Here is a 121,896-nt window from a genome sequence, read left to right on the forward strand (position 1 = left end):
AATTTGGAAGACTACATGAGATTCCATGTCTTAATTGTCAAAATTTACTTACTTCTAACTTCTCTAAACTGAGGCTGAAAATCTTTAACTACGAGTGGTATGGGTTACTTCTTAATAAGGGGGTCCATATCATTCTAGCTAATGATTGTCAAGTACGGAGGCAAACATTTTGCTCGATGTTTCCATGACCTGATGGGTATTAACGATGGAAATATGGCAGCTTAACGACTCGCAACTTAGCGACTCAAAGTAGAAATGGAGATTAAACCGCCTCTACATGGGCGCCTGATTTCAATTCTCGGAGTTTCGAAAAAAGAAATCTTATGCTGAATACTTTCTGGAGTTGCTAGTGATGCTAGTAAACATTCCCACGTGTATTGATTATCTTGGTTATGTTATAAAGATAAATTATGAATAATTAGTTCGTTTGTCCTCCAATTAACCTCGCCGTGGTCGGTCCCAAGCCCGTGCTGGGAAAGAGGGAGAGATTTAAACGCAGAAAAACTAATTTACACTCTGGAGTTAGCTTGATTGGTAAACAACAAGCTGATTCATGTTTTTATGAAACCGAGCGGCGAATCCCCCAAAAGATTGTGCTTACAGTAGACAGGCGACGTTCCAATACTAAATGGGGGCACAGTGTCTCAGTGAGAGCACTTGCCTTCTTTTTAAGGGGTCTCTGGTTAGATCGCCGGACCCAGTTGACTTTCACTTCGCGTGTTATTTCAACACCAGAAGTACCGTGTTAACGGCAGCATTTCACACGGAAATATGTTATTCAATTGACACAGCCATTTTTTTACTGTCACAGCGACATTTAGGAAGCCACAGAAAATGTCGTCATTGTACCACCTTTACAAGAGCGGTAGATTTCAATTCTCAGAGTCTCGAAAAAAGAAAGCTTATGAATAACTGGGATATTCTATTGTTGCGAACTTAGTCAAATTCCCAAAACATTTTAAACATATTTTCCATTCATGTGCTTTAATTTTTTTTAAACAGTTTATTAACTATTACTTCAATGTCTCAAAGAGAATGTTTTTAGTTTATTTCGTTATTTTCCGTTTCTAAACGCGAGAGAAAATTTACCTTTCATGCTCATATACATTCAGTGAGTTTACTTTGCTTTAATGTATTGTCATTATGTTTTATTCCTCTCTTTAAGAGTGAATGTAATCCTCTTGTTTTCTAACATAATACATCTTTTTCTGTTTTTCTTTCACTTATACTCGCATTAGATGATGAAAAGTTGGCTACATGAGACACACGCACATTCATCCGATTTTGTAGGTTCGATCCCTGTAGTGTTATGTGAGAATTTACAGAGCTGACTCGGTCTTGAAATTTTACTCGTAATTTCGTCAATAAATTATTAACTTTAAGGCTTCAGATACGGTACATAAAGCATTAAAGGGGCAAGGCGAAACAAACTTCATTAATGCTACCAGCTAAGAAATATTATTTATACTCCATTTCTTGTTGTCATAAAATATTATCTTTGTAAACCCATAAACGTAGTAATGTTCATGTCCAAACGTGAAAAGCGTCTAACATATGTCTTTTCTATTCCTATTAATAGCTTCGTCTATATAACTTTTTACTTTCCTTTTTGTCGTTCTGAAGAAACAGGCTGTTTCGTTTTCATTATGTTCACTCTTTGTGTTTTTTTTAAGAATGTACCAAAAAACATACGTGTTTCGCTACGGCGCTCAGGGGTATTGTTATAACTGATCAGAAAACAGGAATTTACTGGCAAAATTACATGGGGTAATGTGTCGTATATAATTTCATATCAACGATAGGAGCAAGGGATAGACGATAATATCCTTCGAAAAACATGCATTTAGTGATTGGCATATAGTACACGATTCCGGTTCTTCATAGTGCGCTTTCCAGCAGCAAGAGATCTGCAATGAAAAGACAGGGGAATCTTCTGAAACGCGGTAGATAATAGGTCAATGGGATGCTGGAATGATGCACGAAGCAGTAGCGATGAACACTGGTGTGAACGTGAAACTAAGTAAATGGATAAGAAGGAGAGGAAAGTTTAGTAAACAGGCCAAGAAGTGAGACAACAAGGGTACTTAAACGAGGGTAACCAAAAGATAGTAAAATAACAATTACTTCCAATGGGAAAAATTAGTTAATTTATAACATAAGCATATCAAGCTTAAGTCACTTTCTTACTAGCCACGAATATTGGTCGCCAATTAGGGTTATATGTGGATCCAACAAACATTCGTAGCAGAATGAAAGAACATGGGTTCAAAGATCGAAAAGCAGCAAAGAAAGTAAGAGTTTGAATATTTCTGTGTATTATATGGGATAAGATATGCTTGCTTCAATCCGAGATAGGGATCGGAAAATGGCATTGGGGGAGTGAAGCACGGCCATCAGTAAGGTACTCTCTATTTAAAAAGAATTATCGCTTTTATAGCTGTTTTGAGGTAAAAAGAGAAAACCAAAGATGCCAGGAACAAGCCCTCAGGGTTACCGTCAAAATCGGGAATAAATGTACAGATGCGTTATTCTTTTTTAAATGTAGAGTAAAGTAACTCATTGAAATATATAATGATGTAGTATTTTGAAACTATGTATATATGTGAGCACATGCTGGCTCTGTCATCTACATTTCCATACGTACATTTCCAAGAACATTTCCAATGAAAGGAAAGACAGCGAAGTAGTTCTCACATCCATAGTAAAATGAAAAGACAAAGGAAGAAAAAAAATATCATTTGCAACAGATATGAATGCCATTATCTTGCAAATTCAGTTATATTTCTTTAGAAAGTGCTCGGCAGCGGTGTTCATGTTAGCGCAGTGTAAAGTGCGAAACTTAAAATTGTAAGATCGTCAATTCGATTCCTATTTTGGTCAAAGTTTCTGGTATGTAATGATATATTACTCAATACGTGAATAATTAAAATACATTAAAATTAGTCAGTAGTAATTATGTACTGAATTAGTAATTATTATGTTTTAAATATAACATCTGAGATTTGGTGGGTGTTGGCAGAAGGTCGAGACGGAGGAAAGGGAGTAAAATGCTGAATCTGTTGGCTTAATAGATTCTAGACAACCTAGTGCCTAGAATGTCTGTCAAACATACTGTATATTAGTATCTGGAATCAAGGTTTTGTAGGCAAATATAGAAACAAGAGACCTTTTGAGGCTCGCAGAAACAAACTATGGCTAGAAAATCTTAATGTATGATAACAAAAAAAAAAAAAAAAAAAAAAAAAAATGAAGCTCGTCCAACGGAGTCCAAGTAGATGAATGACCAAAGTGAAGACTACAAACTCATTTTGACATCGGATCGACCCTATTCTTTTCATTTTCCTTTGCTTTTTTTATTTCTTAGAATAGTAGGACACTTGTAATATTTTTATATTAATAAGAACTGAAAAAATAAAATAAAAAAGTAATTTGTGTTAAGTTAATCTTTTATTATACGTATCAACTTAGATAAAGAAAATACAGCATTTGTGTGCTTGCTCTTCTCGCCACCTCATTGCAACTTTTAACTCAAAGAATAAGAGAAGAAGTCAGAAGCATACACACGAGACACCATACAGGATCATTTGCCGTCTTATCATCAATGAAATATAAAAACAAAAGTTTGTCGAATGGTGTGCGTAGATCTCGGAAGTGCAGACACTTCCAAGTGGAGAGTTTTGGATCATTTCTAAGTTCAGAAACATGGCTAATAAATATCAGGCTCTTGAAGTAAGGATACATGATCTTTTCTTATTCTGCTTTATTTTTATTGTTTATGTTTTCTTGTACCAGAGTTTCGTCTTTCCTACATCAAAATATATAGCTTTAGGCGACATTTTAAACCTTTTTTGTAATACTCTTCTAATTCATTGTTTTCCTCTTCTAATTTTACGTTTATCTATAACCAAGGATGTGTCCAATTCAGCAATTAAACCAAAGTCTTGTAAGACACTGGAAGCAACTGCTGCAATCGCTCTGTCCGATAAACTGAACCGATCACTTGCTAAAATTGTAGCAGTCACTGTCAATCTTATTTGAAGTTGTGCTGGTGAATATTCTGCTTGTATGTTTCCTTCAGTACTGTGTTTAACAGTCTTTGTATCCTTTCCGTTCAAACAAATCAGAATATGTAATGTCATCTTGGTATTGACCAGTAACAATTGCAGTTTCGTGTTTCTAATCCTAATCCTTGTTCCTAATTCTTGTACGTTCCTTCCTGTTTACGTTGCTGATGCAACAAACTTTTAATGTTTTTTGATCATGAAGAAATTCCCATTCAATAATAAGTAAACTGTATTCTATCTATATATATAAAAGAGAACGTACAAAATCCTTTGTCCGCTCATCACGCTAATACGGCTGAACCAATTTCTTTCATTTTTGGGGGGTTATTAGGATTTGGACTCTAGATGGTTTTTATCATATCACTTTAATTTTTAATTACCAGTGTCTTGAGATAATTGACCATTCAAGTGTCCATAACGTACAAATCCTTTGTTATTAGTTCATCATAGGTAAAAATAAACGTATTTATATGCAACCCGCATGACCGTGTCACTGGGCGGGTTAACATAAATGACAGGCGATATACAGCGGAAAATAGCTTGAATCTTCTGTTTAAAATTTTTTAATTGATTTGCTTATTTTTACAGACACTTTTACAATATGCCAGCACCGGGATGACCGCAGCGAAGCGGGGCGGGTTAACATAAATGACAGGCGATATAATGTTAAGATTTACTGCAATCTTCTATGGTTTTTATCATATCACTTGAAAGCGAAAAAGTAAAAATTATCTAAGTAACAAAGTTTATTGCGTTCCGGGGTGACCGCAGCGAAGCGGGGTGAACGCTGCTAGTTTTATATAAACTGTTCCAACCTCAATGCACGAGTTGAAGATACTATCCGATTTCGACTTTCCTCTCTTCTGTCTATTGTTGTAAACCTATTAAAAACTTACCGCTCTATTAGAACTATAAGAAGTAAACTATATTTTACACAGGATGTTCCACAAAGAGTAAGATTTTTGACGATTTGACGAAACTTCGACTGCCTGATTTCAAACATGTTTTACAGTTACACACTTGGATAAACGATCCAACTTTTCCCCACTATTAGAATTCGATTGGAAAAGGGGCCGCGGTGGCTCAGTGGTAGAGCGTTCACCTCTGGTGCTTGGGGTCCCGGGTTCGATCCCAGCCCCCGCCAAGTGAACTTTGTGGTGGACAAACACCGTGTGCGTGGGTTTTCTCGGGGTTCTCCCGTTTCCTCCCACTTCTTTCATTCCACCATTTCATTCATTTCTCATTATCACCGTCTCCTTTAGCCTAACCGGCATAACCGTGGGACGTAAAACTCAAAGATTTCATTTCATTTTTTCGATTGGAAAAAAGTAACTTTTTGGACCCACCCTACAGTAGATGTCACATGGTACAAAAAAAGTGCTAAATGAACTTTACAAAACTAATCAAACTAAAAACCCAATGTTAACAAGATATCGAAGATACGTTATTAATATGGGGTTGGTGCGGCTGACATGTGTTACTTACAATGATGAAAAAAATGAAAATTACAAGTTAATCAATAATCTCATGGTAAAGTAATACACTTTAGACATCGTTCAACCAACTATCAGTCTCCTTGACGACAGAAGTCTGTAGTCTAGGATGCAAAGAAGTCGTTAACCGGTAGGAATGCACGTTTCACCGGTCGGTATCACGGAAATTCTTCCCTGCCAAGAAGTGATCGAGATACCAAAACAGGTGATTGGTTGGATTAGAGTTTATCATCCCTTTCAGCAGCAAGGCTATACAAAATGAAGACCTACAGCTTAATATAAATTTACAACCAATGTACTTATATTTTGGTTACCAAAGGACTCCCAATTATTGTGATGCACAATATTTATATCCAGAAGTAAAATCTCAGAAATTATATTAGAAATAAAACAAAGAAAATGTATTCCATTTGTGGTAATTTTATCCTTATAATAATAGCACTGCAATACTCCTATCTTATGATAGAATATTTCTTTTATTATCGTGGGGGCACGGTGGCTCAGTAGTAGAGCGTTCGCCTCCTGTGCTTGGGGTCCCTGCTTCGATCCCAGCTCGTGCTGTATGGACTTTGTGGTGGACAAACACCGTGCTCGTGGGTTTTCTTGAGGTTCTCCCGTTTCCTCCCACTTTCTTCATTTTACCATTTCATTCATTTCTCATCATCACCGTCTCCTTTAACGTAGTCGGCATAAACGTGGGACGTAAAACTTAAAGATTTAATTTCTTTTATTATCCTATAGCCCTATAGTGACAGTAATTCCGTGTCTTTGTGTTACATGTCAATTGACGGTACATGCCTCAAATTTCAGAAACGAAACGGACCAATTCTCCTTTTCCATTAAGAAGCACAGTAGTTCAATGTTAGAACACTCACTTCTGGGGAGTATATTTAGTGGCTCGATCTCAGGCAATAGAAGTTTGCGGTGCATAACATCATGTCGAAGGGTTTTCTTGAGGTTTTCCTATTTACGTCACATTCTTATTTCACAAATCATCTTATAACTAACTATTTTCATTAATGATTCACACCATTTACCCTAAAGAGCATAACTGTGGGTAGTTAAATCCAGAAGTCCATTCTTCTTCTTCTTCTTTTTTTTTTAAAAAAGAAACTTTTCTATTAGATAATCCCTACAAATGTGTATGTTATTTAATAATGCATGAATACACATATTAAACTATCTTCTCTTACTGTAAAATTTTGTGAAACTCATACCAATAAATAAATAAAGTTTTACTTATTTACAGTGTTGCCACAGTTCTATTTCTGGAGCGGGCTGAAAAATAGTACCGAATTGAAACAAAAAGGGCTGAATTCATTATACCAGTGTAATACATGACCCTATAACACGAAACAAAGAGATGATGTTCTAGAACACGCCCTCCCCCTCTTTCAAGGAAGCAAATCAAGAAAATGTCATTTTTAAAAATTACTTTTTAAAAACATCCAAATAAGAACCCGAACAACCTTGGAAGTAGATGAAACTTTTCTCGCACGTAGGAAGTATAACAGAGGCTGCAAATTAAAAGGGGAAACAGTTATCCTCTTCGGTACGTATTGTAACGAAACCAAACGCTCCTCTATTTCAAAGTTACCAATAAACCAAAAAAGTATTATGGCCATGTATGAAAAAATATAAAACTAGGAAGAAATCAATCATCTCCGACTTTATGTGTAAACAGTACATTATAATAAAATATTAAAATATAAATTATTGCACCTTATTCTCGCTTATTTCAAGACCAAAGAAAGATAATAGACTGTAAGAAGAATATAAGGTAAGCTAACTGACATCTGTAAAAAATGTAAAACCGGTCCAGGGTACTAGAACCTTATATGAAAGACGTAAAAAGAAAGAGATGTAGGAAAAGTCTTACTGACACTTTAGAAAATGTGTCATGTATTTTGTTAAATGGTGCTGAATTGGGTAGAATTGTACCAACATTTTCATAAAAAAGGCTGAAAATGCCAGCGTGTTACCAACAGGCCGACGAATGACAAAAAGGGCTGAATTTGGTACAATTGTACCAAATGTTTCAACAGTGCTTCTTTATTATAAGATTGACGTCATAGATTATAGCGTTATTCTTTAGATGTTGTGACAGTACTACAGAAAACCATAACCCAGCTCTCTTTCTTCACGATAAAGTTAAGGAATGGACGATCTGCTTTGAAAACTGAAGATTCTGGTTTTGGCATTTTTGTAACAACTAACATACCTGAAGATAAAACGAACTTGATTAGTATAATCAATTGTTCATGTCTGATCTTGCTCACAAAGCCGTAACCCATTTATTTAACCCTCGGAACCAATAACCAAAGAACAGGGAAAGGACTGTTACTTACAATCACTTGTGTATGTAAAGAATATGCGGAAAAGTTAAAATTATGAAGGTATAGTTCTTTTTATATTACCATATATACTAAAGTGACATCATGAAACAAATATTGACCTGTACATGTCAATTAACATTCATACAATAGAAGGTACTGTAACATCTTAAGCTATCAAGAAACTAGCACCTTCACTTAAGTAAAACATCATAAGATCAGGGAAAGCGAAATTTATATCTTCGGACATGGATTCGGCAGGAGAAGAGAAAACTTTGGAATACTTTCTTCGAAACTTCAAAGATAATGTTATTTTGAATTGATATTAAACCTTAGGAAGTTCTTATATTTATTGAGTAAGTACACGCACTTCACTAGAGAAAAAAAGAAATTCTATTTTTGAACTAGAAATATTAATTGATTCCTCCCACGCACAAAATGAGGTATTCAGAAAAGTCTTTATTTATTTAATCACTGGAATCCATTACGAAAACATTAAAATACTATGAAAAATACAGTTAATATAACGTGATAAAATTATGAACACATTAATTTAAATGCAAATAACAACATGATTAAAATGTCTAGATTAATATACTGTCATACAAATATCAGTAACTTCCAACAGCGTTGTTATAATACAAGTTATTTTAGAGTTTATAGTTGTTAACTATGGTGATCTATTTGGAGCTAAAGTCATTTTTTTCTGTTGTAATGCATGAACGAATGAATATATATGATTCAAGAACAAAAACATTGGAGCATTTTCTGACAATTTTAATAATAATAAACAAGTTTGCAGCTTGTCTTGCTTATGCTTCTGTTGTAAACATTTTTCGCATTTAAGCGGGAGAGAAATTGCTTGAATTTATATTGTAGCATTTATGTTTAACAATATCAGTTTATATATATACAATAAATTAGAATGTGTAGATTTATTTGCCATGTATTTCGTATCTTTATCTTTCCTTACTACTTAATATACATATTTCAATAATGCACTAAACTGACAAAAATCTCAATTTGTCCAAGGTGATCAGACGTCCCGTTTTAGCCGGGACAGTCCCTTTTTTCCAACCGTTGTCCCGTTTTTCTGATTCTCGAACGGGACGCCTAAATCTCCCGTTTTTAAGTAAAATGACCTAGGTATCTCGTAATTATTATTCAAAATATAAATCGTCAATGCAAATTCTACTCTCTTCCGTACGAACACTCATTGCCAAGGTTCAACCGTGTCTAGAACTTCTGAATTTTCAAGTGGGAATTAAGTATACGTGACTCAAGTGGGAATTCTGAGTGTTCAACTAGTTAAAATAATTGTTGGGTAGAATTTGCAATCGGGAACCATTATTTGTTGTGTGGTACACGTAAAGTTAGAAACGGTGTGTTATCACCCTTACTTGTGTATTTTGGAGTCCCAAAATGCAATCTGGAAGTCAGATATGCCCCCCGTAGCCGATTCGTATGCGTCCCGTTTTCACAAGTGAAAATTCTGGTCACCTTGAATTTGTCTTGTGTATAAGGTCAGAATGGGAAGTGTGAAGAAGAAGGAATGTTACCTGTTAATATTTTGCTCAAAATGCAGGGTGAATATTTTCACGTAATTACGTAGAAAATAAATCTTTGCAAAGATAAGCAGTTCATTCATATACGTACACCACAGGATGCTTATTATTGTCACTAATAGTAATGATAATAATACTGGAAATTTTAATTTGGAATATTTCCTTTGTTATTCTTTGTATTGAAAGTGGTTGCGTATTTTTATGCTACATGCCAGCTATAATATACCCGTGTCTTGTACTCTCAAGTTGCAGGAACAAGAGACATAGTAGATCAGTGGTACATTGCTCACTTCCCGTACAAAGGATCCCTGGTTCAATCTCAAGCGATGCGAGTACGTGATGGGTAACAGTATGTTTGTGGGTTTCGTGTTCCCTCCCGCATTCTTATTCCACCAATTATTTTTATTCATTCATTTTCATTAATTATCTATCCGCCTTTAGCCTAAACGGCATAAATGTAGGGCGTTAAATTACAAATTTCCCTTCATTCCTCTAATTATTTTCTTTTAGACGATTCTTTGCAATATGCACATGTAATTTAATATTCTAATGCTCCTTGTGGGTATGTGGATAGAATACTCGTCTTCATCATGGGAGACTCGAGTTCGAATCCCAGTCGAAGACCATGTGATTCAGGTTCCACGTTAAAATGTACTAGTTCCTTGTCTCATGTGGCCTCACCGCTAAAAGGGACGCTAAAATCAAACCCATTGCAATTCAATTTAATAATGCGCGAATACACCATACTAACATACTAAGAGTTGTTTCTTTATTGTCAAATCTTGTGAAATTTAAATGAATAAATAAACTCCTAAATAATACATTTTTATTATAAGATTGACATCATTCTACAAAATATAATATAGGTTCATTCTTTAGGAGCAGTGACAATACTAGCGAAAAGAATGACTCCGCTTTCTTTCTCCACAATGAAGTTAAGGAAAGGACGATCTGCCTTTAAAATGGAAGAGCTTGGATACACCATTGCTAAAGGGACCACCACCATCGCTGGAAAAAATTAAAAACAGAACTTCATTAGTAGAATCACTAGTCTATGTCTGATCTTGTTGGGTAGATAGTATCTCGTTTATTTGAATTTCGGAACAAATACCGAAAGAACAAGGAAAGGACTCTTGATCATCTGTTTGTCTAGAGAACATGTGGAAAAATTAAAATTATATGGCTAGAATTGTTGTAGTCAGATTACTATACATACTAAAATTAACATCAATGTTTACTTGCACACGTCAATCAATATTCAGTGGACATAAGGTACTATAACTACTTTATTGAATAAGAAGAAATAGTTTTTTCATTCAGGTATAACACCGTGATTAGGAAAAGTGAAATTTTCTTTTTGGGATACAGGTGTCGGCAGGTATTATTCTGGAAACAGTTTCTTTCATCTTCAAAGTGGAAATAAAGGTTTAAAAATAGTTAGTTAAAGTTAAAATAAAATCTGATGAAGTTCTATTTATTGAGTAAATATACTAGTTGATCAGGTAAAGAGATTTAAAAAAACAAATATATTAGTTCGTTCTCTAGATTTTTCTCCACACACATACACACACAAAGTGAGAAGGGAAATAGAATTGAGGGTGATATTAACTAGACTTCTAGGGTATCGAATAGCCCCGTCGATTTTTCTGCCGACGCTCATGCTCCTCGTTTCTTCCAACAATATTATGCATAGGGACATTAGTGATATATTCTTTATATATCCAGAATATAAACAATCACCGGACAAATAACAAGTAAAACATAAATACATTTCGAAAATACATACTGAGTCTATATGAGGAGCAAGTAACAATAGAACTGGTATCATTATTGCAACAATCTCATAATTGTTTTAGTTGTACAAACGAAAGAAACTCTCTATTGTTCCTTTATACTATTGTGCTGCCAAAATGTCTTGAGCCGTGCCAAAATGCGAACTAAAGCTCACACCCTCACACACCCACGTATTGAGCCAATAAGGGTTCAGCTGTTGCTAAGCGGGAGAAAGCGAGTGGAATTCCTTCAGCCGATAGCAGCGCTTGCAACGGAAGACTAGGGTTCAAGTCCATGTGGCGTATCTTTAGTACACTTAGTAGTTAGTCTGGTCTCAGTCGCTGAGTAAGCAAAAAAAATTTAGGGTTGCGTTGGCCCGTACTCGGAGTGTTTAATACTAATAATAAATTTTGGTTGGTGTACCTTGATTTAACCTTTTTTTTTTTTTAATAGAGGTACGTTCGCTCACCCACTTCAATGATTATTTAGCCTACACACTACCACCTTTTAATTTTTGGAAATTGAAAAAAATGAAAATTTTTAGGAATGTACAGAACCAGATATGTAGATTTGTATGGTTATCTCGCTCCCTTCAATAGGTACATATTATCAAAAATCAAATTTAGAAGGTCCCAATTCTAATTTTCGCTCTAAGACGAGAATTTGTTACACGGTAAAATCCTTGGATGAGTAGGTTGGTCCTTTGGGATTGTTTTTGAATTAATCTTTTGCATTCTGCGGGATTCAAAATGTCGATTCAAAATGTCAAGATCATATATTTAGATAAGGATATGTTGAACAAGAGCTCGAACCTCTTAAAATATAAAAGTTTATATGGGTATTAAAATAATAATTTAACCATTTTGTTAAATTAGTATATATATATATATATATATATATATATATATATATATATATATATAGGGTGAGTCAAAATAAGTGTTACAAGTCAATATCTCGCGAACTATACATCAAATAAGAAAAATGTTAAGAGTCAATGTATAATACAGAGAGTCCTAAAAGATGAGTCAATCAAATACGAGGCTCCCCATGCCCCCCATTTTGGTGGGCCGGGACCAACTTGAAAATTTTAAATGGGAATATAGGACGAGTGATACCTTGTTTGATAGATAGTGGAAAATCAAACAGCTTAGTACAAAATTTGTTTTGATTTCGGGCAAGCCTGGCTCAAAATGGCCGCCAAAACTTTTTTTACTAAGCTGTTTGGTATTTCACGATCTATTAAAGTAGGTATTGCTCGCCCTATGTTGTCATTTGACAATTCTACGTTGACCCCTCCCTCCAAAATGGGAGGCAGGGGGAACGTAGTTTTTCACCCATATTTTAGGCCGTCTCTATTGTACATTGACTCTTAACACTTCTCTTATTTGATGCATAGTTCGCGGAATATTGGCTTGTAACACTCAATTTGAACACTGCGCTATGTATCTGAACGTGGAACCATTTTCGGCGGCCATTTTGAAACAGGCTTGCCCGAAATCAAAACAAATTTCTTACTAAGCTGTTTGGTTTTCCACGATTTATCAAACAAGGTATCACCCGACTTATATTCCCATTTGGAATTTTCAAGTTGGTCCCGAGGCCACATGATGGGGGCCCTGGGGACACCGCGAGAACACCATTCCACGTTGCCTATGGCTTTTTACTTTTCATTTTTTGTTTCATCTTTTTCTACTCAACCGTTTCTGATTTATAAGTAGGCGTACTGGAAATTTTATCTGATACAGTACCATTTTGGGGGGCATCTTGAAAACGGTGCCCCATATCAAAAATTGTTTCCTACAAAAATTGTTCAATTTTCAAAGCTCTTTCGAACGAGGTATCACTCAACCTATGTTCCCATTTGAAAATTTTAAGTACACCCCCTCCCCCCAAAATGGGGGCGGGGGAGCCTCGTATTTGATTCATCTTTTAGGCCCCTCTGTATTATACATTAACTCTTAACATTTTTCCTATTTGATGTATAGTTTGCGAGATATTGGCTTGTAACACTTATTTTGAACTACCCTGTACATACCTTATATATATATATATATAACCATCTTATACCTAATAAGAATTTAGTAATTCTAACAGTAATGAATAGGCTCATTTTGTGCTCTTAGATTGGTGTTAAAATGATACTTTGACAGGTGTCTATAAGAGCGTCTTGTACTCATATGTGGGCGTATAATTTGGAAATTGGTATCTTATTACTATATCCTCTAATTGATATAGTTCCACATCTAGGTCAATTTGCACTTGGAACTATAAATTTTGATGATCAACTGAAATCATTTTAAACATCATAACTGGAAGATATTCGTGGAACATTGCTTCGGGAAGGTATTTTAAAACTTTGGACATTGAAATACTTACTTATGAAGTCACACAAATTGTTTGCTATCATGCACATTTTTATTGTTTTATCCTTGCTAATTTTGGCTTAGTTAATTTTATTTAATTTATCGTCTACACAGAATTTTGAGTGCTGAAAAGTTATTTTCGCTAAAATATGATTGGTGTTGAACAATAAGAACATTCGTTTCGAGTGGATGATTGTTACAATAAATAATCGATTACAAAAAGTATTTAATATTTGTTAGTACTATACACAGTGAAGGATAACATCATTAAAAATGGAGCGCATTAATAATGTAGGAGAGCATTGCGTTGGTTAAAATATTAAACTTGAAGGTATACATTAAAATATACGTCAATGTATCAGATAGCCTCGCTGCTGAAAAGGGGCACTAAACTTAAAAAAACTAACCCACTGAAAGAGATAACAATGGTTTACCAACAGGGATCCTAAAATATTGAAATGGTTTGTGTGATTTTCTCTCAAAATGGCGCATCATTTTATTCCACAATCCTTAGTTGACTCAAATGAGCGCTCGGTTGAATCAAATCATTTAAAATAATTAAACGTTTAGTATACATTGTTGCCACTGTTCTTTCTAAGCTGTTCTTACAAATTAAAAAATGTTTTTTTTAATTTTGTATAATTTTATTACTAATAATTTTCTCTGGTAAATTCAATACTTCAAAATTTTCTAGAAAACAAAATTTCAAAAAAATATCTTTAGAAACCTAAAATTGACAGCCAAAAGACGATCAATAATGCAACATTCCTAACAAATGTCATCATTCAAATTAAAATAAAAATGCTTTATGCCAAACAAAAGAGTTTTCAACTAAAAAAAAGTTTTGAAAAATTGCGATTGAAATTTTTTCTAATAGAAAGGAATTTAGCAAACTAAAACATGTTTATCGTAAAAATCAAATAATTTATTAAATAATAAGATCAATCAAAAATAACTAAAACAAACATTATAAGAAAACTAACTGAAAACAAATTTGATGAAAAATTACGAGCTAGTAAACAACTTTTTGATGTTTTACTTCATCACTCAAAGTTTTTAGGACAAGGTGACCATAGAATAGTAACAAAGGATTCATAGTTTTTCAAAGTATATTGTATACAATATAATCTTGGTGATACAGAATTTATTATCATGACTTTTCATCGTTGAATTTGTTAAATACCTGCAAAGCAAGACACACACTTAACTACTCAAGCCTAAAAATGGAAACGGATGAAAGTGTGATTAGCTACTAAAATCGAATGAAGAAAATCTATTAATTTATCTACAGAGAAATGTTTAATTAAAAATATAATTACCTATGAATAACGTTTATGATGATTGTGAAAACCTCAATCCACTGCAGTTTGAAATATTACATTTTTTTTTCATTCGGGAAGTACGTCGCTGTAAACTGGAATATTTCTTCGTTTGATTTGTTATTGTAGTAGGAAGGTATGTTCAGAGGATGAAAGGTAATGGCCCTATTTTAGGTTATTTATTATTTCTGATCATCGTTTATCAAAACTTATCTTGTTTGACAATCGAATAGAAATGCATTGCAAGGCTACAGTCAAATCCTAAATACTGTACAGCGTTCAAACATTTAAGACTGAATAAACCGTGAATTGTACCTGACAACCAGAGGTTAACGAGGAACTAGTGAAATAAAAGAAAGACAAGAACATATAATTAATATATTAATAATATTCTAGTTTTTAAAAGAAATGCTCTATAATAAAAAATATTTAAAATTCAACTCACCTCAAAATCGCAAAATAATTCTCAATGTTGGATTAATCACGCTGAAAACTAATTAGTATACAATACACATACGAATACGTAGCCACTCTTAATATAATTAAAGTTGAAATATAGCAATAATATGAGATGGTAATTGAAATGTTTGTGCGAAATAAGGAACTTAGAATACAAGTTGTTGAATCCTCTGATTAGTTGATGACGACATCATTGATATCTAATCAAGTATATTTTGTTTAATTCATATCGTCAATTATGAGTAACCACAGAGTTTGGACAATTTTACTCAATTTTATACAAAAGTGAAAAGTTCTCAATACTTTTTCCAAAATTTGTTATCAATAGAAGGTACAGGCCACTGTAGTAAACTTCCTCGTCTCAATTGCTTGAACTAAATCACTTTCTGTTGCAGTTAATAATGACGCATTTTTCTTGTGGAATACGAACAAAATTGTAAGTCATCTTTGGGAAATTTTGCCAAAAGAAATTCAACCCTAAAAGTAAACTACCCCTTGTAATTTTTTTAAATAAGAAAATGACCTATGCCATATGTTGAAGTCATTAGTGAAATATTTTAATACAAAATGAAAAAATTTCAATGTCGTATTTCACAAAGCAGTCCAAAAACTCATCCCAAGAGCGAAATACAACTTATGGATGTTCTCTGTGACGTTATTTAAGCAACACTATAGAAATATTAATGAAATATTTCTTAATAAAATAGGAACAGAATCGAGTGCGTTGTTTTTGGGAAAGCAGTCTGAAAATAAACTCACCCCAAGAGTAAACTATAACTTATGAATTTATTCGGAACAAGTAGTTTATACAACATTATAAAGCTATTAATGAATTTTTATTTATCAAATATGAACAAAATTGTCTCAATAATATTTTGTGAAAATCATTGAAAGGAACTCATCTCCAAAAGTAAACTGTCCCTCATGTATTTTTCAGGATAAATTAGTTATGGCGTATTGTCAGATTACAAATAAATATTTATTTCGGAACTGTAAACAAATTCGCCTGAGTCGTTTTCGAGAAGATCGTACGAATAAAATCCACCCCCAAATATACACTACCCTTCGTAATTTTCACAACAAAGAAGTTATGCCAAATTAACAAGCTGTTAATGAAATATTTAAAAAAATCATATGAGTCATTTTATAGAAAGTTGTGCGAAAAAACTCACACATTGAGTAAACTACTCATCCTCGATTTTTGTCAGAGAAACTACTTATATCACAGTATGGTGTTATTGAAAAAATGAAATATGAAATATAAACGAAATCGTAAGTCGTTTTGAAGAAAACCACAAATTTTGATTTTTACCATACATCAAACTATCTTTATTTTCAGGGTTAGGAATAAAATTCGAAAAACTCTCCGGTGAATCACATAAAAATCTTAAGTTTACCATTTGATCTCGACACGTTGAACGGTGTGGCCTTTACGTTAGTGTACATCAGCACGAACAGACGAACAGATTTTCAAAACTACTTTTTTGTATTATGGACCACAAATTCGATTTTTGCACGATCACCATACTTTCTTTTTTCCTTTCGACGTACGAAATTAAAAATCTATACTCAAATACTTTAATACTTGACGTTATTAGCTGACAAGTAGATTTATTCTAACATGTACGGTATTTGCAATCCGACTTGATGAAAGGTAAAAGAGAAAGTAGAAGACGAAGAAACTTCTTTTACTTTGAACATCAATAGCGATTTTTTAAAATTATGATATCTGTTGGTGAACCAACTTTCAACTTAAAACTGTAAATGATAATAAGTTATTTTACTATTGTTACATTCAAATTCATTTTGAATTTCTGCTAAATTGTTGTTCTCTAAATGGGTACAGAGATCAAACAAAATGTTTACCATTGATTTTGCTTTTAAACGAACACATGCTAAACAAGTAATAAAGAGGGAAATGTCTTAGTTTACGATACTTTAGTCTTACTGCGAGTAGATGTACCACGTTTCTGTGAATGACTCATGAGCAAGCAAAAAAAAAAAAAAAAAAAAAAAAAAAAAAAAAAATAGAAAAAACAAACATAGTAATAAAACATAGAATCTAAAATTCTTACTCTATTGTTATAATACGTTCAAACTTGAGCCGTAAAAACGAAGCCATGACTTTTGTTCTACTCACACAATCCACCAGTATATATAATCATTTGTGAGATCAAAGTAAAGTTCATTTACTATGTTTTAACAAAAAAAAAAGCACTGATCAAAACTTTAAAATGTTGCTTGTAAACATTTGCTTTTGAATAAGCCTCATCCTGAAAGGGTAAATAATACAAAATCTTTCAAAGTTATTTTAAATTAAAAATTTCGTTTCTTTATACAAAAAATCTCTTCTATTACGTGATTCCTAGGAATGTGTACATGTCTGTTATTTAATAGTTCATGAATACATCTTACTAAATTATGTTCTATTATTGTCAAATTTTGAGAAATTTAAATAAATAAAAAATTAAAATTTTACTTATTTATTATGAGATTGATATACTACACAATAGAGTCATTTTTTAGGAGCTCTGACAGTACTACAAAAAAGAATAACTCCGCTCTCTTTATCCACGATGAAATTGAGGAATGGACGATCTGCTTTAAAAACTGGTATTGATGTTTTATATGCGACAGATACACCTGAAAGAAATAAACAAACTTAATTAGTATAATCAATTGTCTATGTCTGGTCTTGCTCACAAGGCCGCAGCCCACTTATTTGACAGGACGAATAAATCGCGAAAGAACAGGGGAAGGGCTTTTAGTTACGATCACCTTTGTGTCTCAAAAACATGTGGAAATGTTAAAATTATGAAGGTATAGTGGTTCTAGTTAAATGATCTCATGACACAAATATTGATTAACACATGTCAATTAACACTCACGCCATAGAAGGCACTGTAAGATATTACGGTATAAGAAAACCAAATCCTTCATTTTAGTATAACATTATGAGATCACTGAAAACTAAGTTTATATTTTCGCACATGGCAGGACAGGAGGAACGGAAAACACCTTAGTCTAGAGTATGTGACGATCTGAAAACCGATCGTTCCAAATCTGATTTTAGTTAATAATTTATTTTAATTTAAAACATAATTTTCTGTTGGATGCTTCCAAACAGGCTCTGAACATTCTCGGTGCGCATTGTGATTATTGATTGTGTTATTTTATTGTAACTACTTGTTTATTTAGTTTTAAGTTTGCTGTTACTAATTTTAATATGTTACTATCAATTTACGAAGCAAATTTTATTAAAACGAGTCGATGAATTAAAGCTTTCCGGGATACTAAATAAATACTGGGCGGAAAGTGCTTTAAATTCTGTATACATGTACATTTTTATCTTAATATTAATCGATTGATGACTACAACAATGTTTACGTAAAAAAGCAGACAAAGTTGATAAATATAGAAACGAATTAATTTGACGTTTAAAACAATTTTAAGTGTTCTTTAGTCGAACTGTCATAAAATATTGAAAATCATGTCCTTTTTGTGCAGTAAATAAAATATAAACGTTAAGATGTGTTTGTGTAATATCGTTGAGATATAGAATATTATGGATTGCTGAAAGTCTAGCCAGCCTACTTTCGTATCCTAGATGATGTCAAATAAATTTACTAAGTTAGAATTTTGCATGAAATAATTAATTAACAAACATGTTGCTTTTTCTGAATCTAGCAAAGCTAATATTACAGTTTATGTTCAAAACACTAGACGGATGTTTACTGATATGTATTCTTAGCCATTGTTCTATAAAGCTTCGCAGTCATGTACAAGTACACTCATGTCCAAAATTATTGTCGCATATCTATAAGTATGTTGTTGCAGGAATATAATTTGATAATGAATTCGCCCGGTATTTCTTATAATGTTAGTATGTGTATAACATTGGTATACAAAATTTTGCTTATTATTATTTCTTGGTGATTTTTTATGTATTTTGACCCCCGAACACGAATCTGGCACTTATGTTTATGTAGTGTCAATATTTTCAGTGATATAAGCATGTTTTATATTTCTACCTATACAGGTTTATGCAGAGCAATTTGCGTGCATTTATTTCGATACTCGCTAATGGTATCGCATTTGTTATTAAAGATTATTGTTCGGAGTAGCAAAGAGAGAATATAGATTCTAAAGATTCACAGCAGAATTGTAAATTTATTAAATACAGTTATTCAAGTGTGAAGCTGATGGAGAAAATTAAATATCAGGAACATCAATGGGACGTGTGGGTAATTTCAAAATTATTGGTTTCTTCTTGGGTTGCAAAGTGGTTATCCTAATTATTCCTGCTTTCTATGTCTGTGGGACAGTTGGGCAACTAACCAGCATTATGATCAATTCGTGTGGCCTGAAAGAACGAAACTTATTTCAGGAACACATAATGTGACAAATGAAGCATTAGTGCCCAGTGAGAAGATTCTCGTGCCAACATTACATATTAAGCTGGGATTGGCAAAACAATTTGTGAAAGCTCTGGATCGCAATTCACCTGCCCTACAATGTATCAAACAAATGTTTCCAGCTTTATCAGAGGCAAAAGTCCTGGCTGGCATTTTCACAGGGCCTCAGATTTGTATCATGCTTAATAGTGCTACACTTAAACAAAAAAATGACGAAGTTGGAAAGAAACGCTTGGGATTCCTTTCATAAATTGCTGACGGGATTTCTTGTACATAACCGAAGTGAAGCGTTTGATCACCAAGTTAAGACACTCATTGATCAATATCGAGCATTGGGATGTAGAATGTCTTTAAAATTACATATGCTTCATTCACACTTGGATTTCTTTAGGGAAAATTAAGATGTTAGCGAAGAGCACGGGGAACGTTTCCATAAGGACATTCAGGTAATGGAAGACAGATACCAGGGAAGGTGGGACTGTGCAATGATGGGTGATTATATTTGGGGGTTAGTCCGTGACGAAGTGAACGTTTCTCACAAAAGAAAAAGAACCACTAACCTTCACTTTTGATTACGAAATTCCAATACTTGGTGAACACTTTCCTCGAATCTCAAGTACTTTTGTATATATATTTTTTATAAGAAATGTAATATTCATATATTTTAGTATTTATATATTGTTATGTAAATTTTTGTTACCCAGAAAGTTGATGTCCAAAATGTGTGTGTTATGTTTGTAGTTCAATGTTCCTACAAGACACAATTGTATAATATATTACTATTTGAGTAAAATCTAATGTCCTTATATCATTACAAATTTTGACATTACGGAAAATAACTGCCATACTCGTGTTCAGCGGGTGCACATAATTAAGAAACCAATGAAAAATCAACAGCAGCACGACTACAATGATTGTGCTATGCTTGTAGTTCAATGTTCTTATAAGATACAATTGTATAATATGTTACTGTTAGAATAAAATCTGATATGCTTATATCATCACAAATTTTGACATTACGGGAAAATAACTGCCATACTCTTGTTCAGCGGGTGCAAGTTATTGAGAAACCAATGAAAAATCAACAGAAGCATGACTATAATGTTTGTGTTATGCTTGTAGTTCAGTGTTCTCGTAAGATACAATTGTATAATATTAACTTATTCAATAAAATCTGATATGCTTATATCATCACAAATTTTGACATTACGGGAAAATAACTGCCACACTCGTGTTCAGCGAGTGCAAATCATTAAGAAACCAACGAAAAACCAACATAAGCACGACCTTGATAAAAATTTGTATACCAGTGATAATCGGCAAAGACATGTATGTGGCAAATTTCATGTCAAAAGAGCAGTAAATAAGAACAATAAAACAAAAACAAAACTTTCTTATCCATTTAACAACATTTTGTTTTACTCATTCTAATTTTCGTATTTATAATTCTTTTCCTATGAAATTTACCACAAATGTACATTTCCTGATTATACAGATAGTATCAGTATTAAAAATACCCTGCAAAATCATTATCAAATTATATTCTTACAAGTAGACAGTTATAGATACTCGACAATCATTTTGAACATGAGTGTACGTCACCGTCTTAAAGTAATGAATGAATTAAAATATTAGAAACGAGTGAAGTATATACGTCGAAGTTTTGATATTAAATGAAATAATCTAGGTACTTGCTGTAGGAAGTAAAATGGTGCTAAGGAACTGTATAATCCGAATCGTTTGAAAACAGACAACTGTGGTTTAGTGCTTCTATCCAAATATTAAAAATAAACGTTATCTCTGAAACTGAGATTTGGAATCTGTATGCTATTGTAATGTTAGTTAAATGTTGTAAATCTGTTTCCCCGCTTGATATCCGGATCTGCTCGACTGGTGATAAAGGGAATAGAAGTCCAAAATACAAATTGTATAAAACAAGTCAAGTTTTTTTAGACAACGAATGAGTGTTACCATAGAAAAATGGGTATTAATATATAGAAGTTAGAGAGAAAACCCACATAAAATGTCGACCGTGACAGGACTTTGAAGATAGATGTTACTGCTCTCAGATTTAGAGTCAGAATATAACGACAATGATCTGGGAAGGTATCAGCGCTCAGGATAGTGGATAGCAAGAAAATAAATTTTTGGGAGAATATTTTGGGACTTCGGAAGTAGGCGAAGCATTATATATATATATATATATATATATATATATATATATATATATATATATAATATTGTAAAGAAAAATAAAGTTGATATACTGCTAAAAGCAGAGACAATTTAACATATCTGTGTTGTGAAGGTGTGGAAGCAATTAGACAGGATACTGATAATAGTATGGTGTGTAATACTTGCAGTAATTATTTTCACGTGTCGTGTGAAAAGGTGGAATCAACCAAGTTAGAAGAAATAGTAAATACTTGGTGTTGTACTAGATGTACCGGTAAAGGTAGTGAGTCAGCAGTAGAGGATGATGAAGCTTCTGAAGAAGTTGCTGAAAATAGTAATGTAGGATCTGAAAAAACATTTTTGACAAAGCTGTGGCAGGAGATGACGCGTATGAAAAAAACTTTTGAGGATCAGATGACTTGTATGAATAAAAACTTTAAAAAAAATCCGAGGATCAGAATAAGAATTTTGAACTTCATTGCCAAAAGTTGGAAGAGAGGATGAATAAAAGGATGAGTGAGACTGAACAGAAGTGGCATCAAGAACTTACTAACTGCAAATAGAGTTGAAGGAGGATTTGAGAACTGAGATACAACCTGTCGATATTCAATTGAATCAACCTAGTGACAAACTGAGTGGACAAAAGGATAAGTTCAAGAAGGCGACTGATGATATGGAGTAACTCAGGGAAGCTTAGTACTGTAGAAATACAATACGGTAAGAAGTTGCAAGAACAAGATTGTAAGTACCAGAGACTCAAAGGAAAATTGGAATCCATTTCAGAGAAACAGATGCTGTCATGTAATTGGGATGATATCAGTGTTGCCAATGTACATATCCCTACTCTCTTTTCAGGTAATATATCCAGAAACACAGAGATTCAGAGTGCGACGACTATGTCTACTGCTGTTACTACTACTGTTACTACGGTAAATATTCCTGTTTCTCCCATAATTAATCATAGCCAAAGTTCCGTTTCTCTATAATAAAACATTGTCATGCGGTTAATTCAGGAGTACCTTATCGAATACCTAGTGGAATAAATACGAGATCGAGTAGGTTTATTTCCTGAGAAACTGGATGTCATTATCCTATAATGTATCAAACACATAATTAGGTTCTACTAACAACTCCTTTCGTAGTGAATGAGAGCGTTGGTATGAGTTACCGCTAAAACCTAAAGTCCTTCGCGAATTTCCTCGTTTCAGAAGACAGCGAACAGATGGTGGTGCGAAATAATTCCTTGAAGATCTCGAAAGATGCGGTAATATGTTTCGCTTAACTAACGAAGAAAAGCTATTCCTGCTTACGCAGTTTTTAACACGTGCGGCGTAAGGCTGGTTTAGAAGGGTCGTATTTGACATTAAAATCAATGAAGATTTTATACGATCTTATCGAGAGCAATATCTATCACTGGATTTAGGATGGGCTGAGAAACAACAACTCTTAACCATGCGTTACGATAAGAGTAAATTTCCATACACGCCTGAGTTCGCCTGGCATTTGTTTGAGAAATATCACAGTATTGTCCAATATTATCGGGAAAGACAGCTCATTGACACTATTTTAACCTGCTTTCCGGAAGAAGACTATCGATTACTAAGAGTGGTTCCCGCAAAATCTGTGCAGGATGTATTAATTAGGCACGCGAACATCAAAGCTGGAGAAGGCGCTAAGCATAACAGAGTCAGTTATCGCTCCCATAATAAATCAGATAATGGGCGCTCGTCGAAAGCATTCAATGTTTGTCTTGCTCAGATGACTCAACATACTGCAGACAACAGTACTCATAGTAATAATTACAGTTTTTAGTCCAAAAGAAGAAACTGGGGAAATTATGCACGAAGACCATCGGACAATAACCAACGTAGAAGAGTTCAGTTTTCGGAAGACCAAAGTTGCCAAACTAATGAAAGTCTTCCACTATCTGAAGATTTAAGATTAGTAGCTAACCGATCTGAAGAACGCGGTGACAACTTACTAACTTCGTAAAAGTGTGGAACAACCGTTCATAGGAAGGGTAAACGGTTGCAGGTAATGGTTAAAACACATTCCCTCTCTTCTTCGGTTAAAAAAAGTTCATAAATACTTCGACGGTTATGTAGGCCCGTACGTGGTGCATAAAATACTGCGCAATTGTACTGCCATTAAAACTTTGCAGGGAGAGCAATGGGCAACTACGAATTTTAAGAATTTAAAGAACAGTAAATATGAATTTTTCAATTAAAATTTTAAATAAGAGCTTGTAAATAGTGAATCCTATGTTACTAATATTACTGTTATAAAATTGTTCTTCAGTTGTTAAATTCTATAAACGTATTCGTTCTTGAAAGGTCAATAGAGACGAATGTAGGACGCTGGTGAATTAAGAAGGTGAAAATTTTATGTTTGTTCTATCCGGATCATAAAATTTTTCCGTTGGAGCCGGGGAATTGTAACGATCTGAAAACCAATCTTTCCAAAACTGATTTTTATTTAATCATTTATTTTAATTTAAAACATAATTTTCTGTTGGATGCTTGCAATCAGATTCTGAACATTTTTTCGTACGCATTGTGATTATTGATTATTTTATTTTATTGTAAATACTTATTTATTTAATTTTAAGCTTGCGTACTAATTTTAATATGTTACTATCAATTTGCGAAGCAAATTTTATTAAAACGAGTCGATGAATTAAAGCTTTCCGGGACACTAAATAAATCACTGGGCGGAAAGTGCTTTAAATTCTGTATACATGCATATTTTTATATTTTTCTTAATATTAATCGATTGATGACTACAACAATTCCTACTTAAAAACAAAGTTAATAAATATAAAAACGAATTAATTTGACGTTTAAAGCAATTTTAAGTGTTCTTTAGTCGAACTGCCATAAAATATTGAAAACCATATTCTTTTTATGCAGTAAATAAATACAAACGTTAAGATGTGCTTGTGTAATATCGTTGAGATATAGAATATTATGGATTGCTAAGAGCTTAGCTCGCCTACTTTCGTATCCTAGATGATGTCAAATAAATTTACTAAGTTAGAATTTTGTATGAAATAATTAATTAACAAATATATTGCTTTTTCTGAATCTAGCAAAGCTAATATTACAGTTTATGTTCAAAGACGAGACGGATGTTTTCTGATATTTATTCTTAGCCATTGTTCTATAAAGCTCCGCAGTTATGTACAAGTACGTCACCGTTTTAAAGTAATGAATGAATTAATATAATAGAAACGAGTGAAGTATATACGTCGAAGTCTTGATATTAAATGAAATAATCTAGGTACTTGCTGTAAGAAGTAAAATGGTGCTAAGGAACTGATGTATCCTATAATCCGGATCGTTTGAAAACAGACAACTCTGGTATAGCGCTTGTATCCAGGTATTAAAAATAAACGTTATCTCTGGAACTGAGATTTGTAATCTGTATGGCTACTGTAATGTTAGTTAAATGCTGAAAATCTGTTTCCCCGCTTGATATCCGGACCTGCTCGACTGGTGATAAAGGGAATGAAAGTCCGAAATACAAATTGTATAAAACAAGTTAAGTATTTTTAGGCAACGAATGATTGTTACCATAGAATAGGGGTTATTGAGAATGTAGAGAGAGAACCCACAAGTATTTGAGTAATATTTTCTTCGAAACTTCACAGATAATGTTATTTTGAAGTAATATAAAATCTTATGAAGTGCTTATATTTATTGATTAAATATACGCACTTCTCTAGGTAAAGATAAATATTTTTTTATACAAGAAACATTTATACTAGACTTATTCCCACACACAAAATGAGGTATTGAGCAAAATACAATTGAAAAACTTTAACAGCGATACTGTTATTTATGTCATCAGGGGAATTCATCACGGAAACATTAAAATACTATGAAAAATACAACTAATATAACGAAATAATATTATGACCACATTAACTTATATGCAGACGATTAATATATCTAAATTAGTATGCTGTAACACAATTACCAGCAACTTTGAACAACGTTGGTATAACAATTTTTAAGAGTTTATAATTGTAACTGTGGCAATCCATTTAGAGTTTTGGTCATTTTATTTATTTTTTCCATTGTAATACATGATGGGATATAAATTATTTAAGAGCAAATGGCGAACATCGTAGTAATTTCACACAATTGCAAGGATAATAAGTTTTGCATCTTCATTATGATTTTGTAATAAATATTTTTCGCATTTAAGTGGAAGAGCATTTGTTTGAAATATTATTGTAGCCATTCAGCTAAACAATAGCACTTTGTATGCATTCTAAGGTAAAATGTGTCAAGATTTATTTGCCATGTATTTCGCATCTCTGTATTTCTTTACTACCTCATATACACCTTTTAAAATGGACTAAACTGAATTAAACCTGAAATTTGTGACATATGTAAGCTCAGATCCAACAGTATTAAGTATCACTAATTTTTATCCCTCTTTAATTACTGTCCGATCTTACTCTCCTGGTAGTAACTGTCGAGAATCTGATTTTAGACAGCGAGAAGAGAGAAAATTATTTTTTAATATTTTTCCGAAAATGACTTTTAAATATTTTTTCGGAATAACGCACGAAAATAAATCTTTGCAAAGATGGATAATACATTCATATAGTATACCACAGCATGCTTATTTTTGTCAGTAATAAGAATGATACTAATTATAATACTGGAATCTTAATTTGGAATACATCTTTTATTCTTCTTTGTATTGAAAGTGGTTCCGTATTTTTATGCTATGTGTCACCTGTTGGTATATCTTGTATATTTCAAGTTGCAGAAACAAGAAGTACAGTAGATCAGAATAAGAGCGCTAACTTCCGGCGCAAGGGATACCTGGTTCAATCTCAGGCGATGCGAGTTTATGATGGATAACAGTATATCTGTTGGTTTACTGTTTCCCCCCACATTCTTATTCCACCAATTAATTCTTAATTATTAAATTTTCTTAATTAGTCATTTACCTTTAGCCTAAACGACATAGATATGAGAAGTTAAATTAGAATTTCAGATGCATTATTTTTTTCCATTAAATGATTCTTTGCAATGTGTGCATGTTATTTAACAGTGTGATGTCCCTCGTGGCTATGTGAATAGGATACTTGTCTTTAGCGCAGGAGGCCCGAGTTCGATTTCCAGACGAAGATCATATGATTCAGGTTCCACTTCAAGATGTAGGACCATGCCATATGTAAGCGAGGAGGTAAAAGCAACGCTAAACTCGAATCCGTTCCAATCCAATGCTATTTAATTATCTGTGAATACACTACATTAACATACTAAAGGTTGTTTCCTTATTATCAAATCTTGTGAAATATAAATGGATAAATAAATGAATGAAGTATTACTTCTTTATTATTAGATTGATATCATATTACATAATTGAATATAGTATTATTCTGTAGGATCCGTGACAGTACTAGAGAAAAGAATAACATTGTTCTCTTTCTCCACGATGAAGTTGACGAATGGACGATCTGCTTTAAAAATTGCAGATCTTGGAGCCATAATGAAATAGAACGTCGCTGGAAAAATAAAAAAAGAAAACTTCATTAGTAGAATCACTAGCTTATGTCTGATCAAGCTGGAAAGATGCTATCTCGTTTATTTAAATTTCGGAACAAATAGCGAAAGAACAAAAAAAATATTGTTACTTCTAATCTCCTCCTTTTCTACAGAGTTCATGGAAAAATTAGAATTATATGGCTGTAATTGGCGTAGTTAGATGACTATGGATACTAAAATTAACATCAATGTTCACTTGCAGACGTCAATCAATATTCACCGGATATAAGGCACTATAACTGCTTTAGAGAATAAGAAGAAATAGTTCTTTGATGCACGCATACCATCGTGATTAGGAAAGGTGAAGTTCGCTTTTTGGGACATAGGTGTCGGCAGAAGATTATTCTGGAAACCGTTTCTTTCATGCTCAAAGTGGAAGTAAAGAATTAAAAAATAATTATTTCAAATTAAAAAAAAATCTGATGAAGAATCTCTATTTACTAAGTAAATATATTACTTCATTAGGTAAAGACATTATAAAAAGCACGACACATTATTTCGTCCTCAATAATTTCCCCATTTCACCAACAGACGGAAAGATGTTGAAAAATATTTTTTTTGGCATGTATGAGCAATGAAATAAGGAAATTCTTTGAAATCTCGAATTCGATTTTTTCACAATCATCATATTTTCAATCTCGAAAGTAAAAAATCATACTGAAAAACTTTACCATGACGTTATTAGCTTACACGTAGCTTTTTTCTAATATGAACTGTATTTGGAATCCGACTTTATAAAAGGTAAGAGAAGGAGGAAGACAAGTACATTCAAATTCATTTTGAGTTTCTGCTAACTTGTTTGTTTCTAAATAAACAAACAGATCAATCAAAATGTTTACTATTGAATTTGCTTTTTAAACTAATACACGCTCAATAAGTAATAAAGAGGAAAATGTCTTAGTTCACGATACTTTATTGTTATTGTGAATAGATTTACCAGGTTTCTGTAAATCTCTCATGAGCAAGCCGACAAATAAAGAAAGATAAACCAAACATATAGTAATAGACAGAGAATCAAAAATGTTTACTACATCGTCATAATGGGCCTTATGCAGAGTCGTTTTGACGTTTGATTAATGCCCTACTACGGGTTTGACTAACGTATGGTTATCAAAATTGTATTCAGAGTCTCTGATTAGGACGTAGTAGTTGACGAAGTTAATCACATGTGACTCATTAATCTAGAGTAGAGGATACCCTTTTAGCCACGGTTTATCTTGTGCGACACAACATTTCGGATTTCATGCATTTTCATGTTTACAGACTACGCATGCGCACATCTACTTTTCCGTAGTTGCCACATTTATTTTTCTCACCCAATGCATTAAGGTTATGTTAGTTAATCATACCAAAATCACCTGTTTAGTTGTATTCAAAGTAGACTCTGAATACAAAAAAGTACACTTTCCTTAGTATGCCGCTAACTAGTCTGTGACTAAACCTACATTAACAAATTCTCTCTGAATACCGCCCAATATGTTCACACTTGAGCCGTAAAAACAAAGGAATGGCCGCAGTTCTAGTCACACAACACGCCAGCACATACCATCATATGTGAGATTAAAGGAAACTTCATTCATTTCAACAAAAGATGCTGATGACAACTTTTGCCTGTAAACATTTCTTTCTGAATAAGCTTCATCCGAAGAGCACAAATAACACAAAACCTTACAAAGTTTTTGTTAAATTAAACATTTCATTTATTTTTCTTAAAACAATTCTATTAGATACCTACCAATATATATGTTATTTAATAATACATGAATACAACACATTAAGCTATCTTATCTTATTGTCAATTTTTGTGAAACTCAAATAAATAAATAAATAAATAGTGTTATATCTTTATTATCAAATTGATATTATACTGCACAATGTAATATAGCATCATTCTTCAGAAAATATGAAAGTACTAGAAAAAAGAATAACTCCGCTCTCTTCCCCCACGATGAAGTTGAGGAATGGACGATTTGCTTTAAAATTTAAAGCTACCAATTTTGAGAATGATACATTTGAGAAAAGAAAACGAACTTGATTAGCATAATGAAATGTCCATGTTTGATCTTGCCCTCAAGACCTTAACCTAACACTCGGAACCACTAACCAAAGAACAACGTAAAGAGTGTTAGTTCAATCACCTCTCTGTCTAAAGAACATATGGAAAAGTTAATATTATGATGTAGTGGTTCTGGGTATATTACCATGGATATTAAAATGATCTCATGAAACATTTATTGACCTGTATACGTCAATTAACATTCACACAATGGAAGGTACCTTAACATCTTAAGGGAACCGCGGTGGCTCAGCGGTAGAGCGTTCAACTCTGGTGCATGGGATCTCTGGTTTGATCCGAGCTCGCGTCAAGTGAACTTTGTGGTGGACAAATACCGTGTGCGTGGGATTTCTCGGGGTTCTTCCGTTTCCTTCCACTTTCTTTATTCCACTATTTCATTTATTTCTCATTATTACCGTCTCCTTTAGCCTAGCCGGCATAATCGTGGGACGTAAAACTCAAAGATTTCATTTCAATTTTATAACATCTTAAGATATCAAGAAACCAGCTCTTTGATTTCAGTATAACATCATAAGATCAGGCAAAGCGAAGTTTATATTTTCGGACATGGAATTGGCAGGAGAAAAGAAAAAAAGCTGGGTCTAGAGTATTCTGTTATATTTCTTCCGAAGTTCAAAGATAATGTTATTTTGAAATAGTATAAAATCTTATGAAGTGTTTATATCTATAGACTAAATATACACACATCACTACATAAAAAGAAATTAAAAAAAAACATTGAACTATAATTGATCCTCTAGACTTAATTTCACACACAAAATGAGGTATTTAGAAAAATACAAATGAATAATTTTAGTAGCGGTACTCTTATTATTGTCTCATCACTGGAATCCATCACGGAAACATTAAAACACTATGAAAACACAACTAATATAACGTAACAATATTACGGACACATTGATTTGATTCCAGATCATAACATGATTAAAACATGTAGTTTAACACGTTGTCATACAAATATCAGTAACTCTGAACAATATTTGATAGAACACAAACATTTTTCATAGTTGTAACTATGACAATCCATTTGGTGTTGAGGTCGTTTTATTTATTTCTTCATTGTAATACATGAGGGATTATAAATGATTAAAGAACAGAGAGCAAACATTGTAGCATTTTCACGCAATTACAACAATAATAAACACGTTTTGCATCTTTTCTTTATTATGTTTACAGACATTGTTGCCCTGAATGTTGGATTTGAATGTAGATCAAGAAATATTTGATTTACAGTTACGTCACAGTTCTCCTCAAGACTGGTAGGCAAAATCAAACCTATAAACGCATTTAGTTCAATAGCATCCATTTCTTTCCAGCTAATTATTTTTTTCTTGTGTAATACGTCTACCCTCTAAATTTGTACACAATATTATCTCGTCGAGCAGGTTAGGAGTAGTGAATACAGGGTTTGACCCAGGAGTTCCCGGAATGATGTTTTGTTGTTGACGCTGGCTGACGGTGTGGAGCTTTGGGCGGAGAAGTTGGTGGAGGATCTAAACTTGGAAACGAGACCAGTATCAGTCGCCTGCGGGAAGTTGTTGGGCCAAGGTCACGTTCCGCGCAGAGGTATCTACTGCACCCTCGTCGAGCAAAAAATGGACCAGTTTTTAGAGCAGCGTTATGCAATCAAATTTTGTGTGAAACTGGGTAAAAACGGGATGGTGACGGTCGAAATGCTTCGGAAAGACTACGGTGACAGGGCGATGAAAACAAGCCAAACTTTCATACGGCACAAGCAGTTTCCGGAAGGTCGGGAGTCCGTCAACGACGAAGACCGCTCGGGACGCTCGTCGACATTACAAACGGGCGGGTCGTGGCAAAAAATGCGTCAAGTTTTGGACAATGACCGACGATTAAGTGTTCGGATGATTGCAGAGGAGTTTGGAATACCTAAAAAAAGCACGTTCATCGCATTTTAACGGAGGATCTTCAAAGGAGGAAAGTTTGCGCGAAAATGGTGCCAAAAGTCCTGACGAGTAAGACGAAGAAGCAGTATTTGTTGCAGTGCCATTTATTGCATGAACGCTACGAAACAGACCCAGAATTTTTGGACAGAGTGAAAACAGGAGACGAGATGTGGATTTTTCTGCAGGGTACTCGACGAGGTTGCAGTAGATACCTCTGAGCTTGACCTTGCCTCAGCAATTGCCTGCAGGCGACTGATATCGGTCTCGTTTCCAAGCTTAGATCCCCCACCAACTTCTCCGCCCGAAGCTCTCCCCATCAGCCAGCGTTGCCAACTACAAAAACTTATTCCGGGAATTTCTGTGAGAAACCTTGTATATCCAATGCATATTTCAATGACGAAGCAGTAACATTTCTCGCTAGTCCTAGGACGCTCTTTATCATGTTACATTTACGCGTTTGTGAGCTCTTGGGCGGATCATCACTTCTGTGGCAAGAATGTAAATCAATATACTGCGCCATGTCCTCTGAATTACTACAATCATCTTCGCCATCACTTAGCAATAGTTCGTCCATTATTTCTTTCTCCGTAGGGCCACTCATATTCTAAAGATAAACACTGCAAAAGTTACGTGTGCTAAGGATTATGAGAAACATTTGCTATTACTCGACGATTAGTCACAACGCACTCTCGAAAGCAAAAGTAAAGTTCTCGTGGTCTTCTTCTTGGTTTTATTGTCCTTCTTCTTCTTCTTCGTGTTCCTTTTCTTCTTCAATATTCTTACTTTTGTAAGAGCATCATATACCTATTGTTACACAAATCTAGCAAGTATACAACTTCTGATATGCCATTACAAATTAGTGGTCAAATTGACCCCCAAAACGTAAGCTCGTAGTAAATGGAGAAAATAAACTCTACCCTTCTCCATCTTAAAATGAATTTGGTAATAAATGATAGAATACTCCTATACGATGTCACAAAAAAAAAACCATTATGAAAGAGTAAAACTTAAGTAGCTCAAGAAGAAAATAGGCAGGTGGACCAATTTGACCCCCCAGGCATATTATATCTAAGGGCTAGAGTCCAATTTTAGACACTGAGAAGAGGGAATGTTATCTGTTAATATTTTTCTCAAAATGCCAGACAAACATTTTCACGAAATCACGCACGAGAATAAACCTTTGCAAAGGTAGGTAATTCATTTATATTCATATACATACAAAACAAAATGATTACTTTTGTCATTACTAATATTTACAATATTTGAATGTTAAGTTGGAATAGTTCTCTTATTAACCTTTGTGTTGAAAGTGGTTCCGTACTTTTATACTAAATACCAACTGATGATATACAGTATCTTGTATATTTCAAGTTGCAGAAACAAGAGGTACAGTATCTCAGAGGAAGAGCGTTCACTTCCGGCGCAAGGGATCCCTGGTTCAATCTCAGGTGATGCGAGTTTATGATGGATAACAGTCTGTCCATGGGGCTTGTGTTTGCTCCCACATTCTTATTCTACTAATTAATTCTTCATCATTCATTTCAATTAATTAAACATCCGCCTTTAGCCTAAATGGTATAAATTGGGGCTTTAAATTACAAATTTTATTTCATTTTCCTTATTCGTTTCTATTAGATGGTTCCTTTTAATGTCCGCATGTTATTTAATAGTGTGATATTCCCCGTAGCTATGTGGATAGTGTATTTGTCTTTGGTACCGGAGATTCGAGTTCGATTTCAAGCCGAAGATGGTGTGATTCAGGTTCCACGTTAAAATGTGGATTCTTCTCTCATGTAGCTTCGCCGATAAACTCAAACCCATTGCAATCCAATCCAATTTAATAATGCGTGAACATACCATAATAACAGACTAAGCTTTGTTTCCTTATTGGAAAATCTTGTGAAATTTTAATGAATAAATAAATGAATAAAGTGTTATTTTTTAATTATCAGATTGACGTCATATTGCATATCAGAAAATAGCGTTATTCCGTAGGAGCTCTGACAGTACTAGAGAAAAGAATAACTCCGCTCTCTTCCTCCACGATGAAGTTGACAAATGGAGGATATGCTTTAAAAACTGAAGATCTTGGATGCATTGATGCTGCAAAACCGCCTACCACCGCTGCAAAATGTGAGAAAAGAACTTGATTAGTAGAAAAACTAGTTTACTGTATATGTGATCCTGTTCGGAAGGTTGTACCCTGTTTATTTAATACTTGTAATAAATACCAAAGAACATGGAAAAAAATTGTTAGTTCTGATTGCCTGTGTATCTATAGAGCATCTGGAAAAATGAAAATTATATAGCTATGGTTGTTGCATTTAAATCACTATGTATACTAAAATTAACGCTAATGTTCTCTTGTACACTGTTGAGTTCAGTCGAATAATAAAAATTCTGTTTAAAATATTTGTAAATAAAATCTCCATCTTAAAGAAGGTAAGATAAATAGCTTTAAAAGGTTTGCCAGTTGCCCTTGGTTTCTCTGTAGCGGGAAATTCTCATACTTCCCGCTGCATGGCGCTAGTTGTGCCTGTAGCATCAGTTAGGAGTGCACCTTGCGAGCGGCGTATTGCTGCAGGTAATCGCAATGAGTGTAGTTCATTAATAGTTTGGTGTGAACTTATAATATGGAATTGTGAAACAAAATTGTGTTAATACAGTGAAATGAAGTAGTGAGAATTTATTTACATTGTTGTTTAATGGAGATTTGGTAAAATCTAACCACTAAATTAATATTCTTTAAAAATAAGCTTTGAGACGAAAGTGAGAAAAGAAAGAACAGAAAATGAGTAATTTATTCTGGTTTGTATGGTAGATTTAAGTTTCTTTTGGGTATAGTTATACATATGTTTCATGTTTCGTGTTATCTGGCCTTGAAAGAAAGAAAAATAAAAGGAATGAGAAACTATTTTGGATTGGCTTATGCCTTTTGATTTAACTTCAATACATGGGCTGGTTTGGCTGTTTGATAACCTGTTTGACATAATACTTTTTCATCTATTAAATCATTCGCAGCAAACCGTAGAGAAAAAAAGAAAAGAAAATAATAGGTTTAATTAAATGGTATTTTGAGTGTTTAAGAACCTATTCCCTTATTGTTCTTTATTCTGGGGATTTTATACTCCTTTTGTTCTCTGTCAAACAAATCCTGAAAAAAAAGCTAAAAGCATATTATTACTTAATATTGAGATTAATTGAACAAACTTAAGAGAAGTCGAATGTTATTTCAACTTTCATTTATATTTCTTGTTATTGGATCTACTTATAATAAAGTTTGTTATCTGTTTTGGGAAATAGGTTTTGTTGAATTGCCACTATAACTGGTAACCTGCTATTCTGCTTCCAAACCAACGGACTCACTCGACGTATTACCGTTAATTTTTCGTATTGGTTGTTTTGTGTTTGGTAGTTTTCGATTTAATTCTTAAATTCTAAAATACGTAAGGTGGCAAAACAACTAGTTCTGAGAATTTCCGGGTGCATAATTATATATGTGTGTTTATGACGCAACACATATATAATTAATAAAATAACCTGTAACAACACCAATGCTATGGTGTGTATCTTACAATTTTGTAGGCCTACTATGTTACAGAGACAAAAATTTGGGTAGAAAAATTAAATGTTAATGTACCTATTGCAACGGTTATGGCAGGTTGCTAATAACTTAAAATGGACAGTCATAAGAATGGCATAAGTATATGGGAGGAGAATAAGCTGTAGTGAAGGACAGAAGGCAGTGAGTTATAAAATTCGCAATTATAGAAATTGTGTTTGTATGTACTTCTGTAAGTCTCTTGCCCCGTGACCCAGTTTTGAAGAAAATAAGTAAAATGGCTCAATTTAATGATAGGAGGGCTGGTTTTGTATATGAAAATGATCAGTATAGTTTGAGTAGCGATGAATGTTTCGGATATCATTATGAGAATCCTTTATTTGGAACTGAGGCTCGTAGTGGACCGAATAATGAGTGTGCTTCTCCAAATATGGGAAGCGGAGCTCCGAATATACGAGAGGGTGGTAGGACAATAAAAGTGTCTCCACTAACCCATAATTTCCGATTTAATTTTTCGAAGCATGTTTAGGACAGCATGTATAAGGTCTTAATGGAAGAAATTAATAATCTACCAGTAATTGATGGCTCAAATACGGAGTTAACCTTTAAATTTCTGATACGATTAGACACTTTTCTCAGGGGACAGGATTTTCCATTGGATTTAGTACTTATCGCCTGTATTTCTTGTACAAAAGGGGAAATTCAGGAGATGGTGCAATCTCTAGTGGAGGTTCTCTCTCATGGGGGAGAGTTTGTAGAAGAATTATGCTACGTTTCATCTCAACTATAGCTAGAACTCAGTACATGAAACTTTATTTCTACACTACTATGAATGAAGAAGAGACACTTTATGAATTTATTGGTTCTAAATTATCCATTAACAACGTCCTTCATATGAATTTTGATGAAAATACTATCTGTAGACTTATTGTGAATATGGTTACTCGTCAAACGCATGAATTTTTAGTGAAGCATGGACTTCCTACTACTTTTGAAAATTTATTAAACTTAGCAGCTAGATATGATCCCTTATATCGTATAAAACAGATTATTATAGGTTACGGAACCGAACTACCGGGGACAAACGAGACCAGGTACCATTCCGGAAACCTTACCATATGCTAAATTCGCGTAGTATGCATAGCAAGTAGTACAGTTACCAAAACGAAAATGTTATGTTAACCAACCTTGTTCTCAATATTTAGGTCATAAAGGAGACTCAACTAGTGGATTACAAATGAGTGTAAACTATCAGGGATCACAATGAATTTCTTTTTCGTTTGGAAATACGAGAAAATTTAGAAATTCTTATTATAATTATAATAGTTCCAATAGAGTACAGGGTGCTCAATCCCAACCACTGTTTAATGTAAATAAAAAGAAAATTGGAGATTCTATTGAAGCTAGTATTTCTCTATCACATGGAAAATTGTTAAAAAATTTAATTTCTGTATTAATATATATTAATGGTAAAGCTGTTTCTGGTTTAATTGATACCGGTAGTGGTAAGCTATTTTCAACATTTACGAACTACGTGTCATTTGAAAGTGGAGAATATGAACTTACAAACCACGGGTCTTGGAAACAGTCACATTTCTGTTGAACAAAGAGTGCATATATTTATTTTCGAATGGGACGTCAGCAGTTTTCTGAACTATTTTATATTATTGACTCTGAAGATTTTGATATCCTATTGGGAAACTGTTTTCACACCAAATACAATGCTATCATAGACATTTCTAATAATATATATAGAGTACAAAATAGAAGATTAAGCGTTCCTATGCAGGATACCTCTTAGTTATCTACGGAAACTTCTCGCTCTTATCTGTTTACTTCTAGGGGAGAGGATAGTGGGAGGCAATCACCACGCAACCAATCTTCGCTGAAAGCATCATCTTCCCCTAGTACTTCAACGACGAATTATCCACAACAGCCTGGTTTTCTGGAAACTGCTGCAGTAACGTCCAAGGGAGTCGTTCCTAATGAGCCAGACCTGGAGTTGGAGGTTTATTATGATCATTTAGTTCTTCAGCCTGAAGGAATATCCCGGGAGGAAATACAAGGTAATTATAAGGTTTCTCCTGAACTTCTAAAGTTGGGTCCCAGTTTACAGATGTATGTTAATGATGAACTTTTAGATAATTATAAGGATGCAATTACTGAAAGAATTGGTCGTGTTAAAAATTTTGAACATCGAATAGAATTAACTGATAAAACTCCAATTAGGCAACAATCTTACCAACTTCCTACATTTAAACAGAAAGAGTTAGAACAATATATTGAACAGTTTGAAAAAGATGATATAGTAGAAAGGGTAGAATTTTCCCTTTTTACTTCCCCTTGCTTTTTGGTTAAAAACTCAGATAATAGTAAACGTTTGGTCGTGGCTTATGAAGAAATTAACAAACGAGGGGTAGTGAATAACTTTCCGTTTCCTAACATGGAGAACGTTATTTCCAGCATTTCTAATCATACTTTTTTCAGTAAAATCGACCTCCGTTCTTTTTTTCAATTGACCTTGGCAAAAGACAGTCGTCCCTATACGGCCTTTGTTACAAAAATAAAATCTATCAATTCAAGGTCTGTCCTATGGGATTTTTGAATAGTCCTTTTGTATTGAGTACTTTAATGAGATGGTACTTGATGGGTTAATTGATAAAAATCTAGATATATTCTATGACGGTATTCTCCTGATTAGTTCTGATGTACAAAGAAATAAGAAATTATTATAGAAAGTTCTCATTTGAGAAAATGGAGAATAACCATTTCTCCTATGAAAACATTTCTATTTCAGCATTCTATTAAGTATTTAGGGTTTCGATTTAAAAGAAGGATCTAGGAGTATTGATTCTGAAAGAATTAAGGCAATTCAGGATATAACAAATCCTAAAAATCGCAAAGGTGTTAATAAAATCTGTTCATTTTTCCTTTTATTCTAAATTTGTTCGAAATTATTCTGAATTAATTGCTCCATTACAGGAATTACGTTCTCCTAAGAAAGTATTTAAGTGGACTAAAGAACATGATATAGCTCTTCAAAAATTAAAGATAAATTTTGTGAACACAGTTTTCAAGGTTCCTCATATGAATTTTATCTTTATTTTCCATTCGGATAGTAGTTTGCGTCATTTTTCAGGAGTTCTAAGTCAGTATGACGAACAAAGTAACTTAAGACCTATTGCTATGTTTTCGAAGGCTATTCCACAAGCTGATTGGAGTAAGAATATGTACGAATTGGAACTAAAAGCTTTAACCCTTTGCTTAGAACGGTTTGAGTACTATTTATTTAATTCATTTGTTGTGTACAGCGATAGTAAAAGTTTGTTTTGGCTTTTAACTAGTCATAAACGTCAACGGCGATATGGAACACTTTTATAAAAACTCGCTCGTTTTAGATTTAGAATAGCTCACATCAGGACGAAGGTAAATTGTATAGCTGATTTTCTCATCCGTGTAAGAAATCATCTAGAATTCTACACCAAAGATGAAGATACAGTAGAGGTTATTAAAGATCATGGTAAAAGTGTAAATGTATCTTTTGTAAATTTTTGGAAGCATCCTGATCTCAGTGTTTCCATAAAAGATCAACAAAGGAAAGACCCACAGCTGAAGGAAATTATTACCAAACTAGAAAATAAACAGAAGGTAAGAGGTTATAAATTGCAAAATAATATCTTATTAAAACAAACGAAAGGTAAATCTGGACAAGGTTTCAAAGCCGTAGTAACTTCTTCATTAAAAACTCCATTCTTGAGTACTCCCACAATTCCTTGGTACCGGCAGGTCACATGGGAATAAAGAAGACAATAAATAAAGTGTCTTTGCGCTTTACATGGCCATCAATGTATTCGGATATTAAGAATTATGTAAACGTTTGTGATGTATGTCAGAAATGCAAGGATAAAACCACTAAAACTATGGGTAATTATTATATAGAACAGTTAAACATCCTAATTATATTTGGCATATTGATGTGGCTGGCCGACTGCCTAATAGTTCAGGTTATGAGTATATTCTGATTGTAACTGTTTCGTTCAGTAGATTTGTTTTTAGAACCTTTGAGACAATTAAATTCTAAAACAATTTGTAATAAACTGTTAGATTTATGACTGAGATATGGTTTTCCAGGTTCTGTGTTACACGACGGAGCTTCTTACTTTGAATCAGATTATTCACTCAGTTTTTATATTCTTATGTTATACAGGATGTGAGATTACCCCCCTTATAATCCTCCGAATAGAGCTGAAGGGACCGTAAGGTCAGTGAAGAATTTAATTCGTGCGTATGTTGATAAATTACAGAGAAAATGGGCCCAATTGTTATCTAAACTGACGTTCACTATCAACATTAGCATGAACGAGAATACTGGTTTTTCGCCCAGTGAAATTTATATGGGTAGAAAATTTTATCTTCCGTTAGATATCAAGTGGTTGTTAGATCTAGAAATTCTTGATGAAGATCAGAATAAGGAAGAGAATTTGTTACCTAAGTAATAATATTCATAATGCCTGAAAAAGACGGGAGAAAATCTATTCTCAGAAACATATCGCAGTCAATATACATATTGGCGATCTTGTTTTGGTTAAAAGAATGATGAAATTTTCTGTAGAAAAACACTTTAACCCCAAAATATCACCCCTTGGGATGACCCTTTTGTTGTATTAAGTAAACATACTCAATAAACATTGTTTGCCTAGAGAATGTAGAAAATCCTACTATTAAGTTGAACCGTCACGTTTGTTTTTGTAAACCTTATAATGTTTCTCAAAATGCTCAAGTTGATAATGTTTGAATTCTCTTTAAAAATCACTTATCTTTGATGAGATATTCCAGTTATGATTATTGTTTTCTGTATAATGATGTTTTAATTCTTGTTGTGTTTGTTTTAATTTTGTTTTTTCTGCAGGAAAACTTTCACGATTCTTAGGAACTGAGAGGTATAGTAGAGCTTCTCATCATCATCTGTGTACGTCGAGTTGTTGTATGTAAAAGGAAAGTTTTTGTATGTAAGTTTAAGAAAGTTTGTAAGAGGAATAACCATATAATTTGGAAGATCATTGGTAATGTACAATATTTTTATTATTCTCCTGTTACTTGTTCATTGTTTCTGGAAAGAGAAAATTCTTAGCCCTCCGGGTGGGAGGAATTTTGTGTTGCGTTCAGTCGAATAATAAAAATTCTGTTCAAAATTGTTTGTAAATAAAATCTCCATCTTAAAGACGGTAAGAGGAATAGCTTTAAAAGGTTTGCCAGTTGCTCTTGGTTTCTCTGTCGCGGGAAGTTCTCATACTTCCCGCTGCATGGCGCTTGTTGTGCCTGTATGCACCTGTTAGGTGTGAAGCTTGCGAGCGGCGTATTGCTGCAGGTAGTCGCAATGGGTGTAGTTCATTAATAGTTTGATGCGACCTTATAGTATGGAATTGTGAAACGAAATTGTGTTAATACAGTGAAATGAAGTAGTGAGAATTTACTCACATTATTGGTTAATGTAGATTTGGTAAAACCTAACCACTAAATTAATATTCTTTAAAAATAAGCTTTGAGACGAAAGTGAGAAAAGAAAGAACAGAAAATGAGTGATTTATTCTGGTTTGTATGGTAGATTTAAGTTTGTTTTGGGTATAGTTATACATATGTTTCATGTTTCGTGTTATCTGGTCTTGAAAGAAAGAAAAATAAAAGGAGTGAGAAACTATTTTGGATTGGCTTATGCCTTTTGATTTAACTTCAATACATGGGCTGGTTTTGCTGTTTGATAACCTGTTTGACATAATACTTTTTCATCTATTAAATCATTCGCAGCAAACCGTAGAGAAAAAAAATAAATTAATAGGTTTAATTAAATGGTATTTTGAGTGTTTAAGAACCTATTCCTTTATTGTTCTTTATTCTGAGGATTTTATACTCCTTTTGTTTTCTGTCAATCAGATCTTGGGAGAAAAGGTAAAAGCAAATTGTTACTTACTATTGAGATTAATCGAACAGACTTAAGTAAGTGGAATGTTATTTCAATTTTCATATATATTTCTTGTTATTGAATCTACATATGTTACAATAAAGTTCGTTATCTGTTTTGGGAAAAGAGGTTTTGTTGAATTGATACTATAACTGGGAAACTGCTATACTGCTTCCAAACCAACGGACTCACTCGACGTATTACCGTTAATTTTCCGTATTGGTTGTTTTGTATTTGGTAGTTTTGGATTTAATTTATTAATTCTAAAATACTTAAGGTGGCAAAACAACTAGTACTGAGAATTTCTGGGTGCATAATTATATATGTGTGTTTATTACGCAACAACACGTCGATTAACATTCACCCGATATAAGGCTTTATAACTCCTTAGGGAAGCATATCGCTCCTTTTGATGGGTAAATATTGTCAAAAATCAAATTTGCAAGGTTTCTAATAAAATCTTACGCCTTTGGTGCACCATAAGTCCTACTCTGACGAGATTATGAAGGGCACATAATTTTTTGCATTCAGTGGAGCTCAAAATGCTAAGGTCATATATTTAGGTAGGGAAGTACTGGACCAAAGCATGAATGATAAACTAATAATTTGACCGTTTTAAAAAATGACATATACAAGTCCATATTATACTTACTAACATGAGTATATAGGACCATTTCGCAATCTTACCTTGATGTTAGAATCATAGTTTGACAGTTGTGTATAAGAGCATCTTGTTTTATTATGTGGGCATATCTTAATAAATCCTGTAATTGATATAGGTTCACATCTAGGTCAATTTATTCTTGAAGCTATGATTTTTGATGGCTAATTGAAATCATTTTAGAAGAGTCATAACTTTGGAAGATATTGGTGGTTTATATTGTCCCATGTTTCCTTCTAAAATTCTGTACATTGGAATACTTATTATGCCACATGGATTGCTTGATATGCCCCATATTTTTAAATTTATATCCTTGCTAATTTCTGATTCATTAACTTTATTTAATTTATTGACGATGAGGAATTTTGAGAGGTGAAAAAGTTATTTTCGCTAAAATGTGATTGGTGCTGAACAATAAGAACATTAGTATCGATTGCTTGATTGTTACTATAGTTAATCGATTTCAAAAATAGTATTCGTTAATATTTGTTGATACGATAAATAAAGCATTACGGTGGTTAAAACCTTCATTTAAAAATTTACATTAAACTGTAGATCCGTGTCTCAGATAGCCTCGGCACTAAAAGCAGACAATAGACTTAAACAAATAAACCAACCCACTGAAAGAGACAACAATGGTTTGTTATTAAAGAGATTATAAAAGACTGTGATTTAAGTGATTTTCTCTTAATAATGGTCAACAATTTTGTTGCTCAGTCCTTAGTTGCCTGAAATAAGAGCTTAGTTGAGTCAAATGATTTAAAATACCTAAATGTTTAATGTACAGTGTTACCACATCTTTATTCTAAACTGTTCTTACGTTTTTAAAAATAGTGTTTTTGTAGACTTATATTTTTACTACTAATAATTTTCTGTAGTAAATTGAATTTATCACAAGTTTTCTAGAATTGAATAAAATTTTGTATTGAGTAAAAATTATCAAATAATCTTTAGTAAATTAAAATTGACAGACAAAAAATTACCAGTGATGAAAAATTTCTAATAAACTTAACCTTTCAAACAAAAATGTTTTTTGCCAAACAAAAAAGTTTTCAAACCAAAAAGGTTTTAAAAGATTGAAATAAAACATTGAGTGAAGGAAAACGAAATTAGCAAATTAAACACCTTTATTGTGGAGAATTATACAAATTAATTAATAAAACTCTGAACCAAAAATAATTCTAACAAACAAACTTACAAAACAATCAAGTTATAAATTAATTTCAGAAAAATTATCAACTAATAAAAAATACTTTTGCCATTTTCTTCTTCACTGAAACTTTCTCAGCACAAGGTTATTACAGAAATGAAACAAAGGAATAATGGTTTTCCAAATAATATTGTGTAGAAAAATAATCCTGGTGAAAAAATTTGTCATGATATTTTTATCGTCAAATTTGTTAAATATTCGCGAAGCAAGACATAGACAAAGGATGAAAGTGTGATTAGATACCGAAATACAATGAGAAAAAGGTATTAATTTGTCTACAGAAAAATGTTTCATTAAAAATACAATTAGCTATGATTAACATTTATGATGGTTGGAAAATTATCAATTCAGACAGATTAAAATATTTCATTTTTATTGTTTTAGGAGTAATTCGGTGGCTTAGTGGTAGAGCGTTCATGTCTTGTACATGGGGTCCTTGGTTCGATCCCAGCTCGCGCCAAGTGAACTTTGTGTTGGACAAACACTGTGTGTGTGGGTTTTTTCGGGGTTCTCCCGTTTCCTCCCGTTTTCTTCATTCCACCATTTCATTCATTCCTCATCATTACTGTCTCCTTTAACCTAACCGGCATAACTGTGGGACGTAAAACTTAAAGATTTCATTTCAGTTTTAGGAGTAACTCGCTTTGAACAGGAATATTTCTTCGTTTGGTTTGTTATTGTAGTAGCGAGATAGGTTTAGAGAATGAAAGGTAATGTCCTTACTACATTATTTACTATTTTTTCATTATTTTTGGAATATTCCTTTTTTGACATTCAAATGAGAATGTACCGCAAGGCTAAAGCCAAATCCTAAACACTGTAAAGCATTCAATGTTTAAGAATGTCGCAAATCAAGAATCGTACCTGGCAACTAGTGGCCAGCCAGGAACTAGGAAAATGGAAGAAAAACAAGAAAATGTAATTAATATTTTTAATAATATTCTATCCTTTTAAATAGAAATGTAGTACAATAGACACATTTAAACTTCAACTTACTTCAGAGTCGGAAAACAATTCTCGAGGGTAGATAAATCATACTGGAAATTAATTAACGTACAATACATATACGGATATGCAAAGACTGTTAATATAATTGAAATTGAAATGTAGCGATGGGATGAAACGGAAATGAGGTGATAATTGAAATGTTCAAGGCAAATAGAAAACTTCGGATACAACTTGTTGAACCTTTTGATTAGTTAATAACGCCGTCATTGATATTGAATAAAGTAGGTGTCTTCCCACTTGCGACAGTCCAATAAGCGACAGGAACTGTTAACTGTCCTATGAGAGACCGATTCGATTTATTAAGTGCTCTATGAGTCACTGATTCGTTCATACTAAGATAATGGAAGAAGATAAGTTTCTCTCTTCTTTAACTTGTTTTATGCTAATGTGATTTAGAACCTAACAAAATGTACTATGAAAAATTTCGCTCTACCTGAATTTAATGCGTGAGAATGCTCTCATTATATTAACAATCTTTTATACGTTTTTCCTAATATTATATTTTTGAATTAATTTCTATGAATACATTGACTCTATCAAGGGGAAAACTAACTAAATATTTAGAGTAGCTCCGCCTTCGTCTAAGATGCTAATATAATTAAAAATTTCATGTTAAAATGATACGGAGCATAAGTTTAGATTCAATATGTTTACGGCATAAGAAAGAAATCAGAAAGAGGTGTGGGTGCCCGAAGAAAATTTTCTAGGGAGAGGCATCTCCATGGTTGCTGTATCACGTCTGGTATATCTGGTATTTAATATACGTGGTTTGCTATATTATGTATACATTTTTGTGAGCCATCGGGTGCCCATGGAAAAAAGGTGTTCACCATTTGAGGATATCAAAGAAATCTAAAAACACAGTGTATTCGAAGAAATTATTACACAAGTTACAAATCTCTCGCAGGACTTAACATAACAGTTCGTCTTGTTATAAGGGATTATTTCAGATTGTTTCACGAGAAGCTTTTATGTATAAGTCAAAACAAGGGAGGAAGACAAATTAAGCAATTAGTTTACGTTTTAGTAGCTTACAATAGGGGGGCGGTAGTTTAGAGTTTGTATACCTTTTGGATTGTTTTACCTTTAGGAATATACTTTCCTGTTGCCTTGTTAAGTTATTTGATATGTTTATGTCAAATCTAACTCAAAATTAAAATAAGTTTTATTTGCATTCGCAGTAGAGGAAAAATATATTTGACGAACAGGATCACTGGCACGTATATATTTCATACCAAGGTTGTTAGGGCGGTAATAACGCCAGAGGCAATCATATTTTACGAGATGGAATCATATCATCTTCCATCATCTCAATGTAAATGAATCGGTCGCTCATAGGACAGATAACAGTTCCTGTCGCTAATAGGACTGTCGCTTCTGGGACTAATTCAATAAAGTATATTTTGTCTAATCTATTGCGTCTATTATGAATAACCACAGAGCTTCTATTATTATACTAAATTTTATACAAAAGAGAATATGTTCCCAATACATTCTCTAAATTTGTTATAAATAATATGTACAGGCTACTGTACTAAAGTTTCTCGCTTTAACTCCTTGAACTGAATTAAATCATATTATACTGCAGTTATTAATAAAACATTTTCTTCTGAAATACGATCTTTAAGAACTTTCGATTCTGTGTCTATTACTACATGTTTTTTTTATTATCTCTCTCTGTTTGTTGATTTACTTATGAATCATTTACAGAAACGTGGTAAATCTATTCACAATAAGACTAAAACAATACTGATAAGAACATTCTAATATTGCCTGCACACTTGGTTCTGAGTAAGTCTCATCTTAAGAAGTTGAATAATACAAAACCTTCCAAAGTTTTATTGTTTAGCAATATTTTACCCATCCATGGGGACGGAAAAACTATCCACATTTAGAAGAAACATACCTCGGTTCTATACACTCCTACCATTTTTTGGCAATTATCAAAATTTAAGGGTGTTCCTATGCACCTCTGCTAACAATTGAGTGTGAACTATGGTACCTCTGCCAAAAGTAAAGAGATTTGTCAAGATGTTTCTCCCAAAATTATTTTGACACTTAGACTCCCCTGACTCGGGAGAAGGCAGCTGTAATTTTTTTGTTGACAAAGATGGGCCAACACCTCTATGTACTACTCTTATTTAATGCTATTTATGAAATATACCTATGTAATTCATGTTATAAATCTTTTACCTTTTAGCTAATCATATTGTGAACGTTCGTGTTCGGGGAGATTGTGATAGAGTCTTTCATTGTACGTTCGATGACAAAAATATTGTTTTAGATTTTCATAGGATTTTTTAGCTGAAGAATGGTATGTGGTCGATTAGCATACTTCGAAGGTACTTCCACAGGAAGTAATCAAACTTACAAGTTTGGTGATTAGGTTATCAATAAATATCACTATTTCTAAATACGGCGCTTTGACTGCCAAGAAGTTGGTACACTTCTTGTCTATAGAAACTTTGAAATCTACACTTACTGGGAAATATATTTTCCCTCCATTCTGCTACAGAATAGCATGACCATTTGAAGAAGAGATATTGACTATCCGGATATTGCCGTCAAATAAACATGTAATGGCCATATACAAAGAGGTCATAAAATATAACAAAAAAAAAAAAAAGAGAAAAATATAAGAAAACACAAATGAATTCAAAATCTTACTGGCGAACACAATTTATGCTTCTACGGGGTGTAGATCATCAATAATATACATAGATGGACAACCTCTAGAGTGAAGTCTTCTTGGTGTAATGGTTAGTATAACAGAGTTATGTGTAGAACTTCACATTAGCATTCCTATACTGTTAAAGAAAATTCATGTTTTTTAAAACAAAGAATCTGCGTTCTATTGCAAAGAGTATGGATGTAAAAAATTATAAATATGTCACAATTATATAATATAGTACATTACATCACATATATTAAACCAAACTATAAAGTCTTCTGCTTTGGTCTCTAATGTATGTTCTTGAGCCGAACATAATATAGAAAGTGTTCATTTAGTTCTTCAGTGTTTCGCGCAAAGGGGATTCATTATCTAAAATAATAAATGGTCACCAAATTACATCCGTAGTTTCAACCGCAACTAATGGGAATAATCCGGATGGTCTGTAAATAGTACATACCCTGATTCAAATGCGAAAACACATTTATCTTGTAAACAATATGCCAAATGGAATAGTTTCTAAAATAATAAAACAGATTTATGGTGTCGAAATATTGGAATTAGGGACACCAAAGATTATCATAGTGAATTAAAGAAAATAATCATCAAAAGAATCAGGCAAGGAACAGAAAGTAACGAGAAAATCACTAATATGAATTATATTTATTACTTGGCTGCATAATCAAGTGTTTAGCGTATCGAGTTGCCATCCAGCAGATGAGAATAGGTATCTTACCACCACTCTATTATTATTTTTACGTTTGTTTTTCCACTCGATTAAAACACTATTGGAGAACAGTGGAAACTTCATACAAAAGCGAGATATTGTCAACTATTAACAACAAGCAAATGGTGCCAAATTAAAGTAATACCTAGAGAGAGACAAAGTAGAAAGGAAAATAAGATAATATGAAAATCGAAAGTCAAAAACATGAAGTTTTAAGTATATACTTTCAAGAAGATAAACTAGTAGAAGCTGAATAATTATTTGAATAAAAGCTGAAATTAATAAATTTAACACTTTGGACGCCATATGTACCACCGGTGGTACACGAGGCTTCCACTTTGGACGCCAATCTATTCATAGTGATTTTCACCATTCTATTTCATTCAATCAGTGTCCACTGGTGTAACACGAGGCGTCAAACAGTAGCTACTGTGTGTACCACGGGTGGTACACGTGGCGTGACATACAGGAGCCACGTGTACCACAGGTGGTACATATTGCGTTCAAAGTGAAATCACTACGAATAGCTTGGCGCCCAAAGTGTTAAACGAAATTTCTAGTTTGATGTCCCATGATTATGTTCTTTAGGCTAAAGAGGACGAACGATTAATGAGAATGAACGATTATTAATAAATTTATGCATAAAGAATCTGGGAAGAAACGTGAAAACTCCGAGGAAAACTCACGGACGCGATGTTACCAACCACGAGCTTACGTGACCGGAGATCGAATCAGAAACCCCTTCGCCAGAGGAAGGTATTCTATACAGGGCTCATTGTGGCCTCTTTACGATTAACGATCATCGATGTATATACAGGGTGAGTCTATAAATCGGAAACGATTGGAACTAAAAGGATGAAGCAAAAGCTGAGATAGGAAAATGCCAAGGAGTTAAACGAGTAGAGCATTTTGGGTATCCTCTCAGGAGCCTTTTAAAGGGTATGTTGAGGGCTACACGAAACTTTTATTAACAGTGATGATGTAGTGGACACCAGGCACGTAGCCAGGATTTCGTAAGGCACGTAGCCACGGGGGGGGGGGGGGGAATCCGTGACGAAATACTGTGGTTATCACACCATATGCTCGATCATTCTGAAATATTTTATTGGCAACATATATTGGTTCGTTTAGCCAGGATTTCGTAATGTGTGTGTGTGACATGAAATGCTGTGGTTGTCACACCAGAAGCTCGATTAATCTAAACTATTTTACTGGCAACATATATTGGTTTCTTAAGACAATAAAATATGTTAGTAAGTATTTTAATAACAAACTAAGAAGAAATCTCGAGTAACAGAATATAAAAAAAATATTGAAAAAGACATAGTCTTTCGAGGTCATTCCAGCTCGGTCTTAATACCGTCAGGGGTAGAAACGAGATCTCTTTTGGCAGTAAAATCATCCTATAAAATAGATGAGTGTTGCCGCGAAATTGAAAATTTCTTTAACAGGTGTAACTGGAATCTATGTTGCCAGGTTCATATTATTGGTGATTGTGGGCATTCCTTAAGTTCTACCTGAGAATGTCTGATCGAACCAGTTTATCCATCGTCATTTGAAATCCATAGAATTAGCATGGAGCTAGATGGAATTCGGAATGCTCCGTTACAATAATATCTATTTTCAACTTGACTCCCTTCCCGTTTTCTTTGCACAAAGCTCCCCATAACAAAGAGTAACCAAACGCTTACTGTAGCTTCATATTTTTAACTCTGGTCTGAAATATTGGAATATTATGTGGTTCCTGTCTAGCTATTTGCAAATGAAATCGAAGTTGTTACTTGTCTTATTATGGAAACGATGCTAACAGTTTGCAATGACTTTCTGAACATAGTTAGCACTTGGCCCCAGGCGGGGTTTTATTATATCACTTTCATTAAGGAGAAAGAATTCTATGTTTATACCAAACTTAGAGTGTCTCACGAAACCATCATATTACGGAGATGAGGAACTTGGTATATGAGGGTGAGCCTTAAACCGATTGGACCGATTGTTCCCAATCAGGCCCCGCGCTAGTGCCGTCTACTCTACTGTCCAGTCTCCAGTCTAATCTAGCCTCCAGTGCCGTCTAATCTATTAGGCCCCAAAGGAAACAAGTGTGTTGTGGTTCCTATAACTAAATTTTGCTCCTAATGCATGTAATTAATACACGCCATTCTCTTCGCGAGGCCCCCAATCAAGTGGCTATGGTACTGTTAAGATGGCTCTGGTACTCTCATTTGTCAAGTACACACAACAACATATTACAATACAGGTATATCCATGTACTCCACAAGGAAGGGTATGGCCTACCCCTAACATGTAAATGAATAGTTTGTATGAAGCTTCCGGGAATAAGTATATATTTTCTGAATTTAATGCTGCAGTAGTTTTTTGTTTTTCATTTTTTTACATTTACAACTTTTGTTTTAAAAATATATATTATGTCCAGGGAATATTCTGCACATAAAAATGTATATCTTTATTCTGGGTGCACCCTCTCTTTTATTTTGAATGTTCCATTAAGTAAAATTCCTGGCGTTCTTCCTGATTATGTCATATGATACTACCGTAAATACCGAGATGGTGTATCAAATAAATCAGCCTCTGTGCGACCTCCTTGCATATTCTTTCTCTTATTATAGTTATAGTAAGTAAAACAGAGAACAAACTTTGCCTTCTCCTGCGAATATATATATGAGGAGCCCCAAAGCAAAAAGCGCTGAGTCCATAATAAAAAAAAAAAAAAAAATCAGGAGAGCAGATAAACTAATAGCTCCGAAACTATAACGGACTTAAGTAAATTGTTAATGTTATATGTTAAAGTACTACAAGTTGAGATGGCTTGATTACAAAAATCAATTTTTCAGTAATAGATGAGTTATTATTAAAAACATTTTGCACAAGGTGCATTTTGATGCGAACGCACCAAAAATGAATACCTGAGATTCCACAAACGAAATACAAAAATACATTTGAGCATATTTTATTTACAATGGTATACACAACAGTGTATGTGGCATGTAGAAGTATAATTCTCTTTCTCTCTGTATGTGAATATTAAAAGGTTACACGCAGTAAAACGAACATACATAATACAAATTGGAAACAACTTTTGCTATAAGAATATGCGTACACATTAATATGCTCTGGAGTAATATGCTCTCAATTTCGTGTTGTATTTTATACGATATCCGTTTCCTCTTCCAGGCAGTCGCATTCGAACACACTTTCGTTTTCAGTACAACATGAGTAGGGGTGGGGTGGGGATTCTGCGCCACTTCATCATTTCCAATAACAATCTAGCACACCATCAATAATAATAGCGCACCCCTAATAACAATAGCGCATCCCCCTACCTCCAAATAACTTCTAAACTACCCCTAATAATTTCTACCGCACTCCCTATTTCCCAAATAACTTCTATCACCATATCAAATAACTTCTATCTTACTCATAATAACTTCTAACATATTCTATCATTAAATTTAGTTACAAAAAATCAAGAAATCTGGTTCAAAAAAATTACTAAATCTAGTTACAAAAACAAAAAAATCACTAAATCTAGTTACAAAATCTGGTTATAACCGGTTTTGACTTTAAAAAATCACTAAATCTAGTTACAAAATCTGGTTATAACCGGTTTTGACTTTAAAAAATCACTAAATCTAGTTACAAAATCTGGTTATAACCGGTTTTGACTTCAAAAATCATTAAATCTGGTTACAAAAAATCACTAAATCTAGTTACAAAACAAAAAAAAATTATTAAATCTAACAACATTTAACAATAATGAACAATTGCATTTTAAACTCTGGTACATACTCTTTTAAATGCCGTTTGAATTATTAAAATCGGATAAAAAAAAACGAATTTAGCATTTTGCCGCCTGTATTTATACAACCCAACACAGCACAGAAGGTTTGTGCACACACACACACACTTGCTTACATCATCATACACTCATCCACACACACATTCTCTTCAGTCAACCGGAGCACCAGCAACATATTTTCTTTCTTTTTAGAAGCAACTCCGCCAGCATTAACTCCGCCAGCATTAACCCAGATGAAACCTTTGCCGGAGTGTCTGTCTTCGATTTCTTGATTCACAATCGTTGCTCATGAAAATTTTTGAACGGACAACTTCAACTATGCAAATTAAAAAACTTTCCCTGTTACTTAGCTAGCATGAACGAGAAACTGTTTAAATAAACCCGCCAACGAAACTAATGTTTTACCATGCAGTGTCTCCAACTCCATATATTTTTTCGGAACGTTCCAGGATTTTAATTTTTCAAGATATCGCTTTAAAACATATCGGGATGAATTCACCCCATTACTAATAAATATGATAATTGTTAAAAATGAGTTGGCAACACTGGGGAGTCCCACCCCCAAATAACGTTATTATTTAATTCCTCGGTCCCTAATTAACCGATTTCAAAAATTCAAACGACAAATGAATACTAATAACATAACGAATTTTTTAAAATGCATAAATGGTTACATAACCCAAAGGATACTTTTCCCTTTTTCAATATCTCCACAAAATTTCAACAGATCGAAAAAATAAAAATACTACCATAAGTCAAATAAAATTTTAAGACTTTTTTAAAGAATAACATTTTCCCGAAAACTAAAAAATAAACCCGTAAAAAATTCCCGAAATTTTGAACTTGCTATAAAATCGTCAAATATTAACCGATTTTCAAAATTCAAACGGTAAATGGTTTCTATTTTCTTATAATTTTTTTCTAACGCGTTACTGGTTGTCTATGTCCAAGGATAAAATTATAAAAAAAATCAAAAATCTTCACTATGTAAGAATGTATTAAGGAAATGTAAACAGGACATAAATACTAGACTACAAAACAATTATTTTCATGCATTACTGGTTGCCTATGTCTAAGGATAAAATTACAAAAACAACTTTTATGACTTAAAAATATAAATATGACCTAAAAATAAACTAAACTATACATAAAAGTTAATTAAATATGACCTAAAACTAAACTATACATAAAAGTTAATTAAATATGACCTAAAACTAAACTATACATAAAAGTTAATTAAATATGACCTAAAAATAAACTAAACTATACATAAAAGTTAATTAAATATGACCTAAAAATAAACTAAACTATACATAAAAGTTAATTAAATATGACCTAAAACTAAACTATACATAAAAGTTAATTAAATATGACCTAAAACTAAACTATACATAAAAGTTAATTAAATATGACCTAAAAATAAACTAAACTATACATAAAAGTTAATTAAATATGACCTAAAAATAAACTAAACTATACATAAAAGTTAATTAAATATGACCTAAAACTAAACTATACATAAAAGTTAATTAAATATGACCTAAAACTAAACTATACATAAAAGTTAATTAAATATGACCTAAAAATAAACTAAACTATACATAAAAGTTAATTAAATATGACCTAAAAATAAACTAAACTATACATAAAAGTTAATTAAATATGACCTAAAACTAAACTATACATAAAAGTTAATTAAATATGACCTAAAAATAAACTAAACTATACATAAAAGTTAATTAAATATGACCTAAAAATAAACTAAACTATACATAAAAGTTAATTAAATATGACCTAAAACTAAACTATACATAAAAGTTAATTAAATATGACCTAAAACTAAACTATACATAAAAGTTAATTAAATATGACCTAAAAATAAACTAAACTATACATAAAAGTTAATTAAATATGACCTAAAAATAAACTAAACTATACATAAAAGTTAATTAAATATGACCTAAAACTAAACTATACATAAAAGTTAATTAAATATGACCTAAAACTAAACTATACATAAAAGTTAATTAAATATGACCTAAAAATAAACTACACCTCACATAAAAGTTAATTAAATATGACCTAAAACTAAACTATACATAAAAGTTAATTAAATATGACCTAAAACTAAACTATACATAAATGTTAATTAAATATGACCTAAAAATAAACTACACCTCACATAAAAGTTAATTAAATATGACCTAAAACTAAACTATACATAAAAGTTAATTAAATATGACTTAAAACTAAACTACACATAAATACATTTTAACTATATCTTATAATGCCCCCAAGCTAATGTACTTACACCACCCTCTAATATATATCTTTTATCATCATTCGAATCTAAAGCTAATTTATTTACAGCTATGGTATACACATCATGCTTACAACTTCGAATTAGATTTATATTTTTATATGTTTTCACATCATTGAATAGGGTTTGCTTATAATCATCAAATTGTAACTCTTTTGCTACTACACATTTTGTTATTCCTTTTGCTTTTTTCTCCTCTTTATTTTCAACTTTAAAGGCATACATTTTCGACCTTAACCCAATAAATTCTGTCATTATTTTACCATTGTTTTCATCCTTCATCTTTCCTAATACTTTTTTGTTTACTAATGGTATTCCATATTGATTATCCTTTCCATAATCACTTGTATCAAATAAATCAATCATTTCATTTAAGTCTTTGTAGAAGTCATCTGTCCCAATTTCATATATAAAACTATCAGTATCCGTATAACATAAGTTTATATCAATATCATATTTAGGTTTCATAATGTTGTAATGGAAGTCATACATTAATAGTTTTGATAAATCTAACACACTCATACCAACATATATAGGTTTGTTGAAGATCAATTTTTCTTTTTTCATATGTATCGCACACAAATCTTCAGTAAATATTGTTCTATAATCGAAGTTCGGTTTTGCTATTAACTTTTCCACCCTTATTGGATCACATTCTAAAGTAATTGATGGCCTCTTTCTAATGTTTTCCATTGTTTTACCAAATACACTACTATTCATTAACTTGTAAAAATCTTTCTCGAAATTATTCTTAGCTTGCGTTCTCATATTTGTATTTAGATCAATATATTCCTTTAACCAGTTTGATTGCTTGAACTCTAATACTCGGTGAATTTTCTTTAATATCATTCCAAGTGACATATATAATTTTAAATTTCTATAGTGAATAACATATCTTTCTTTATTGTAAAGCGTTGTTAATAATTTTGATTGTTTCGATCCTGGTGGGCACATATTTTCTGGAGCTAATGGTAGATCTGTATGTTTATCATGTAAGTATTCTGGATATTCTAAATCAACTTCTAATATGTAGCCAGTTTCTGAATCATCTGGAATATTCATTATGTTTATGTAAGGTTGAACCCATTTAAAGTCTTTGTAAGGCATGTATTGACTCATTGCCCATCCATATAAATTATTTGCATCTAGATAAGTTAAATACTTTGAAAGTTCATCTTTATTATAACTTTTCATATACTTATTATTTGCTTTTACATACCTTTTACTACATTGTGAAATTCCACCTCTTATACCTTTTTCAATCATTAATATTTTGTCATAGTCAGTTAACATTTCTAGTTCGATTTTAGTCACCTTTAACATTGAATCCCACGATAAACCAGGAGCAGTGAAATACCAAGCAGGATCTAAACCATATGCCTTTAAACACACATCTCTAAACTTTTCAAATACATCGGCTAATATTAATACATCTGTCCTGTTATAAAGTTCTGTATATTCACCTAGATTTTTAATATTGAATGACTTCCAAACATTTTTCGCATGCTCATAATCTTCACTGATGTGGGTGTTAGTAAGTTTATTAAAGAACATTTCTTTTGAAGGTAGTTTTGTTTCTTCTAATCTTTCAATTGAGTCAATATAATCATATGGGTACACACCTTTTTTAATTACTAAATCTAATAAATCATTAGTGAAATACTTTGACGTTTCTCTATATTGTTCTTTTGTAAGGTTATTTGCTAGTTCTGCTAAACCCCTTGACATAAACCTAAATGAATCTAGAAATCGTAAATTAATTCCATTCTTTTTATCAACCTTCACATATTTTGAGTATGTTATATATTTTTCCTCATTATTTGCAATTAGTTTTATTTCATTCTTATCATAAGCAAGTTCTTTAACAAACAGGTGAGTATCATAACCACTTAAATTGTGAATAAATACTGGAATAAAATTAGGATTTCGATAGCTTAAGTTACAATAACTGTGAGCTGCACCTCTAAACTTTCCAGTTAAATGATCATGATCTCTTACTTTTGCTTTATTTATATTTATATTTTTCAAACATTTACCTAATTCATGTTTCCATTCTTCTAATTTTTCAACCATGCTATCATTATTTTTAGCGAATTTTATTTTCTTATTTAACATATTTATTTGTTTTTCAATTGCTGGTGGTAAATCATTCAAGTTTCTCTCACATATATGACAACTATTGGAATTATTATATCTATTTTCCTCATCTTTAGTTAGGTCAATCATTTCAACTGTTTTGTTATATATTTTCTTTATTTCTATTGCTTCTTGTTTTAAATTCTCCACAAACACCTTTGCAGCATCTAAACCAATATAACTAACAGGACTTTTATACACATCATTTGAGTATTTAATATAATAACAGAAACTCATTGGTAAATGCTTTTGATACTTCACAGTTTTAGAACAATTATGGTCTACATCCATTTTACATAACAAGCATTCAAAATCAGCATATATCGCAAATGGTACCCTCAATGATCTATTATAATTTTGAAATTGTATTTGATTGTTATATGGTTTTGGAAGTTCTATTCTAACAGATTCATGCTCCTTACAATATAGTTCATGTTCTTGTAATTGTATCTCATTTCTAAAATGTCTTGTTAAACACCTATCACAAAAGTATAATTTTTCCTTATGCTTTGTTACTTGACTTCTTATTAATCTTGATAAATCCTTTATCCAACAAAAGTGATCATTATTTTCATCTTTTACATATAATAAATTGATGTGTTTATCCTGCTTATTTTTTGTGATTTGAAGTGGGTATATATTATATTCATCATCATAGGTATACACGTTAATGGATATGTTACTTCTTTTTTCAAACTTTACTATATCTTTTAATTGTACAGGAAATTCAATACCCTTACAATATTTCTCTTGTAATTCATCCACAATTTCTGTATAGTTTGAAGGCCGTTGAGGATGTGATTGATGATCTATAGGTTTTAAATAACATGCAATAGAATATAAGAAACATTTATTATCTTTATTTTGAACATTAATCACTGCTTTTTTATCTTTAATTGGTTTAGGAAGGTTAATATAGGAAGAAGCTCGTAATGGTACATATTTATTTAATCTGATTTCTAAATATTTAATTTGATGTAATGACCAACCTGAACCTCTTCCTTGAAATTCCTCCATCTCTCTACATAGTTTTTGTTTAGCATAGGTTATATATTCATCTAAGTCAGTTGATTGTAATATTCTTTCATTCATAGTTTTAAAATTGCGTTCTTGTACTTCTTTATCTTTAATATAATCACAAATGAATAGAAGGTTGACTTTTAATAGATGGTGCTTTAATTCTTCCTTGATTTTATTAATAACTACTTTCCCACTTATATTTAAAAACTTCACCGGATCTTTATATCCTCCTATGTTTTCAATTGTGATAGTTTGTAATCGTTTCTGTATTGCTGTTTCCTTTGTTTGTACTTTAATTGGTATTCGTTGTGGTTTGGATTCTTCAAAAACATCTTGTTTAAATGGAAATATGTTTCTAATTTGTGATCTGTTTTGTTCATCTTCATATTTTATAATACGGTCAATAAGTTCAGCCTTTCTTAATTTAGAATAAGCTTTTATCCCCTTCCTTTTACAATGGTTTTTTAGTTCATCAACTTTCATTGTGTATATAACTTTCAATTCATCTGGTTCATTTTGGTATTGTTCGATTTTTTTGATTAATTCACTCTTATTTAAATAACTATAGCCGCGGATTTTTTTGGCTTTACATATTTGTTTTAGTTTTGTAATTGACATCTCCTTCATCTCCTCACCAGTAAAATTAACATTATTCATACTCATTTTATATGGAAAAACACTGTATCGTAATTTTATATTCACTAAATTTTTAAATTCATTTTCATAATATTTTTATACCAACATTAGCATACTTATTTTTCTAATACAGCTGTTAATGTTGACATAAAAAAATGATACAGTGTTTTTCCATATAATAACACACCTTATATGAAAAACACTGTATCATTTTTTATATTCACCAGATTTTTAAATTCATTTTCATAATATTTTTCATGTTTAAACAAATTAAATTACATTACAACATTTATAATATTATATTATTTTTATTTATTTAATTATTATGCAAATTATTAAACCCTAACCATTTAATAAACTCTAATTATTTAATTATTATGCAAATTATTAAACCCTAACCATTTAATAAACACTTTATTACCTTTTATGAAAATATTTATAAAAGTTAAACACATTAAATTACACTACAACATTTATAATATTATATTATGCAAATTATTAAACCCTAACCATTTAATAAACTCAAATTATTTAATTATTAATGCAAATTATTTATTTAATTATTAATGCAAATTATTTATTTAATTATTATGCAACTTATTTATTTAATTATTATGCAAATTGTTAAACCCTAACCATTTAATAAACTCTAATTATTTAATTATTATGCAAATTATTTATTTAATTATTAATGCAAATTATTTATTTAATTATTATGTAAATTATTAAACCCTAACCATTTAATAAACCCTAATTATTTAATTATTATGTAAATTATTAAACCCTAACCATTTAATAAACCCTAATTATTTAATTATTATGTAAATTATTAAACCCTAACCATTTAATAAACACTTTATTACCTTGTATGAAAATATTCATAAAAGTTAAACACATTAAATTTACACTACAACATTTTCTTTATCTATCCAACTATTATGTGAATTATCAAACCCTAACCATTTAACAAACACTTTATTACCTTTCTTTCTCAATATTTTTTCAACCAAATACTCATCCTTATATTTAGTTTTCAATAATTCTGGTTCATAAAATCTTCCTCTAACTTCTTCATTGTTTAAATCTCTAATTTTATATGTTGGTGGATTAGATGGTATAACCTCATTAATAACAAACACTTCTGCTGACCAATTTGGTGTATAACCTTTTTCAAACAAACCTTTAATTTTACTTATACGAACATAATCACCAATCTTATACTTTAACTTAACAGACTTATATTCTTTCTTATACACTTTTTTCAATATCGCATGCTCATTTTTCTTATTCACTTCTACAGGTTTCACACCAATTGTTCTATGTACTTTATTATTATATTCATCAACCAAACCTTGCAATATTTTTAACCACTTATAATTACCTTGAACAGTAAATTTTTTCCACATATTTTGTTTAAGTGTTTTGTTAAATCTTTCAACAACAGAAGCTTTTTTACCACTATATGTTGAGTAATGATTGATATTGTTTTTTCCCATCAAATCTTCAAATTCTTTATTATAAAACTCGTTACCTTGATCAGTTTGTAAATTATTAGGTTTTCTAATTTTTAACACTGATTCAAATGCTTCTGTTACATTCTTACCACTCTTATCTTTAACAGGAACAGTAAACGCATATTTTGAAAACACATCTATAATTGTTAGTAAATACTTATAACCTTTATTTAATTTTGAAACACCTTTTAACACACCACTATCCATTTCCACAAGATCAGCTTGCCATAAATCATCTATACCTTTAACAATAACACTTAACCTAGCATAATTTTTTCTAGATGGTTTATGAATTTCTTCTATAATATCTTCTCTAATACCTTCACCTTCATATAGTCAATCGGGCTTTTTAATGAATTGGGATTTATTAGTACCACATACAACACATATACCTTTCTTAATATATCTTCCATTATTTGTTTGTTCTTTTCTAATGTTATCTATTTTTGTATCTGTTGATTTCTTACACTTAACACAATACATCATACTATTTATTATATGGAAAATTATTAACCTCAATCTATAATTCAAACACTATATCAACTAACAACATAATTCTAAAGATCGGCCTAATTCAAACTATAATTCAAACTATAATTCAAGCATATGTTTGTTTGATGCTGTTGCCGATATTTGATGATTAATACTATAATTAACGGGTGTCGATATTTGATGTTTAATACTATAATTAATGCTGTTGTTGATTAATACTATAATTAATGCTGTTGTTGGTATTTGTTGATTAATACTATAATTGATCATGAACTTCAATCTATAATTCAATCTATAATCAATCTATATAATAACTTCTACAATTCAAACACTGTTCATCTATATAATTTAATCAATATAACATTCTATAACTTAGTCTATAATTCAAACAATAATTCAATCTATATAACAATTTATAATTCATCTGTATAATTCAATTTAGAATGTTGTTATATAGATTGAATTAAAATGTTATATATATGGATTGATTTAGAATGTTGTTATATAGATTGAATATAGCAAATGGTTTTATGAAAGTTCTCTTTCTATATACATAATAACTTGCAATGGTTGCCCTTCTTCCATAGCTGAATTCTTATTTGCTTGAAACATAATTATATCACCCTTTTTAATGTGTACAGGTAAATTTTCAATCAAAGTATCACCTAAATATATCTCTAGAAAGTATTTATCCAAACTTAATTCCATGTGCATTATTTTCCCATTATATAGAAATTTGTAACCATTAGAGAGATTAAATATTCTAAAGATTGGTTCCTTAACATTTTTAACTCTCAATCGACATATTAGGGGTATAGTTTCTTTCTGCATAATCAATTTAGTAGTATCCATCCTAATCTTTTGAAAATCATCTTTCTTTATATATGTGTCTTGTAATGTTTTTAATACATCTTCAAATTTGTTTCTATCACCTTCCAATTGACTATTAACATTACTATTTATTGAATCTAGCTGTTGTAAAGTTACTACATCTTGTTGGTCAATTGCATCACTTACATTAACAAGTCTTTTGTTTTTGAAATCAACCCATGTTATATTTGATGTAAAAACTTCACTTACATGATTGAGGTTTGTAGTCCTCGTTTTAGTATTACCAAATATATCCATATTTATTATATAACAATTCAAATTATTTAACAGCAAGTAAAACAGTTATACGAGCTCCACCAAAATCAATCAAATCACCATTTTCATCTTTAATTGAAACTTTCAAATTATTAAATTTATTGTGATGTATTGGGAAAAATATCTTTTCATTAGGTTCATATATAATTGGTTCTCTAAACTCTGCATTTGTTCTAAATGTTGCAATTAAGTCTGTTTCGTTGTGTGTTGTATCATTGTGTTTTAAAATCATACCTTCTGCTAAATCACAGTGAATATTTATAGTATCAAATGGATGAAACCTTGGTGGTTTATCTCCAATATGTTCTATGTTATTAGCCAAGTTTTTATCACTAAAACCTAATACAGTGTTAATGGTATCTAAGGTTATATCACAAACCTCACTAAATATTTTAACTCTATTTCTTTTCCTGTCTTCTGTAATTTCAAAAGTATCTTTGAATTCATCAGTGTAGAATGGAAGGTTTGATTTAATATATTCTTCTAATTCTTTTAAACTATATTGACCAGGTTGAACTATGGCTTGTCTTGTAACTTCAGGTTCTTCAGTGCAAAACGTTAATTTATTGTTCTTTTCTGTAATGTTTGGTGTTAAGTATGTTGTATAAAATCCTGCAACAGCTACTTCTAAATCGTTTTCAAATGGGTAGTGCAAAGACATGTTTAATACAGATGAATAACCATTTAAATTAAATACTTTCATTTATTATATAATAAATAATTAAAATGGATAATTGGGATATTAAAGTAAGGTTAACAGAAGAAACGGCGAAGAGTAAGAGGAATGGAGAGTTGTTACCTGATGATATAAGATGTTTAATAGTTGGGCCTAGTGGTTGTGGTAAAACGACGTTAATGATTGATAATTTTTTGTTAGCATCTAAATGGTTAAAATGTGCAAATGTTTATATATATTCTAAAAGTTTAAATCAACCTAAATACCAACACTTAATACAACTTTTTCGAGATATAGAACGTAATATTAAAGACACAATAGCAATAATAAAAGGAAACAATGAAGAGATTATTCCATTAGATGAATGTGAGGATTATTCTGTGGTAGTATTTGATGATTTCATATTAGAAGAACAAAATCACGTTAGAGAATATTTTACTCGAGGTCGTCATAAGGGTTTGAACTGTTTCTATCTTGGACAAACATATTCTAAAGTGCCAAAACAATTAATTAGGGACAACTTAAACTTTCTTTGTATATTTAGACAGGACAATGTAAATTTAAAACATATATGTGATGAATTTGTTGCATCTGATATGTCGTTTGAAAAATTACAATCATTATGTAGCAAGTGTTGGAGTGAAGAACATGGTTTCTTAACAATAGATATGACTAGGAAAATGAATAATGGTAAATATAGAAATAAAATTAAAGAATTTCTAAAAGTGTAAACTAAACGTATATGAATGCAGGTGAACGTATATGTTATGTTGTTATGTTATGTTATGTTATGTTATGTTATGTTATGTTTTGTTATGTTATGTTATGTTATGTTATGTTTTTATTTTTTTCTTTATATAATAAATGGATGTTAATAAAGCTAAGAAGTATATTAAGTTAAAAGAAGAACTTATTAAAAGATTTAAGGAAATTAAACAAAGTAATCGAAGTAAGTATGAAAAATTTAAAGAACAAGATCAGCCTGTTATTGATGCAATTAAAGATTTAGGGCAAGATATATCAAAAGTAGCAGAAGAAAATAAAAATCTAATTCAAGAGTTAGTTCCAGTTGTACATAAAAGTGCTAGAGTGGATTCAAGCTTATTAGAAACACCGCCTATGTATGATAGTTCTATAAATGAAAGTGATACGCCTATAACAGAAGAAATAAAACACATGAAAAAACAAATTAAATATAAAGTAGAAGGAATAGAATCTCTAGCAACAACTCATTTTGGTAATATTGCCTCAAGATATTATGCAACTAGAGATGATAAAAGTTTTGGAATACAGCCATATGATGAAGATGGGAAAATTATACATATGATAGGAAATGCGGAAGTTAAAATTCATGGTGATGATTTAGTTATTAATAATCGACATTATACAGGAACAGAAGGTTTATGGGAATTATTGACAAAACCTAATCCAACAAATTATAATGATGATGATCTAGAAAAATATAAACAAATAGTAATTGATTCTAGTGTTGCATTTCATAATAATGATCCAAGTACAAGAAAACAAAAACCTAGTAAAGGTAGAAAATATAAAGAGATTATCAAACCTATTTGGGATGAATATATAAACCCAACAACACCTTCAAAAAATACACCAAAATCTGGAGAAGGAATAAAGGTATATAACGAATTATCAAAAGAATACATATGGATGGATGATGTGAGAAAACTGATTGATCGCTTGATTGTTATTGATGGGGAAGAAAAATCTGGAAATGATAACTTTTATAATGAGAAAGTAGGTATTATGGATATGATTAATTCTAAACTTGCACAATTTATACCTAATGATCCAAAAGGTATAGGTTATTTGATAAAGATATTGAATACGCTGCCACCAAAATTTTGGAATAGTGAAAAGTATGGAAAAGGATTAGTAAATGATTTGATTAATAAACTTCCATTTGAGTTGCATATTCCAGGATTTAGATTTTGCGGGCCTGGGACTAAGTTAGAAGAAAGATTAGAAAGAGGTGATGAAGGTATTATCAAATTAGATGAGGCTTGTAAAGAACATGATATATACTATAGGGATAATAAAGATACAGAATCAAGACATATTGCAGATAAGGAATTAGAAAATAAAGCTTGGGAAAGAGTTTTTGATAAAGATGCTAATTTAATAACTGAAAAACTACCTGTTCTTGGAACTGCTTTAATGATGAATACAAAAGTAAGATTTGGCTTAGGTTTATAAGTAATGAAAGTAAGATTAGGTTTATAAGTATTTTTTAGATGTATTTTTTATGGAATGTACATGTAGATGTTTATATATGTACTTTTTATGGAATTTTTTCATAAAAAGCTTTTAATTTATATAATAAATATGCAGTTAAAAGGTTTTACATTTACGATTCCTAATCAGGAACTTAAACAATTAAATATAGATCACATTTTAACTAACAAACAACTCAAACAAAAGGAGGCAAAACTAAGTAAAGGACAATGTATGTCTCTATCTCTTTCTATACCACAACTTAAGAAAATAAACAAAGAAATGAAGGCAAATGATAATAAAGTTCATTATGGTGGTTTTATATTTACTATTCCAACGATTTTAGCTTTAATAGGTGCTCTAGGTTCTGTTGCTGGAGGTGCGGCTGCTATTGCTAAGACTGTAGATGATGCAAAAAAGAATAAAATGGAATTAGAAGAACAAAAGCGAAATAACTTAGCAATGGAAGAAAAACAAGGTGGTAAGCTTTCAAAAAACGTAAACTCCAAAACAGTAAAGAAAAAGAAGAAATTAAACCTTTAAGTAATTTAGATCTAATACAACTTGTTAAAAAACTTAAGATAAGAAACTTTAGAGGTGTATTTATGAGTGATGAATTGCCTAAACAACCAAGGAAGAATGAGTGTAGTATTGTTAATTTTGATACGTCTAAAAATATAGGAACGCATTGGATTTGTTATTGGAAAAAAGGAAATAAAAAGTATGTGTTTGATTCACTTGGAGGTAATCCACCAAAAACACTCGTAAAATATCTTGGTCATAATATAAAGTACAATAGCAGCCGTATACAACATTTTAACGAGGTAATTTGTGGACATTTATGCATTACAGTGTTAAAAATGTTTACAGATGATTATAGTTTTTTAGAAATTATTGGTCAGGTGAATAGGAATAAGGATATTTGGAGAAGTTATATTTAAGTTTTATGAGTTTAATTTATGGGCTTAATTCATAAAACGATTATAAATATTTTTTATAATAAATATGGATAAGATAGAATCATATGAATTACAATCCTTTAAACCTAATCAAAAAACAATCGAGAATTTAAATAAACCAAACAGGTCTATTGAATTTGATATTGACGTGGGTGATGGCTTCATACATCCTTATTATGCTGATATTTATGTAACTTTTGAAATTAGAGGTACAGATGGTGATGGAGAATATACTACTGGTCAAAATATTAGACTTATTAATAATTTCTTCCCACATTTGTTTTCTCAAATTCAAGTTAGTAAGCATGGTCAGATATTGGATATTATTGATTATCCTGGTTTAACTTCAACAGCTGTAAACACATGTACGATTTCAAAACCAGAGGCAAATCACTATGATGAATGTGGATGGGAAGGAATTACGTGGGCAAGAACAGATGAAGAAATAGTGTTTTTGCTAAGACTTTTGCCAGGATTTTGTTCAGATTTTAAAGATATTATGTGGAAAGGAGGATTGAAATATACATTTAAAAGAAGTGGTTCTGATGATAATGCATTTGCTATTTGGAAAACAAAAAAGCAGGATGGAACATATGAGAATGATCAACCACATCCAGGTAAAATTAAGATTACAAATATGGAGTTAAGAATGCCTATTGTTAATTATGAACCTAACTATGCCACCTTGTAAAGATCTAATATGTTAAAAGAAGGTAAGATTCCTATTTCATTTAACACGTATCAATGTTTACAGAAATCAGTTAGTGGAAAGTATTTAGAATTCGATTTAACCACACAATTTAACTCAAGTGAATTTGATATGCCTAATTTTGTAATTGCCTTTTTCCAAACTGATAGAAATGATAATCAAGAAAGAGATTCAAGCTATTTTGATCATTGTAAAGTTCAGAATATCCATTTTCGTAATTCTAGAAATGAATCTTTCCCATTAGAATCTTTAAACTTAGATTTTGCAAAACATAAGTATTTGAAAGTTTATGAAATGTATACGGTATATAAGCGAGCTACAATTGGAAATACTGAGATGTTTTATTATCCTAAGGATTTTTAGAAAATAGGCCGATGTTCGTAATTAACACAAGCAAGCATAAATCAGTAACTGTAAGTGATAGAACTAATTTGAAACTGACTGTTAATTTTGAAAGTGATGTACCAGATAAAACAATTTGCTATGTTGTTATGATTGGTAAGAAAAATTTAGAGTATGATGTTGAGAAAGAAAAAATAATTGAGAAGATATAAATCAATTATATAATATGTTTATTAGATTTGTTTAGTTTGTAAGTGTTTTTATGATAATATCATAAAAACTTATTTAATAAAATGACTATTCCAGATAACATTCCACGTGAGAATTTAATTGTGTTAATTGAAGATACTATATTAAATCTTGAGAAGTTATTAATGAAAAACAAAAGAAAGTTTAAGAGAATAAAATGTGTTTATATTACTCTTATTACGTTATCAATTCTATTATCAGCTTCTACAGGGTTCATCAATGTATTTATTCCTGTTACAGTGTATTCAATTATTACAACTGCATTTGCTTCGGCTTCTGCTGTTATCACTGGTCTATCAACACGGTTTAATATAGCTTCAAAGAAAGAATATTATAAAAATATGGTGAATCGAATCGGGATGTTTAAAGATGAGCTTAATGTAATTAAGCTCATGAATGGCGAATTAACAGATGAAAATGTAAGAGATATTGTTAACAGAATCAATGACATACTTAACGAAATTCGAGGCTATTAGAAACTGATTTTTAAAAAGTTTTAATATAATAAATACGATGGCGAGTCATATTGAACTTTTAAATAAACTTGGAAGTCTTGAACAAAAACAGGTTATTGGATTAAGAGAATTAGAATTAAATACAGAATATAAGATTGTGAAAATGGAAAAGATTAAAACTAAGTTTGGAAAGAGCATTTTAGTTGAATGTGAAGAGTTTAAGGTATTTCTTCCACCTAGATTTACAAAACACTTAACAGATAAAATGATTGATGAGATCGTTAAAGATGGAATAAAAATCAAATACACTGGTTTAAAAGATAACTATCCAACTGTTGAGTTCTGTATGTGAACCCAAAAAATAATAAAAATGATCAAAAATATGTTGTCAGAAGTAAAAAATGGAGTGAATAGAATGGATCCTCAAAAGAAATTTATACTTACTAATAACTTCAATGTAATTGTGAAAAATGTGCAAACCGAAGTTCAAGTTGTTTTTGATATTAAAGGCTGTCTATTCAGTTTGAATTATGATCAGTGGACAGAGTTTAAGAAGTCATTGTTTCCTATAGAGAACGAGGTTAGCAGAAGATTCCATTATCAGTATCCGAACTTGTAACTATTAATATACTAATTTGTAAGTATTATGTAATTATGTAGAATTTAGTTAACTTTTACGGTAAAATCATAAAAGTGTTTTGTAATTTTATTTTACTAAATTTAGTGATTTTTATAACTAGATTTAGTGATTTTTTTTGGTTTTTGTAACTAGATTTAGTAATAGAATGCATTAGAAGTTATTATGAGTAAGATAGAAGTTATTTGATATGGTGATAGAAGTTATTTGGGAAATAGGGAGTGCGGTAGAAATTATTAGGGGTAGTTTAGAAGTTATTTGGAGGTAGGGGGATGCGCTATTGTTATTAGGGGTGCGCTATTATTATTGATGGTGTGCTAGATTGTTATTGGAAATGATGAAGTGGCGCAGAATCCCCACCCCACACCTACTAACATGCAAGCTGTGTGCATCCAGTGCGTCAATATAGAACTGCAGCACGGGTTCACGTCTCGAGTGATCTCCGAATCGTTTTTGAGATTTGCGATTTCAGATTTCTTTGAATCGGTGATTCGGTTTTCCAGGGGTAGTGCTGGGGCATCTGGTACGCTGGCAACTTTCATCCCTCTTTGAAGTGGTAACATACTGTTTAGAAGGGTCGTCAAAATTGAACGTTTGTTCCATTTTGAAAACAGTCCCAGGACGTACTTAGTGCAAAGCTTTCTTCAGGAACACACGTTTTATGTCACTGATAACTGTAATTTTTTTGTAGGGAACTGCCTAACACTTTCACATCCCTCAAATGCCAGTCGACGCCTAGAACTCTCACAGCTCCAATTTCGCGGTACATTGCAGTGTAACTATCAGGGTTCAAAATTTCGGAATGTTTTCGAGAAGACCTTCCTACAACTCCAAATAATCGGTCGGCAGTGATGTAGGAATGCCCTCACACTGGAAAGTACATAGTAATAGTCTTGAGAGAAGATCTTCATACAAGGTGACCAGAATTTTTACTTGCAAAAGCGGGACGCAAACAAATTGGCGACGAGGAGGGGGAGTTAAATATCTGACTTCTAGATTGCATTTTGGGACTCAGCAATGTTTTCAATTTACAAAATATACAAGTAAAAGCTATAACATAGCGTTTCTAACTTAAGTACTACCCAACAATATTTTTAACTACTTGAACACTCAGAATTTCCATTCAATTCCCACTTGAACCACAGAACAATTAATTGCCATTTGAACACTCAGAAGTTCCAGACACGGCTCAACCTTCCCAGTGAGTGTTGGTACGAAAGAGTGTAAAATTTGCATTGACCATTTATATTTGGAACAATAATTACGGGACAGCTGGGTCATTTTTGCTCAAAAACAGGACATTTAGGCGTCCAATTTGAGAATTACACAAAAAAACCGGACAACAGTTAAAAAGGGACTGTCCCGGTTAAAACGGGACGTCTGATCACCTTGTCTTCGCAGCAACCACATAATTAAGGCATGCACATGTTAACAGCGCTGACGTCATTCGTATCCTGCTTACCGTACAAACGCCAAGTGATGTGAACACCGTTACTAACCACAATACACTCATTCACAGTGATAACACGCGAAACAACTTGTGAGCTGATGTGACTATAGTTTCCTGCATTGTCAAATAGCGCGTTCTGTTCCACACAACACGGTGACATAGCGCTTTCTGCATCAAATTCTGTATTTCACGGACATTTTACGCAGTGACATACTGACTTTTGAACCGAATGGGTAGTACAGATCGCTTCAGTAATGGCGATATATAGAAAATCAACATCAAAAAGCACATCATCCGCAGATGGACTTGGCGCGTCTTGATTTGGAGATCCTTATATATCCGAACACCCAAAACATACGTTTTTCATATTAGGTGCATTGTACTGCCACCTACTGCCAGGTACTCATTATCAGAGACCACAGTAGTCATTAGACATCGTGAGAAAGCAGAATGGAGCGCTCCGCGGAACTCACGGACTTCGAACATGGTCAGGTGATTGGGTGTCACTTGTGTCAGAAGTCTGTACACGAGATTTCCACACTCCTAAACATCCCTAGGTCCACTGTGTCTGATGTGATAGTGAAGTGGAAACGTGAAGGGACACGTACAGCACAAAAGCGTAAAGGCCGACCTCGTCTGTTGGCTGACAGAGACCGCCGACAGTTGAAGAGGGTCGTAAAGTGTAATAGGCAGATGTCTATCCAGACCATCACACAGGAACTCCAAACTGCATCAGGATCCACTCCAAGTACTGTGACAATTAGGCGTGAGGTGAGAAAATTTGGATTTCATGCTCGAGCGGCTGCTCATAAGCCACTCATCACGCAGGTAAATGCCAAACGACGCCTCGCTTGGTGTAAGGAGCGTAAACATGGTCCTTCATTATGGTCCTTCATTAAAAAGAAATCGCGTCATTTGTCTTCTGATCGCATACAGTACAATGGTCATGACCTTACTGATGATAGGGACATAGCTAAAGCATTCGGGCAACATTTTAGTTCAGTCTATGGCTCCTTAAGAGCGGACTATGACGTATCGAGCATGTCTCTAAATGATCGTTCCAGTGCTCTTCTTAATATATTTTCACTGCCTCTCATATCCGAAAAAGAAATAAAAGAAGCAATAAGGAAGTTGAAATCGAAAACAGCAAGTGGCCCAGATAGGATCCCAACGCACATTGTGAAAGGCTGTTCAGATATATTCTTACAACCTCTGAATATTATATTTAATTTATCTATAAAAACAAGCACCTTTCCTGAAAAATGGAAGGAGTCAGTTGTGTGTCCAATACCCAAAACGAACTCAGCTAGTAACATTGAACAGTTCCGACCGATTTCGATCTTATCTGCGTTTGCCACTGTGTATGAATATATACTGCATAAACGAATAATGGATCATGTTAGACCTGCATTATCTGTCAGTCAACATGGATTTCTGAAGGGCAGATCTACTGTATCAAATCTAGCACTAATAGCAGACTACATTTCGAAGGAACTTGACAAGCAAGGACAAGTAGATGTCATATATACTGATTTTTCTAAAGCATTTGACGTCATTGACTATGACATTCTCTTAAACAAACTGGCATCCTTTAACTTCTCGAAAACAACTCTGCAATACTTTGTTTCCTACCTTCAAAATCGTAAACAAACTGTATTTTACCCTAATCATAAATCTCAATTCTTTCATGCAACATCTTGAGTCCCTCAAGGCTTGAATCTGGGACTTCTACTTTTCATTTTGGCGGTAAATGATCTTCCTGACTGCTTTCAATTTTCTAGAAATCTACTCTTTGCTGATGACCTTAAAATATTCAACAGAATTAAAACAATTCAGGACTGTTTAGAACTTCAGAGTGACATACAAAATCTTGAAATTTGGTGTAAAAACAATAATTCAAATTAAATGTTCGTAAATGCAGTTATTTAACATTCACTAGAAAAGAAAAATATATTCAATATAATTATTGCACAGAGTCCTGATTTGAATCCTATAGAACACCTTTGGGATGTTTTGGAATGCCGACTTCGTGCTAGGCCTCACCGACCTACATCGATACCTCTCCTCAGTTCAGCACTCCGTGAATAATGAGCTGCCATTCCCCAAGAAAGTATGCCTGCGAGAGTGGAAGCTGTCATCAAGGCTAAGGGTGGGCCAACACCATATTAAATTCCAGCAGTACCGATAGCAGTACCGATACAGTAGCAGTTACGCCACGAACTTGTAAGTCATTTTCAGCCAGGTGTCCGAATACATTTGATCACATTAGATATATGTGATCAGTATTATATATATATACTGATCACCAGTTGAATTAGAAACATCAAGACAATTCCTGAAACCGCCCTGTAGAGGCTCTACCAGGACATGTGAATGAAAAGCACTGCGCGTGTACTACTGCCGTGTGCTTCCCCTTTCGTTATCCGTGTTAGTGCAGTCATTGCAGTGTGATGGGCCAGACGAAGGACTTGAGTGCATTTGACTTTGGTGAAATCGTAGGGGCCAGACGCCTGGGTGGCTCGGTTTCGCAAGTGATTGCGGCACTCAGATTTTCAAAAGCAATTGTGTCAAGGGTGTATCGTGAGTACCTGGCTTCCGGTAAAACCGTACCCGCACAGGTAAAATGCCACGGTCAGGGTCATTTAGACGGCAAGGGTATGCGCCGACTGACTCGCATTATAACAGCTGATAGACTGGACACAATGCGTCAAATCGCGGAAAGGTTCAATGCAGGACAACAACTCCGTGTTAGCAGCCACAAAATCAATAACGACCTACTCGCCATGGGGTACAGAAGTCATCGGCCCACGCGAGTACCTCTTTTAAACGCATAACACAGGAAACTACGCCTAGCATGGGCAAAAGAACACCGCCACTTGACCGTGTAAGTGCGGAAAAAGGTTGCTTGCAGAGACGAGTCACGTTTCACATTAGTATATGCCGATGGACTGGTACTGGTACGTCACCAACCGCACGAGGCAGTGGATACATGGTGCTAGCAGGGAACTGTGCAGGTCGGTTGTGATAGTATTCTTATCTGGGCATGTTTACGTGGACTGAAATGGGTCCCCTAACACGTGTGACACAGTCCCTCACACGTGAACGCCACCGCGATCTTCTGGTTGACCATGTCCTGTCGTTTACTCGGCTTCCACATTCGGATGGTGACCTCATCTTTCAGGTGGACCATGCACCGATCCACCGCTCTAAAATAATAGAAGACTGGTTTGATGAGCAGTCCTCTGATCTGGCAACACTTCTCTGGCTATAACGGTGACCGGACCTCAATTGCATCGAACACATCTGCAACGCCATGGAATGACGCCTTCGGGCTGTGGACCCTCGTACGGCCAACCTGCGGACTCTGTGGGAGACTTTGCAGCAGATACGGATTGAGATGCTGCAACAACAACACTTCAGATACCTTTTGGAGTCCATGCCGCGGCAGGTAGCCGTCGTTATCAGAGCGAAAGTTGGTGCTACACGATATTAGGTAAGTGTCTCTAATTCAATTGGTGATCAATATATATAGGTTCTACAGACCTTTGTGCAAGTTAGTTGTAAGTCTGGGGCCCCGCAAAATGTTCCCAATCGGGCCCCGCACCACCTAAGGCCGACCCTGAAGACAGTTCATGTGCTCTCAACTACTATGTTGCATATCCGTGATATGTCTTCTAATTTCCTTAGAAGTGTACAAACATATTGCTTGTCAATTAAATGCTCTATGTATTTGAAAGTCTATACTTGTATTCGGTACAAAATCTTTGAAAACAAAGGCTATTTGGATGTAGAATGAAGGGAATTAAAGTATAAATCTTGATACGTAACGTCATAATGAAACATTTGTTGAAATGTTTTGGTTGCATTAGGAAAATATTCTTTGACAATACATTCTTACAGGTGAGTGACAATGTGGCAGCGAGAAAAGACTTTTTTTTTCGCAAAATTTTGTTTATTGTTTTCATTGTATTTTTGTATTCTACTTTCTATGTAATCCTTTACACTTTGTACACTTCACCAGAACCTGTATACTTTGGCTTTTCTTTTTCTTACTGTTATGAATTGTAATGACAATTTTAATGCAAACATTGCTAGATGGCAAACTATCTGATATGTTGGAATGTTCTCACTCCAAATATTTTACATTAAAAATTACAAATAAGTGAATGGCTTGAAAACAAATATTACTCATTGTTGAACACACGGAAAGACTCTCCCGCGAGGAATCGAACCTAGATCTACAGTTTTGAAAGCAAGAACGTTAACAAGTACACGGGAAATCAAAGTCTGAATTCAAAGTCAAGTTAGAGGAAAAATGAGTGTGATTAGTCAGCTCTGAAAAGAACTTTTTAGGTTTGGAACTTTTTAGGTTTTTTAGAAAATTATTCAAAACTTTATTTAAGATTAATATCTTGTTTGGTTCACATTAGCTTCTACGACGACTCTTAATCTCCTTAATTAAGAGTTAATAAAAATGGCGTCATGTCGATGTCCCTGTGCAACGTCTTCCCACGCATCAACAGCGAACTTTTATAATTCACATTATTTCAAGTGACGAGTCGTGTGTATGTATGTATGACGGAGTACCGCAGTGTCTCTACCAAGGATGTTATGAAATAGAGGATCTGCCCATACAACAAAATCGTAAAGCCAAACGTCACAGCTTCGCCACACCTGCTCTGCCTACTCTGCGCCACTAAGATCGCAATGCTTCAAGCCAACAATCATGGCGGAAACGAGAGTAGCTAATCAGACGTGCCGGCTCAGACGATGCTTGATTGTTTTTCGGCTTCACTGAGTTCATATGATGAAGATACGTATGGGCAGATCCTCTATTTTATAACATCCTTGGTCTCTACCCAACTGTGAAACATGGCTGCGGCTCTATAATACTGTGAGCCGCAATATCTCAGTTGTCAGTGGATCCTATGCTGACACTTACTGTCGCATGACTGTCTGTGATTATGTAGCCATTTTAGAAGATCATGTGCATCCTATGTTCTAGGCGTTTCAGAGCAATGACGACATATTCCATTCGTCACACTCATTCACACAGCAGGAGCTGTTGAGACGTAATTTGAGGAACATCAGGATGAAGTTTTGAATGCTTTCCTTGTCCCGCCCAATCTTCAAGTCTGAACGTAATTGAACATCTGCAGTCCAAATTTAGCGCAGTTTTCCTCTTCAATCCGTTCTCACGGAACTAAATGAGTAACTGCACATGAAACGGTGCAATATTCCACTTGCTACCAATTACTGTAACCTCTATACCTGCATTTAACACTTGTACAGTGGTTAGCCGCGCTGCAAGTGTTTTGAATTGTAGGTCAGTGTGTGTCGCGTGAGAGCTGTTCTGAGGAAGAAAAGTAGTCCAATGCCATATTCATAAGTGACACTCTTTCAGTTTTTACATTATATTGATAAGTACATGATGCACAACTATTCTTTCTCTACTTTTCTTTTTTTATTATTATACCTGTAGACGATGGAAGAAACCTAGTTTATTTTATAAACGGTTTATATTATTATTTCATTTCCTACGACACAGCAACCTATTACCTTTAATTTACCGATAAAATGAGTGGACTATTTTAATTTGTTGAAAAGTAATAGCTTAGAAAGTTTTGCTTGTAGTGAGTGTTTTTCCGGTAATTTATTAAACGGTCCAAGAAAACGCTACACCGTGCGCCACATAAATTTAACTAGCTCCGTCATTTTTAAGATCTATGAAAGATATTAGTAACGATAGAAAGCTAAGATTATGCTCCTTTAATTATTTTGGGCTGCGTTTTCATATTTATAATAGTTTCATAGTTATTTGTCATGAAATGGAGAAAGAGAAGCGGGAAAAATTATTTTTGGCAAATGACCGTTATTTTTAAATATGACGGCAGCATGTAAACAATATACCCAGTTTTTGTACTTCTACTATTAATTTTCTTTAATTTGGTATAGGAACGAAGTTTCTAGCTTGTTTCTGTAAGAAGATATTCCAGTTTAAATATAATTTGGCACTTGCGCGCGGGCGCCATTTTGAATATTGAATTTCACAATGAAGGCCCCAGTTGCGGAAGTGTTACCTTCAATTTTTTTCAGTGTTTAATCACCATCTAACAGGTTCTGAAGAGATCTGCTGTCATCCCCTATTTTTCTACAGCTCTTACGGACAGAGCCTGGATTATTTGTGGCTAACTCGGAGAGTGTAAGAACTTTATATTTTGTTCTGAGTTGCTGACCTACATTTAAAAAACTTACATTAAATTCAGTATACGTAAATAAAATAATAATAATAATAAAACTCACGCAGTGGAAGTGTTGGACATGAATCGCAGTAAAATAATTGATCGAATTGGCTTAGGAAACCTTACGCACACATTTTGTATCTACTCATCAGAAAATAATCTGATACCAAACTCTAAACTGTGCATTTGATAAGCGCACTTTGCTATTGAACTCTCTCCGCTAAACACTTGCTCTGGTAAGTGTACTCTCAAATGTTGCATTTGTATAGTGATATTAGAATCCGAATAGCGCAGTAGCTTAGTAGAACAATCATTTGGATAACAAATATTTAAATTATAGTAGAACAATTAAAAATGGAAGGAAACAGAGGAGTAAGAAGACGAGCGCAACTGATCGATGATTTGAAAAACAGAGAAAAATATTGACTTAGAAAAAAAGAAAGCTAAACACAGTGGAGAAACGTGGAGGAAACATTTCCAGAGCAGAATCTCAGAAAAAAATAACTCGTTACACCCAGGACTCGTAGAACAGGTAGAATAAATAATAATAATAATAATAATAATAATAATAATAATAATAATAATAATAATAATAATAATAATAATAATAATAATAATAATAATAATAGAACAAATATTTGAATAATAATTGAACAATTTTTGAATAACGAATATTAACGATAGAACGATTAATCCAATAATAAATTTCGAATAACACTAGAGTAAATATTCTAATAACATTATCGTTAATCGTTCTATGGATTGTAATAAGGATTCTTTGAGTAACGAATATTTCAACAACAGTAGAACAATTATTTGAATAACGAATATTAGCAGTAGGATGATTATTCGAATAACAAATTTCCAATAATTATTCTAATGATTTTAACGGCACTAACTTGTACAATCAAGTTAAAAAAAAAAAAAACTAATGTAACGATCATATACCTTTTTTCTTAAATGAGAAACTTTTGGTATGGAACTTATTCTGTGTTTCTCTTCAGTCTATTTGATCAATTAGAAATTCAATACTCACTTGTAACCGCAGCGGCTTTCGTTCCTTCCTCATTGACTTCAATTAACGCCTTTTGAATGATGTCAGTTACCTTCAGATTACCTTTCTCGGAAATCCCACTTAGATCAGCAAAATCAGAGAATACCTCTCGGATACCAAGCTGAATAGAAACAAAATATTACTAATTAAGAGTTACGATATTGGTTTAAGCAGTAGGAAATTGATTGGTTGAATCGTAAAGAGCACTGGAGTACTCTTTTTTTTTCTGAGAGGAACAAAAAATATTGTAATGTTGCCTTTTTTTTTTGTTTAGGAGGTCTTTCGTAGCTTGTTAATTGTCTTATCATCTCCATTTAAAGTTTCAATTGACAAGGTACATTCGCGAAGGGTTCCCTCGGGATTCATGTAAAATTGATTTAAATGCAAAGTTCGCCATAGCTCAATGTATATTGTACTAATTTTAGTGGCCCATATGGGTAATTTGCTTATTTATGAGCCTTCATATACCCGGAGTTCAATCATACACTACTATAACGCTCGGTCACAAAATTGCTTTTAGTTTCTTTAGACGTAACTGAACATGAATGTGGGCATATGGAAAAAAAAATGGATCAAGTACTGCTTCTCTGACACGTGTTATCCACACCGACCGCCATCTTTGATCCGCCATATTGAATTCAACTTTCGGTTTTTCACATGGGAATAGGTGCATGTGATATATCAAGTTCATATAAAATTTTCTCGTGCATGTGATATATCTATATGAACCAAATTGAAAGTAATATCAGAAATAATAATGTAATAATATACAACTTTGATATCAAATTTCACTTTAGTTTTCTTGGCTTGTAGATTGCTTAACTTACATGTGTTTTCGTGATAATTCAAACGTTCAATATACGAGTATCAGTCTCCTAGATTTTCGTAAATGATATAAAGATGATCTTAAATCTTCCAAATAAGTACAGATAATGACCAATAAAGTTCATAATTGACTTTTTGAGAACATGCTGTTCTAATTGATGTATTACATGACTATCTTTCCATTTCAAAAAATAACACATATTTCAAAATGGCGGATTTGAAGATGGCGGCGGAGGTTCGTGATCTACTCTGCCCATTCTTCTTTTGCCAATATGTGAAACTACCACTGTTTGCATTGTCTATCTTTCACTGTTTATACGATTCAACAGTTTACTTGATGTATTTCAATAACATAGCATAGCCCTCCTCCCACCAACTTTGATCCCGTCCCCTTCCATTTCTTATAGCGCTCAGCCGCTATAACTTTGCACATACACATATTTTCACACCCTCTTTCAAGTGTACTATGTTTCATCATGCAACTCGATTCATCCATTTGGACCCTTTACTTGTTAGATTGCAGTGGAACTCTGGAAGAATTTTACCTAACCCAAGTATTTCGTTTGCAGTGGAACTCTAGGCCTCCTTACCTGCTTAGCTTGCAGCGGAGCTCTTCGGGACTCTAACCCTCTTTGCTCGCAATAAAACATTGGGAGTCTTACCCTTCCTCATTTAGTTTGCTTTATGAGGAATCCTTCCTGAGACTATCAAGTTTAGGGACGCCTATTTTACGGAAAACATTCGAGAACTTGTACTTACTTTGTATTATACTGTTTAGAACGGAAATTTTGTAATAAAATTGGTAGTGGAAGAAAACGATTCTCGAGTGTAATTCCTCTAACTTTGTTCTACCTAAGCTGAACTTTACAATATGCACTCTGTCTTTTTGTCAGCCATAGCATTAACTTTACTGACCATAGCCATATTTTCAATTTTAATGAACAGGTGATAGTATTTTCTCTTGCCTTTACATCTAAGCTCTGTCTTTTTTGTAGGATACATCTTTCCTTTGTAAGTTGCTCATTCTTCTCCAGAATTAACTATTCTCTTGGCAACACAATCTTCTATTATCCACGAATCCATCAGAAAATACTTTGAACTTAAAGTGGAGGGATATCTAAATAATATTTGTAGGAAGTACATAATTCACCTTGCACAGTGGATTCAAAAATGTATTCCTTACCTGAATGCTTAAAAAAACACTCAGTTGTAATTAAATAATTACATAAAACATGTTAAATTACATACAGCAAAATGAGCAACAAAATAGAACTTTTATATACAAGATGAATCATTTATTTTGATATGTCTCTGTAATTTTTAAGCTAATGGACAAAAAAATTGAAATTTTGTGCCATAAAAATATATCCGCAGGGGGATATTATCTGACATTACTGTGATATCACAAGGTTAACAGTGTTGCCAATCCAATATGAATTTTTTAATGGGATCTTGTCAGGGTATTACATGTTTCATATGGCTGTTTTGGAATTACGCAAAAGTTCTTCTATATGGGTTCTGTGTTTCCTGACAAAAAAGTTTCGGTAAAGCGAAATTTTATTATTTTAGGAGTGTATTACATGTTTTTAATCCTGATTTGTACTTTTTATATTGGCAATACGTAACAGCTAGATAAATATTACAGAAAACATAATTCGAAATTTCCCTTTCGTTCAAAAGTTATCAAGTGGTGTAACGGACGCACGTGCATACGTATTATTACTATAAATATACCACGTTGACTTGATCCCTAGTCTTCCGTTGCAAGCGCTGCTATCGGTTGAAGAAATTCCACTCACTTTCTCTCGCTTAGCAACAGCTGTACACTTATTGGCTCAACGCGTGGGTGTGTGAGGGTGTGAGCTTTAGTTCGCATTTTTGCCACGGCTCAAGACATTTTGGCAGCACAATACAACATTATAAATCCCACGTGCGTGACCCTAATCAAAGTGCAAGATTGTGAAATACTTGACCGAATAAAAATGTGAGAGAAAACGGGAAAACTTCGAGAAAACCCAAAACCACGATGTTCACCACCACAAGATCAGACAATCTTGGATAGAAGCAAAGGTCCAATTCACGGTGAGTAGCGTTGTTATATCTAGGATATACGTTGGTAATTTTACGAAAGTGATCCTACGAACAGAGTAAATCTTCCAAACTTACCTCTTCCAGCAGCTCCTTGAGATTATGTAAACTTTCGATTGTAAAGCGAGGTATGGAGACTTCTACATCTATTTCGAACATATTCTCTAAGATATTGCCCATTGTTGTGAATTTGGAGATCATATTATTAATATTAGAACTCGGGTGAGGAAGTAAAATCAACATATAAAACTTGTCATTCTGAAATGATAAAGAATTCAATGTTTAATTAAAGTTAGATTTTTCTTGATTAAATTGTATACATTTTTGCTAACAATAATTAAACATGTTACCGAAAGTAAAGATAAGTTGTCAATTATTTTCATCAAGACGGTACATTAATAATAATAATAATAATAATAATAATAATAATAATAATAATAATAATAATAATAATAATAATAATAATAATAATAACTATTGCAATCTTCTTAAATTTATACGAGACTGTCACCAGTATTCTCAGTCAAACACATTAGTTGCAGTAACTATAATTAGAGCATAATATAAATGTTATATTTGGAGGACAAACTTACAACGTGATTACAACGTAATAGGATGGCTATAATTTATGGATATGATGTTTGACTGACTGACTCTAGTATCTGTAATTCGAAGGAAAGTTTCAATATGGCAACACTGTGTAGCCTGAGAATAGGAATAACAGTCACTGGACTTAGAACGGTTAGTATATGCCAAAGAGGCTCGTCCCTCCGTCAATCGTCCAATGATCCAGGAAGGCGCAATTTACTTTATCGTAAGGGTCCAGATTCGGACGGTTTCACCTGTGAGGAGACCTGAGGTGTGATAAAGAAAATAGGTGAGAGCATCACCCACTTTCACAGAGCAATTACATGAAATTTAACAGTTACGATTTACTTTAGTCATGCAGCCTGGAAAAAATACAAACGAACCTAAATACTTGCAGTGCCATTTATTATGAATAATTAAATGTACCTGTAACGCTGTATAGATTTACAAAATTACCTTGCCCCAATATCATAGTCGGTTCGTAGAAATACTTTGAAGTTTCTTACAAGAACAAAGTCTTAGTCCATCGAAGCACACGAACGTTCGTGATCACGAGGTGATAGTCCTTTCGTTTCTAAATCTGATGAATCTTCTTGCAATAATTGTCCTTTACTTCGTTTCTAATGATTTATGAAGCGATTCGTCCCAGGAAACATGATAGCTGTAGTATTTCGCAATTGAATCGACGAAATTTGAATAATTAAGTGATTTTCACAGTAATTGGTGTATCATACGCCCATTCTTTACACTGCAAGTCCGCCGAATGCTTTGTTCATCCAAAACTATGTCGTTCTCAACCACTTTTGTTTCGAAGTACCTTTATGGTATAAATGCACTTTAGTAATAACTTACGAGACACTTGTAAAAACACTAATATTTACATTACCACTTTTACAGATTTTTAATGAAATTTTGGATATAATTCTAGCTTTTCAAAAATATTGCGTAATTCGTATTTTTAAACGAGTTTTGGCGTCGAGGCGTAACCACGTTCAAGAAAATTTAACCGAGTCATTCTCCACACGCACACACTTACAAAAACTTCAGTTTATACGTCTTGAGTTCTCTCAGCTTTCCTTTTCCTTTTCTTCTACTCTTCTTTCTTTCAGTACTACCAGGTGGCAGCACAATTAACGGGAGGCATACACCATACGAATTGTACGAATCCAAATAAACGTCACAAAGTACACTAACGCAGAATTTGCGTTAAAACAAACAAACAAAAAAAAATGTATCAAGCGTAAATGTGGAGCAGTTACAGTAGATCTCCCCATTGACACCACCGCACTGTTTCTTAGTGGTGTTTAAAAAAAAAAAAAAAACAAAAACAAAGTGTATCAACATGACATATGTATATTGGTCGAACTAGGGGAAGCAATCACAGAAGAGTTGCAAGGATGCAAGTACGAGTCTACCAAGCTGCTTCTGACTGTGTTGTCCTTCGTCTCCAAGCATGTATAGATTTGGATAATGCACTGGAGAGTAGATATTCAGTCTTGTAAGGAAAGGTATGAGAGTTCAAGTGTTTATGTTTGTGTTCAAATTATGTTGCTAATTCTTTTGACCGCAATCTTTGAAACACCATATAACCTACATAATTATGGGCCACTCCGTGTGTCATTTTCCACCCCACAACACTGTAACTTCAACAAAATCTCAACCCTTTCGAGAAATGAGCTCTTTCATTCCAATATCTTATACATGAGAACGTGCTTCCTAGACTATCCAAATATTGTATTGAACTCTTCTGATGTGCTTTTAAGCATGATTTCATACGCTAAATATAGAACTATGGGCATTGTTTCAGTTCTTACCAGTTCCCACTAACCTTCCAATCCAAACCTAAAAAAAAATCCAGGTGAAGAATTGCTGTCTGCAAATATTCACATGTTTCAAAACCAATTAATATAATAATTTATATTCAGTTTTTGCTTTCCAGAAAATATTCCAATTAATTAGTGGTAATAGATCCTTTCTAAAATCATTCATTAGACAAATCTCCCTCCATCTGAAGTATCTAGTCCAATGACAATTACGGGGATGGCACAGCAAATACACACTGACGAGGAATTCTAGAAGCAAGCTCAAAAGAACAGGATATACCTTTTAGTTTTTGCACCGTGGGTAACACCAGGTACCAATAATTTCATAGTTATACAGGCTGATATGCCCAATTTTCGCACGGGAAGAATACATCTACGAGAAATATTTGATCCTCTTCCCAATAGAATATTTAATTTAATCAAAATTTAATGAAAAAATAGAGAAGATGCTCTATTTTTGACATAAACATTGCAACACGGTACCCCCACAGACTATGCCTTTAATCAAATTGATATGAATAAAAATAATCCAGTTTGGAGTGGGCACTAGCTATCTTCCAAAAGTCATTCCCAACGGGTCAAATGTTTTCCCAACCTCGAAAACTATGAATTTTACATAAATTTCAGTCATTTTTGACATTTTATCTTTCACTTTCCTTCCTCACCGTCTGCAAACGAAAATGAACTTAAAGGGGGAGAACGGTGGCTCAATGGTAGAGACCTTATCTCTTGTACGTGAAATCCCTGGTTCGATCCCCGGCGAAGTAAGTTTGTGGTGGACAACATCGTGTCCGTGGGTTTCCTGGGATACTTCTGTTTCTTCCCACTTTTCATTGCACCAATTCTTTCAGCATTATTCACTTGCTTTAATCATCGTCTCTCTTTGGGACGTTAAACTGAAATATTTTATTTTTATATTTGTTGAACTTAAACTATTCATTTCAACGAGACTTTGAAAACAATCCAGTACAGCATATCCAGTGTTTAATTTAGTCTCTCGGTCACACCACTCATATATTCTAAAACTATACTGAAAATACAGAACTCGTGCATTAGGTTTGCCTTTAACTTAAAGAAATCGGAACATATCCTACCAGAGCTAAATAGAAACGATATTTTAACAATGTCGAGAAGAAGATACCTACGCTATAGTTGTATGATATATAAAATCCTTAAAATTCAATTCCCACAATATTTATATTGTAAATTTACAAAGCGGTCACAAATTCACTCTCACGTTACGCGTAACAGTGAGAAATTCAATGTACAAAGACTTAAACTGAAGATAGTGCAAGGATCATTTTCTAGAGCAGGTCGGAGAGTATGGAATGCGATACCAAAAGCTCTCATGGAAATAAAGTCATGTAATTCATTTCGAAATTCATTAAAATCACATTTGATGAAATCGCAGCAAGTGGCCTCTGGCACTTACGACATGTACAGTTTTATGTAACAACTTAGCTAAATCCAACAATATCGATACATTTTATTGCGCATGTGACTTGTTTATTTTTTGATTTATTCTTTTACTTGTATTTTTTATTTTTTCCGTTCCTTTTGATGTGTAATGTTCAATATTGTATTCTTTTGACAAGGGTTAGGTGGTAGAGCAGCTATGGCTGAACCTCGCCCGCTTCAATAAAGAAATTTGCATTTCATATATGCGGCAAAGACTAGACGCACTACCATCAAAGTTTACCATTTTTGGTCGCAAGTTATATTGATGATGCCCATTTCTATGCGAACACCACTTCCACTCTAGAATATATTCAGTCTTTTAGACAAGTATCAATGAATTTCTAAGGAATATTAAATAAACAAAACAAAACAAAACAAAAAAAGCTGTTATGTATTGACCTCGATACTGGGCTGTATACTGTGCGCACTATATGGTTTCTAATTGAGTCAAAATCATAGGTACTGAATATTTTAATAATATCAAACAAACCATTAACTTTAATTATGACATACCGTATTTACTCGCGTAATTTTCGCACTTTTTTAGACGAAAAAAGTTGTTTTGAAACAAGGGTGCGTAAATTATGCGGGGAAAAAAATTAGCCACATCAGTGAACATCATCTAATTTTTTTCCCCAGTCAAAATAACACGAAAATACCGGTACACATTTTCTTTGTAGCAAGAATTGACAACAAACAACTATTAGAAAAATAACATTAAAAAATTGATTAAGAAGTCGTGTGGTTTCTTAGGCCTACCGCTCACTGGCGACAAAACAGTTGCGCAACTATCTCGTCGCTGTCGCCTGCAGTCAGCAACTTCACGGAGACAAAACAGTTTTGTTGCCATACCCTCGCTCAGTGGCGACGGCAACAGAAAAGTTGCCGAGCATTTGATATCACAATTTACATAATCGGCAACCGGAATGGTTCGCATAAACGCTGGTTTCGGACATTAAAAAAAAAAAAAAAAACTACCACCCATTTCAGTGGTTAAATAAATAAATTTAAATAAACTTTCGAAGGTAGCGTCAACAGGGGCGTTATTTCAGACTTCACTTGAGGGGGCAAGACCACCACCGATATAAGACTTTCATGTTTTGTACTAGTATATTAGTAGACAATTGATTAAAGTATATATATTCCTCAAACTCTTGGGGAGCAATTGCACCTCCTGCTTCCCCCCCTAAATGACGTCCCTGAACGTCAATGAGTGACAAAAATAACAGCATTGTGTAAGCTAATATGAACGGGAACAATTAATCGAATCAAAAGATAAGATAACAAGAACAACGAAAATATAAAACGACTAGAAATAACAGAACAGAACGAAACAGAACGAAATTAACAAAAGCGGCAATCCGACAACACTGTACAGTAACTGTACTCTCGATGTTCTACGTATAGCCATAAAATAAAAATTGGCTTTCTTCTTTCTTCCCGCGTATGCTTCACGTTTTAAAATTGGCCATTTTTATGCAGTAGGCCTACAGTTTTTTTTTCTTTTTTATATTTGAAATGGAAAGAAACTTAAATGATAATTTTATCTGTATTTTTTTCTAGTTGTGGGAAATTAATGAAAGTAGTAGTGTGTAGTATGACAGCGATATGTCATTATCGAAAAATGTACCTACCTGTGTTGTTTTTTCTTGGCTGGAAAGCTCATTCTAGTTTCTTATAACAGCGAAACACATAATTTCTTCTTTATATATATTTCTTCTTTAACGCTGAGCGTTTCTCTATATCCTCAATTAATTTTTCATAGTCTTTATCACTAAAGACATGCTAGTCATTAATCAAAGATTGTATTAGTTTCCATTGCGAACATTTCTTTTCACGCGCTACACACGGAACGAACTGTTACGTGAAAAAACTTGTAAAAAACATTTATTTTTTTACCTTTCTATTTGGAGATACCTCGGCAACTTTTCTGTCGCCGTCGCCTCAGTGAGCGGACTCCCATAAGACTCAATGCATTTTAAGATGTTGCGCAACTGTTCCGTCGCCGAGCTGTTGCCCTGCTGTCGCCCTGCTTGGCGACATCTCGGCAACTTTTCTGTCGCTGTCGCCTCAGTGAGCGGACTCCCATAAGACTCAATGCATTTAGCCAGAGCAACAAGATAGTTGCCCGACAAAATGTTGCCAGTGAGCGGTAGGCCTTACCTAACAACAATGGCTTTGCTGCGTTGCCAATTGTTCATTAGCTACCGCAATTGATTCCTGGAAAAATGCTGTTTTACAAAAAGTTTCCGCGTGCGCAAATTACGCGAGGAAAATAAAATATACAGAAAATGTCCTTCAAAATTGGGATGCGAAAATTATGCGAGGGCGAAAATTACGCGCGTATTTACGGTAATACCACACAAAATACGTGGTCTTCTAATACTCCATAAACCTTAGAATATAAATATATTTAGCAGAAATTTATTTCTTAAACAAAATGTTTTTAGTCTTTTGAGGTTTGCCAGGTTTTTCCTCCCCTCACAAAACATACAAATTTCTCAATAGCGATACTGTTGTTTTTTTTCTGTTATGTGTTGCACCCAATCAACTAGTGCTCTTACCAAAACACGGTGGCTTGACCGACACCAACATTGCGCTGCAAGCAAAATCCCTAATGCTTAAAAGAAGCATTGATTTATTTACTACCAATAAGAACAATGTGTCTTCCTATGTTATCTCTGCTTGTTAAGCTTGCATTGATCTGGAAGAAGCACTGCATATTTTTCTTGGGAACTAAAATTCCTACACTTGTGCGACCCGTTTTGGACATTGCTTATTCGTTAATTGCCCGCAACAAACTTGATTTATTGCCTCTCGAAGCTCTTTATTAACATTATATTAGAATACAGCATTTCGTCAAGTCTCATATTCAAATTGAAAAAAAAAGACAAATTTATTAGCCTCATATTTGGCGAAATATTAATGCTCTTTTTTCAATTTATCCAGCAGAGATTTCTTTAGCATTTTATAGTTAATAGCAAATATGAAACGCTATAGAAATACATAAACTTTGTATATAGTGTTTCATAATATGTGCGGTTACTGGCATAACATAAATACTTTTGAGCATTGCCACAATTTTGCACAGAGATTCAAAATATCTGACAACTTTACAGCAAACTCATGGGTTTGACTTGTCAGTCCTCCCCATCCCATATTACTGCTACTAATGTTCTCATATATCCAAATTTTAATTGTTTTCCTAAAATGAAAAATAACAGAGTAATTTGGGTCGCTGCATATATATGTGCTTACCACATATCAACCATATCATGCCGATGTGCATTTGTGTTATCTACAGTGTCATTTGAAGAAACTTAATATGTAGTCCTAACAAAAAAACAGTTTATAAATTACTTTGTTGTCTTAGCTCCATAACAATTATGACTACTTTTCTTATTTGTTAACAGTTCTTTACTGTTTTCAACAACTTGCTCTTTTATCTCTTTCATAAGTGACCAACATACATGCAATTGAACTGTTAATAAAGTCTTTTAAAAAGTGGTAGAGTGTTCACTTCTAGTGCGTGGCGTCCTTGGATCGATTCCAGCTTGCTCCAAGTGGAGTTTGTAGTGAACACACACACCTGTACGTGGGTTTCCTCCCACTTTCTTCATTCCGCCATTTCATTCATTCTCATCATCACTGTCTCTTTTAGCTTATTCGGTATAACCGCGGGATGTAAAGGTGAAATATTTCATCTAATTTTATTTGGAACATACACACATGCATATAAACATGGTATATATATATATATATATATATATATATATATATATATATATATATATATATATATATATATATATATATATATATAATGACTGGATAAGAGTCCATTTATTTTTAATAAGAGTCTATATGCCAGGTTATCAGGATCATGAGATACTAAATTTTTCGAATAAATTTTGACCCACGTTCTCCCATTCAAGATATGCATTTGGAGCAAAGTAATATGACAAGTGCTAAATTAGACAATGTTCCACTCATGTTCAAAAAGTCATCAAAATCGATGCAGTAGTCTAGGAGGAGATAGCATCCGAACAACGTTACTTTCATTTTTATGTATAGTGATATTATGAAGCGCTAGTGAACTGGGTACTAGACGTTAATTTAGCTAACAAAGAATTCCTTGAGTTTATATGAAACGGTGGATCAGGACTGAAGTGATCTTTGTAATGGTTTAGGTTATAACTTGAGCAAAGCACTTGATCTGTAGATGTCATATAATACAGCGAATCCTATAAATAACAGACACCAATGGAACATGATTGTTTGTCCGTAAATGAGAAGTGTCCGTTACAGAGAAGTTACATAAATTTAGAATATTCACAATTCATGTGGTAATTGTATGGAGTATTGCCATATGTATGGAAGCGTTTGATCACTGAAAGTCATATGGTATGTTGGAACCTCTAAATAACGGACAGCAATGGAATATAATTGTTTATCCGTAAATGAGAAGTGTCCGTTACAGAGAGGTTACATAAATTTAGGATATTCAAAACTTATATGGCAATTGTATGGAGTATATTGGCATATGTATGGAAGCAGTTGATCAATGAAAGTCATATAATATAGTCTATTGTAACATATTCCGAAAACATTACAATATGTGTTTGGGTGGGGGGTAGTCGCCATCGAGTGAGGGCACTTCCTTGCCTCCTTTAGCGTCGTCACTGATGGAAATGCTAAAGAAAGCAGAAACTATCAGTTGCGAAAAGAAAATTAATAAATGATAATTTTAATAAGAAAATAAATAATATAATTATGTAATAAATACTGATAGTCCTTAACATCGATACTAAATAAATGATGATCTTACGTCATAGGGAAGCTTAAGTGCTTGACATTCCATTTCAGGGATTTCTCCATAAAAAAATTTGTGTTGTTGGTTCATCATCTGAACTTTGATTGGATTTCCTTCGTAGCCCTCTGGATAAAAGTTTTCTTCAGTTGTATCGCTGGAGTTAAACGGAGAACTCCACATTCCTTTGAAGAACACAGCATTGCTTAATATAAGAGTAGGAGGTGGAGACAACATGTCTATAAGAAGAATAAGAACACAATGTTCATTTCGTGTAGTAGAAAATTTCATTTTGAATAAAACTAATATTATAATAAGAATTCAAGATAAGTATACTTCTTAATAAAAAAAGTAATACGTAAGTAATGTAGTTTCTTTATACTAAAAATACAAGTATTTAAATATAACAGTTTTTATTACTTGTGACAGTTAGGGCGGGGAGATTTGCTTAGTGGTTTTCAAATCCCCTGGGTTTTCTCATTTAGATTTTTAGGGCGGGGAGATTTGCTTAGTGGTTTTCAAATCCCCTGGGTTTTCTCATTTAGGTTTTTAAAGTTGGAGAGATTTGGCTTGTGTGTGTCAAGAAAACCCGAGGTTTTTGCCCCCTTGGTTTTGGCAAAAAACACCAGCAAAACACCAGTGGTTTTTCGTCTGGAGAGTTAAATATCTCTGGGTTTTTAAAAATGGAGATATTTGGTCTACAGTGAAAAAACCCAAGGTTTAAATACCTAGCACTTTACTGGGGGAAATTTATCCTACTGGTAGGAGTGTTTTTTTCAGACGGAATAATTTCCTGTAATCAACACGAAATAGATCACATCGATTATGTGGGTGATGTTATTGAGAACCAGCCACACAAAAGAAATTATACATTACGTGGCAGAGTAGATCCTTTTGCAGTCTACAGTAATGAAGAATTTGGAGATCATTTTGGCTATACCAAAGAAACTTTCCGAGCATTAATGCGTTTGATTGAAGAAGATTTACACAAACCAGTACGTAAGCATGACTGCTCCGCAGATTTACAGGTATTGATTACATTACGCATTCTCCGCACAGGCACTTTTCAACGAGTTGGTGGTGATTTGGTAAATGTGCATCGCACAACTACAGGAAAAATATATCACAGTGTAGTTGGAATTATAGCTAGAAGAAGGCCCCAGTTCATAAAAATGCCTGCAGGAACAGAAGTGCCTGCAGTGCAACTGAAGTTCTATGAGGACTCACAATTCCCTGGTGCAATTGGAGAAATTGATTGCACGCATATTCCAATTCTGTCACCCCCTGGTCCAACTGCAGAGTTGTACAGAAACAGGAAAGGGGTACATAGTATCAATACACAGCTAATTTGTGATTCTAATATGAAAATATTAAATATCGTTGCACGTTGGCCTGGCTCCACCCATGATTCAACAGTTTGGAGGAACTGTTCCCTGAGAGCCATAGCCGAAGAAAGAAACCTTCCTGGATTATTAATAGCTGACGGTGGTTATGCTTGCACAAGCTACATGTTAACGCCTGTTCCAAATCCTCAAAACGCTGCAGAAGAAAGATATAACCGTGCTCACAGGAAAGCAAGAAACGTGGTAGAACGAACAAATGAAGTACTAAAGAAACGCTTCCGAATACTGCAACGTGGGATGCGCTTTGGTCCAAGAAAATGTGCAACAGTGATTGTGGCATGTGCTGTGCTGTATAACTTTGGTTTATTGAATGGTGAGAATTATGGAGGTGAAGAAATTGATCCTGTACTCCATGAAGAGGTAGATGTCATTAGTCAAGACAACCAGACTGGTAACAATTTCCGAAGGGCGTTCGTGCAGAATCATTTTTCGTAACTTATACAACACCTATTAACCTGTGTGACGTTTTCTTCTGTTCTTTTAAAACGTCTTCCAACAATAACAAACTGTCGAATCTGTAGTGTCTTATACATTTGTACCTAGCTATTATTTTCTATGTACCTCAAAAAGAGTAATAAAATATGCGGTAAAACTCCACTTTATGTCTTCCAGTGTGATAACGTAATCCAACATTTTTCTTAAGTACAAGTGCCAAAATGTTATGTATCGTAAGTAGGTTTAAAGCAAAAAAAAAAAAAAAAAAAAAAAACCTTACCTAACCTGAAGTCAGGAGACACATGCCAAATATGCAACAACTTTATATATGTTTATTCCGGAAATCCATCTTCTTCAAAGTTCATCATTTTTAGGGAATCGATGGAACATTAATTCATTTGTATTGCTTCCTTTGTTATTTCAATAAGCTACTGCGCAATTATGATTTTTGCCCATCTTGAAACAGTAGCGTAATTGTTCATGCAGTATTTCACTTGTTCTGTAGAAAAATACCGCGATACCTCCAGGTTACGTCACCGCCCTTAAAGTATCCTGGGAAAAACGAGAGCAGAAAAGCTGAATCAAGAGTCCCCTGTGAATGGCTATTGACTGCTTGGGTAAGTTTGCTGGGTTCTATTCGATTAGACAGACAGGGAAAATAATACTTTTCAGTCACATGTACAGCAAGTCCGTGGATTTCAAGAAAAACCCTGGGTATTTAACCCCACGGTTGATAATGAGCAAATCTCTTCACTGAAAAACCCCGGGTTTTTGCAAAAATACCTCGGGGGCAAATACCTAGTGTTTTACTAAAAACCAGAGGTTATTTTCCCCATAGCAAATCTCCCCGCCCTTAAAGTTGGAGAGATTTGGCTTGTGTGTGTCAAAAAAACCCGAGGTTTTTGCCCCCTTGGTTTTGGTAAAAAACACCAGCAAAACACCAGTGGTTTTTCGTCTGGAGAGTTAAATATCTCTGGGTTTTTAAAAATGAAGATATTTGGTCTACAGTGAAAAAACCCAAGGTTTAAATACCTAGCACTTTACTGGAGGAAATTTATCCTACTGGTAGGAGTGTTTTTTCAGACGGAATAATTTCCTGTAATAAACATAGACGAAATAGACCTTATCAATTACGTTGGTGATGCTATTGAGAACCATCCACATAAAAGAAATTATACAATATGTGGCAGAGTAGATCCTTTGGCAGTCTACAGTAATGAAGAATTTGGAGATCATTTTCGCTATACCAAAGAAACTTTCCGACCATTAATGCATTTGATTGAAGAAGATCTACACAAACCAGTACGTAAGCATGACTGCTCCGCAGATTTACAGGTATTGATTACATTACGCATTCTCCGCACAGGCACTTTTCAACGAGTTGGTGGTGATTTGGTAAATGTGCATCGCACAACTGCAATTTCACAGTGTAGTTGGAATTATAGCTAGAAGAAGACCCTAGTTCATAAAACTGCCTGCTGGAACAGAAGTGCCTGCAGTGAAACTGAAGTTCTATGAGAACTCACAATTCCCTGGTGCATTTGGAGCAATTGATTGAACGCATATTCCAATTCTGTCACCCTCTGGTCCAACTGCAGAGTTGTACAGAAACAGGGAAGGGGTACATAGTATCAATACACAGCTAATTTGTGATTCTAATATGAAAATATTAAATATCGTTGCACGTTCGTCTGGCGCCACCCATGATTCAACAGTTTGGAGGAACTGTTCCCTGAGAGTCATAGCTGAAGAAAGAAACCTTCCTGGATTATTAATAGCTGACGGTGGTTATGCTTGTACAAGCTGCATGTTAACGCCTATTCCAAATCCTCAAAACGCTGCAGAAGAAAGATATAACCGTATTCACAGGAAAGCTAGAAACGATCGCTGGGTTCTATTCGATTAGACAGACAGGGAAAATAATACTTTTCAGTCACATGTACAGCAAGTCGGTGGATTTCAAGAAAAACCCTGGGTATTTCACCCCACGGTTGATAATGAGCAAATCTCTTCACTGAAAAACCCAGGGTTTTCGCAAAAATACCTCGGGGGCAAATACCTAGTGTTTTACTAAAAACCAGAGGTTATTTTCCCCACAGCAAATTTCCCCGCCCTTAGGGCGGGGAGATTTGCTTAGTGGTTTTCAAATCCCCAGGGTTTTCTCATTTAGGTTTTTAAAGTTGGAGAGATTTGGCTTGTGTGTGTCAAGAAAACCCGAGGTTTTTGCCCCCTTGGTTTTGGCAAAAAACACCAGCAAAACACCAGTGGTTTTTCGTCTGGAGAGTTAAATATCTCTGGGTTTTTAAAAGTGGAGATATTTGGTCTACAGTGAAAAAACCCAAGGTTTAAATACCTAGCACTTTACTGGGGGAAATTTATCCTACTGGTAGCAGTGTTTTTACAGGTATTGATAAACGAGCTGGTGGTGATTTGGTAAATGTGCATCGCACAATTGCAGGAAAAATATTTTACAGTGTAGTTGGAATTATAGCTAGAAGGCGGCCCCAGTTCATAAAAATGCCTGCAGTGAAACTGAAGTTCTATGAGGACTCACAATTCCCTGGTGCAATTGGAGCAAATGATTGCACGCATATTCCAGTTCTGTCACCCTCTGGTCCAACTGCAGAGTTGTACAGAAACAGGAAAGGGGTACATAGTATCAATACATAGCTAATTTGTGATTCTAATATGAAAATATGAAATATCGTTGCACGTTGGCCTGGCTCCACCCATGATTTAACAGTTTGGAGGAATTGTTCCCTGAGAGTCATAGCCGAAGAAAGAAACCTTCCTGGATTATTAATAGCTGACGGTGATTATGCTAGTACAAGCTACATGTTAACACCTATTCCAAATCCTAAAAACGCTGCAGAAGAAAGATATAACCATGCTCACAGGAAAGCAAGAAACGTTCGCTGGGTTCTATTCGATTAGACAGACAGGGAAAATAATACTTTTCAGTCACATGCACAGCAAGTCGGTGGATTTCAAGAAAATCCCTGGGTATTTCACCCCACGGTTGATAATAAGCAAATCTCTTCACTAAAAAACCCCGGGTTTTCGCAAAAAATACCTCGGGGGCAAATACCTAGTGTTTTACTAAAAACCAGAGGTTATTTTCTCCACAGCAAATCTCCCCGCCCTTAGAGTATATCAGATTGGTGCGAATGTAATGTCCAGTTTGACTTCTGGTGGAAAACTTACCTCAGCAACATAACATGGGATGAACGTCACATGAAGGTCACGCGCATAACAGCAAAAGCTGAGTAAATCTCCAGCAAACAGGTTGGGATACACAGCCAGTAGAAGGCAGTGCAATGTTGAACAAGGTTGTATAAAATGTCACTATGAACACACAATTGCGAGTGATTTTTTTTAGGAATTAAAACTGCACATTAAACCTAGAAAAATATTAACCAGTCATTTGGGCCATGAATGTTGAGTAAACGCACCATTGGTCGTTCGTTTATCAAATTTCATTACAGTGACACAGCGTTGCAAGATGACTAACATCATGATTGTATGAGCTCCTCACGAACATTCTAGAATCAGACCATTTGAAAAGTGTTTGTGCCATGGCAGAAAAGTTAGGCATACATCATATCATTTTCTTTGGCAGCTCCGTGCAATTGTTAAGGTGGGATAGTTGGACTCCCTCAAACAAGTGACATCTGCAAGTGAGTTGACATCCTCAAGCAAGAATCGCTGTCTAGTGGTGTGCAATTCTCTGAGTATATAGAATAACTTGAAAGGTATCCTGCATCGGTTTGTCACTTTTGATGATATAATGGATTCCTACGACAATCATAAGTAGTAAGCACGGTAGGTTAGTCGTGATCAACGTGAAGAAGAGTTCCAAACCACCTCTTCATCTACAGACGATATTGCTTCTCTTACAGTTGATGTGATCCATCATGTATTTTTTTGTTTAGGCAAAATAATCACTGCTGATTGTTGTAGCTCCGTCAAGTGCAGCACAAACATATCCGTAAGCATCCATCAATGATCAAGAGTCGTGCTGTTCTCATGTTACATGACAATTTGTGCTTACATGTTATGTCCACAAGCATCATCAATGATCAAGAGTCAGCTGTTCTCATGGTGCACGATAATTTGTTCTTACATGTCCGTCAAGGTACAATGCAAGCTCTTCATGTGTTACAGTATGAAACCCTTCCTCACAAACACTAGTCTGTTGATCTCTTTCTCTCCGCCACATAGTGGACGAAATGCACAATCTAGCTGTGCAAAAGTCCAAAATCAAGTTGCTTGGAATTGCACCTATTGTACACGTAATGAATCACAAAGAAATAACAGATGACAGGATCAACAGTAGAAAAACATGATGTTCTGCAGGGAAATGTTTTTGGACATATAAAAGACAGGTTGAGATACAGCAGGAACTATTACTAATGATGGTCAGATTTAGAGGGTCAAAGTTAACCCATCGTGCTGAAGGTTTGCTCGACTATTAGAAATCGAGAACTGTTCCATTTGCTGCTGCAGGGATGTACTATGACTGAAATACAAATTGACTGAAAAATTAAATGCGTTTACCACAAGTAGCACGCATACAAAATCGGAAGTTGCTGTTTGTACAAAAGGGTATGTGATGTTGCATTTTAAGGGAAAACGATAAAGATATCCACCTATATCCACCTCAAAACTTGTTTATGTGCAATAAATTAATGTTCTTCTGTGCAATAATAGTGACATTAGCTGCAGAAAACTGCAACCTGATTACGTGTTTAATCATTTTAGATACGATATCTATATGCCGCAGAGAACAGTTTGACATTTGGCGTGAGGAAAGAACCCTAACTGCCAAAAATGCTGCAGTTGCAACTTATGTCTAGAGCAGACAGGGACTGCAGAAGACAAACACAGATGAAAATTAGTACATTCAGCAGCAAGTGAACAATTTTAATAGCAAAGACGCAGAAAACCCAAAGTATGCCTTCTAGAAACCAACGGGGAGATGAAAATATCCGTAAAAATATGTATAACATCATTTAAAAACCACATTTTAACCTCTTTTCCCCCCAAAATATGGTCTTGGTTGTTGCTTGGCTCAGTCTCCACGCAGAGTTGGTAACTTTTCATTGCAAATATAGAGATGATTAGATCTACAGACGAATTTCTGGGGAAAAATGTATGAACGAGGATTGATGAAGATATATATATATATATATATATATATATATATATATATATATATATAAATATATATATAACACATTATGTCAAGTAAGACGGCCGTCAATGACGTTGCTTCAAGTTCACTTAAACCGAAAGAGCCATGGTTTAAATAAAATATCAAAGATTCACAGTTCAACGTAAAAACTTTTGGTAACTGGATACTACTATCAACTTGTTCCATGAATCAATCTTGATCGTCTGATTCCACTAGATAACATTTCAAAATTCTTTTGAAAAAGGATGAAGTAAGTGGTGAAACGACAGACGTTCAAGGAAATAGGATTTGATTTCGATTGGGGTAGAAATCATTTTCGGTTGTCGATTACGATTAGAGTATTCGTAATAATTTCCATTATTGTCCTTCTATAACTTTCTTATTGAGGTTTAAATTTATTATTGTTTTTTTTTATTATTCCAAAATAAATCAAACTTTTCAAAATTATCAAATTTTATTATTTCATCACCTAGTTCATAGTACTGTTAAAAAGATTAAACATTATGTGTACTCTCTTACAAGTTTGTTACATCATTTGTTACAATGATAACATGAATTCTTATAGTACTTTCTTTATTACCACCTTGGTAGTATGAGACATCAAATTGAAAAATACTTTATTATATTTAATTTTACTTTTCATACTTTTTTGACTAATCAATGAGTTGTATGATTTGGCAACATTAGAATATTTCACACTTATATTGAATAATGTTACTAAATATATATATATATATATATATATATATATATATATATATATATATATATATATATATATATATATATATATTAACTTAATAAACACTGTAAATGACACAATATATGCTGGCTTTATTGTAAAATATGTCGGTACCATTAATATTTCAATTATGTTGCTGCGTCATTAACATTTGAACTTTCGATACGAATTAAACTTAAAAATTCAGTATATCATAAACTTCTAAATAACTACAATTAAAAATGTTTAAGCAGATATTGGAATGCTTTACGCAAAGCTAACAGAAGTAAATATTCTTTAAAATTAAAATAATTATTATATTTAAATAACAGAACAACTCTACACGTAAAGTTTTAATTTATAGTCAATAATCTAAAGAAGAAATCTTCACCGTTGAAACAAAAAAAAAAAAAAAAAAAAAAATCAAGAGTAAAGGATTGATTGAGAACTAAATATAAGGAAAATTGCTACCTGGAGTAACAACTTCCTTAATGAGACCTCTCGTGCTTTTATCTGCCCATTGGTTGATTGTGCTTGCGGCTTCTTGGGCATTTTTGTAGTTAACTTCTTGCACTATTCCGTTATATGTTGTTAAGATTTCGCTAACAAATTCTTGTAAAGGCTCAAATTTCTCATCAGGGAATAACGCATTCGCAATGTCTAAAATATTTGTAGAATTATTATTCTGAAAATAGACACATTACTAAAGTTTTACATAGATTACTAATATTTCTATTGATAACATAACATTAATTTATTATTCTTGAAGAAAAAATGTAAAGTTTACTTGGAAATTATTGACCTTACAGATTACTAGAAGATCCATAACGCTTTTGAATTATTTTGTCTAATAAAGAGAATATTCTGTACGAGTTTGAACATCTTTTAAGTTTGCAACATAGGATAACAATAATAATACAGAAGGACACAAGATATATTTACCAAAATATCAGAAACAATTATTGTATAGGCTAATCTCGTTGCTTCTATGTTATTTGAAAGAGAAAGACTTTTCTCTAATTCATCTCTGGAATTTCCTCTTGCTCCTTCGTGCAACATTAACAAAGCAGTTGTCAAACTCCATGGAGAGAATACCATGTTGTCTCGATTCTTCGTGGATAGTTGCTACAAGCAAAGAAATATAATCACTGTTACACAATTAACACAGTTTAAAACACAAAGAAATGCGATTTCTAAAGTTAATTAATAGACAATAACGTTGGAACCAATTAGGTTAGATACTTTCTTATATGAACAAAAATGATCAACTTATGATCAATATTTCCCACCTGTGCTAATGACTCTTAAGATTCATACGAACAATCTGTAATATCCCTATTCTAGATGAACTAACCGGCAACTATCAAAGTTTGCACTTTCATGATCTATGGAACTCTGCGTTAATTTTTGACTCCGGCGACAGGTGCTACTGAAAGGATCAGTAAACAGGAATGACAACTTCACAGGAGAAAGCTATGTCTGTTTTGTAGCTGTAACATGAGTACAGCGATAGTTCAGAACAGTGTACCACCAACGACCTCCAACATTAAAGACATCTATTAGTGGACCTAAAAATTCAAAGAAACAAGAAGGGTTTTAAAAAACTAGGATCAGGGATAGATTGTCCATTTTGAATATGTTACAGGAGTGTGTTAAGAAAACCATATAAGTAGACCCAAGTAAGTATCATGAATAACGTGCACAAACTACTTCACAATTTTTTTCGCCTTTAGGGCGGGGAGATTTGCTGTGGGGAAAATAACCTCTGGTTTTTAGTAAAACACTAGGTATTTGCCCCCGAGGTATTTTTGCGAAAACCCGGGGTTTTTCACTGAAGAGATTTGCTCATTATCAACCGTGGGGTGAAATACCCAGGGTTTTTCTTGAAATCCACGGACTTGCTGTACATGTGACTGAAAAGTATTATTTTCCCTGTCTGTCTAATCGAATAGAACCCAGCGAACGTTTCTTGGTTTCCTGTGAGCATGGTTGTATCTTTCTTCTGCAGCATTTTTAGGATTTGGAATAGGCGTTAACATGTAGCTTGTACAAGCATAACCACCGTCAGCTATTAATAATCCAGGAAGGTTTCTTTTCTCGGCTATGACTCTCAAGGAACAGTTCCTCCAAACTGTTGAATCATGGGTGGAGCCTGGCCAATGTGCATCGATATTTAATATTTTCATATTAGAATCGCAAATTAGTTGTGTATTGATACTATGTACCCCTTTCCTGTTTCTGTACAACTCTGCAGTTGGACCAGAGGATGACAGAACTGGAATATGGGTGCAATCAATTGCTCCAATTGCACCAGGGAATTGTGAGTCCTCTTAGAACTCCAGTTTCACTGCAGGCATTTTTATGAACTAGGGGCTTCTTCTAGCTATAATTCCAACTACACTGTGAAATATTTTTCCTGCAGTTGTGCGATGTACATTTACCAAATCACCACCAACTCGTTGAAAAGTGCCTGTGCGGAGAATGGGTAATGTAATCAATACCTGTAAATCTGCGGAGCAGTCATGCTTACGTACTGGTTTGTGTAGATCTTCTTCAATCAAATGCATTAATTGTCGGAGAGTTTCTTTGGTATAGCCAACGATCTCCAAATTCTTCATTACTGTAGACTGCCAAAGGATCTACTCTGCCACGTATTGTATAATTTCTTTGGTGTGGCTGGTTCTCAATAACATCATCCACGTAATCGATGTGGCCTATTTCGTCCAGGTTGATTACAGGAAATTATTCGGTCTGAAAAAACACTCGTACCAGTAGGATAAATTTCCCCCATTAAAATGCTAGGTATTTAAACCTTGGGTTTTTTCACTGTAGACCAAATATCTCCATCTTTAAAAACCCAGAGATATTTAACTCTCCAAACGAAAAACCACGGGTGTTTTTTTTTTACCAAAACCAAGGGGGAAAAACCTCGGGTTTTCTTGACACACACAAGCCAAATCTCTCCAACTTTAAAAACCTAAGTGAGAAAACCCAGGGGATTTGAAAACCACTAAGCAAATCTCCCCGCCCTTACGTATATAAACTGCAATAACATTACAGGATATAGTCAAATTTCAAATCCCTTCAACAAGCAGTTGTTACAATCATGCTTATTCTTATTGATACAAACCCCAAATTTCTTTCACAGATCAGTTTTAGTGATGAATCTTGTGAAAAAGTTAAAATTGAACATACAATTCAATATACATATATTTAGTGGTTTTCTTGTAGTTTCTAGTTAATTACCCAGTTTAATATAATTTTAAGGTTGCACAACTACAGCATATACCACGAAATAAACTCGACAATAAGATGGGTAACCGCATGACACAATAAAACATGTTTTTACCCTTGGTGATTTGTAAATAATAGATAACAAGAGAAACAGGCAGGTACGTAAATTGATCTATAACTCTGAAATTTTTTCGGTTTGCAATACTGATGATAAAATCTTAAGAAGTTTACAATAATTCATGGGCCCATATATTCTACACAGATAGATTCATCTCTATAGTACGGCATTGAAACGAAGATGGACACAAAGACCCTGGACAATGGTGGAGCCCGAAGCATTTCGTCAGGAGATGTCGAGGTTAAAAAAATTGTGTAAAATATTATAATGTTCTTTCGTTGTAAAGAAAACAGAAGCAGAGTTAAATCGTCTTCCAGGCGATCGCCCAGGACTACAGCGGGTCAATTAGCAACGGAAACGGTCTCTTGATATATGACAAAGTAAATTACCCTACGAATTGTATCTTGCAACATCTCGTGGGAAACCAAACGAATATCTACATAATATCCCTAAGTTTATATCAGTTATATTGAATGGTTATATAAATTGACGAGATAAACGGGGAGCAGGTTAAAAATCTTAAAGAAGAAAACAGAAAGATAGCTAGAAAAGAAACGGAGGCGCGCAGAAGAAGATAAGATAGAATGTTAGATACTACAAAGAAAGTGGTCGAATCTAAAATTATGCGACAAATCGTCGTCTTCCAACTCAACATGTCTTAATATGCAGAAAATAGGGGTAATCTAAATGCGTGGCCAACTGGGGAAACCTTGTTGCCAAGAAGCAAGTCTATGTCTTGTAAATAAAAACTTCACAAGGTATTTCTTGTGAAAGTTTTATCTAGTAACCGTCTCCGGCTCAAACCAACAAGGAAAAAAGGGAGGACAAGGCGGCATTGCCTTAAATTTTGAAATTTCTAAAATAAAAAATATCCGACCCCTCAGAAAACTGAGAAGATTTAGGTTAAAGTACGGAGAAATAGTGTAGAAGTCATAAGAAAAGGAAATCCTAAACGGGGGTAGCCAAAATTAAAAAATAAAGTAATTTTGTACTGTCAAGTTAATATAAGCCAAATTTTGCGAGTCGCTCCCAGTCCGCAAGACTCGCGAAGTCTTGAGACGGCAATTAATTTCAAATACTATATCTTTAGAAGTAAAGGAAATGAAAATTCATGAACACGGGACTTCTGACGCCCTGGGATGGAAAACAAATCTTTACTGTAGTAAACATACTACAGTATTCACTCTTATCCATCCCGTTACCTCTATGAACGGTAACGAACTCAAATTAGTAAAATACCATTGAAGAGGAAAAAATCTCAAACAGCAACCAGATACTATAGCGTGTCGGAGGATGGGGACGAGTGTACTTAAACTGCACCATAATTCACGAGTCAGTTATGCCGTTCTGTAGTTGCTCCTGAACTGTACGAAAATATTTCCTGCACAAACACCACTCACATTGTCAGACGACATATATCGTTAGCACATGTAATCATTAACAAATCCGGTTTACTTGAGTCATTAATATATATATATAGACAGGGAAGATTTTATAATGATTACGAAATATTAATAGTTTTTACCATACAATTCCTCTAAGACACTTCTTGGACCCAATTTAAACAATTGCGGTTGACCAATAGGTTACACAGTGTAAACATAATCCGTCATTTGCAAACAACATTCCCTTTCATACGAATTTTGATGTGGAGGTCACTGCTCAAACATTTATCATCATACGAGTACATAAACAGTCATACAAATGTTTTAAGTCACGATCCTAACCAGTGGCAGACGAATAAATTGGGCTCATATACACATTAAAGTATCCTATTATTCAATTACATTCACTATATTAAATGTATATATTACTACTTACTTATATTTATTCCCATTTCATATCGTAGATTCATTTTCAGACACCCGACTTTTTTACACACGCCCAAACTACATAAACCACTTCTTATAACTCGTATTCACATTATTCAATAAGAATAAACTTAAATAAAATTTCTTAAGCACTAACTACTACATGAAAATCCGCATGAACCAAGGTCCACTCCTTCCAATACGAGCAACACCGTATGTTTATATTCCGCAGCCTAATAATCGTATATATGGAAGCAAAATTCAGTATTATTTACTTTATTTACACTTCTATCGTGCAAATTGCTGTGTAAAACCATTCGTATTTCTATACGGTACTCATTTATAGATATATTTATATTCTGAAATCAGCAATCAGAGTATTTGCAAAAAGAAAGGAAAAAGAAAAGTTAAAGCTGTGATCTAACGACAGTGTAGCGTTAATGACTTGTAGTTAAAAGTGAACGCAAAGCTTAATTTCATTTACCATTTGATTATTTAACTACAGAATGGATAATAACTTCGAGTATAGGTCATTGGTAATGTACTTTATCGTTTTACTTACTCACATAGATTGTAGCCATCAAATAATTCCATCTATAAACGAAAAATATACTATTTCAACTTTACTAATCTTCTTAACTATTTTGATAAACAAGAGGCTTGAGTTACGCGCTTGTTTACTGGCTTTAGAGGGAGCTATAAAGTAACAATAACCTTTGTGCTGGAAAATGGTTTATGGCCTATTTACAACAAACTATCTATTCCATATCACGAGACAAGTGTGTAATGTCACAATGGCTTTAATTTAGGGATGAGTTAACTACTAGGTTCGAAAGAAAGAGATGAATAATTAATAACCAACAATACATTGCCCTTAAATAAGTTAATAACACTTTCATACATACATGTTACATCGACACACAAGTTAAAACTACACATCAAACACATATTACTACACAAAATCATATACTATATATCAACACTAAACAATTCTCTAAACATCACCACATTTTAATCGGATCTGATGCTAAAAAGGAGGGGGATAGCTAGGACCAGATGGCCCTTGTACCAAAAACTAATCCATTCCTCTCAATTATATAACAATTATTGATGATCCCGAAAGGACATTCAAGGAAAATTTCCTTCCTGAAGAGAAAGGAATCTTTCACGTCATCATCTAACACATACTATACTTGGAAGCTAGGTCAAATTAGGAGTAAGATAGGAGTCCCTACTAGAGTTTACTCTGAGAATTTGAGTTAATTTGAGTTGATTTTAGTTTAGCGTCTCTTTCAGCAGCGAGGCTATTTAAGACGTGGACCTACTGATTAACGTGGAATCCGAACCACATGAGCTCCCGCCGAAAATCGAACCCGGGTCTCCCACGCCAAAGGCGCGTACGCTAACCGCTTAGCCACGGAGGAGCTCCTCTGAGAATTTAATGTTAATTCAGGAAAACAGAAAACTAAATATACCGCCATATTTCCCTAGATTGCAAATATACTAATCACAAAAATTATGTATTGACAGGCTACTGCAACATAACTAAAATATGGATGGGAAAGGAAAATTTTGAAGTCCTTTCCTAATATTGGATTGCACCACTCACAAAACCAGAAAATCAGAATTCACTATCCTTGTTGACCTGTCCGGAGATGATGGTACCGTCCAAGATGGTGATCGTAATGACAAGTTCCATATTTACATTTTTTTTCTTAACTTCACTGGCAGATTCTTAAAAGTTCAGGACTCCACGAGCTTCCAAACTGTTTATATAGCTATTTAAACTATTATTACCTCCATATTCTGTAGTTTGCTGCTGAATTTGTTGGATTTTGCTGAGTTGTTCCAGTCGGCGTTGTTAACAGAACGACGAAAACCAGGCAAAGAACAAGGTAGAGACGAGAAAGAACACTGAGGTGGCATATAGTTCCAAATCACAGCAGAGAAAATTCGCGGCGGAAAATACAAAAAGAATGAGAAATATTAAAAACTGGATCAAACAGGATTTTAACAGGATATGTATCTCATCGGGTCGAAGGGGGTCTAAAGTATCCTACCAAATATCGGATTGGTGGAAAAATTCAGAAAATTGTACCCAATCTCTAATCTATGAATTACATCGAAATATATATATATATATATATATATATATATATATATATATATATATATATATATATATATATATATATATATATATATATATATATAATCATCCAAATGAGATGTCCATAGATAAACATTTTCGGAGAAAAATAATATATAAATAAAAAGGGATTATGTCTTGAGGATCTATTTTCTTTAACTATTCTGAAACTTCTGAATTAATTTTATTTGGACAAAAACAAAACGAATTTAGTACGTAAGCCGAAAATTATACAGTAAAACCTGATAACACACAACACTGTTATACAATATGGATGAAAATTATTCGGTCAAAAAAAATTATACCACCTCAGCTGTAACTGAAGGTTACACAAATCATGAAGAACATGCATCGAAAACGACGCAAAACCTGGACGTCCATCAACATCATGTGATGGCGTTCACTGTCAGAATATATGTGATATTCTGACCGTCTGCGAAATAGTTGAGGAAATAGAAATCAATCAATGTAATGCCATGTGCTCTTGTTTGTGAAACTGAATTTGCATCGTTGTGCTGTAAAATTCGTTCTACGGTTGCTAATAAATGAATGAAAAGAAACACATGTGGAAGTAAGTGAAGATTTATTTGAATTGTTCAATCGGAAACGGCAGCTTCTTAAAAAATCATAACAGGTGACAGACTATGGCTATGACGTTGAAACAAAGGCAATTATCCCAATCTTCCGTAAAACTCAAAGGGCAAAGTCAAAGTTGCTTAAACGTTAAAGTGGTGCTTATTGTTTTCTTTGATTTTTGTGATGTTGTTCATTATGAATATCCAACATGATCAGACATCAACAAAGAGTATTATTTAGAAGTGATGAGGCGTTTGAGAGATGCTCAAAAGAAACCGGAAGCTTGGAAAAATGTAACATGAATCCTGCACCATGACAATGCTCCTACCCATTTGAGAGTTCGTGGCAAAGAAATACGACCCTTGTACCCCAGCTACCTTACTTGCTTGATTTGGGACCTGCAAACTTCTTTCTATTCTTCAAGTTTAAATCTACCTTAAAAGGTCGTAGTTTCCTATTCACAGAAGAGATGACTTCATTTTTCATTTTTTGAAATTTCATTTGAATTTCAGTTTAGCGTCCCTTCCAGCAGCGAGGCTATATGAGACGGAGAGCTGCAGCTTAACGTCGAATCCGAAGCACATGAGCTCCCGCCGGGAATCGAACCAATGTTTCCCATGCCAAAGGCGCGTATGCTAATCGCTTAGCCACGAGGATCTCAGAAGAGATAACAAAACATTTACTACGAGACCCCCAGGATATTCAAAAAGGGCACTCCACGATGCACTCCAGTATTAAGGTGGATCACTAGGTGTCCTCTGTGCTATGCTAAACGGTGGTTGAATAGTGTGGCGTTGCCAGATAGCGTCCAGTGTTTACTGATGCCTGATAATAAGGGAAGTAATCATGGAATTCTTCTTGGATACTTACGAGAAATTAGTTCTCGACCCTTACCACAATTCACAGCTAAGTTCCGCTTTTGAGCTGCAACTCTAGAATCCAGGAATTTTCTATTTGTGACTACCACAGTAAACGTAAAAATTTGGCAACGACGCATTATGGCGTTCTGCGCAAGTTTCTTTTCAAAAACTATTTCCTTAAATGTAAATTAACTCTTAAGTAAAATGTAAAACATAACATGAAAAACGATCAAACAATATATATATTTCGTAATAAGATCGTTACTTTAAAATACTTGTCATATACAAATAAACATTTCGTAAAACTGAGCAGTTTTAGTAAGATATAACAACAAGTACCATCTTATGTGTTCATTGTAAAACGAATCAAATATTTTCTTTTATTAGTCACCTTTTACGATATCAGTGTCTTATGTTGTAGCTGAAACATAACTCTGTCTTATAGTACAATATTTATAACATGTAATGTTTCATTGCACAGTAGTTAAGGGAATGAGCTAAAATACGTACTGACTTCCGGGTGGTGATCCACCTTAAATGACGCGCTGAGAACAATGTTCCAAAAGTGAAGAGAATTATTTTAAAAAAGCTAAATCTGAATAATTTTCAGAAGCAGGAAGTACTATTGTATTCAAAAAGTACAGTTTATTTTTGGATAGTCCTCGTATGTAAAATATAACTATTAACTAGCAAATTGTTTCAATTGTTATTTATCTTCTTCTAACGACGAAATCATACTCCGAACAGGGACAAATATTTACTTGAAAAAAGTATTCTACTTTAGTAATTCAATTCAAAACACAACAAGTATCAATCAATTTAACAGCCGTACGGTAACAATGTATTCGAAAAACTTTTTATACTCACCATTAACAAGCGAATGGCAAAAGAGTTGGCAGCATCTCGTAATTGTGTTGCATCCTGATTCCTGGAAACTGTTGATAGACGTTGAACTGTTGGTGTTTTTGCTGTGACTGCAGAGAGCACTGAAATAATGGAAATTAGGTATTCGGACTATAATCTATAATCTATAATCTATAATCTATAATAATAATAATAATAATAATAATAATAATAATAATAATAATAATAATATACGCACTAAAAACAACGAAAACGTAGGTGTTAAGAACTGTTCTGTTGGATAAATATCAGAATAAATCCATATCAGCTTTTACAAATATTCGAAGGAATGTGATAATAAAATATTGAATACTTTGTTTAAAGCATGTGTTAACATTCTGTAATATGGAAGGGGCTGAATACTTCACATTTCATCTGTAACCTAAACATATTGCAATTGATATGTGACGATTGATACATGGACAATGAGATATTATTGTGAAACATTATTAAAATATGAATCAAGTTTTGCAAAAACATTTTACAAATTGTGCGAGCGACCAGAACTGAGTAACGAGATATTGTGATCCGGCGCCATGAGACGAAAAAAAGATTCGATTCTTCTTTGATGCTCGGCGGTGTAGTGATTGATCACAATAATCTTGAATTCTAACCACGCTTTTCATCAAAAGACTAAGGTTGAGCTTCAGGAGTCGTAAGATTATTGTCAGATATTACTTTTGGCATTTAATTGCTATTAAATTATAAGCAACAAAATTATAAGGTTACTTCATAATATACCTATAATGTAAAATGCTTTATAATAAAATGGTGAATTATTATTTCAAAACATCATGTGTTTTATTAAATATTGTGCTGTATTCTTAGTGAAACACCAATTATTTCCTTAATACCCTATGCTTCATGCAAGATAATGTGCAATCAGATTCAGAATCGATCAAAAGTTTTTAGTTTAGATGCATAAAAATTGCATTTTAATTAGTTTTCAATTCTTTCAAATATGAACTCTTTTTTTATATAGGAAAAAAGTCAATTTTATTGGTGCTTCCTTTCTCTTATTTATTTATTTTACATTTAATAGACACTTGGTGGATAAATAGATATACATAGATACACAAGTAGATAGATATTGATCAAATAAATATGCGAAATGAGATTTATTATTACAACTCGAAAATTAAGTTACTGAAATAATTAAAAAATATACATGCATTGTTTTAAAGAAAAGTGGAAAATAGAATGGTGCTTATTGGTCTTTCAAGTTATAAATTAATGTCTCGGGCGAACGTAATGGTATGTCACGTTTCCTAATTTTCGAGTAAAGTGTAAAAGAAGATTCAACATTCCCATGCAATTAAATGTAATGACATACACCAAACAAGCTTACCCTGCCATCTGTAGGTACGTTTCCGAAGCGAAAGTACCTACATACTCTTCTGTGATTCGATCACAACGCACTTCACCTAAAAACTCAATTTCATCGGAAGTGGCGTTTACTATTGTATTCGCCAAAGTCGCTCAAATAACAAATTTCCTGTAGTATTTTATAGGCGACAATGTTACCATCTCCACAGTCCATTATGAACTGCTTCAGTTGATAGGTTCTAACGTTTTTATGTTATATCCTAGAAGCATCTGAGATGAAGTCTGGTTTTACATTTCGTCAACAGGAATCTTGATTTCCCCGAACAATTTCCGTTTGCTCGTTGTCAGATCTTTCCCAATTCTGGTAGCTGACGATTCAACCTATCATAGTGAACATCAGTTATATGAAAGTGAAAAAAGATTTCAGTGATATTTCAACTGAGGTACACGAGCGGCTGTTACTGGTGCGTATGACTTATGGCAGTATTATCAATTAATACGTTCGATGGTACATCAGTGGGAAAGTTTGAGAAGTCCTGGCTCAGATGTCCACGGAGATTGCGTGCAGTGATTTCAAGTTATCTTTCTTACGAGAATACAAGCAACCGAAATCATTAAGTAGAGAAAATAGACCAAGATAAAACATCGAAATTTGTATTGTTTATCATTGTATGGTACAGTATTTCAAAACATTTTGGTCCTCTTGATCAAATTCTTGTATATTCTTGTTCTATTGTAATATCATGATTGGTTACCTATTTCTTTTTTGTTCTATATACAATGTATTTACTTTCTACCTGACTGTAACACTCTTGTAGTTAAAAGCTATTGTCACAGCGTTATTATTAGGCCAATACACAAGAAAATAAGTTTACAACAGCACGATAATGTCATTTTTTAAGCTTTGTTCAATTCCTACAACAAACATTTAAAATGTCTGCCCAATGTATACTCATGTCCAAAATGATTGTCGAATATCTATAACTATCTTCTTGTAAGAATATAATTTGATAATGATTTTACAGGGTACATTTAATACTGATACTATGTGTATAATCGGGAATGTATATTTGTGGTAAATTTCATAGGAAAAGAATTATAAATACGAAAATTAGAATGAGTAAAACAAAATGTTGTTAAATGGACAGGAAACTTTATTTTCGTTTTATTGTTCTTATTTACTGCTCTTTTGACATGAAATTTGCCACATACATGTCTTTGCCGATTATACACATACTAACATTATAAGAAATACCGAGCGAATTCGTTATCAAATTATATTCCTACAACAGCATATTTATAGACATGCGACAATAATTTTGGACATAAGTGTACATTAAATGTTATAAAATAAATAAATGTATGAAGTAAGAAACGAAAGAAGGTTGAATGCTTAGAAGTGTAATACTTATTTCCTGTTTATTGATGGCCAAATGTGATAAACGCAAATAGATAACAAGGGAAGAATTCTGGATTGATAATGTAAAAGGAAACAGCGGAATCCAGAGAAAATCCAGTCAAGATACTGTCCACTGTAAACTCACATGACATGAAATCAAACCAATGACCTTTTACACTAGAGATGAGCTTTCCACCACTGAGCTACTATGCTTCTTAAAATAATACCCTCAATTCCGAAATGAGTTCATACTTTATTTTTTCTTCTCAAGTGAATTTGTTCGAGATATGACAACGTTGCTAAATGCATATTGCAACATTACTAGTAATATATTCTGTCTTTACAGAAGAAACCCGTAAAGAGCGCATACGAAAACTTGCTATGTTATAAATACATAATTATCAAGGCTATATTATAAAATACTTCACGTTGCAGTGTTTATTGCAAATACAGACAAAAGAGTGTCTCGTGAATTGCGGTTAATCTATTGAACATCTTAATACGAGGAGCGTTCGGAAAGTAACCTCCCTTTGGTCACTGTGCTTCAAGTAGTGCGGTCAGCGGTACCATCTTTGCACAGACATTCGCGGTAGATCAGTATGCATCCAACCGTGGTAGAATGAAGATTGTCGGATTACTAGTCCCACTTTTGTAGCGTCCCAAAATGTGTGATGCAATAGAAAACACCGTGAAGTGCGAGCTGTCATACGTTTTCTTACGGCAAAACAAGATTCGGCAGCAGCTATCCATCGGGAACTTTCTGCAGTGTATGGACTAAGTGTGATGAGTGAACGAGTTGTTCGTGAATGAGTTCGATCATTTAAAAATGGACGAACAAACATCCATGACGAAGAGAGAACTCGAAGGCCATCAGTGGTCACTGATCAACTCATTCAGAAAATCGATGAAAAAATTTGTGAAACTTAACGTTTCACAATCTCCGTGCTTTGCGATGAATTTCCAGAAATTTTCAGGACTTTGTTATATGACGCAGTGATACAGAAGTTAGGCTACACGAGCTAAAACCTGTGCGCAGTGGGTGAGGAGCTGAAAGATGCAGTCACAGGCTGGCTCAAGGTACAGGGGAGAGATTTTTATGCTGATGGAATTTCTAAGCTTGTGCACAGATATGATAAGTGCTTGAGTGTTTATGGAAACTGTTGAAAGATAGAGCAAGGTAGAGGTTTTCAGATGTTTATAATAAATTCATCTTGACTGGAAGACCAATCGGAAAACGACCATTAGAAAGACCAAGGCGCAGATGGGAGGACAATATTAAGATGGATCTCGCAGAGATTGGAATACAAAGTAGAAACTGGATGCAGTTAGCTAAGGATAGAAGTCAGTGGAGAGCATTTGTGAACGCGGCATTAAACCTACGGGTTCCATAGGCCATAGAGTCAGTTAGTTATAATAAATTCATTTTCGGTACTTTGATGTTTCTTTTTTTTTAACCAATCGAAGGTTACTTTCCGAACGGCTCTCGTATTTGGGTTTATAAAGACCACGGTGTTACAAAAACAAGATTCATAAATGATCGTCTTTGTTCTCTCAACTTTGCACTCAAAGAAAGAATGAATACAACTTAAGAAATAAAAATAACAACAGTATTAACATTTTACTTATGCCGTGCATTTTCAGATAAACAACAGAAATTCACATTCGCTTCTTCTTTTTTTCATCTACGTCGCATTAACCATTGTTTTCAAAGCATATGCGGAATAATTCCCTCGGGTTCAAACATTATGTTTGAAGTTTATGGGTAAGTCTAAAATTATTTCCCTCTGAAATAATCCACCATTTCTGAATGTCCAATATATTAAACGCTATGCACTAATGCGTTATACAGGTCAACCGACGAGAGACTTCGGCTATAACTGCTTGGTAGTAAGTAGATTTTATCTAAGTCAAGCCAGTAATAGTTTACTATACAAGACAGTATAAAATACAATTTTGCTCAATCGCCGGCTGATGATTTAGGCTACGCTCACACTGGATCAAAACTAACTGTTTTCATACACGTAATAGCTTTTTCTTTCTGGTATAATCTTAGTAAGAGTACTTTTCCATATTAAGGATATAACTTATTATTATTATGTTATTACTGTTATTATTTCGCAGAAATAATTGAAGAAGTAAAGTCCAATACTAAAAGCATCATAAAATATTAAGGATCTATTAATTTGCTAATTATATATCAACTGAAAAAAAATAATCATCTCACCTAGAAAAATAAGTTTCATTGTTTTACTGTTGACTCCAAATAATCAGTTAAAAATAATTCAAAGTAAACAAAAACCTGAAAATAAAGCAAAAAGTCTGAAATAATTAAATGTCAGAAAAAATCGCAATTATTTATATAGATTATCATAAAATTTCATACTTTTACGAATTGATCCGCCTTTAAGACAAGTAACACGATGAAATAAAACCAAGAATAGGAAAGAGTGGGGTAATCATGCGCAACACATTTCCGAAGTTACGAGTCAGAGAATGAGCTTTCGATTGATGCTACAACCTAGCGATCATCACAGGAACTATTGCCACATTGGGCTTTTCGCGCCAGTTGTATAGTGTTGTGTGGGACGAGTGGATTTATGTTTGTTTGTCCTTTATTGTTATTTTGCTGTTGAGGAAAATAAGAAGGTATATCTTAAATTTTTACTATGTTGTTTTCAACTATTCTTGTTTCCATATTGCATGACCTTGTCTATACACATGCGTACTTCTTATGAGGTTTACTTTTTAAATATTTTTCTAGTAGGTAAGTTTTGTTGTGTAATGTTGGTGTGCTTCGGAAGAAGGTTGTTAGGTTGTTAGGTGGCAACATGCAATCAGTGAGGTAAAGAAGTTGACTGATGGATCCCACATAAGTTGACGGTAACCAGCAAGAATCGCCGCCTTAAGGTGCGCAGTCCTCTGAATGTAAGGGATGACCAAAACAGTTTCCTACTGTGGATTGTCACTTGACATGAAATATTGATACCGTACGACAATCAAACGGTCAGGACAGTGGTTGGATTGTGATCAAAGTCCAGGACGGTTTCCAAAAATCTCTGAATATTTTGTTGCTAGCATATGGTGATTACAATGGAGTTTATCCATTATGCCTTTCTTACGGCGAGGCGCAACCATCCCTACGGATAATTACAAGGCTGAACACCATGAAATACTCATCAATTGACCGCAAGCATCTGTAAATATTTTAAAGGCATGGTGCCGCCAATGCATGTTGCAGACTGTGCATAAATTCAAGTATGAAATTCCTTTTCATCCACCGTATTCTCCTGACATCTTTCCAAACGACTACTATGTCTTCCGGCATCTTGAGCATTTTTTGGGGGAGGCAATACCTTCACTGTTGATTGGGCGGCTCAACGGGCGGTTGAAGGTTTCTTCCCATTACAGCGTCCAGATTTATTTCGTCACGAAACCCAATAGTTGGCTGACTATTGGCAAAAGTGTGTGGTTGCACATTTCTACCATTTTGATCAACCAGGCGTTGCAGTTTTCACTTTTTGACCTTTAGAAATGACGCGGTTTGATGGGACTCTTCATTCACATCAACCTAATGATTTTACTGCCTATAAACCCCGTATTGACTTCACCTTTGGTGGGAGAAGTCAGTGGTTCGATCTCAGCCATGTGAATTTGTGGTGGACAAATTGTGCCCGTGAGATTCCTGTTTCCTCCCACGTTTCTATTCCACAATTTATTTCATGATCACTCAGTTTCATTAATCACCTATCTTCTTTCTCTTAAAGGACATAAACGTGGAACGTCAAACTACAACTCTGTTTCCTTTCATTTCATGAACCCATTGCCTGAGATGGAAACAACTATGAAAGGACTGAAAACTGAAGAGAGAGTAACTGCGAAAGTCCCGTGTAGGCTCCGAAAAGTAAGCCATGGCTATACATCTCGAAATGTCGAGTTAAATGAATCTCATTGGGACACTATATTTCAGATACAATAAAATATTGAAATGCATATGGACTGTGCTTTTCCCATGAATTCTACCGCTAGTTTTCTGTAATATGCTTTATACTTGGTAAGGGATTGGTTTGTGTTATTTAGAACCAAAAAAACAAACGAGAAATCATCAAGCTTTCAAGGAATCGCTCTTTCATAATGAAATACAATGACTAACTGCTTTTTTGTCGCCATAATAGTTCAGTTCGATAATAAATTTTATGGTTACGGTTTTTCGTTTGCATCGTATTCATACTTTTGTGAGTAGCAAACTGACATCTGATACCACTTTTAGAAGTCTGGTATGCAGGGTGTCTCAAAAGTCCCCTGACATAGGACAACTTTATTATTATCAGAGTTAACAACAAAATCTAAGAGGGGATACTGTCTCCAAATATGATGTTTTCAATTTAAAGTCAATGATTTTTTTTTTTTTAATCGGGCGAGCCATTTGGATTCTACACTCTTTATTAATACAATGTTAAATGAAAAGCAATCTTGCCATTTACCTGGACTTACAACATAAGTGAATAAAGTTACTATTTGAAATGAGGGCTGGAAATCGACATGCTAGCGTAAAAGACAGTAACTTCATTCACTTATGTTGTGGGCCCATGTAAATGGCAACATTGCATTTTCATTTAACATTGGGCGAATAAAAAGTATACAGCCCAAATGGCTCGTCCGATTTAAAAGAATTTCTTCACTTTAGATTGAAAACATTATATTTGGAGACGGTTTCCCCTCTTACATTTTGTTGTTAACTCTGATAATAACAGAGTTGTCCTATCTCACGATCAGAGGACTTTTGAGACATGCTTTATAGAGTAGGCACGAAGTCGCTTTCCCCAAAACAAGCGTTTCTTTACATATTGGGAAATCCAATTTGTGCCCACCCTGTATACGTACATTTATATGTAAGCATTTTTATATCGGTTTCTAGTGTAGCAAACTTAAAGAAATGTAAAATTGAACACAAATGAAAAGATTTTGGATAACATCTTTGGTACCGAATGGAAATATTTAATCTATTAACCTCATGAAATAATAGGTTGGTGCGAATGAAAAGTCACCCCAGGTGCGGCACTTCCAACCCTCCGACCCCTTACCCCAAAAATGAAAACTACAATACCTGATTAATCAGTCTACAACCACACATTTTTGTTACGTTCAGTCAACGATTATTTTCCATGGAGAAATAAGTTTGGAATATTCGATGAAAAAAAAATCCTCAGTTGTACGTTGCAGCGCGCAATCATCAGAGAATATATTCCACCAAGAAGTGTTTGCAATGTCAGAAAAGATAATACAGTAAAACCCCTCAAATCCGAACTAATTTGGGCTGAAGCCTGTTCGGATTTCGGGGGTTTCGGATTACCCGGAAAATAATATTACGTACTTATTTTCTAATCTTCGACAGTTAAAGATAACTGACTTCAAGTGAAAAATCAGTGTTTGTTTAATCTTGTGTTGTAAGTTTTCGGTGAATCGTAATCCAGTTAACCTAAAATGATTTCATTGTTTTGGATTTTTTGAAATACGTAAGTAGACGTAAACTATTTCCTATTTTATCTAAACTTAACTGTATTTTATAACGTTTTGAATAAGCATTAAGTCTAAAAATGTTAAAACCTTAAAAAAACTAAATTTGTGTGATTATTTTTTTATTTTCCAGCTGTAGTTAATTTTTTTTCCTGAGAACGTGTTCGGATTTGCAGGGTTTTCGGATTTCCGGGGTTCCGATTTGAGGGGTTGTACTGTAGTCAGTGAAATAGAGTACTGAGAAATATGGTGGGTAATGAAGGGTTTCATATTGGAATTCATGGAGAGGCTGCACCATCCTTTGTACAACATGTGAGTGAGTCTTGTTCAGCAATATAAGAATACCATTCTGTAGACGATTGCTGGATGCTTGAGGAAAAGTTTGCAGTGCATTTCATGGAATTCACCACTGATATTTTCCGCAAGCCTAAGAAGGCATAATAGATACTTACCGTTAAAATTACTATATTAGTAACAACATATTCTATGGCTTTAGAAACCATCTTAGACTTTGATCGCGTGCCAAACATTGTCCTAAACTTTTACGATTACGATAGTAGATCCGTTTTTCATCTGAAGCAACATCTACATGCAGGAAACTTTCCTGGATGTTTGTTACATACAGCGAACTGTACAACTAAAGACGGCGTTTCTTGATAGCCTATGTCAGCTCATATGGCAATCGTGTGTTCAAATTTTTCACCTTACCCATTACACGGAACTACTTAATGGCAATGATATGGTGTATGGCTAACACGTTTGCAATGACACGAACACTTTATCCAGGATCTTCCACGTGTTCCTGAAGAGCTCATCCAAACATGCTCTTGATATGTGATCGCGGGGCTCATTTTTCGAAGTTACATCACAGGAACAAACTTTGAAAAATCAACATCGAATGGTGCGTTCACTGCAATTGTTAATGGGTTTCGCGGCCTGCTGTGCAATATGTTCTAGTTTAAAATCGTAAAGAAAAATCACAATCGTGTATTCTTCATAGTGTACCATCATACAAACCTATTCAATAACACATTGCCATTTGAATAGCTGGGTACTCAGCCTGTTTATTGGGTATACGCAGAGTTTCTGACGTTACACTTGTGACTAGTCCATTCCTATTTTGCATTATGGAAGTGAGTTTGTCACCAGATGTTAAAACAGATATTTCATTCGCTGCTACTTAACAGAAACCCAACCAAATATATATATTTACAATTCCATGAAATGAAATAAAAAGAAGCATTTCTGTATGTAACAAACAAATATGATGTTCAAAAGTTACACAGAAAAATAACATTGGATTTATATTTTAAGAAAGAAGTACTAACCTTGTTATTCAGAGATTGTCTAAGCTTGAAGCAGATCTTGAATGTACCTATACAGCAACTTTATTTTAAATGTTGAATTCACTATGCTGTCAACAAACAAAGGATTAAAATCACGCAGTCCATAAGGTAAAATTTGACTTTTATAGCAAAAGTAACACAACTACAAAAAATCACATGAAGTCAATGTATATTTTCTAACTTCGATTACAGCCAACTTCCACGCGTGAGTGCCATTTTGTTTCTCTCAGTGTTTAAATAAACATTATGAAGCGAACACCAATTTCCTTTTTCCGTTTCAATGGAAAACAAGAGAGTGTAATAAACATAATATTTCTACTAGTAAGACCGACACTATCAAACAACTTAGTTATGTCATTCACGAACATGAAACAACTAGAAAAAAAGATAAAAAGGGCAAGAAAGGGGAGCTGCAGAAGTCCCATCGTTTTTAGTACTTATCTAATCTTGCGTTCGCGAAGGAAAGCTGGGGTCTTGTGTCTCGGATTAAGCGAAACCCATTAAAGTTCTCTCTTCTTAGATTCAATAAAAGTTTATGAGTGTTATCAATTCTGCTGCTGGTCTCCAGTGATCGTGTATTTCACAATGGATTGGTCTGTGTTGTAGAAGACTTAAAAATCTATATAAATGGACAACATTGAATTTTAGAGTAGTATTTCCTATTTAACTCTAACTGTAAATGATAATATAAACAAAAACCATTCTTATAGCGCTGTTTTTCGTCGCAAAAATTCTTCGTTTTAGTAATAAACTATAATCGCAGATGTACGGAACACGGTGGCTCAGTGAAGAGCACTTACCTCTGGTGTATGGGGTCCCTGACTCGATACCCGGACAAGCAAGTTTGTGATGGACAACACCATGTTCGTGGGTTTTCTCGGGGTACTCTAATTTCCCTCCACATTTCAATTCCATGGAATCTTAAATCATATTTCACTTGCCTTAATCATCCGTCTTTCTTACCCTAACAGGTATAAACGTAGGACGTTAACCTAAAAGATTTTGTAACCACAGACGTGTCGAATTTTGCTATAAAAATATTCATTCACACTTCACTTTTATAATTTCCGACAGCAAACTGCGATGTGATATTCACTAATGAATCTCTCATATTTATTACTACTTATGCAAAACGTGCAAAACATGGAATGTATATCACTATCTATCTAGATCTGACAGTTTCATGGCAAATCAAAGTTGTTTTCAAAGCTGTATCTTAAAACATTCATAGTTTTAAAACATTGTTTCCCCTGGAACAAACAAAGAGGAAATTTGCAGATATGAATGCAGTTTTGATGTCGTGTATACATGTTTCTTGCTACCAACCAGTTCTGCACCTGGATAAATTTAGAGATGAAGCCTCTTCTTGCGGCATTGAATCCATACCAGTCAATCAATTTTCTTTGACCAATCTATCTATGACCATATTTCACTTTAGAAATCAATAGTGAAAACAGAAACAGTAAATTTTCAATACTTTCGTGTTGAAAAAGTTTTTATTTGTTTTTTACTTTTATTATTATTATTATTATTATTATTATTATTATTATTATTATTATTATTATTATTATTATTATTATTTTAAGTTTACGGTACACGCAGAGCCAACTCAAGGATGTTCTGCGGCCTTAAGACAATTCAGGTCACGCCCTTGAAACTGCAAACTGAAAAATTATTCGTTCATTTTATTGATTCGTATGAAAATTACATCGTAATTATAATTGAGACACTATACTTTATAGTTAGATCAGTTACAGAAATTGATCTCCTCCTATACACGAATTAGTTCCGGTGGTTTGGGGGTAGCGTTCACATCTGGGGCATGGAATTCGTGCCTCGATCCCAACTCACACCAAGTGAGCTTTGTGGTGAATAAACACTATGTGTGTGGGTTTTCTTGGGGTTCTCCCGTTACCTACCACTTTCTTCATTCCATCATTTCATTCATTTTCATTATCACCGTTTCCTTTAGTCTTCACAGGACGACTGTGAGACGACATAAAACTGACATATTTCATTTCATTTAAATTCAATTTCAGAATAGCTGTTCAGATTTTTACCTTAGCTACATTAATCAAATCTGTGATATCAATTTTTATTTCATTAATTGCGCTCTATGGAAATTGTTGCTAAACCGTGCAATATGTTCCGTTATTGTAGTTTACAAATAGTATAATTAATTTTAATTTTGAGAAATTTTTGCCTCCGCTTGTACTGACATAGGAAGGGCTATAAGTATTCGCAAAGCTACAAAAGAATCGGGAAGGAGCTGCTGATTTTGGACTAACCTCATTTAACCTCACACTAATCCAATCTCACTTTGACATCATTTCGACCTCTATTTCACTTAACCTTACATACACATCACCATGGGGACTTCAACCTTCTGGAAGTAATTGTCGCACCTTCGAAGTACAATATAGAGGATAGCTAATTTCTATAGATTATCAATTTGTCTTTCAGTTTTATTTTTGGGAAGGTTATATAGAGTATATTAGGGAAATAACTTCCGCAGCCCCATACTATTTATGACTTCATACAGTATATTTCTTTGTTTTATCAAATGAAGTAGAAAAAAATGTAGAATTTCAATTCAAATTTGCAAAATTTCAAAGTTAGTGGTACTCTTTTAATCTCAAGTGAACTTAGGACCGAATTTATTTTGTCATAAATTTATTTCTGTTTCATTCCGAATTTTAGTTTCTATGTCTTAAATTTCCAAAGGCATTCATTAGTGTTGCCCATGAGACGAGACAACACAAGAAATTAGGCCTTCTCGTCTCGTCTCGTAATTTTTGTCGTATTCACGTCTGATCTTGGTACACGAAGATTTTTCCCTAGTTTCACATCGATTCTCGGAACCTCTTTTCTTGTCTCGTCTCGTTTTGTGCATTGACGAAATTTATAATTCTCCCTTTGGTCTTATCATATCTGCTAAGAATAGTAAATCTACTATTGGCAACACCTTTTGTTCATTAAGCTTTTTTTTTCCACTCCCTCGTTTCATCAATGCATAGTTTTTTTCACGCTCGACTCTAGCCATAGAAACTAAATACACGTTTCTGATTGGTTTGCAGTTTGCGATTGTCCAAACTTTCTGGTGTATGTATTGTGTATTATAATAAGAGAAAAAAATTGTCACTTTGTGCGTTGATAAAAATACAAAGATAATTAAATTTCGGTTACATTTCGTAAGAACATGAGGCATTTTTTTTCACGCGCTAACCTTAAAAAATATTGATTTTGATCACTAGGAAGCGGGTGAGATTCGAACTTGGACTATCCGAGTGTAACGTAATGTCACGATGTATTATCATGGTGGGTAAGGGTAGGAAAAACGAGCCCTTCTAGGCTTCTAATCCCCTTCGGTCGCTCAGCTATGTTTCGTAACGTAGTAAATCATTTTTATGCATTATATAGTCCCTATTACGTACAAGGGCAAATGAATATTAGTTTTATCTTATTTTAATGAAATAGTGTTATGAAATTTTTAAAAAAATGCAAAAAAAACTTTCCTTGGGCTGGGTTTGAACCCACGCCAAAAGCGATTTCATCACTAGACCGTCCGCTAGCATGCTCGACCAGGAGAACTGACAGCAGCAAGCGTTTGATTTGTTCTATATGTTTGCTACGAACGCAGACTAACAGAAGGCCAAAAAGTTTAGAGAGCTTTAAGGCAGAAGTACTTTTTTTCAGCATGCTTTTTCTTAGAAGATATTCTGCTGCCTGAGAACATTAAAAAAGCGCTCCGCAACCAAAAGTGCGAAGGAAGGAAATAACATATAATTTTACATATTATTTGTAAGGCAACTTCTATAAACGATGCCTTTTGGGGACCTATTTTCAAACCGAAAACGATAGAAATTAACCATTTCTGGTTTTAATGTTGATTGTTATAGAGCACAAAGAGTAATAAATAGAGCGATGCGGTTTTCTCCAATCGGTTAACCTTCCCAAAAATACATTACTTATCATCCTTAATTCTGTACTAAAACTGAAAGAAATAGACATCCACCACAATTTCCAGTTTCAATGTTGATTTATGTAAAGCAAAACCGATAATAAACAGCGAGAGGCCTCTTTTCTGGAATCGATTTAGCGTCCTAAGAACATATTTCATCTTCACTCTAATCTCCCTATTAAAACCGGAAGTGGATGATTTTCTGCCTCCTCCTGTTTTAACATGGATCTATAGAGTAAGAATGGTCATAGATAGAGAGAAGTGGTTTCTTGTAATCGATTATGCGTCTCTTTAATACCTTATATTTCCATTCCTAACGATATTAAGTACATTTCAAATTTCCAGATTCCAAAGACTCGCTGCAGAAAGTTGAGATCAGCAGAGCCACCTAGTATGAGATATGATAACCTGGTGTCAACACAACACATACGGTCTAGAGAACCACTATCTACAACAGTATTAGATAACTACGCGTGAAAAAGTAGTTCTAAATATTACTAAGTACTCCTTAAGAGTCAGTGTACGAATAAAACTCAAACATATTTTGTGAGTACAAACAAACAATAAACCTACACATTATAGTAACACTGTAATATTCAACGATTAATGCAAGTGTTCATGCATAGTATGTACGCATAAAATTTTTATTTGCGATTTTCGACAATATATTTTAAAATATTACTGAAATACCACAGCAGTGGTATAACAATTCACACGTATTTTGCGTTATCAAGAACTGAATTTTCTACCCATAACTAATTCCAAACGTGACATGTAAAAGATCATCGCGAAAATTTCTTTACGCAAGCCTTTATGGAATAACTACTTGCAATTTCAAAGGTGTTTGGGTCCACGCAAGTAACAGAAAGGATGACAGAGACCTCTAGTGCTGCTCTAGTGAAAAAACGAAAACCGATTTTTGAAAAAAGTGAAATTTCATAGAACCGAAAATCGTTTTTGCGGTTTGAGGTTTTCAAAAACCACTTTTGCGGTTTCGGTTTCAAAAACCGCTTTTGCGCTTTCGGTTTTGAAAACCGCTTTCGCGGTTTCGTTTTCAACTTCTGCGACTTCAGTTTCCAAAATCTGCAAGATTACTTTTGCGGTTTCGTCAGAAACCTCTTTTTTTGTCGGTTTAGAAAACCGCTACTGGGTTTTCGTACTTCAAAAGCGCATTATGATTTTCGAACGTACTTTGCCGCGTTCGGTTTTCAGAATGTGTTTGCCGTTCAGCTATTAAGAGGGTGTTTTTGGGATTTCAAAGTTGCATTTTAGTCTTAATTTACTGTCGATTTTTAAAAAATACCTTGTTCGTCTAATTCTTCAAGAACATCATAAAAATCGTATTTACAAGAAAATGCAAACGCATTACAAACAAACGCATTGCAAACAAACGCATTGCAAACAAGAAAATGCAATCGCATTGCAAACAAATGGTCACTTGCACAGGTGATATGAGAGGCGGAGGAAATTATTATCGATAGTCAACTGAACATACAATACCTTGCGAAAACGTCTGGTAACGCGATTTATGACAACATTTTTCTGTTTTAAAATACGAATAACAAAATATATTAGATTCCTCTGCATGCATTAATGTGTTTTGTTTTAAATGGTAGAGAGAAAAGACGATTCTGAAGGTTGGTTGTGGTTTAATTACCGTCGCGTATTTATACCGTTAAGTTAATCATGTAGAGGAAAATGAAAAGATAAATTCGAAAAAAAAATAACTTTATAGTGAAATGAAAGAAAGCATCCGTTGCTTTCATTCAAGGTGCAATTCCAGGATTCATCTGGAATGACAGAGGAAAACAGAAAACTCTCAGTCAAAATACTCAGTCCCGAGATTTGAACCCATCACACTTCTTAACCTCTAATTCTTGCAAAATTAGAGGACAGATGACAGCGCCTCATCCAAAGAAATGAAAGTATTTGGTCCTTCAACAGCAAATTGTGAGTTGCGGGTTGACTGGTCTCATTAGGAGCTTCAGTTTATTGAATGATTGTTGTGTCTTTATACAGAGTAATTTCGTAAGAGAGAAAACTTATGGAAATGAAATATTTAACGTCCCACAATTATGCACCAAGGCTAAGAGAGACGGTGATGATGACGGTGGAATGAAGGAAGTGGAAAGAAACGGGAGAACCCCGAGAAAAGCCACACACACTGTGTTTGCTCATCACAAAGCCCACTGGGCGCAAGCTGATATCGAACCAGGGACCCTATGCACCAGAGGTGAATGGTCTATCACTGAGCCACCGTGGCAAAGTTAAAGGAAATACTTGGCTGAATTGACATTCAATGGATATATTATTCAGCTTGGCAGCAATATCGCGCACTGTTACTCGCCGGTCCTCTAGAATCATTTGCTCAACATGTGCGATATTCACTGGTGTGATTGCAGTCGGGCGAATGTGTCCATGTGCTTCATTTGTCACCAGCTCCCGTCCTTCGCGAAACTGTTCATACCATTCGTACACTCTTGTCCGTGACATCATTTTTTTCACCATACTGTGTTTGCAATCTTCTGAAAATCTCAGCTAGTTTAACTCTCTCCTACACAAGAAATTTGATTACAGACCGCTGGGCCACAGCCACGGAGACACTGCTTGCCATCATGTTCGCTGCAACTGCTGCTCATGGGCCAAATATTCCATGCCGTGCGCTACGTCACTCGCAAGTTTCATCATGATCTGGCTATTCATTGATTATTTACGTACGAAAATACTGGTCAACCTTGAGCGACCCTTGTACCTGAAGAAATCTTTAGGCCATATAGGGTCGTCATCCTATCTTCTTTAGTCGTTAAAAAAAAAATATTGGAAATTTATTGTTTTCACCGAATTTTTCAAATTTCAATGGTGATGCGCGATCGGAAATTAAAAAAACATATGTTTTGAGTTTTTATTGTCCATACCAATGTCAACTTTCGCGCACTATAGTATTAAGAAAATTAAAAAAAAAAAAATAAAATAAAATAAAATAACCACCTCCAAGTCCTAACACATATACAGGGTTGTCCATTGATCTTGTTACGCTCTTCTAATTTTTAAACTAATAGACAGAAAACAATCAGGATATGACTTATTTCTAATAAACAAAACCAAAGGTACAGGAATGTAAACATTTGACTTTTTTCAAAAGGCTTTATTTCGAAAAAGTATTGAGATAAGTATAATATCTAATTGCATAGATTCTTTTGAAAATTCGTGAAGATCATAATGCCGTTTACAGCAATTTAATATTTTAAATCATTCCGGAGATATGATGATTGTTGTTCTATTTGGCAACACTGCTAAAAATGATGTAGTTACGAGAAAGTTTTAAAATGATGGTTGCTTTTCTTCATTTCCATGACACTTGGTCAATAGCTTTTGGCAGTTGTGATGATTACTACTTCATTTTTAGCAGTATTGTCAACTTTAACTTATTTATCATATCTCCCTAATGATTAGAAATATAAAATTGCTGTAAACTGCATTATGATCTTTACATATTTTGGGAAGAATCTATGTAATTAGATGTGATACTTATCTAAACACTTTTTCGAAATAAAGCTCTTCAAAAAAAGACAAATTCTGAATTCCCTGTAACTTTGTTTCTGTTTATTAGAAATACATCATATTCTGATCGTAGTATTCTACACTAACATACCTCCGATGTGTATTTCCCATCCGTTTGACTTCCATTGTTACTGTTTTATATGCCTCCAAAATTTGGATGTTTTTGGATATGTGTGATACTCTGGCATCCTTAGTTTGCAACACTGAACATTAAGTGCGATATTGTACGTTTTCGTTTCGTATATAGATTCGAAATTTATAACCTGACGTAGTGCTATTTGAAAACAACATAACTTTATATTGAGGTGGCAGCACTGTTAGTCTGGTGGTATTATCTAGTACGCCAAACCATGTCCACCTGCCGATATTTTAAAGGTGCAACAAGGAGTATTTACG

At 33.7% G+C, this 121,896-nt stretch overlaps 1 protein-coding gene across 1 annotated transcript; it reads right to left on the bottom strand.

Annotated features, from left to right (window-relative positions):
- Positions 1 to 27,358: 27,358 nt before the first annotated feature.
- LOC145685021 (leukocyte elastase inhibitor-like) lies at positions 27,359 to 114,246 on the bottom strand. The gene is made up of 9 exons (XM_081757362.1): positions 113,961 to 114,246; positions 109,343 to 109,417; positions 104,358 to 104,476; positions 95,685 to 95,867; positions 95,214 to 95,427; positions 87,008 to 87,228; positions 78,389 to 78,568; positions 75,380 to 75,518; positions 27,359 to 27,489 (listed from the first exon to the last, which is right to left on the bottom strand). Exons 2-9 carry the CDS (start codon positions 109,359 to 109,361, stop codon positions 27,359 to 27,361), a joined length of 1,206 nt encoding a protein of 401 aa, XP_081613488.1. The 5' UTR covers positions 109,362 to 109,417; positions 113,961 to 114,246.
- Between the last annotated feature and the right edge of the window lie 7,650 nt (positions 114,247 to 121,896).

This window comes from Thermobia domestica, chromosome 5 (assembly GCF_964235325.1).
Source record: "Thermobia domestica chromosome 5, izTheDome1.hap1.1, whole genome shotgun sequence".
NCBI classification, from domain to species: Eukaryota; Metazoa; Arthropoda; class Insecta; order Zygentoma; family Lepismatidae; genus Thermobia; species Thermobia domestica.

Coding starts and splice junctions, on each gene's coding strand:
- LOC145685021 (XM_081757362.1), bottom strand. Junction 78,569..87,007: donor CACTTAAGCTTCCCTATGAC/GTAAGATCATCA, acceptor TTATCATTTCAG/AATGACAAGTTTTATATGTT. Junction 27,490..75,379: donor GAAAGCCGCTGCGGTTACAA/GTGAGTATTGAA, acceptor TTATTTTTCCAG/CGACGTTCTATTTCATTATG.